Consider the following 121896-nt stretch of genomic DNA (forward strand, 5'->3'; position numbering starts at 1 on the left):
TAGGAACCTCGATCTTCGATGTCGACATTTGATTTTGGTAAACTTGCTGCGTCACAGTTTTCATTTCGGTTATTCTTGGATTTTTTGCAGGACATTCCCGTGGCAGATAGACCAAAGTATTGTAAAAGATATTCTCATCCAGCTTCATCACACGGTAAGCGATTTTCGATATCAAAGATCTCTTCGTGTTTTACTTCGTTTATACTCAAATTTTGTTTCGCGTTTCTTTATATAAATACGTTGAATGAATTCTTAACGAAAAACCAAGTGTTTATTTAGAAAAATTAAATTTTTCAATGCAGTTTTTCGTCTGTTGCGAATGCCGGTGAAGTTACGCCTCCTCCTAAACCTCGCGATTGATTGATTGCTTTCGCGATATTTTCTACGAATTTTTGCTGCCCCTTTTTATTTAAATATTCATGCTACACCCTTAGTGACAAGATTTAGTAGAGTTTTTGTAAACTTCATGTTGCCCTCATCGTGGTATAGAAATTTAATAACTTTTTCAATACATTTTTCCATCTATTGCAAATGCCGGTGAAGTTACGCCTCCCCTAACCCCTCACAGTTGATTGATTGCTTTTGCGATATTTTAATGGATTGGAAGGAAGCTGCCCCTTTTTGTCAAAATAATCATTCTGCTCCTTTTTTGTACGTGTTTTTCTACCACTTTTAGACCAATTTTACAACTGCTAAGCAATTTTTCCAGCCATTTCCATTTCGACATGGAAACATGCTTTATTGAATTGTTTCTACGCGTACACTGGCGCTGAAATTTAGTAACCATTATTCCTCTTTTTTTCAGGGCATTTGTGAGACGTTTTGACACCACGATTTGAATGAAAGACATTTCTTCTTTGGCCTTTGTTTCGTTATAATTTGATTGATTTAGAGGATCTTTGTATGTTTATTGTAAAGTTGAAGGACAATTCAAGATTTTGCATCCCGCTCTCAAATAGTTTCAGCGATTGATAGGACCCCTATTTCATAGATTTTCATACCCTACTTCCAATTGGTTTTTTTACGAGGATGTTTATGAAACACACGGTTCCCTCATTGTACTTTTACAGAGTTTGCCCCCTATGCGTTATAAACATCTATTAGATTTTGCTTTAAATGAGCTATTTAACTTTGGAGGATCCTCAACTCTAGCCATTTATTGTTACCAATCTTGCAATTGTTTTTTACGAGGATGTTGGTGAAATACACGCCTCCCCCATTGTGATATATTTGAGGGTTTGCCTCAAATATTTTGAAAACATCAGATTTTAGATTTTGCTTTAGTTATGGATTTTATTATGAGGATTCTCCACTCTAGGGTTGGCTCACCAATAGTAACTATTAATTGTTGTTGTTTTCAAAATTAGCAAACATTTTGATAATTATTATGATAATGAAGTAAATATTTGTTTTTCTGCTAGAAATCTGCCATTGAACACAAGTTAGGATAGTTGATAATCAGTCAAGTTTTATAGCATGATCAAAAGTCCTCAAAAATGAAACATTAGTGGTAGTGCTCAAAAATGAAACATTTGTGGAACTATATATATTCTCTTTCGGCAATATTTTAGACACAGGTATTAAGTAAAATTCATATAAAGATTAATTTATTTTCAAATTTGGTCGGGGTGAAGAGGAAATAGATAAATGACTTTGCTGGATGCTTCTTCGTGAAAATATCGAAATTTGACCTTCTCCATATAAAATGGAGGTCGGGGGCAACCAAAAAACAAGTCTATTGCTTTACCAAATTTGAAGGCCTCATCCATTGGTATTAAAATGTCAAAACGAGGCGGAAACGCCCGAGCTGATATTAACACACCACCTAGCAACAATGAAATCACGAGATTTGAATCAGAAAGGAAGATTCTGTTAAAAGTAGCTAGATATATGTGAACTGTACCAAAAATAGCGTTAACATGATTATAATCTCGAAAAATCATCTGACCTATAGACAATTAATTGACAAGGTCTTAGTAGTACATTTAAAACGAACACCACCAACCTCTCCAACAGTTGAATGGTTTCCAAATTGCTTTTATTTGGCAAATAAATCAATTAATTGAGTCCTGGATGATAGACCTACTTATAATACGTACAGTAACAAGGTTCCCACATTAAACGCAATAATTAGGCTAGGCTAACCAGGCTCGCAATTTAAGATGCCTGGGTATTGTCAGAAATTGTAGTATGAAAGAACCATTTCCACAACATCAAACCTACTGTGCACGTGAAGAACGTTGAAGCTACCAATAAATATCGTTTAATTGCTTAAAAATAAACTACAGAATGTTTGAAGCACACGGAAACAGCAAAATCACACCTTTGATAATCTACTGAGTTATTGATTTAAACTTTAACTGCTCTCTCACGCTTTTCCTTCACCAATTTAGCAACCACCTTCACTCTAATAACAAATTATGTAAAAAATCCTTCCCTAATACTGCAATTTTTCAATAATGTCCTTTCGCCTCACAATACATATATACTGCTGTCTTCTGAGACCCATTTCAAGTTTCTCTCAAAATGGCAAACGAGCAGGCCCCAATGGTGACTGCTCAATACTCATTCGATTTAGTCCATGTTCCATAAAAAATATGTCATAAGTTCCCACACTTTATCTAAATAGACTACAATCCACTGAAAAGTTTCTACTGAATGTTATTGTAAATAGACTACAATCCTCCATGAAGTGTTTACTTAATGCTATTGATATTTATTATTATGGAATGGAAGTAAACTAGCCTTTCTTGGCGACCCCGCCAAAGCGGGGTCTTGCAAGGTCCACCTGGCCTGAGTTTCCATTCTTGACGACCCCGCCAAAGCGGGGTCTGGGTGGCCCGCCGGCCCGCGACAGCCCGAGCCAGTGGACCGCCGGCCCGCGGCACGCCCAGCCAGTGGACCACCGGCCCGCGGCACGCCCAGCCAGTGGACCGCCGACCCGCGACACGCCCAGCCAGTGGACCGCCGGCCCCCGACATGCCTAGCCAGTGGACCGCCGGCCCGCGACACACCGAGCAAGTGACCCGCAAGCCCCCGCCCAACCCTAGGTGCAAATTAGCAAAGAACGAACTAACGCCATCCCCAACACACAAAACCCCCTCACACAAAACCCCAACACACACGACCCCAACACACACGACCCCAACACACACGACGTGCCCCCCGCAGAGGCGTGGCTCCCGCACAAAAGAGGCTCCACCAAAAAGAGGCTGTGCCTGCTCCCCCGCAGAGGCTGCAAGAACCACGCCCTCTCCCATCACAAAATTCTTCCTCAAAAAAAAGTGCAAAAAACACTCGCACTCCTGCAGAATTCAGCGAAAAAATCACTCGCGCTCCTACGCGATTTTTACTCGCACGACTGTCACAGGCGCTAGAGGGCGGGGACCTTTCTTTTCCCCTCTCCTCCCCGCCCTCTAGCGCCTGTGACAGGAGTGCGAGTAAAAATCGCGTAGGAGCGCGAGTGATTTTTTCGCTGAATTCTGCAGGAGTGCGAGTGTTTTTTGCACTTTTTTTTGAGGAAGAATTTTGTGATGGGAGAGGGCGTGGTTCTTGCAGCCTCTGCGGGGGAGCAGGCACAGCCTCTTTTTGGTGGAGCCTCTTTTGTGCGGGAGCCACGCCTCTGCGGGGGGCACGTCGTGTGTGTTGGGGTCGTGTGTGTTGGGGTCGTGTGTGTTGGGGTTTTGTGTGAGGGGGTTTTGTGTGTTGGGGATGGCGTTAGTTCGTTCTTTGCTAATTTGCACCTAGGGTTGGGCGGGGGCTTGCGGGTCACTTGCTCGGTGTGTCGCGGGCCGGCGGTCCACTGGCTAGGCATGTCGGGGGCCGGCGGTCCACTGGCTGGGCGTGTCGCGGGTCGGCGGTCCACTGGCTGGGCGTGCCGCGGGCCGGTGGTCCACTGGCTGGTCTCAATGTACTAAAATGCTACTATGCAAATAAGGGGCAAGCAACGGTGATCACGGTCGCAGCTACTTCGCCCCTGTTCGTGTGAGATCGGTTTAAAGGCGCCCTGCCAACGTCCCGCTCTTTTCTCCACTCGACCCCGTCCGTCGGTGGGAGTCTGGGATTTTGCTTCTTTTCTCCCTCTGTCTTGGTTTTCCTGGTCGAAAATTCTCAAAACAAACTTTTTTTCGGCGGAAGTTGCCTTGCTTGCGGACCTGATTGCCTCTCCAGAGAAAAGGTTACATCGGGTCGTTAAGCGTGTTAGGCTTTGTCAGCGAGGTCGTTAACCGCCACCTCTTTGTGCGGAGGGCAATTATCTCCGCAGAGTTGCTCTGCCAAGGCTCTGCTAATCACCGTCGATTTTTTTGGCACGAAAACGGTGCTGCGTCACGGCTCGCTTCTCCCTTCTGGATGGAAGTTTCGATTCGAAATTTTGGGAATCAAAACCGTTCGAATGCGACACCTTTCTCCCAAAAACTCGAGACCGTACGAGCAAAAGTTATGATTGTCATGATTTTGCCCTGTACTGTAATGTACAGTACACCACTGTACGAATCCTTTGTGTTGGGGCTCTGGCTCGACCGTGATTGGTCGAAAGTTTGATCGTTATAAGTACTAAGAATGCGATCTCATTGTTTAAACTAGACGCTCATGCTTATTATGTTCGAATTTAGCTGTATCACTACTTTTTACATCACGTGTCCCTTCGTTTTGCCATCTTTGTTTACTTGGTGAAATCGAAAAAATAAATGTCAAAGCCTCGAAAAACTTCTTCCTGATTTTTTATAAGGGGCTTTGGATTTAAATGAAAATCACACAGATAACGAAAAATTAAGCTAACCAAATCCTGTCCGAGTGGGGGTACGGGCCCCGCCATCCCGCCATCCCCCATCATTGCAACAAAGAATTGACCGTTCAATAAAATCAACAAGAATTTCCTATCCACATGCACTTCACTGAGCATTCCAAACATACGATTGAAGTTAACACGGACGTAAAAATGCCGAAATTTTCGAAAATGAAACTTTACAAGAAAGTTTGTTTTGGTTGCGGACGATTCAGGATGTTTCCCTTCCTAATCAAACTATAGCATTGATGCGAGATCATTAAGTGGCAACCTGATTGTCAGTGCGGATCGTTAGCGATCATTAACCTTTCCCTCTGCAAAGCTCCACGGTGGAAAGCCAACTTTTTCGATTTGCTAAACTTGCTGCGTCATAGCTTGCCCCGCCGTTGTTTTACGCAGTATAAGTCGGTTGACAGCATTTTTCTGATGGAAAAAACTTTCTTAGTCGTTTCGAAAACAAATTGGAAGCTTATCTTTACAATTTCATTTTGTTTGATTGCGAAGGATGCAGGACCTTTCCCTTCTTGATCAAACTATACAAATGAGGCGCGATCATTAAGTGGCAACTTGATTGTCACTGCGGATCATTAGCGGTACTTAGCTATTCATTAACTTTTCCTTCTGCAAAGCTCCACGGTGGAAAGACAACTTTTCTGATTTGCTAAACTTGCTGTGTCATAGGTTGCCCCGCCGTTGTTTTACGCGTTATAACCCCGTTGACATCTTTCAAACTTTACAATTGAGGCGCGATCATTAAGCGTCAACCTGATTGTCACTGCGGGTCGTTAGCGATACTTAGGTACCCATTAACCGTTCTTTCTTGAAAGAACCACGGTGGAAAGACAACTTTTCTGATTTGCTAAACTTGCTGCGTCATAGCTTGCCCCGGCGTTGTTTTAGGCATAAAAAATGACTAGACTTCATTTTCATGAAGCAAAAATTGCCTTCAGTCATTTCGAAAAAAAACTGAAAGTTTATCTTTAAAAATATTTTTCCGTGATATTGGATGATGATTATGTTTACTTTGATACGTAAGGGCTATTCCTTCTATTCACGGTCGCTTTTGAGGAGAAGGGCGATATCCACTCATAGAAAGGCCCTTAATTCAAGCCAAAGGGGCCATAAGCTTGGTGGCCCTCCTATGACTGCCCCGTATGCAGTGCAATTATCATAGATCAGTTTGGAATGGCTTCGAAATTGCTTTTTTGCCAAATTGATTAATTAGTCTTGCCTAACTCACGTACCAATAATCCGTACAGTAACGTGGCTCCAACATTAAAGAGGATCATTTAGCCATGCGGACAACACTCTCGAGTTAAATCGTCCACTATCGACTGCAATGTGAAGGCAAGCTATAGAACAGCTGGGCAAATCACTTCGGGCCCACTAGCTTATAATCTACACTTATTGGCAGTTTTAAGAGCATTTTACGTTAGAAATGATATACCATGAAAAACGTACCACTTGAATTCGAAATTCCATTCCAATTGAACTTTTTCAACGAAAATAAACCCCAATTATGCGAATTTATTTACCTTTGAACAAATAGGAAGGGGTTATAGAAATTTTATCCTTTAATCATAAAATCGTCATTTACCAAAAGTTGCGTGGTGAGAGGTTTCAAAACCAACCCTTTTTTGAAAATGCCCTCCGATATTGTTCACCTGATGCCAAACGAGGACCCCGAAACATGAAATTAGCGCCGCCCTTACGAAAAATTACTACTGTTAATCCAATTAAGGCGCGGTTAAAACTTATGAGGCGAAAATATAAAATTTTGTCTTCTCGAATAGGGAATTGCCATTGAGCAACCATTTTAAGTGACATTTTCTAAACTAGCCACCAATTTCCAAAACTACTTCAAAGTGCCCTTCCAAAGAAGCATAATGGGGACCTGACTAACCGAAATCCTATATTATTAAATTCGAAGTTACTAAAGCATATATCTTAAAGTTTTATTAAACAATAAGGGATTCGCAAAATTACCAACAATAAAGAACCCTGATAATCACTGATCCAATTAAAATTAAAAAAGCTTTTATAAAGATAAAGAATTATTTTTTAATTCAGCATAAAACAAAGAAACATTGCGGATATTCCCTACATTTAAAAAAGGACAAACCGTGGTATTCTCAGTAATAAACCACCCTCTCCAAAAAGTCTCTCAAAATTTATGGGCACTTGGCCAACGACAAAGCAATCCTTCACATCGACTCGCACTTCGTTAAATTAGCTCCAGATATCAGGGCACTTGGCACATACACAGCCATTATATCTATTATTGCTAATTATACATGAGGGAACAATGCTACTCAGTCCCTTGCAGTGAATGACCTTAGGTCCAGATATCTGGGCACTTGGCACAGACAAAGCCGTTACATTTATTATTGCTCATTATACATGAGGAAACAATGCTACCCAGGCCCTTGCAGTGAATGACATTAGGTCCAGATATCTGGGCTCTTGGCACATACACAGCCATTATATCTATTATTGCTAATTATACATGAGGGAACAATGCTACTCAGGCCCTTGCAGTGCATGACATCAGGTCCAGATATCTGGGCTCTGGGCTCTTGGCTCACAAGAGACATGTCAGTCATATTTGCTGATAAACAACGTCTCAATTACAGTTATTTGACAAATTAATTTATTCATTGAGGCTTGGAGGATTCACCTACATTTATAGTCAGTACAGTAACAAGGCTCCCACATTAAACCAAATAATTTGGCTACGCTGACGAAGCATAGGAATTAAGATGGATCTCATATATCCATTATCGAGTAGATTTCTTAGGCTAAGGCTTAGATGCATCAAATAACACCTGCGCGGCGCATACGGTCCACACGAAACTCCATTTTTTTATATTTAAAGCAATGACTGCATTAGACCTTACTCATACTTTTGAATCAGAAGGGTCAAAGGCCTTTTTTGATACGATTTTTTAAACTAACCAGAAACAACAAACAATACTGCCCAGACCCTTCCAGCGAAAGAGTTCTAATTCTTAATTACAATTTATCACATAAAATATGTCACAACTTCCATCACTTTATGGAAATATATTATAACCCTCCTAAAAGAGTTTATTTAATGTCATTGTTATTTATTATTATAAAATGGAAATAAACTAGCCTTTCTTAGCGACCCCGCCAAAGCGGGGTCTTGCTTGGGTGGACCGCCGGCCCGCGACACACCGAGCCAGTGGACCGCCGCCCCGCGGCACGCCGAGCCAGTGGACCGCCCCCCGCGACACACCGACCCAGTGACCCGCAAGCACTCCCCAACCCGAGCTGCAAATTAGCAAAGAACGAACTAACGCCATCCCCAACACACAAAACCCCCCTCGCACAAAACCCCAACACACACGACCTGCCCCCCGCTGAGGCGTGCCCCCAACAAAGGCGTGGCTGCCGCCCAAAAGAGGCTCCCACCAAAAAGAGGCTGTGGCGTGCTCCCCCGCAGAGGCTGAGAGAACCACGCCCTCTGCCATCACAAAATTCTCCCTCAAAAAAATGTGCAAAAAACACTCGCGCTCCTACGCGATTTTTACTCGCACGACTGTCACTGGCGCTAGAGGGCGGGGAGCCTCCTCCTCCCCGTTTTCTGCTCCCCGCCCTCTAGCGCCAGTGACAGTCGTGCGAGTAAAAATCGCGTAGGAGCGCGAGTGTTTTTTGCACATTTTTTTGAGGGAGAATTTTGTGATGGCAGAGGGCGTGGTTCTCTCAGCCTCTGCGGGGGAGCACGCCACAGCCTCTTTTTGGTGGGAGCCTCTTTTGGGCGGCAGCCACGCCTTTGTTGGGGGCACGCCTCAGCGGGGGGCAGGTCGTGTGTGTTGGGGTTTTGTGCGAGGGGGGTTTTGTGTGTTGGGGATGGCGTTAGTTCGTTCTTTGCTAATTTGCAGCTCGGGTTGGGGAGTGCTTGCGGGTCACTGGGTCGGTGTGTCGCGGGGGGCGGTCCACTGGCTCGGCGTGCCGCGGGGCGGCGGTCCACTGGCTCGGTGTGTCGCGGGCCGGCGGTCCACCCAAGCAATCTCTACAATAATACTAATGTGCGGATATGCAAATGAGCCCCGAACAAAAGATCCACACCGCACGGCGGTTCAACCCCTTTTTCTCCCCGAAGGGCAGAGCGGATCTTCCCCGGCAAGGTCTCAAATCGAAGCTAGATAATTGATTTGCTATCATAAAGGTATAATGTTTTTTTTCCTGCCTTTTTTCTCGAGATATTTGGCGTTTTCTGAAGCATCGTCTCGATCACCGTTAGTGCTCTCCGTGGTCTTTGTCCCGTGTTTCTAAAGGTTCTTTCTCTCTCTTTTCTCTTACTCTCTGCAAAAGATTGCCACACCGCCCGGCGGTTCAACCCCTTTATCTCCCCGAAGGGCAGAGCGGATTTTCCCCGGCAAGGTCTCAAATCGAAGCTAGATAATTGATTTGCTATCGTAAAGGTATAACGTTTTTTTTGCTGCCTTTTTTCTCGAGATATTTGGCGTTTTCTGAGGCATCGTCTCGATCACCGTTAGTGCTCTCCGTGGTCTTTGTCCCGTGTTTCTAAAGGTTCTTTCTCTCTCTTTTCTCTTACTCTCTGCAAAAGATTGCCACACCGCCCGGCGGCTCAACCCCTTTATCTCCCCGAAGGGCAGAGCGGATTTTCCCCGGCAAGGTCTCAAATCGAAGCTAGATAATTGATTTGCTATCGTAAAGATATAACGTTTTTTTTCCTGCCTTGTTTCTCGAGATATTTGGCGTTTTCTGAGGCATCGTCTCGATCACCGTTAGTGCTCTTCGTGGTCTTTGTCCCGCGTTTCTGAAGGTCCTTTCTCTCTCTTTTCTCTTGCTCTCTACAAAAGATTTCAAAACTTTTTCCTCCAGCAACCCTTCAATTTGAACGGAGCCTTTTCAAATTCGTTTCGCTTTCCACAAAGGATCCATTGGATTTTTCGTTGTTAGAGGAGAGGATAGCTAATAATAAATCTACGTGCACTGCTGCTTGGCATTTCTTTTCGAACTCGAAGCGATCCTCGACGGTCGTGGTCTGTGCTACAGCTTGGAGCTTCAGTCATTAGTAGCTGCTCTCGATCTCAGGTGAGTCTTCTTGGCTTTTTTTATCAACTGGTTTTTTATTGATCGATGATTGAACCCCGTTTCTTATTTCGTTTGCAAGAGCCATGTAATTCGTGCTTTTGACAATCTTCCTTTTCGTTTTAATAGCTACGTACGTACGGTACACACGCTGCTGCCCGTTTTTTTGGTTCTGCGATGGCTGCTGGCTGTTCCCCTTCTTCGCTGGCATCAGAATCGATGGCAACCGAATACAGGTAAGCGTTGTTGTTCTTACGTGTTTTCGATATTCCTTATTTCAAATGGTTTCGTGCTCATTTCGTGGAAATTTCACTAAAACCGGCCGCTAGACCCCCGCCGCGAACGAAAAATTTTTACTTCTTCTCGTGGTTTTGTGCTAAAAGGAAACTGGATTGGCTTTATTGCAATCAACTGCTGTTTTATTCTTGATGCAAGGAAATTTGATTTTCATAGGAAACCCGTTGTAATGCGAATTATGTGATGCCAGCCCCCAACTTTTTATGCCTAACGAGAATCCTTTGCAGCAACTTTTCCTAACCGCCTTCCTTCCTTTTTTGTAGATGAACGATCGGATTCGCTGACTTTTTGGTACAACAAGTGAGTAATTTTTCGATTAAAAGATTTTCCCACCGAGACAAATAGGATTTGCCTGCCTCTCAAGTTAGAATTATTTATATCTTTGACAGCATTTTCGCAATTGTAAGTGAATCATTCTAGAAACCATTTCAAATGACTTTATGCTTATTTGGGCGAAATCACACTAAAAACCGGTTGCTAAAAGGAGTCCCGCCACGAACGTGTTTCTCTTAATGTTTTACCTCTTCGTAGTTTTGTCCTTAAAGGAAAATGGATTTGCTATATTGCTCGCTTAACAAGAACAATTTCAAATGATTTTATGCTTAATTTGATGAAATTATACTAAAAACCAGTCGCTAAAGGGGTGGCTAAGCTCTCGGGGCGAACGTTTTTTCTGAAATTCTACAAAGCATTATGACCATCGATTTCCTTAGAACGTGCTTTCATTAACCATGGAATAACATCTTCATTATTTTTTTGTTCTTCATCTAGACCAAAGACCGTTTCAAGCAATAATTATGACGCAGACGTGATTCTTGGACCTTCGAAAGGAAATTTATGGCATTTATGCTGGCGTTAAATCGAACAAAGAAACAAGAAAAAACCATGACTGTGGAGAAAATTACTAAATCTGTGAAGATTAGCAGTTGTCCATGAATTGTATTTTGTTAATTTGTTGTTTGAGTAAGAATCCTTTCTGATGCACGAAACTTTTGCTGTTTTCTATCTTTCAATTTCTTAAGTGCTTTGTTGCTGTAGTGTTTTAAAAGCTAATTGTGACGAAGATATGATACCAGGCCCTCAAATGAAATAACTGTATAATTATTTTAATTTTTGGAGTTTAGATGAGAAATCGTTAAAATTTTTTATGAATCAACATACTTTTTTAGGAATTTTTATTCTTAAGAAATTTTCAGATGATGTTTGTCTAAACGAGCACCATGGACCAATAACGGCTAACAGGAATATTGTGTTGGAAAATTTTAATATTTGATTCAGAATAAACAGGGAGCTTTGAGGGTGGCCCGCAATTATGTCTTAAAACAGCATCACAAGTGAACAAAGATTGAACGAAGTGCTTTAAAATGAACATTACAGCTCTAAGAATGACCTTAGAAAATATTTAAAAAAAGCCCCTTTAAGTCGACAAGGGCTAAGAGTGTACGACTAGAAAATTTTAAAATTTGTTGGAGAACTTTAAAATTTGATTCTGACTAAATAGGAGAACTTTTAGGAATAACCCATGAAATTGTGTCAACGAGGATTAATAATTGGTGGGGGCAGGCAGAAGCATGTTGTTGTCAAGCTTTAAAGTAGAATTCAGAATAATAAGCAGAGCTTTTAGATAAGCCTGCAAAGTATTTCAACGATTCGTCAAGAGATAAAAAAAGATGGACACTTAAAAACATTGCAATTAGAATAAACAGGAGAAATGAAGAGGGTAACACGTGAAAATATTTAAACGAGGACCACGAATAGACCGGGGCTTGCAAAATGTTTTTAAACAACTTTCAACCCTGCCTCTACATGACAAATGTAATGTATCAAATTGAAAGTATGCACATTTCGATTAACAGAAGACTAGCTCCCCTACGAAGCCCGCTACGCGGGCTTGCCAGTGGCCCTACGGTTGAATATTAAGATTAGCCTTGGAAAGACAAGAGTGGCCCTACAGTTGAATATTGAGATTAGCCTTGGAAAGACAAGAGTGCCATAAACCTCGATTCCAAAATGAGAAGAGGTCACGTGATAAAAAAATTGCTTGCACTCCTGTGCGAATTAAATTCACACTTTTGTGACTATCGCTAGGAAGGGGGGAGCCTCAACCCCATCTTTCTTTTAAGGCTCCCCCCTTCCTAGCGATAGTCACAAAAGTGTGAATTTAATTCGCACAGGAGTGCAAGCAATTTTTTTATCACGTGACCTCTTCTCATTTTGGAATCGAGGTTTATGGCACTCTTGTCTTTCCAAGGCTAATCTCAATATTCAACTGTAGGGCCACTCTTGTCTTTCCAAGGCTAATCTTAATATTCAACCGTAGGGCCACTGGCAAGCCCGCGTAGCGGGCTTCGTAGGGGAGCTTAATCTACTCATTGAAGTATGCATTAGAAATTAGATTAGAATTGAGTGTGATTAGAGAAGTCATAGGATTAGAACAGATCGAAGCTGGAACCTTACTTGAATTTACGTTGAATAATTGAAGCTATACAGTCCTCTATTGGAATTAGAATTTGAGCCTAAACAATATATCGTTGTCTTTCTGATCCTGTATCTGTAGTACTGAACTTGAGCCACCAGCATATAGCAAATGATCACACCTTTAAAATACCTATATTAGTAGTAGACTCTGTCAGTCAATAATGACTATGGTTTATATCACGAAATTTTTAAAGTCAGTAAAAATGAATGTTCAAAGCTTGCACTTGTTCAAGTGGCTGATAAGTCCGATACGGGCATGGCAGTCTTTCCCACATTTTCATATGAAGTCACTTCTGATGTTATCCTGACACACTTTTCTTTCAGCATGCTTGGTACCAGCACGGTTTTGTTGCCTCCATGCCGGCCGATCGGTAGCAAGCAACTCCCAATCGTCAATGCTTGAGGCTTTGAGATCACGTTTGCACACATCCTTGAAGCGTAGGAGTGGCCGTCCGGTGGTACGAGCTTACCATATAAAAGTTGTTTTGGGATTCTATCAATTTCCATTCTTTTTACGTGCCCAAGCCATCTGAGACGACGATGGCTGAGAATTGACTGAATACTGGTGGAATTTGCTCTTTTCAAGACCTCAGTACTGTGGATCCTGTCTTCCCAGTGGATTCCAAGGATTCTTCTCAAATGACGTAGATGGAAGCTATTCAGTTTAGGTTCTTCCTTACTGTAGATAGTCCACGATTCACTACCATACAGAAGTGTACTAAGTGCACATGTTTTATAGATTTGCATTTTGGTATTGATGATGAGATTTCGTTTTTTCCAGACTCTCTCTTCTAATTTGGAAAAGGCTGCCGCAGCTTTCCCTGTTCTTGCATTTATTTCGCCTGTAAGGAAGAGGCCACTTGATATAGTTGATCTCAAGTAGTTGATTTTGTTTGCATTTTCAAGCTCGTTTCCATCTATTTTTATGCTTGTATTTGGATCTGTTACTCATTGAGCAAGTATCTTTGTCTTCTTGATGCTTATTGTCGGACCAAAGGCCTTACATGCATGGAATAGCTTGTCCAATAGCTTCTGGAGACCAGCTTCAGAATGTGCCACTATTGCAGCATCATCAGCAAAGAGAAGATCTCTAATTAGGGCTGAGAGTACCTTGGTCTTGGCACATAGGCAGGCTGTGCTGTAGAGTTTGCCATCACGGGTTCGGATGTAGATACCTTCTGAAGGGTCACCAAAGCGTACATTAACATAAGAGCGAAGAATATTCCAAGCAGGGCTGGAGCTGATACATCTTCTTGTTTAACTCCACTCTCAATGCTGAATGGTTCAGATGTATTCCCATCAATAGTAACAGTACCTTTCATTGTTTCATTGAAGGATTTTATTATGCTGAGCAAGGTGGGGGGACATCCTATTTTTTCAAGTAGTTTAAACAGTCCACTTCGGCTTACTAGGTCGAATTCCTTTGTAAGGTCAAAAGCAATGAAATGTGGCATTCTTTGTTCTCTGCATTTTTCTTAAAGCTGGCGTAAAGAGAATATCATTTCTACTGTCGATCTTCCTCCCTGAATCCACACTGTGAGTCAGAGTAGACACGTTCAGCAAGTTTTTGGAGTCTTCCTAGCGCAACCCTAGCATAAAGCTTCCCAACAATCAGAAGTAGCGATATACCACAATAGTTGTCGCATAAACCACGATCACCTTTTTTGAATAATGTTGATATGCTAACGTCTCTCATTTCTTGAGGCACAGCCTTTTCTTTCCAGCATTGCAAGAGGAGATTGTGTAGTGGCTTTAAAAGGATACCCTTTGCATGTTTTATTTATTCTGGAGGTATACCATCTATAGCCGATCAATAGCCTTGCATACTTCATCAAGGGTGGGTTCAGTGTCTAGTTCGAACATAACAGGAAAATTTGGAATTGCTTTCAGGGCTTCAGGTGTTACTTTGTTTTTGGTATCCTTTTTATACCCTATCAAATATGTTTTTGGTATCCTTTCAAATAATTAAAGAGACTAGCTACAGTTAAAATACCTATAGTACACAATTGATTACCTGGTAATAAGAAATAAATAAATAAATAAATAATCAACTACAACCGAAAATACACTTAAAGCACAAATTACAATACTGATTATTGCTTTTTAGTAACCTTAATTGAATTTGCCTGTTTCTCTACTTTTAGTACACTTTTTCACGCTTTTCTACCTCCAAATGAAAACTTATATCCGGAGTTTTTAGGCAACTGAAAGGCAGTATCTGTATTTGGCAGTATCTGTGTGCCTTTGCCTTTCTTTCCCACAAAGAGATCTCGAAGAATGATAAGGGCTTACACCAGGAGCGGATCCAGCAAAAACCTGACTGAGTTCCAGGCCAAGGCTAGGGACTTTCAGATAATGCATTGATAATTGTGCATAAGACAACATTATTATTCATATTTATGCATTTTGGTACCATTGAGGGTACTATCCACTCACTAACTCTAGATTATAGATTTCTTTCCGACAAAAAACAGTGCCTCTGTGAAAATTGTTGCAACCCTCCTCCTTTCACAATACCCTTTTGTTTGTCTTGGATAGAGACTACGATAAACCTTTGAATTTTTAGGTTACTTGTTTCAGGCAACACTTAGATATATGTTGGAAAACTGACTGAGTTCTGTGCATCAAGGAACTCACTCTGGATCCGCCTCTGCTTACACCACAACATACATTGGTTTGACGCTTAAGTTATATCGTTCTAAAATATATAGCTAGTCAAATAGATCCCTGGCTTTGATCACAGGAGAAATTTTGGTTCCTAGCGATTCTCAAAATATATTCTCATTCATGCGTTTACACGGGACCGGTTCCATTTGGCGATTCAAAGTACCGACGCATATAACTGAACGCGCCAACTCAACATTTCGCTAGCGTAGATTCCGATTTCTGATTGGCTGAGAGATTCAAAATCTCTTGTTGGCCAATCAGAGTTAAGAAATCCTGGCACTGGTCAGCAAACTTTCATATCTTTACATAAAGCTATAGAAAATCGTACAGAGAATTGGACCTTCTTATTCGTCTGTTGTTGCTAACCTTAAGCATTGAGCGAACATTGTTGTCTTTAATTACAAATGCTACAAAATTTCACGTTGTTTCGAATAGCGACTGACTTTGTATTAGTGAATCAGAAGAAGTTTAAATGCGGATAACTGTTCGAATTCTTAACTATCCTCGATTTGATAGTACGGAGAGGCAAAGCTAATGGAAATGCAGGGTAAAGAAACAAATTTTGATGCCAGTATACTGATTTTTGTAACTCTCCTTACTATCCTTACTCATTTGAAACCTTCTTTCAGGACCGTTCCAAATGGAGCTTTTTCTAGGCGATCCCTACTTGGTACAGCTAGCAGTTCCATTTGGAATGTTCCAACGGGCCCCATGTAAATAGATGACCTAAATAGAGTCATTTAAGTACGGTTCCGAATGAAACCGATTACATGTAATCACTGCCTCTGTATCAAGGGTATTCTGAAAGCGTCGAAGCTGCTGTCAGTCACAATAGAGTTCTAAAGTGATGACGTCACAAAAAATCTATTTTAAGAACTCTTGAATTTAGATTCCATAGCCTGAAAGAGCATCATGAAATTCCTCTAAATATGCAAAATCAGTCAAATGTGTTACCAATTGGCTGAGATATGGTCACGTGTGTATTGGCTTTTTCCCAATCAAACCTCTATGTTTTTTTCTCTGTCCATAACTTTATGAACAGAGCAAAAATAACAGTGATCCGTTAGCAAACTTCAAATATTTCATTGTGATTAAGATTCAAAAATTCTAAGAATAGGTTTTGATGACGTCACACTTTAGAACTCTATACTGCTGTCGGGATGATGTCCAGCTGCTCTACATAGATACTTTGTATCACAAGCTTAGATAGACACTTCGAAGGTATTAAACTTGAAAGTCTTTACTCTTTGTTATAAAAAAGATAAAGGAATAGATCAAGAGAAGAATCCTGAAGAGCTCCTCAATACTCTCTCTACTATAATCCGCTCCAATAAATCCACAACACTGTTTTCAGTTTTCAAGATAACTGTCAAATACGTTTCTAAAGAACTGGAAAAGACATTCATTCACTCATTGATTTGGAAATCGACGTAGTTAAGAGATATGCTGTAATTTTGTAGAGATATGCAACCAATGTTTAAGAGGGCAGGTTTAATTGATCTTAAGGCTAACATAATCTGCTTGCCTGAAGTAGAGGCTAGAAAGTACGAGGGGCTTCTCCATAATAACTTATTATCTCCAGGTGAAGGCGCTAAATCTCCCGGAATGACAATTATTTACCATTTTCGGTCTGCATCCTGTAAATGTTTGAGTTGGGTCCTTTTTCGGCTACAGTGGGGATTATTATACACCAGAGTCCCCCGCCCAAATAACTGTCAAATTGTATACATTTCCTTGATAACGGTGTACTGAATATGAATAATACAATGGCACTCCCCCCTTAATACCCCTTCCTCCTCAATATGACTTTCGTTCCGACGACACTTGTTTCCGTTTCAAGGAAAAAGCACTGGAAAACAGGAGCCTGTGTTGAACTGTTGTGTTGAAGCGTTCGGGGCGGATCTAGAAATTATTCTGAGGGGTTCTAAAACGTAAGGCTTGGTAACCCAGGGTGTTGCTATGCACAAACTCCGTACCCCTGCTAATAAGCCATAATGAAATGAAAGCCTTCCATAAACTAAAAAGCCTGGATGCCTTGATTTATATAGTAATTTTTGGTATCAGCTTTTATGCCAATTGAACGCAATTTGCAGCTCGCCCCTCTTATATTCACTTAGGGTACAAAAGTATAGAAACTGTAGTCAAAGATGATATGATGGCCCGCAGTGGCAAAAGGCCCGAGCCCACAAATTTTCAAAGCAAAATTTAATTTTTGACTCTTTGCAGCCATTTATTAGAACTTGATCAGCTTGACGAAAAAAATAACGTGGCTGGTGGAATGAAGCCCTTGAAGTGCAGTGCAAAAGTTGAACACAGGGATTCAAACACAGCATTCAAACCAAACAAAGAAGGCCCTGAACGTTTCGCTATGGGCCTGGCGTTTTGAGTATTTTTATGTATTTGAAATTCTTAGAGAAAAAAGGATTCGCAGGAATATAAGTAGGTATAAAAAGGAAACCCCTTTTGGTCAATAATAGTAAGGGCAAGTTTTTGAGATGTTTTTTATGTAGTTCTTGAATGATTAAAAAAAGAATAACAAGGGCTCGGGCAAGCTTTATCCTCTGAATACAAATCATACCTCATGGTCTATGAATAAGACATGAAACACGGAGTTGAAACTTGAAACCGTTCTGTTATATAAACCACAGCGTTTACAAGTTCTGCCGTTACAGCATCGAGCATCAGGTAAAGATCGTCAAAAGATCCACGAAAACATATTGCAAATTTGCGCCTAAGCATTCGTCGCGTGCTGTATCATAATTCAACTCCCCCTGGTCAACCTCAACTCCCCCTGTTCAAGCTCAACTCCCCCTGGTCATAAAACCACTTATACATTTGACTGTAGATTGAAGCGAAGAAACTCCCCCTGGTTTGTCGGTATTCTTTGATGTTTTGGATTTTTGAAATCCATGGGTTCTCGCGCCAAAGTTTAGAACCCCTCGACCTGGCACCGTGATTGGCTAGATTCACTTCCACGGGTGCAGAAACTCGTATAATTTACAGGCCACGGGTTCCTTAAGTGGCTGGATATAAGAGGAGACAATGCTTTCCGAGTCTGTAGAATGCTATACAGGACAACCAGGGGGAGTTTCATAACACTTCAATGCATGGACTGAAATAACAATGTTGAACAGTTGTGAGACGGGGCATTGAAGCGGAAATAACAATTTCAGGAGATGTGCATACTTCCCGGTATTATTTAAATGGTTTAAATAATAATAAACAAAATTGCGGTAGAATAAGCTTTAATCCCCAAAAAGTTTTTTCTCAAATCTGAGGGGTGCTCGAGCCCCCTTCGCACCCCACTGGATCCGCCCCTGGTTCTAATTGTCTACTGTACAACTGTTTGCAAAACTCTAGTTGACGTTGGATTTATTTCTTCTGGTATGGGCTTGGTTTTGGCTTGGTAATCGTAATCTAAAACGTTTTTTGCTAATCCTTAAGAGCAATGAAATCGCTGGATTTTGCGGGATTTATATTAGCTGTCAGCAAACAGTTCGACTTGACAGTTTATAAACATTTATACAAAATTTGGTTCCCTGCGCAGTAACCTCTTTGAAGCAGCAAATCAGATGACTGAATAAAACCAGCAACTGTGTGAGATGGTTCTTAGATTGCAACAACGTGCTTCAAAGATACCACATAAAGCCCCCGTACAAAACCAATTGGAAATGGAAGCCAGGGACTTATACTGGATAGCAGCTTTGATTATCGGTTCGTCAGCAATAGCTGCAAATTTGACTGTGATTGTGACGTTTTGTCGCTTCAAAAGACGAATTTTGCGTCGCAAAGTCAACAAATTTCTGCTATCACTTGCCTTCGCAGACCTGCTTGTCGGCGTGTTCAGTGTGTCCTTAGCGTCGTGCTTGCTGTCCAACCAACGCGGAATGGTATACAAAGTGGCTGGTAACATTCCCCTCTTTGGTAGTTTTTTCGCATCCATTTTGTCTCTGTCGCTGCTGTCTTTTGACAGACTAATAGCAGTTGAAATGCCGCTAAGGTATTGCTCGATTGTGACTTGCAGGCGCATAGCAGTTGCTCTTGCTTCAAATTGGGGATTTACCTTTCTAATGTGTGTACAGCAATATTCTTTTTATTTTGGCTTTTCTTACCGAGTTGAGCTCAGAGCACGTGGAACAATAATGATTATATGCTTTTTCGTTGGTGCAACGATACTAACCCTCACAAATGTGTTACTGTACAAAGCTACAAAGGAGCAGTATTTAAAGACTACAGAAAGTGAAGGTTTCTTTCATATAGAGAAAAGCTGCGGAGAAGATACCGGGAGAGGCGATACGCCGAAAAGGAGACGCCCAAAGATGTCGGATCTAGCAGCAACTAGAGAATGTTTATGCATCGTTCTAGTTTTCATTTGCTGCTACCTGCCGTTGTCGTTTTACCGTCTTATTTATACATACGGCTTTACTTTCAATGATTTGCACGGAAGGAGAATATGTCTTTTAATTGCGCTACTTAGTAGTGTTATAAACCCATGGATCTATTTTTTCAAGCGAAAGCATTTTAGGGCCTTACTTTCAAAAAGACCTGCAAAACCGGATGAAGAAACTTTCAATCTGTAAAGTTACACGAATGAATAATAAATGCAAAGGGAACATTTCTTGCAATATGTCAGATAACAAGGGATTTTAATTTATCCAAGCAAGCAATAAAGCGATTATATAATTGTTGTTAACTAGTATGAATCCATGCTGCCCATAATCTGCTATCGATATACAAATCTGTATATAAGAAGAAGAGCTGCTAAATCATGACCATGTGCGAAAAACCTCCAAAGAAAACACCAGAATATTCAATCAAAATTACTGTTTACTCGTCTGTCATAAAGTGCTTAATGCTATATAGGCAGAACTGTAAACGCAACAGTTGCCTGATTACTTGATTAAGTTTGAAACTCGGTCAGAGAAGCAACTTAAAACCGTCCTGTTCTATACACCAAAATCGTAACGTACGAATTCGTCGGCAAGAGTAAGCAAAAGTAGCTTGCCCTGGGTACCAGAGCCTCATTAATCCGGAGATAAAGTATTGCAGACAGCTGCGATTTCTCATTCAAAAAGATTTTCTGAGACTGGAGACTCTGGTACTCTGGGAAGATGTACCTGAATTAGATTTGCACTTTTGTTTGTGATCACAACTTCCTCTTTATTGCATTTTTGCATATTTTGCACATTTTACTTGTATCCTTTATTGACCATGTGTACTATGTTGAAGGTATTAACAGACTAACGCAGTTTGATTAACGCAGAGGTAATAATATGAATAACTGACTTACCTAATACAGAAATACTCTTTGATATATTTTTTTGTAATGTTCTAGAAGTTTCTAGAAAAGTATCATTCCAGAAGGTTCGCGGAAGTATTTATTTTACAAAAAATAGAATTCAACTAATACTACGAATGTACTAGAATGATATGAAAATATGAAAAATAAACTAGAATGTTATACAGTAGCTAAACAATCTGGTAAGAGTGTATGTTTCCAACATATTATTTAGAATAAGGCATATTTCGTAGCGATAAAATTGTCATCATCAATAGAGTAATACACATAATAGTAAAAAATGCCAAGCAAATTAGTCCGAATATGACTAGCAGAGTGAAGAGAAGACAGCTATAAATTCTGACATATTCCGTAAAACAAGTTTATTTCGGCTTATATATGAGCTGTAATTACATTATTGGTGTTTCATCGACAAAATTAAGTTTATCTGAGGTGTAGAAATAAATTTTGTAGAAAATATAAGTTGCAAATGTATGAGGATATTAAATCAGAAAAGAGACTTATCCATTGGTTTGACAAAGTCTATCGCCTCTTCCGTGATCTGATGTGTACTCGCATAACGATTAAGCAACCATCTGTATGTTTTATTAACATCAACCTAAGTTCTAGAAGTAGATCTCTTCTCAGCAAATTTCTCTCCCTATTTTTACCTAATGCAGGATCAAAGTCATATTAAAATAATTTTATTAAAACAACTTCAAATTCAGTACGGGAAAAACAAAAGAATTACATAAAAACTGCAAGTCAAGGTGGATAATACCCTGGGTTCCAGAGCGTCAAGTGTAGCAAGTGGGACGTCGAGGAAATACACTGACGCTCTGGAACCCAGGGTAGGTAGATAAGAAATTTTAATTAAAGTATCAATCACGTGGGATTAACCTGAAAAATTGGTTCTAGTATTCCCTGACCGGAAGTATGCTGATGACTCGAAAAGTACTAGGGATTGAGGAAGTTTGAAAAGATGACGAAATGTGAAATTTCAGGCGGAAATAGTTTATAATGAGGACATTCAAATGTTATAAAAAGTATTTTTAGTTTCTCTTGTACCTTGATTGTTAGATATACTAGGAAAAAATGTTAGATATTTTATAGATTTTATGAAAAGAACACATTCCGGCCCTTCCGTTTTGGAAGCTTTCTAGCATCTTCATTTTTCCAAATATAAGAATATACTTCAGATATAATCGTAAAATCTGGCTATTCTCGGGAGTTTAGAAACGTTACATAACAAATTGGAATGGCATGAAAAAATTGATGTTTCATTCAACGATCTTTTGGTGATACAAAAATTAAAAATGGCTTTGACAAAGCAAACATTTGAGCTGGAGCTTTTCGTCTGAAACTCTTCAGAGTATAAAACGTCAGAACATAAATCAAAACACTATGCTAGGAAATATATATACCCAGTTGTGGATCGAAATAGGCCAATCAGAAATGCGAGCACATGACTGTTGAGGCTGTCCAATCAGTGCCGCTTGCCTATTGAAAATGTTACCAATGGAGTCCTAGGGTGAAAACGAACTCCTTCTGTCTACACCGCTTTTGTAATCTTTTGTGAATCTCCCTTTGTCTGCATCGTTTCTCTTTCAACTGATAGCATTGATAATCATTACGTTGTATGGAGTCAATGGACAGGTGATAAGCACGTAGTTATGATAACTTGGTCTATACCAATCATTAGGTATGATATCATGCTTTTTGGATCGATATCCTTGAAGATAAAATCAAAAGCTGTCATCATTTCAAAGAAGAATGATACAAAAGAAGAATCCATTATACGAGTTGTCTATCAACAGCTGCAAAACCTGATTTTTAGAACCTTTTAGATTTTAGATATTGCCAGGGAATAAGCCATGAACGATTTTGTTTGTTATGGTTAAAGGCGGGCATCTAAAGACACACTAAAGCTTTTTACTTGAGAGAATAGTGATAAAAAATGTGATCCTGCGGGTCTAGAACAACCTAAAATACTTTTGGAATCGCAAAGGTTTGTTATGAAAACATTTAATCTACTGCTGGTACTCCAGAATATTGCACCCAAACATTTCATCCAATCTTCAATTTCTCATCATATTCATCAATCTCTGTTTACATTCAACGCCTACACTCTACACTTTACACTCCCAATCTGTATACCGCAAAAATAATTTCTCTAAAGACACTCCCAATTACAAAACATAACAATAAAAGGTATTAATGAGCTAAATATTAGTATTATGTGATTTGCACAATTGCTCTGTAGCCAATCATATATAAAATCTCAAGATGAAGTGTCAAGCTTAACAAATTAGTCATTAGTGTAACATAAAAACAACAAGAATATCACTTATTGCGATGCTTGCGTGGGACTGTGATGCTGCGCAGCGCAAAGTTCCCCCACACGGTTGCTTAACGGAGGATATACGATAATTGCCAAAAACAGGGTTTGCAGCCCCATGCTCCAACGCTCTGTGTTTCAAATTAGTTTGCTTGTTATTGTTACAACCTACCGCTGGGTCATTTTTAGCATACTTACTAAGAGAGAGGGGCGATTGCCCCTCAAGCCCAAATAATTTTCTATTGTTTTAAACAAAAGGCAATTGTCATTTTTATTCACCTCGAAAATGCTCTGACTTGTCTCAAGGTGGTTTCAGGTGACTTGCATGAGATTTCAGATGATTTCACGTGATTTCAGGTCGTTTCAGGTGATTTCAGGTGATTTTAACTTTAATAACATACGGTCTAAAAGTCTAAATAGATATATTTAGCTTGAAGATAATAAAAACAAAGCTATAATTAAAGAAGATACTAGGAAAATGAACAAAAAGGGGCTCCCAGTTAAAAAGAACTGCTACTACGTAAGATCTGTTAGAGTAAGCTTTCCAAAGTTGTGTTAGAGTTCACTTTCCAAATATTTTCTAAACCTATTATTGCAAGAAAGTCAGGGGGCTATAGCTGTGCGGTGCCTGGGAATAACAGAAAGTTGGCCACTCTCCGCACTCTAAGTGGAGGTCTTTTCGTGTCAGTAAATCGAGCCACAGAACCTTTTTGTCCTCAGCCACTGGTCCTCTCAAGACAATCTGGCTGCTGCTAGAAAAATTTTTTCGAGTTTCTCGATCTTGTATCCGCGACCAAAGTTAATCAAGCTCGGGACCTACCTGGCTAGGGCTTACTGAGAATATATTTGGGTATACCTTCTAACTTATATAGCTTTCTACTTTTCAAAAACTCAAATAAACAAAAAATTTAATTCTTGTTGAAGCAAGGGCCTTGCATTATTCTTTAATTATTCTTAAATTTCGGCGATTTTGAGCCTTAATATTCTTATAGACTATATTCCTATATAAAAAGTGTGTACACTGCATATTTCCCGAAGTTTCCATTTACAAAATCACACTTTTAGTATGTCAATTTGCTTTGTTACACACTCGACGTACAACTCGCTGAATCGCACTGACTAATGGAAAATTTCGACCTTACTCTTCTCCTACGTATAAATACCTTTTTAATAGTTCAAAATAATTGAATGAACGATCCTGGATTTCCATTACACTCATTCTTCTTATAAGAAACAAAGGTCGATGTTGAGTACTCCAGTTTCTTAATGTTTTGGAAATTTCAATACTCATTGTTTCTGAAGAGTTTTTTAATTATTTATGATGTCATGAATTTTATATTTGGGGTTCCTTATAATTAATTTTTCATGCTAGGAAGAAATTTTAGTTAATGTTAGGAACTATAACAGAAGATGAGAGACTTTGAATCAATTTTTTTTACTTTTCCAAAGACAGTAACACCTTTGTAGAACAAAACGGAAAAAACAGCAACAAAAAATGACTATCAAATCTTACTAAAGTAAAAGTACTTCAATTCCATCAATGTCTTTTAAAGAAACCTCTTGCAATTTTCTGTTGCACCATGATATTGCTCCAACAAAAAACTTTCTTCATAAAAAACTTTCAATTTTCTGCCAACAAGCTCATGAGTGTAGTCAAGGTCAGCTTCATAATCGACCTTTTCTTTCTCGTTGTCAATGTGCTGTTCAAAGTTCTCTGTGATTTCTTTGTTGTCAACTTCTTTATGACTTGCTACTGCTGGTTACTCACAGGCTGGTACCTCTGCTGGCCCGGTCATTGGTAAAGGAGGTGGAACAACAACATGAATTTTAAGGATTTCTTTAATCGTCGGCAGATCCTTCAACTGTTATCAAACATCCGGTTTTCTCGATGCATCTGGACCTAACTTTGTCAAAATCTTCAGCAGAAAACTTTTCTGTAGCATTTCCAACCCAAAGAGTCAACAATATTAGTCTCTTTTTGCATCGAGAGAATCTTCAGAGTTCATAACCACAAATCTATACTAGAAATAGCTCTTGCTAGTACTGCCCGCAAACAATTAGTTCCTTGATAATGATTGTTTTGAAAATGTAGGTCAGGATATTCGAAGAAGACACCATCTTGGGTTTTCACAATTCTATAAAAACAGCTGCTCTAGTTGAAGCTAAACTATTCTTTTTATCAAGAATTTTTGGTTTTCAGTTTGCCTTTGATTTAAGTCCAACGCCCTTTTGAAAATCATGAAGTTTTTCGAGGGTTTGACATTTATTTTTCGATAATCACGACAATCATAACTTTTGCTCGTACGGTCTCGAGTTTTTGGGAGAAAAGTGTGGCATTCGACTGGTTTTGATTCCCAAAACTTCGAATCAAAATTCCATCCATTGCGGAGAACCGAGCTGTGATGCAGCACCGTTTTCGTGCCAAAAAAACCGAAGGCCTTTAACAGAGTCTTGGCAGAGCAACGCTCCGAAGATAATTCCCTTCCGCACAAAGAGGTGGCGGTTAACGACCTCCTCGACAAAGCCGATTGATTGACAATGAAATTGATTGACAGTTGTCATGGCAGCAGAAAAGTGACAAAATCTGCTGAAAAAGTGCTGACAACATGAGCTGAAGCTTCCATATGCTACTTATACGCGGGGCAGACTATAAGCCCTTCACTCGCGCGCTATCGCGCGCGAGTTGCGGGCAATTATCTTTTTTCTCTAACCAGTCGTCTTGCTCTGCCTGTATAAGGGATTTTAGTAATCTACCATACCCACAATAAACTGGCTACCATATGTCTGTTGCACCTGCGGGGCCATACCACACTATTCCACCGAGACTTTTGACTGCTGGCTGAAACGGAGCAGTAGCTTGGGCCTCCAATTTATCACAGAAAAGAACAAATTCCTTGAGTTTGCTATATGCTGGGGCAAATGTACGTTCGACCCAATTGATACTGAAAGCCGTATCAGCCCAGGCACTGCTTTGCTAGAAGACGTCAACCCCTTAGTGATAGGCTGCTATTTTATCTTTACTAATTCGTCTCCCAGAACCACGAAAAATTATTGCTGTTTTTATTAAAGTTTTTTGGTCCAAAAGCCACTTGTAGAGTGCACTGGCTCTTATCCAGGCCACTTTGGCCGTCTCAACCATACCCTATGGTGCGATATTTCTTCCTTTGCAACAGGAACTTGGTATGTTGTTTTGCGATCGACCGCGAATAGAAGTGGGATTTGATCTACGTTAAATCTCCTCTCAGGTGGAAACCTTACCCATTTTGCATCAAAGTCAGCTCTTTCACTGCCCGTGGCAAATAATGCTGCTTTTCTGCATGTTTTTTCCCTGTACGCTTCTAAGTTTGATCTTGTACCTTCGAATGAACTAACTAATTGTGCTGAAGGGAAATTTATTTGACGGTTGTGGATTTAAAGACTGGTTTATCTTTGTTGAGGAAAACCTCCAATCTCGCTGGTATCAGAATAGAGAACCCAAGAGCAGAAATATGGATCCAAGAAAATACAACTATTTGCTTTACATCTCCGTCTTTTTCCAAATCTCAAACGATTACAACACTACGACGACTCCTACGTCGAACACTCTACTTTTTCTAATAAATTTGTGGGATATATACGTTTACTTATGTTGCTAATTAGTTCTGAGTCATGAACTTTTAATTATAACTACCAATCAACTTGCATATATGTTAGTCAGATGTTTATTTAGGATAAGCATAATAACTTAATCAGCGGGCGTGGTATAACTATTTCCAATAACCTCGGACGGATTCAGCTAAAAGCGAGGTTTTGACGCAAATGCTACTCTAAAACAACAAGAAGAAAATACTTGCATGACTAACAAAGAACCCGACGGAATCAATGAACTAATTGTAAAAATACACGTGCTATATGCAAAATGGCGGATTCCCAACAATCTTATTTGTATGTGTGTGGAGACATGTTAAGGAACTTTTCATGCCTTTTGAACGAGCTTCGACAAACTTCTGGTAATGCCGGACATAAATCTTGTTATGTTTGTTGGAGGGTCGATTTCTGTTAGAAGCTTCTTGTGTTCCAGTGCTGCAGAATCGACTATGCAGACTTTTTGTTGCTTCTATTTTGTTACTTATGATTTGCTGATGTTAATCTTCTTGGCAATGTTTGTGAAACATTCCTTTTCCTCATTCAAACTGTTCAAACATCTTGAATTGAATTGTGTACGATTTTCTCTCAAAGGCACCTCTCCTCTCTTTCCCTTTTGTGTGAGAAGTTGTTTCCAGTTAGCCATTCTCATCATCGCTGGTCCTGTTATTTTCACGTGGCTAGCGGCCTTACGTGATTTGCTTTCGAAGCTACTTCGTTGTTCTAATCCAAAGGTCTTGCCTTCTTCTTCTGTAAAAACTCTGCTAAGTTTCTCAACATCATGGTGGTGCCATGTGAAAATTTTTTCGCAGGAACTACATTTGATTTTAGAACCGTTCTCTTCGTCTGTTTTACCCGACGACACTGGTAACCATTGCCTTCGGTGAAAAACGTGTTTTGAGAAACCAAGCAAAATTTCTTGGTGCTCAGAACTCAGTCAGTTTTCCAACATAAAGATAAAAATAGTGTTGCCTAAAATAAGAAATATTTAAACTAAAAAAGTGTAACCTAGAAATTATAATTTTTATCACAGTCTCTTCAAAATCTTAAAATTCCCAGTTTGATGTAATTCGTTCGCCCTTCCCCTTCCTTCTTCTCTGTAGTGATTTTGAAACGATTTTTCCAGACGCTGTGGAGGACAACAACAGTCAATCCTAGAACTCGGAAATAGAAGTTTTGTGCCTCGGACGGAAGTGTTTGGAACACGGATGGAACTCAGTCGAAACAGCATCTGGAACTCGAAAATGATACCATATTTCTAAGAGAGCTGTACAATAGCCAGTAGTTGATTGGCTACCTATTTTTCTTCTTCTCATCAATGATTCAACATTTGGCGCTGTTTATATACCGAAAGGCCGCCGGTTCACACATGTTTAGAACAAAACTTGAAAAACTTGAATCTTATTTTATTTTTATTTTTGTTGATTGGCTTCCTATTGTTTGTGTTCTGATCTGTTGTGGAACTGCAAAACTTTGAATTCGAAATGATAACTGCAGATGTCTTATTTTCACGACCCTCGCAGCATTCTAGCAGAATTTGAGAAAAACCCAGAAGGTATCGTTAATTTTCCAGGAGCTAACTACCTTTATTTTAAATTGAAGTCGTTGATGGCAAGAGAGACCTATGGTCAGACGGAACACAAAATTTGGAAAAATAGGCTGGTGTCTACGTAGGCAACACAACAAATTGCGAGCAAAACAAAAGGAAAAAACTTTGCTGTGGCATCCAAGACAAACAAGAGGGTCTTTAGAAAGGGAGGGGGTTGCAGAAATTTTCACAGAAGCACTGGTTTCTGTCGGAAAGAAATATATTATCTAGATTCAGTGAGTGAATAGTACCTACCCCTCCCTCCCCCTCCCTCCCCCTGGTATCAAAACGCATAAATATGAATAATAATGTTGTCTTAGGCACAATTATCAATGCATTACCTGAAAGATCCTAGCCTAGGCCTGGAACTCAGTCAGATTTTTTGCTGGATCCGCCCCTGTAGAGGGGTTTTCACAACAAATTAGACTTGTCAATGTTTCTACTGTCTGGAAATTATGCTATGTTATGAAGTGTTCGTGACCTTTTTTATCACGTCAAGAGATTTGCTTCCGTTCTGATGCTGTATTTAGATGTGGGAAGTATATTTTTAAAAATGGCTTAGAAAAAAGCAAACATTTAGTAAACTAAAGCTTTTGGTCTGACACTCTTAAGAGTTTAAAACGTCAGAACATAGACCGAAAACTCTACGCTAGGAAATATATATACCCAGCTGCGGATCGAAATAGGATGACACATACACCATTTTCAAAACAGAGGCTGAGTGTGATACTTTCCTAAAACGCCTTAATGGCCTTCACACAGCCTTACAGTTTACATTTGAAAACTGTAAAATCTGGCACTGGATTTCTCACTAGTGTATACCGTAAACCCACATTTTCGGGGTTATACACTCGATGGAGTTAGTTTTGCCCAAAACAGAGAAAAATCAGCCACATCAAAACCCTTACACATAGGGCACTGATGATTTGTTCCAAGTCTAAACTCGACTCGGAACTTGAAAAACTAACTAAGATCTTTCTGGAGAACGGCTATCCAGAGGATGTTATTTCAGTTTACATTAAGGAGAAGATAGGAAATTTCTCGGCTGACGTAAAATTTGGTCCTAAAAAGTGCCCGGTCTATCTAAAACTACCCTGGATCGGTGAGAGTTCCCGACGTTTTGAAAGCCAAATAAAACCATTACATACCATCACAAATTGTTTCTTTGCCGTCAACCCACGTGTTGTTTATAGTACGAAAAAGGCCTTCCGTCCATTCACAAGGTCTGCGTTCCTGCCTCACAAAAAAGTTCCGTTGTATATGAATTTACGTGCCAGTGTGATTGGCTACGTAGGACGCACTACCCAAAGATTGGGGGATAGAATAAAACAACATGTACCGGCTAGTATTAGAAACAAAACTCGTCTCCAAAGAGAACAGACACCTCGGTCTTGCAGATCTAAAAGTACAACTAAAAGCTGCGATTCTGCTATTGGGCAGCATTTACTGGAAAACCCAGATTGTGCAAAAAACTATCATGCGATATGTTTCGGATTATTGGTAAAGCCCGATCGTCGTTCCACCTAGCAGTTTTGGAATCTATCTACATAAGCACGAAAAAACCGCTACTGTGTAGACAAAAGGAGTTCGTTTTCACCTTAGGACTCCATTGGTAACATTCTCAATAGGCGAGCGGCACTGATTGGTCAACCTTTACAGTCATGTGCTCGTGTTTCTGATTGGCCTATTTCGATCCACAACTGGGTATATATATTTCCTAGCGTAGAGTTTTCGGTCTATGTTCTGACGTTTTAAACTCTGAAGACAAAAAGCTTTAGTTTACTAAATGTTTGATTTTTTCAAAGCCATTTTCAAGTTTTGTACCACCAAAAGATTGTAAGTATATTTTTGTACCTTGTGTCTTGAGTTCTAGGCCAACAGGGCAATCGTGTTCTTGGATTTTACAAAATTTCGTTGTTCTGTGTTTATTTCACGATTCAATAATTTCTTGATTTTTTGCTTCGATTACTGAAGTGCTTAATTCTTTCTGACTGTCCAGTACTCGTTTCTTATAGCCAGTTTCTTATAAAAAATGAGTGTATGAGCACGTGTCCCAATTGGCAAAAACCTTGCTTCGACTTAGGTCTCGTGTTAACTTTATCATGGAGATGAATAAATTTGGCCCTTTCTACCGACATTTTCAAAATCATTCCTAGTGAAAATTTTTCGCCTATTTGCCAGCCGTCAAGCAGGGGTGTAAAGTTGGGGGTTCAGGGGTAACTTCAATAGGTAGATGACGGGGGTTTGCCATTTTGAAGTATGAAAATATGCCTAAAAATTTAGGAAAACCCCTACCTTAACATTTAGAAAACATATGAATTCCACACCCTTAAATTGTATTCAAATTTTAGATGGATATTTAATGCGGGCCCATAACTTAGGCAAAAATCCAAAAACTCGATCAAGAAAATGAAAACATATTACCTTTCTTTTAAAAATGATAAACCAATTATTAAAGCCATGTTAAAAATCAATCCCAAAATGTATAAACATGTTTGATTTTACTGAAACCGATACTCAAGATATTTATTTTTTACATGTACCCCAAAAATGGTACATCCCGTTCCAGTCAAGGGCGCCGGAGCCACGGGGGCAGCGGGGGCAGCTAAGTGCTCTATTCAAGAAATTGATTTCCAAGCAATGTCCATTCATATAAATATTTTTAATGCTAATAACATCTAAGTTTCAATCATCTCTTGTTACCTACATTCAAGACAAAAGTCAGTATTTTTCCATTTTGATGAGATTTGAAAATAGATTTGCAAGGCAATTTGACCACCAAAAATATTTTCATTGATAAGTTCTCTCAAACTTTCATGATCATACTGGACGGATTTTAGATTCTATCAACGTTGGCTCGTATATGTTTGATATATCAGTCAAGGCATCAATGATTTCTTAAAAGCATAGGAACCGGGAGGTACAGTGAGCACATATCCCCTTCTTTCCAAAATTTAGGTTACCTGCCCCTTTGCAGCTCACCGAGTTGCTCTTTTTGCCAACTGCAAAACCAAAAAGTGCCCTTGAATTGCTTTGGTGCCATACGAAATGAGCAAAGGGATGACCTTTTGGGGGCGATGATCTAAAAAAAAGTTTTCGCTCTTCTTTTAGAAACACCAAAACAAGCTCACAACAATACAAGGGTTATCGAAAGGGGTAGGTAAACCTAGAACTCCCCAAAAGGAGCTTTTTCTATTGTGGTGCACAGACGTGGAACGAAATCCCATTACAAATAAAGATGAGCTCCACGATTACCACGTCCAAAGAGTAATTAAATTCCTGCAAAATTAGCATCCTTTCCCGAAGCACGATCCCTAGAAAGAATGGGTTTACATGTAAATTAATATTTACTTTTTTGGACTTAGTAGCATGATAAATAAAAGAAAAAGAAAAAGGTGGTGGCGATGGAAAATTGGCCATGGGCTTTGAGGTTTAGGGCCCTCTCGAGGTTTCCAGTTTGTGAAAGCAATAAGTAAGACATGAGAAATTTTTGCAACTTTTTGAACGATTGCAAAAAGGTGGCTGCAAAATATTTTCTGAAATTAATCTTTAGGTAACCTAAAGGGCATGGTCGCCAAATTTGTCTGCTCGCTTCGCTTGTAAGGGACCTCCGAACTCTCGGCGGCACTACACACAACTAAGCCAGAAACTGATAAACTCTTTTTTTATAAGAACAATTTTATAAGAACACGAGCCTCAAAATGGGTCAAAAGTTAAGAACAAATTAAGAACAAGCTGAGGCTGAGCTTCTACAAAATACAATTTTAAACAACGTTTTTTCTCAAAATCGAGGATATTTAGCGATGTGTGGGTGCTTTTTCGTCGAATATCCAAACTTTTCGGCAACTGAAGGTTGTCTCACTCACTTTGTTGGCAAATGAGGCCTGAACACCTCCCTAGAGTGAAAAAGCTAGCACTCGCCCTGCTTACACCCTATTTGATTAACAACAAATTAAGAACAATCCAGCCTCAGATTTTCGAAAAAATTTAGAACAGTCAGCCTGAACTCAAATTTTCTGGTTCTTATAAAAAAAAGAGTGTACATATGTATAGTATCTATTTCATCTAGATCAGGCTTCATGTAACAGCCTTTTTAACAATAATAATAGAGTGATATTATTCCTTCTGCTCTCAAAATCTTTGTCAAACAGATCGAGCCAAATATGGAACTCAGTTCCAAACGAAATAAGTACTCCCCAACTTTACAAAAGTTAAAGAGAAAAACCTCAAAACAACATCAGTTATATTTGATTTGAATTATATTTAGCGTTGGTAACTAGTTAAATTAGTTGGCTTTATTTAGTTTTAATATAGCTGCAGATTGTACAAACTTTAAACAAAGAAGGAAAAAAAGAGTCAGTTCAGGGGAGAAAGGCGATATCAAGCCATGTAGCTAGATGGTCATCAGAACAAATTTTTGTTTTAAAAAGTAGGTTTGGGTCCAGCCTCTCTTGATAGTTGATGTTGTGGTGAAAAAAATTTTGAGAAAGAAGTTTGACTGTAGTCTTGATTCATATTTTTCATTGGTGTTGTTTTCATTTCCGACAGTCTTTAGGGCGTAGCAATGCAAAACTTCCCTAGGGGCTACGCCCCCAGAATACCGACCCTCTCTCTCTTGACAAGGCTTTCACCTACAACCAGGCCTCGTCGTTGGCTAAACGACGATTCCCGATCTGTTTCAGCAGCAAACTTTGATACTCCCAAGGTGCCCTTTCTGCCGGTCCTGCCCCCGCCGCATCTCAATCTCCAATTTCATTAATCTTCAATTTCATTTCTTTCATCAATTAACCAATTGTTTTATATTATATTACTAATTATAATAACTAATTTTATATAACTAATTGTCATTATTAATTTTTCATTCTTAATTGCTTTTTATTGTAAATTTTTGTAAAGTAGGCATAAATTTGCTTGTGCATAAATTGTACTGTATACCCGCCTCCTGTAAATAAATTGATTAAATTATTATATTTTATTATCACAAAGCTTCCGGTGCCTCTGGTTCCCGTGTATGAGGAAGTTACCCCCGGCCCCCTTTCTACATTTTGCTATTGCTTTTAATAAAATTTTGGTGCCACTTCTTCTCTTCATAGCATTACAACCCTGCAATGGGGTACTTACTTATTGTTACTGTTTCCAATTCTCTTACTTGTTCTAACTGACGGTAAAAATTGGTTAAATCATACAAAAAATACCAAAATTGTGAAATCCACGGACCATTTATCTGGAAGCAAGTTTCCCCAAGTATCATTTTCCAAGAAAATTGTTCTTGGATCAAATAAAGGTCTCAAGTGTTGAACTTTGCATTGTCCTTAATTTTCCGGGGGTTATGCAGAGAGCAGATGTTTCAAGCTTTGCAAAACTTTTTATTCTTATCACAAAAAACTAGTATTAAGACTGAATTTAAGTGATATTTCTTTAAAATTGATGGAAAAACAATGTTACAGAATTATTTTTTGCACTTTTCTCCAAAGTCACAAACTGTTTAGGATAAATAATAACCTCCTCTACAAGACTCAATGTGTCTTGTCCCAGTTGTTGTGATTTTGTATTATTTTTATAAATTCATGAACCATTTGCAACAGAAACGTCGTCAAATTTGATTTTCTTGAAACCCCCGGATAAATAGGGCGTGACGAAAACCCAGCACTTCCTGTTGGCAAATAATACGGGCTTTCCACAGATTTGGTTCTTTTGTTTTCGAATATACTTCCTCTCTCGAAATTGGATAGGGTTAAAGGTTGTTGACAAGTCTGCAAAAGTCACACTACCTTCGCAAGACAAGAGGTCTCCCTCGTACTCCAAGGTAACTTATCGATAAATTATTAAAGAGACTGAGAAAGACTGGTTATAATTTTAGATTCTTTGGTGTTTTCGCAATAACATTTATTTTCCCGGCTCTGTAACGGTATTTATTATGTAATGGTATTCGTGTTTCAAGAAGCCCCATTTTGTGTTAAATTTGGATCATTTTAGGGCAGGCCTATGTCAAAATAGTTAGTTTGACAACAGAAATGCTAAGCATTGTGAAACTGGTGGACAGAACCTCGGTGTTGATTGAAAACTTCCAGAATTAGACGTTTTTGTTTTTTTAACTGTAACGAAAGATGAGACACTGAATATCCTTAATAAAAATAGAAATACTTTGGGGTTCAGGATTCGTTTATACCTGATTTATTTGGAAAGCCAGCACTAACAAACATACAACAGAAACAGGTATAAGGAATTCAAAGCTGCTTTGGAAAAATCTGAAGTAGAATTTATTGGCAGCTTATCGTACTTAACACTTTAATTAACTTGCTTGGCATTTGAAGCCTAGAGCCGACAAGTTGTTGAGAACATCTTCTGCCGACCCATTGTAAATACTTTGCGCTGTGTTTTTCTATTTTTTATTTGTTTTCTCGAATACTACTACTTCCGTCCCCCTTTCCCCCCAAAACAATGTTGAAAGTAAAGAAAAATATCAAACAATATCACACAAGAAAAAGCATACTCCATAACCCTTTTAATTTTGCTATAGTTAATCAACATTGTTCCTAGGGGGAGAGGGATGGCTGTATTTGCCTTTGGAAACCTACGTTAGTGTTCCAAGACTTTTGGCAGTAATTGTAGATGGAATCAAGATGTGCAATTTTGAAATAAAGAATACCTTATTCTTAGCATGTTTTCTCGGAAAGTTGCTTCCGGGGCACTGGGAAAATTTACCTCTTAGAATATCGGACATTGATCTACAAATTTGATGTGGGTGGGACCTAAGCAAAATGCAAAATGTTATGGCAGTAGCAATCTTCAAAATATTATTTCGTTTGCCTGAGGGTTCGAAACAAACACCACCCAAAAACTGTTCTTCCTTCAAATCTTTGCAGTCCTGAACCAAAGGTGCATTAATAACCTGAAAGACAATAAAGCATACAAATATAGCAGTGGATCAAGCTGTTAACAGTTTTTTACTGAGATGAATTTTCATGATAATTGATCTGAAAAAAAAACAAAAGAATGGCTACTTTGCATATTTTTATTCAAGAAGATTTGTTGTTAGTTTGAGATTACTCTAGTTAAAGGACAGTCTCTGAAACTCAATATTACTTAGAAAATATCAATTTTGTATATTTTTTTAAATTCGTCCATTTTTCATAATTCTATTAAAAAAATTAAATCTATCAGTTCCAAATAAGCAGACCTTGAAATATCTTTTCTTGGGGTTTAAACAAAACAGGTTGGTCCAATGATGACATTATTTAAACTGTGATTTTTGTTGTTACTGTATATACCATAACCAATTTTGAGAAAACTATATTAGAAATTTTCTTGAATTAACTAAAAAATGTCATAAACTTTCAGTACACTCTCCTTCCTCTTGGTGGGTCAGTATATTAGCAAATCTGGCATAAATTTTCCATTATTGCTTTTGTAAATGCATTTGACATGGCCTCGTGTTGTTCACCTCAAATTTATGCTAATCTGAAGGGTGAGGTCACAAAAATTTTCTGTTCTTGTTTTGCCCACAGTGCTCCTTGTCTTTCAGGGAGTATAAAAAGTAAAAAACGAGTATATTTAGGTATATTTCTATTATTTGTCTCTTATTTGTATCCATTCAGTAGCTAACTTTCTGTGTCATTGCAATGTCTGCATTTTGGATGTGTAATTCAGTTTTGCCCCAGGGCCTCCAGATCCTCTCGCCAGCCTTTGGGGGGAGGGGCATTCACCTTTGTTTGCGAGGGAGTATCACAGAATACCCATGGGGAAAAGGATTAGTTTGGTAGAATGGAAAGCTCTGTGCTTCCTTTGCCCAAGGTTACAAGTTTGAGTCCCAAGCAACATCCATTGTAGGGGTTTTCTTTTCAATTGTTTTTCATTCAGTACCCTGTTTAAGAACACAGTTTGCCTATTATTGGGTGCTGTTGCTCCCATGATACCCATGGTACATTTGAAAAGCCCTGCTACTTTTAAGACTGTGCTTTGTTTATTTGAATCAAACAGAAAATGACAGTAGGTCTATAGTTTGGAAAAATTGATAGCTAACTTTTTTTCCCGACTAAAAGGTCCCACAGAGGCTACCAGGGCAAAGTAAGTGGCCCTAAATTTTACTTCTTTCTGGGGTGGTATGCCTCTGGACCTTGTTTGTAGCACTCTTTCAGCCCGATTTGATGCTACTTCATAGCCGTGTCTGTGCTCCTTTCAACTTTTTGGTTTTTTTTCTTCTACCCTGGATGACACCAATAAATGCAAAACATTGATCTGGTGTTTCATCTCTAGTTTGGTCTGCAAATTGAACAGCTTGGGCTGTTAGCAATTCCTAAAGGCTGAGTGACTGTGAGGACCAAGCAATTCTTTATGACAAAATGTCCTACAAATTTGTGGATATATGAGTTAGAGAAACAGAAAAAAGTTGACCATAAATAATATCCATGTCCGTCAGGTGTGAAGAGGCAAAATTCTTCACCTTTGAGAGGCTAAAAATGGTGGAAATGATGACTATTGCCTTAGAAATGATGACTATTGCCTTAGCTATCAGATAAGAAAGAAACCACTTACTAGCTCTGTGCTAATTTATTTATTGCTTTGAAAAGCTATAGATAAAAATACAGAATAAAAGCTATAGAAAACTATACAGAACATTGTTTCACAAAAGGCAAAAGAGAGGATTCATTGATAATTGGGGGAATGGGGTAAAACAGGGGCTTTCACATATTTGCATCTACGAAAACTGGGAAGAGTTCAGCAGCAGGGATGTCAGAAGATTTTCGAAGTTGGAGGAGCACAGGTAGGAAGGGGCACATGTCAACAATTCCAAAGAGTGGACCACTTTGACATTTTTTAATAAATTGCAGGATGCATGCCCCTGGTGACCCTTGGTGGCCCGTGTTAGCCCTTGGTGGCCTCTGGTTCTGCTGTCGCTGTTCATGCCCCTTTCAATACCATATGTTTCTTTTATTGTTCATCCTCGCTATAAAAAGCTACTTATGCAAAGAAATGCAATATCGACATAGTCAGGGACTGGCAATCTTTTGTCAGTTTGAGATGAGGCCATTGAACTGTGAAATGATTTACGTAATAATTAAGATTAGGTTCTATAAACAGCTATTCCCTTTTGAATTATATTGTTCGTCGGCTCAGGTGTCTTGATTAGATTTTGAAGCGGTGGCAAAGGCTCCCCAGATTGCTTTGAACAAGACAATTACTCAATGAAAAGCCCATGACGTTAATTACAAAGCAGCGAGACGGTCTGCGAAACGGTCCGCGACTTCCGCGCAACGGTCCGCGAAATGCTTCGCCGGATGGTCTGCAAAACGGCCCGTGAACTGTGGATACCACATAGCGACTGGGGGTCTCCGACTGTGGTTACAGGCACGGCGCCACTGGGAGGGGGGCTCGGGGGATGAAGCCCCCTACTTTTTCAAAAATAAAAATTTTGACCGTCTTTTTTAACTATTTTTGAAAAGAGTATAAAAAATAACAATTAAAAATCAATAATCAATGTTTTTCTGAGAATCGTCGAATTTTATAGTATGTACAATTCTTAGCGGTATAGTAATTTGTTAAATTTTATTCTGGGAGATTGTTTTTTTGCCATTTTAAAGGCTGGATTCTAAAATTTTTTCTTGCGCATCGGACCCATCCGGTGGGTCCTCCTATGTCACTAAACCTTATTCTCAGCCCCCCCCCCCAGCTTCAATTTTGTGGCGCTGTCCCTGGGTTACCGTATTTTCTCAAATAGAAACCTGGGCTCGAATAGAAGCCGATCTTGCTTAAAAGCCGCAGTTCTCATTAAAAAAGAAAGAGAACGGTTCACTTCGTATCTGCCATTGTGACAAGGCCAATACTGACACAAAAACGAGGCCCTGTTTCCACGATACCGTTTCTATTCCGTATTGTATTGGTTTCATTTCGGGGTTCTGTTACACGCAACGGATTTTAAACATCAATGTGATTTTAAAAATTTACTCACCTGTGAAGAAAGCAGAGTAGATAGAGTTCAGTTGTTCATCAGTACTTCTAAAAGTTTCATGCAAAACTTTTATTTGGTGGCCTTAGAAACAATTGATTGAATTAAGTTGTAGAAAAATTAATGTTTACCACCATGACCATTTTTGCTGAAAAGAGAGATTAGAAATCAGATGGACCACAAAAATTGTCCCGTGACAGTTCAAGTGTTTTATTTCTAAACATTGCGATTGAAAAACTTGTGAAATAACTCAAATCATTCTGTAAACACTGAAAAACGCTGTTCTTTTCCATTCGTCGTTTGTTAATTTGTAATTAAAGAAAAAGTTAATTTGTGTTAATTTAGGATGAGCTGTGCGTTATCATATAAAAAGAATGTATAAATGTCTAAAGTACATTCTTTTTTATGAGAATATTGTTTAAAGAATATGCAGGCACAGAATCATTGTCTGTCTAATAACTGACTGACTGACTGAATGACCTCGCTTTTTCAGAAAGCGTGGTTTATATTTGAGGACAGAATATATCTAGGCCCATAAGAATATGTTATCGAGGCTTGACAACATTCATACTATTATTCAAAAAGAGTGCATGCATGAATGCAAACATTGAGGTTAGATAAGTAGGTCAAATGTCTAGAAAACGGCCGATTTTAGGCCAACCCTCCTTTTTATGTGTCCCTGGGTGCAATGGCGGCGCCAGCCACTAAGCTCTAGAGGGGACAAACCAAAAAAAGTTAAGCCACGCCCTTTTAACCACCAGAAACGCCATTTTACCAACAGGGAACGCAAATTTTATCTGAAGGGAGCGCCTATGACTAACTTTTGTTTGAAAATTGGCAATTTGAAAATCATAGGATTACATCACAAAAAGTACGGTGTCAAAATATTACCCCTCCTCCAACATTTTCTCATCGAATTTAGACGAAAAACAAACTCGATTCTGCTGAGAACTGGGAGGGACGTGTCCCCCCCAGTCCCCCCCGTGGCGCCGCTACTGCCTGTGTGTATCCGCCCCCTGGAGGAATATTTGCTGCTTGAGAAAGTTTCTGTTTTAAATTGAAACAATTTGAACCCTTTTTCAATTTTAGATCTGATTATCGACTGGCCTAATTTGGTGCTGGAATAACAACACAAAGAATGAAGAATTAACTGAATAAATACAGCCCTATTAGCTGTGACGAGAACGAGGACAATCAAATTATATTCAAGTCTCTAAACAGAAAGAGCTCGTTATCGACATTATTTCGACAGCGAGAAACCGGTTTCGTATTTACGATAAAGTACGGGATACTGGTCGAAAGTAAGGAAATTCTACTTGAACATAGGTTACCCATTGCAGCGGAAGTCCATGTATAACGCATGGATAATTGGAACAATGTGAGTACACGTTATGTATTTAGTGGTATCAAATTTGCAGCTACTGTGTACAAACATGGAAGAGATCTGCATCGAAGGACGGCAGTGAAAGCAACAATCCAAGCATTAGCGACGTTAATACCTCGATGAATCCTGTAAGTGTTATGTTTAATAACTGGTATGTTCCTACGTTTAAGAATACATGTTTTAGCTTTGTTGCTGATTAAGGCTTGAAGGAAACATTGTTGTTGGAGGGAGCGACCGTTGTTGGCAACTGATCCTGGATATCATAGATGGATCAGCAACAGACGACGGTTAATATGCGATCTACATCTTTTCTGCCGCAAATAAAACAGGTATTTACTGTTTATCAAAATGACAGACTGATGCAGTCCCTGTCACTGGACAGTCAATCACACCAAAGACAGTCTCCACGCAATAATATTCTTCACTCTGCCTTGTACGAAAAAAGCCAAACAATTTTTCGGCAACAAATTCAGCCAGGACCTACTTCAACCGGACCAATGTCCGGTAATACGTTGCTGCCTAGTCGCCATTCACCACTGAATCTCCAGGCAAGAGGCAGACACGCAAGACTTGCTCAGTCAAGAAATAAAATGAACGCAACAGGCAACGAAGTTTTGTATGATAAACATGACCGTTTTGTCCTGAAAGATAGTCCAGTAATTGATGGTCTCCTGCGAAAAGGCTGTTTCGAGGAAGCAGAGCTAGTTCCACCTTCAAACATTAACAAACATCCTTCCACGAAGGATGCAATTTGTAGACCTGTTGATGTCAACACGACTTCCTCAGCCAATGGCCTTGTTTTGAATGCAGAGATTGAAGCAAAAGGGTTGCAGAGTCAATCGTGCTCGCTTCCGTCTGTGCTACACAAACAGGTTATGAAAGTGATATTCAGAGAAAGTTTTGAACAGAAATATTTGCAAGCAAATCTTGATGCTAATTTCTCAGGGGCACTTGCTGATTTCGAAATCGGGCGCCGTTGTGGAGATGAGTTTAGTGCCACGCGCTATCGCCCCGAAGAGCTTTTATTCACTTGGAAGGAAATCGAGCTCGTTTTGCAGCAGAATGTAGAGGAGAGCTGTAATACTTCCTTGCTCACCGACTTGATTGATATCGGGTATCTCCAAGAGTTATGGACAAGGATCAATACCTTTTCTTCCAACTCTGCTCCGTGTAATACTTTTGATACTCGAGATGCCACAACAACCGCTAAAGGTAACTGTTCTGTATCCAACGTTCTTTCATCAACTTGTGTACTGAAACAAAACCAGAGTCATCCTACCGATTATTTACATGCAAAGAACGTAACATCGATACCATGTGATCTGAAACACATGACATCGAAGTTAGGTTCTTCAAATGCATTTTCGAGTGAAAATATTGATGCCTGGGATAATGCAAAGCTCGATTTCGATGAGTTGACTTCCAGTATGAGGAAAGCTTACAATAAAGAAAGGGCAGAGTGTGGGAAAAATGGCGTTTATTTGGGACGGTATCCGTGCCTTCGTGATGTCTCTGTAGTTCATGATCAGTTGCCATCGATGTGCGATGGTGCCTCACCTTTGCGTGACACTGGTAACAGCCCGGATATCATCATAAGACCTCGTCCGTATACCCCTGTTGATGCTGATGATGACAGTTATACAAAAAGCAAGCAGGAAATATCGTTATCTGACCAAGAAACTTATAATAGAAAGATTGAAAGTCCGTTGAATGTAAATGAAATAGAGTGCAAAACAAATATCGATTTGTCACCCTCTACAGAAACATTGGCCAGCGTGTCTTCGAATCAAAATATTGAACAATGGAGTATTTCGTCAAACAGCAATGACAAAGTTTGTGCATATGCCACAGAAACAGTTAACAACGGACTTGATGCAAATGGACAAACTTCTGGCTTTATTTCTGACGGTAGGTAGTTTTTTTAATGTTTCTATACTGATTGAAACTTGATAACTGACAAAACAAACATTCAACATGCTCTAGCTTTGGCAGATTTGTTGGGGCCCACTTAATTTGTTTGTGGTCTGTTGTACCTTCCCAAAAAGATGTTCACACAGTCAGTACATTTCAACAATTTTTTTATCCAAGCCGTTAAAAAGATTCTTGATGTTGTAAGCAATTTTCGATATTCAAGGTGTGGAAACTTCACACGCTTTTAGTTCCACGCAGGTTGAAATATCCAGCTTGCAGCCACAAATCTTCTCCATCTCATGCCAAGAAAGTCTTGCTTGTTGTAGATATTAATCAAAATAGTTAGCTTGTATGCTTTTTCATTCATATGGGTCGCCCTTCAATTCTTTGGGTACAAGAGCAAACCCGAGCCAGGGTGTGGGGTAGGGGTGGCAAACTTCCTGTGTTCAATGCTAGCGAAGTTAGCTTTTGTAGGGGTGAGGGGGGAGGGGGGGGGGTGGCGGTGGCTAGAGTTTGTGGAAAAAAATACTGATACTGACAATATCACTGTCGGTTCTGACAAAATCATCGCAGTGCTAGTAAACAAAGGCCCTTTTTCGCTGAATGTTCCTGACCACTGATCATTCCATTGGGTGTCTATACTACAGAATATTGTCCACAAAATTTCTTGTTCACATGACTTGTGATTTTGAAATGCCCTGACCACTGTGTTGCAGGCAGTTGTTTTTCAGCAATTTTCTGAGAAGCGTCCAAGTAGCGTCAAGTTTTTGCTTGACAGCAAAAAAATTTTTGAGCACCAGGCATAATCTTAAGTTCTACATGGGTAATAATAGACCCCAATAAGCATCTTTCCTTCTTCCAGTATTAGGTTGAACAGCAATCCAATGACCACGAAGAAAAACTCCATTAGAAATGTAGAGAAAAGATTCTCGGGAATAGCAAACAGCTGGCACTCTCTTGCTCCAGGGGTGGCATTGGCACCCATGCCACCCCTTGGCTACGGGCCTGTACAAGAGCCTATGAAACTGGGGAGGTGGGTAGCAGCTCGAAAATTAAACTGATAGAAATCATGCGTAAGAACAACCACAATCATGCCGGTTTTCGAAATGTTAGTCCACTAATCTCCTGAGCCAAAGTTTATCTCGCTTTTGCCCCGAAAATTGGTAACAAATTTCTTGAACACCCCCCTGAAGCTCCGTTTGCATTTGCACCCTTCTTGCATCAATTGAAACTGATCACTAGGTTGGCTTTGTTGTAAATTTGCAATTACTAAATGCAGGTTCATTTTTGATCAACATTTTAATAGTTTGTATTTCTATCTGATCTTTAACGATTCTGTTTGTTCCTGTTTTCTATTTTCAATCTCCAGCATTTATATTGTCTGACTCAACTATTTAATCAAGGAAGAAATATGGAATTCCACGTTTAATCTCTCGTTTAAAGGATAAAAAGTTGTTGTTTCACGTTACACTTAAAGTTTCACAAGGAAAAATATTGCAAATCACTTTTTAAACAATCTTTTGGTGGTACATAACTTGAAAATGGCTTTAATTGGCCTATTTCGATCCACAACTGCGTATATATATTTCCTAACGTAGAGTTTTCGGTCTATGTTCTGACGTTTTAAACTCTGAAGAGTGTCAGACGAAAAGCTTTAGTTTACTAAATGTTTGCTTTTTTCAAAATCACTTTTTATGAAATATCTCTTATTGCTCTCGACATTTATTCAGATTTATATCATGGCCAAATATAGACAGCATTAAAAATTTTACAAAAACATTCCTTTCTAAATTTCTTTGAAACAATTTCAGTACACTGAGACTTGCTGATTCTAGATAATTCTTTAATCTTAAATGATTAACCTTGCCAGACCAAACGTTTCTTTCAATTTTTCAACATGCTCTAATTTTACTTTTACTTTCAACTCTCACAAGAACCTTCTTTTCTTCCTCCCTAGATCCTGTAAACTTTGGAATGTCCTACCCCCTTTCTGTTTCCCAGACTCTTACAACCTGTCTTTATTCAAAACAAAAGTAAACAAACTTGATATTTCCTCTCTCGCTTCCTAATTCATTTTCCCTTTACCTTATTAGGGCTTAGCTATAGGCTCATGAGCCTTTCTCTAACATCACCAACTAGAAAAGAAATAGAGCATTCTAAGTTTGGTGGTCACGGAACCAACGTTCCTCAATGGTGTTACCCAGTCAATAGAGGGGCACCACAGGCCAATTTGTAGGGTTAGGGGTGACAGCTGGCGTTTTACTTGCCATTATATCCAAAATGTAAGTTTTGTTTTTGTTTGCTGAAACTAGTTCGATATTATTTGAAAGAGAGTTCTTTGCATACAATTCATCCTCAACCAGGAGTGCGGTATAGCTAATTCGACTCTATTTTACTAAAACAACTAGCTTTAAATTGTAACGAATAAAAGAATTCAGTTGGATGTTAAATTGAAATACAAGGTCCATGATAAGCAGTTTGGCAGTTTTGTTTGATTGGAAGGCTTTCTGCATTCAATGCAGCGTTTATTTTTCAAATAAGGGGTATCCCGATGTTTATTGGCGTCACGGTTTCAGTATCCTGCCTTTTGTTCAAGCCCAAGAACAATGTTCTGTTGAAACCACGAAATTGAAAGGTTTCAAACCAGTCCTTTTAAAACCTGTCTTGTAATGCGATTCATAGAGAATAAGCAGATTTTCAGTTGGGCTGTTGATTATGTGGGTTGACTTTTGGTTTTTTTGAAAAAAAGAAATGGTATCTTAGATTTGCAATTCAATGTATCTTTGGCAAACCACATTTGTGTACCTAATGACTGTTTCAATTCGTCTGCATCCTTGGTTTTGTTAATGTAATTTGGTTTATTCAAATGGTTTACAGAGACATTACGCATTACGCGCTCCAGTAACAGTCATGAAAATGCTCATAGTCCATTTTGAGACGGAAATTGAGCTTTTTGAATGGTTTGGCAAGTTAAATTTCTGTTGTTTTCGAGGTTCATCTTCTTATTTGTGTCGAATTTTGGGAAGGGGTAGCTTCTCCTCCAATCCCTATGATGTCTGCTTCATTTCTGGAAAAATAATTTCTCGATATGGGTCTTTTGGAAAGGGTGTACCACATGTTAGCACTTATTCGAGAATCTATGGTATATACAAGGGCTTCATTCCACAAAATCTTGCACAACCCGGGCTGATAATGATTGTTAGTCTAGGTTGAAATTAGTTAAAAAGTCAGGCAATTTGTCTACAAACCTCGCAATCTGAAGTTCACATGAATGCAACTGCTCTGTAGTTCAGCACGAACTGAGTTCATTGGTATGCCTGTCAATGTAATGGAATAGATATATATTAGTTTTTACATAATTAACAAATGGTGGTATCAAACAGATATTTAGGCCCCGCTCATATAAGCACGATTGTATGTCGTTCAAACAGAATTCTGGAGTTTAGAACCTAAAAACCAAAAGTAGAGCTGCTAATATACACGCATATCAAAACATGACGTATCTTATACAACTGGAGCTTGGCATAGGTATCTCGTTTAAGCAACGTGCGTGCACTGTTTTCAGAATTGTAGATGGTGTCTGATGAGGCTCTCCTAGGGGTTTTAAACAAAAAGAGAACCTGCCGTTTGTTAAAGGAAAGTAAGGAACATCTTACATTTTTAACGGGGATCAGAGGACCATTTTGACAAGTTCTCTAGCGACTTTAGGGAGCATTTAGAAAACATCATGGGGAACGGGAGAGAATTTTTTAAGAATTTTTAGGGAACATGGGAACGGGAACACAGACCCCTTGGTGGGGAGGGGGTCTCTGGACACTTAGTAATATAAAACTGCAATTATCTATTCTGGTATTAGTTGGTAGATAGTTCTGCAACCCTGGGTGAATTTGGCTGCTCTTATCGCGTAGCTATAAAAATGGAATCTGAATGATGCTAACCAATGCAATTGTTACAGAAAATGAAGTGAATAAAATCATTATTGGGTTTTCTGTTAGAGAAAATGATGTTTCAATAGGGGGGAGGGCTGGAGAGGCTAGCCCTCCCCTGGCGCCACCACTGATTACACCTTTTAGATACAAAATTCGGGTCTATTTTCAAATTTGGGACTTACATAGCAAAACTTTCTGAAAGGCTGACACTTCCAATTAGCGGATACCTTGCTCTTGCCCCGACGATGTCCGCTAATTGGAGAAAATACTGTAGCAAGAGGACCTGCCACATCCCCATCTTTAGAAACTTTCTGGAATGTTAACAAATTTGGCTTGGTCCTAAATTAGAAGGCAATGCGTCCCTGCCTTTCTCCAATTGTGTGCCCTAGATAACATACATCGTAAAGGGAGAATGAAAGCCACACGCGTCAGATTGTCTCTTGTTGTTTGTTTATGTTGCTGCGTTGTGCAAACAGAGCGATAGCAGCTGTGGAGGCACAGGTGGTTATTTCTTCAGGAACTTCCCATAATTACTTAACCCGACATCCATTTACTACAGCTGTTCTTCATTTCTTGATGAAGCTTTCGTCATTAAAACTGGCTGTATCAGGTTGCAGGTCTTCGTCATTTCCAACGTTTGTCTTCTGTCTGGTAAAAATAGTTTGTATAATTTACCATACAATGCGGGCATTTTGATACTACTCTATAACCACGCACAATCTCTTATTTCATACTAACCACAATCTCTAATTTCATACTAACCTCAGACGATTGCTTTTATTTCATTTGTTCTCTTTTTGTGCAGAAATTTTCACGCGAGAATCTTCAAGGAAAGGCCTGAAAAACAAGCCAAGAACTCAACGTAAGTAAATTTAAGTCAAAAAATTGAAGTTCATACACTTTATTGTTTAGTGGGTACACCCTGCTTTCCTAATCTGGGGGCATATGTTCATAAAACACCCAAACCCCGGTTGCTCTCGTTATGTTTTCCAACTTTTATTCAGTCTTTACAAATATTTCACAAAGAAGCATCTGAACAACCAAAGTCTTCTCAATTTAGAAGGCGTGGTCCGTGCAGGTTTGAAAGTTTCAACATTTTTTAGCACAATTGATGTTTGTTACTAATCAGAAAAATTGTTAAACAAATAATTAAGAGCATGTGTGCTTTTGTAAGTTTTTAGGTTAGCAAAATACACTAGATTGGCGAAAGGAACATGATGTTGGAAAAATATAATTTTCCCCTTTAAGATTTCACAATCTTTATCCTTGAAACAGTAACTTTTTTTGCTTTAACTTGAACCAAATTCCTAAGAGTAGAGAAGGCTGACCATGAAAATTATCATCTAAGGTTGGTAAACAGTTAGTCTGAAAATTCTAAGTTTCACTGAAATTCTACTCAATGTCCACCATGTTAATATTTTGTTATTCTCGACACGCTGGAACCTTGTCTACGTTGAATTGCATCAAATAGACGCTAAAGCTGCAATAACATTGACTTTGGTGCAAGATGGAGCTTGTTTAACTCAAACACGTCATAGGGGCATACCGTAAATCCTCGAATTGCCCCCCCTCGAAACCCCCCCCTCGAATAAGCCCCCACCCTAGAACTACAAATTGTCAATAAGCCCCTCCTCCTGGAATAAGCCCCCACTGCTACCATAAATTCTCAAATTTGACTCCTCAATTTGATGATTTTTGCCATCTGAGGTTGCCTATGGCGTTTTATTGAATTACCACAACAAATTCATACTTTTGGTAGTAATTAATTAAATGCTCATAAAGAAATTTCTACTTAAATAAACGAGGTCTTTTAATAATGTCTTCTTAATGTCAACAATGATTCTATAAGCCCCCCCCCCCTCGAATAAGCCCCCATCCTAAAATATCAAAAATAAATAAGCCCTCAGGGAGCTAGTTCGATGATTTACGGTATACCTTCCTCACTATGAAGTGATAAACATGTTTCCTAATTTACTTCATTTAAAGACTTTTTCATATTAACATTTGTTTTTATCTCTGATTTCACTGCGCAGGCCGCAAATAATTTCGATTTTGCGCACACGTTAGAAACAAGTTTCGTTAAACTGAGTTGAAAAACAAGGTTAAAGAGAAGGACAACATTCTCCAAATATATAGGATTAACAGACTGGTGCTGTTGATAATGCCCTTAAAGATACAGCATGGCACAGCAAACATTTGATCTACTGCTGCCATATTTGCTAAATTTAGCTGAAGGCAGAGTGTCGGATTCAGAAATGGAGTTTGGGCGATTTGAATGCTGTGGCATCGTAGCCAAGGGATTAAAGGCAATCTGTCACGACGTTGATTGATTATAAGAACAAAGGGATTTTTTATTGTTTCCAGTTCCCCTTTAATTTATCGCATTGTAAAAAATATGGCGGAACGCTGGAATCGTGTTTAGGCTATTGTTCCAGCTATTGTTCTCGTTAACCAATTCACAACGAGACAGATTGCCTTTTGTTTAAGGTGTGGAAAAACGGGGTTTAGGATAATGTACCTAGATTTTTTTCGGTTTACCCATTTCTTTGGCTTTGAAACAAATCTCTCCCCTGCCCCCTTCGTAACCAAGCCAAAATGCTCACGCTGCTTGTAACAGTATCCTCTTTGTACTTCTAAACTTTGCTTATTTGCAACACCCAAATAATGAATATTTTGCCTTCACCAGGGCTGCAATGTTGTAAAAAGAGCAAGATAGTTCTCAAACAATTCTCTCAAAAAGTCACAAGAAAGGATTCATTCACCCACAAATCCCAATCCGTTATTTAATTTGTAAACATATCTATCAAACATACTGCAAAGAAAACAATTGCAACATACCGCCAATAAAATGCTTTGTAAAATGCTACTCTTCCTAGGGATCGTGCTTAAGGGTGAAGGCTAAGGTAGCAAATTGTCCTTAATAAAAATTCAGAAACTGGTGGTTATTCCTTATATACCAAGATATTCCTCCCCACAATTTCGCACTGGAATAATGAAAACTGTTTTTTGTATATTCCAGATTTTGATTAGGGATATCGATATCATCCGGTTATCGATATCTCGTTTTTGGTGACATAGTTAGAGATTTAAGACCTCGTGATCAATGTTACTTAAAGAGCCTGTTGGGAAACAAGTCATAGTCATACAGCACACTCTTTTTTAAGAGCAGGATTCATTAGCACACTGTGGCTTGATATTCCGATAAATAAGAACAGTGTAAGGACCTGCCCAGCCTCTGATTAAAAACTGGTTGAAAGACAATGTGCTTGAAAACTTTTCTTTCGTATCAACAATACAAAGCAAATTTTATCAGCTGATAAACCGTGCTATTATTCATGTCATTTAAAACTGTTATCAAGATGTCTTTATATTATGTAGTTAAAGAATAATCAATGTTTCAATAAGAATATTGAAAACACCCGAGCTTCAATTTACCCAAAAATAGTACCATTGAACCTCAGCAAAGAATATCTGGTCCTTATAAAATAGATTGGGTGTAATGTACTCTAATGCCCCAACAGAAAAGGAAGGTTCCCTGGCTCTACGCCCTTCTTGAGCTTCGAGTTCTAGTCTGCTGCCATATCCTATACACCTCCTAAGTTTAATACGAAATGTTTCACGGTAACCAAGGATTTGTTCTTCCTCGTATGGCCAAAATAAACAAATGCACGAAATTAGAAACTATGGCCAAGATAAACACTGTGTGTCTAAACATGCCTATTTAAATCTCTTCAATGCATTTGAATTTCAGCAAATCACTGTTTGCATTTGTGGGAGTTCCTACTAGATTTGCTTAACAACGACGAGTATAGCCCAAAATACATAGCGTGGACTCGCAAAGACGTCGGAGAATTCAAGCTTATTAGAACGGAGTTTATTGCTAATCTGTGGGGGCAGTCAAAGAAAAGGAAGAAGATGACGTATGAAAAGATGGCTAGAGCACTGAGGTACTACTACAAATTCAATGTTTTGGAGAAAGTGCCACATAAGAGACTGCATTTTAGATTTGGCAAAAGCATCTTACCAAGGATTCTTAAGCAGCAAGTCTAATTCTGCTCCTGTACATTTTTTTCTTCAAATTGAATCAAGACTTTAGTTGAAGTCTATAAAATCTTTACCAAAGATATTGATGAAAATTTAGATCACAACTTAAATTATCGATTGAATAGATGATTGTAATTAACAATAAATGAAAATTCAGTGGAAAAGGCTATATTGATATCATGTCATACCACCCCATTTATGCTCCCGAATATGTCTCCCCCCATTCTTTTCATTTAGACCCACCAGGCTAGAACTGAAAACTACAGCTACCTTCCTTCGAATGTCTCTTGCTTCTATATGTATATAATGAAAACAGAATAATTAGCTTACATTACAGAATTAAAATGGAAAATAACAGTTTAGAATAATTACACAAACGAGATACTGTTTATGTTGTTTTTACAAGAAATTTGGTGTCAAATCAAAGAAAACAACTTTAAAAAAAGCAAATCTAACTAGTCTTTTGGATCATATAATATACAACGAAAAAATTGTCTCCCAAGACTTTGGTTTCTAGTTTGGCCGAGGGATATTAGATTTAACAAAATCGACGCCTTCTCTTAATATCTTCCAGCATTATACCGTTAGCAACCTGAGTTCCAATATATTTCACTGTTTGGCTAATGATACCGTTTAAACCTTCCAAAGCACGAAATAAATCTAAAGCATCCAATTTTGAATGTAATTTTAGTACGACTCAATCATCCTCTCCTTTTCTAAAAATTTTTCAGCTGTAGAAAAATTTTTTTTCCAAAGAGGCACTGAATTGCTTCTTGTGCCACTGGTTAGAATATGGTATGTGAAATCTTCCCCTAGCTGTCTTGATGGACAGCAACTTTTGATAAATATGGAGGAAAAAAACAGGAGGGTCTGAAAAATGGAAATAAAATTCCTTGGATCAGTAGAATTCCTCTGCCTAGCCTTACTTCTTTCCAATTTCTACGCAAGCCAATATATTACAAAAGTTGAAAAAGGGATGCATTAAAAATTTATTAATTTTTGTGACCAGAAAAGGAGTGTGCAGTTTAGCACCATCCAAATTGTCCCTTTTCATGAAGATGCAAAACCCATCTGGGCAATTTTTGAAACTCAAAAGCCATTTGCAGGATTTGATTGAAATAGGCATGGGCTACACCAATATTTTGATACATTTGTCTTCAGCTTAGAAAGTTTTGTGCGATTTCTGATAAGCATCTAAATGCATGTTTATATGGATAGTTGATATAAAATTATGGATGTAGACAATTAATTGTATCAAAATCACAGCTTTATATTTTTGTAATTGCATGTTTAGGCTTTGATACTTATTGTGCTTCAAATCTCTGATTCTACTAAGCATACATTTCGGTATTTCTCATATTCAAGTTGTCTTTACCCTAAGCCGATTTGTGTTGCACCCTAAGCCGATCACTCATTTCTGTACATTATAACATCTTAAGCAAGTGCTGCTGAAATTCATTTGCCACCCACCCATTTGCAGTTTAGATAAAGTTGATTGGTATCCCCAAAAACTCACATTAAAAATTAACTGCTTTGCTTTGGTAAAATTTAGCCTGTTAGACCAAGCCAACCTTTAAGATTATGGAAGCAAACAGTAATCAAATCATTTACCTACTGGACTTTACACTAGTCATTCAGTTATATTTGCATCATTATGTATACTGTTGTCTTAGAAACCCTTTTTCATTTAGCATTTGATTTGATATGTTCGGATCCCGAACACGATTTGTCTATCGGTACAGGATGGGTTTCCAAAATAACCAATTCAACAACATAACATACCAGTTCATAGCAAAGATAATAATTAAAACAGGTTATCCTATCGTAATACAAATTTGACCTCTCTTCCCTTGTTGTGAGCTGTGCTTCCTTACACTAGCACATTTTCTAATTTTGATATTTCTAGCTGATGGTATAAAACTCTCAATGTTTAGTCTTAATGTTTAGTCTGTATTGTTTTTGTAAGAAATGCGAAATCAAAGAATGACTTGTGACTGAATTTCACATCAATCCTGCAGAATCATTATTTTTCAGCTAGAATGCGTATTCGTTAGGCGCAAGGAATGACACAACGAGTGGGGACATTTCTTTCTAGAGAACGCGTTACAGAAACACGCTATTCAAGCTGATTAAATATCTAGTTTTTGGGTCAAAAATTGAGATATCTAACAAGAAAATACAGTTTCCCTCTCCAAAATCCAATGTTAACTATATTTCCATGGAAATACTTGCTGCTTTTTTACAATATATCTCCAAATTATGTCACAATGAAACCAACATTGGTTTTTGGGGGAAATTGTGCTTTTTCTTATTCTTGGTAAGTTCAAATCAAGGATATTTAGAAATTGGTATTTTGTCCAAGACTTGAAAAGGGAGGCCGTCCAAAAAAGTTGGGAAATGCGATGCAAGCAACCTCTAGAAACCCGCCCATGACCCAACCCAAACTATACTCGCAAAACTATTGCAAACTGAACTTGAATTTGTGTTAAAGGTTCTCCTTTGCGTATATGAAATCATCAAAACTATTCACCAACCCAAAAATACTGCTAGGAAATTGCTCATTCACGGTAAATCTATAGCATAATAAAAGATTTGTCAACACAGAATTTGTCAAATTCTGTGTTAATCAGCTTCTTAAGCAACATTTTACTTACACTTTCTTATTTTAGATATGTAATACATGGTTTTATTAAAATAAACTATACATTCTTTTGTACATACTTATAGGCTTTATATAGGGTTCTGGTAGTTTTGACAAGACGCACATTACAGCAGTAACGATGAAGTGTTTAATTCTGTATGAAAATTTGTATTTTTATTATGTCCAACCAAACATGTGATCGCTTGTTAAGGTGACTTAGCCCTCTCGAGCCTCTGAACCCTCACGAACCCTCCTCCACGGCACCCCTGGACTATAACTACTTTCATATTTTTTATAACGAAAAGTTTGGGGTTACAATGAAGGGTTCTTAGATTATGAATCAATAGAAGGCATTGAGAAATCTTTTAATTGTTAGTCTCAGCCCCTCGTTCAACATGCTTTACAAAGTGATCGCACAAACCCTTCTATTCTCTGTAGAAGAAATTTTAACTGCGATGGAAAAAACAGGCTGTCTGTTTGTCATGATTAATCCTTGCAACATGCCTTACGTGGTCCTATAAAATAATATTCTTTAACTAAAATGCTCATCAAAGGAAAGCAGCAAGAAGCTTTTGTAACGTTTTTCCTATAGTTTTGTGAACAGTTTGCAACATTGGTATCCAGCGTAACCAGGCAAGAAGGGATTCAATTTTAGAAGACGTTTTTTGAGCTCGCAACGTTGCGTTTTGAAAGAAACATAATTTGGACAGTATTAAAGGGTGGGCAAGTTTCCACAAACTACTACCTTGAACAATACTATAAATTATGTTCAATAAAAACATAATTTTTTGGAATTCAAAAACAGGGTGCGTACATGCCAACCTTGCCCCATCCCCAATAACCATTACTGCATCACTAAAATTATGTAATTTAACAATTCAGAGTCGTGGTTGCTTGAAAGGAGACTGCCTCGCTACCAGTTCCCAGCGTGCCCTGAGTTTAGCCGTCGTCAATCCCAAAATTTTTCCAACATTTTGCGCTGAATATCTTTTAGGGATTATTTCATCCAGCCCGCACCTGTCCTGGGTTTTATTTAATATAATCATTTTTAGGCCTTTGCTTTTTATTAACGAAACATCATTCTCTCACCGATAAACGTGTTCATACGTTTTCTTTATCATTATTTCTTAAATAAAATACCAACAGTAAACAATACTTGACAATTTTTCAGATCATATGCTGATTAACTTGGATTTTTGCTTGATTGTGTCATCTTTACTTCTGGGTTATCAATCTCAAATTTTCAAATCTGGGTTATCAAAGAGAAAATTTATCATTCTACCAAATATTGTTCTTACCTTATGTTTATGAAATGTTTAATTTTGAAGTGTCTGGGCACGAAAACACAAACGTTGTTATGAAAACTTTCCTTAAAGTTTTAAAATCAAACTTCTGCGAAAAAGAATAGTGGTTTTAGCATTTTCTTTCAATGGTTTTTGGTCAACTCATTGCGTTTTCGTGTAATGACTTGTGTTACATATAATTGAACGGGCCCAAAGAAATGATCCTTAAGAGGTTAACCTATGTTTTTAATACTTTATTCAACCGTTGTTATTATTTTTATATTGCAATCCCATGCATACAATAGTAAAGTAATTGGGTATTTGTATGTTTTTTTGTAGAGAATTGCAGTACATCACATTTTCTGGTTACACTATTGCATCAACAATAAGCCGTAAGTTCAAACAGTTAAATAACATATCGAAATTAAATTTTTTCTTTACTCTTTACAGCTCAGTTGAAATCCTCCAGTAAATCGTTTTGAGCCTTCTATCAAACGTAAATGCAAAGAGGGGTGGGATGATTTTTCTTGACAAGCGGCACAAGTCAAGCAATTTGACCATTATATAACTTTAGTAGTTAATCAAAAAATTCTGCAAACGAAGACGAAATCTATCCATTTTATGTACTCTATTCCTGCCTAAGAAGTTTTCTTGTATACTCGAATGGCTCCATATTTCTCTCGAAGCAGCTTGGCTACGTTGTATTATTCCCAACAGTCACACCTCAAGATCACCACTTTTGTCGGTAAAATCTGGGGATCTACCCCCAAACGATTTCCGGCACCGCCCCTCCCCCTGACGGTGGTATTCTAGCTCTGAGGGTTCGTTATGTTCATTCACTGGTAAGCCTGTAGCTAGGGGGGATGCAAACTCAGGTTATGTATCAAGTTTTTTGGGTCGATGCCTCAATCATGTAGGTGCTTTTGTTGCTAGCTGGCACTGCGGGGCACGGGGACTGGAGGGGCTATAGCCTCACTTTTAATTTGGTTTTAGGCCCCCCCCCAATTTTCTCAACGCTCCGATGTGCTTGGAAGGAAAAACTGAATGATTAGGACAATTTGTATCATTGGAAAAGAAGAAGGTACCACGTAGGCTGCTCTATAGCAATATTATGACAGAAAGCACATATTTAGATATTGAGCCTGACAAAGAAAGATTTTATACACCAAACCCCGTGTTTTTGTTGTATGCAAGTATTGTTTCAAAACATCACATAAAAGATAAAATTAAATCGTCTAAAACACAGAAATATCAAGAATGTAAAAGAAAAAGGAAGAGGGAAAGAAACTAAGAAAACACCCGGATGGCCTTGATTCTGTCATACAATGCGCATTCAAATTTCGACGTCCATACATATAGCAATTAATTTTCGTACCTTCCAGAAGTTGTTACCAGTGGCGACGTGGCCTTTTTCGCTTGAAGAGCCAGCAGCAAAATGGTGCCCTTCATAACTAACATTATTGTCTTTTCCTGAAAAGATTGGCATTCTGGTAATGGTCTTATATTTTCTAACCTTGTATGTCAAAGATAGACTGACCCCCACGTGAGAACAGGGTCCCAAATATAACAATTTTTCATGGGGGTGTCAGGTTAAGTTGGACCGATTCACGTACGAAATGACTGTCTTCGAAGCCAATCCAAGCAAATGAACCTAATGAAAATGTGTCAAGAACATGTTTGGGGAAATTCCAAGAGTGGTCAAATGAGGGATTTGTTCTTGTTGTAACTGCTGTGTTCATTTGGTACCTTGGAGGGGAATCCAAAGCGCTAGATAAAATATTTACCTTTGTTTTGCTAAACTTTTACTTTGGGGCAACTAAACAAGCTCAAACATACTTATAACACAACTTACAGTCAGGGTGAAACTAGGGGTGTGTTGGGGTAACAGATAATGGGAAGAGTCGGTCCTAGTGAAGGTTTTCAGTTACTCATAGGGCTAGAAAATGCGATTTTTAACATATCTGTGAATTCAATATGACACAGTTGAAAGGTGCTAGAAATGGTGCAAAATGAAGACTTGATGCAAAATTAAGTAAATATTTATCAAACTTTAAAGAAATATTATAAAAGACAAAAAAACCCGACAACTGTTAAGAAAACTAGGCCTGACCCTTGAAAAGAAACCTGAAGTACCTACTAGAAACATCAGTGACGCCGGAAAAAAACCAAGGGGCAAGGGGGGCAGACTTGAGAAAAAAAGCATTCGTAAGATAATTCTCAGCTTCTACTAATTCCTTCGTATCTGCCATTTTATTTCGATCTTCTGTGCGTATCTTGAAAATTGGCTATCTTTTGGCATAAGGAATTTATTTACAAGTTCTGAGAATTGTTTTAATGAACTAGGCACTACAACCAGAATTTAATATAAATCTATCTGATTGTTAGAAATGGCTGGTTTCAAGGGCACTTAAATGAAAAGGGCACTCTGGCCCCCCTTGCCCTTTTTATCAAAAGGCAACAGGGGCAGTTGACCCCCTGCGCCCCCTTCCCCGGCGTCCCTGAGAAACAGGAAGTCAATGTTTTGAGTTAAAAGTAATCTGTTTAATTTACCCTTTTTGAAGAAACATAATAAGAGCTGGTTTCATTATGTTTTAGCTTTGAATGCACTTTTTAGGGCTATTTCTTCTTATCTTGTGCACCTAAAACTGTACGTCCGTGGAAGTGACTTGAGGTAGCAGACGGACTAATCTAGGATAAAACAGTTAAACAACTGAATTGTCTATTAATTAGGTCTCTGAAGGTCAGCAGAGCCAAAGAGACTCTTTGAAATTCAAAATTTTCCCTAGAAGATGTTGGGACATGAGTTAGGACAACTCAAACACAGACTGTCTTCGGATTATTTCTGTGTGCCCCATGAATGCTGTGCCCTCCATACAAAATGATTTAACATTTTAGGTAACACAGTACTTAAAGGGCCCAAAGACGTGTCCTGGAATGAGACTGTTCTAGGGGGCCATGCACCTCAAGAAAATTTTAAGGCGTCTTCTTTGTCTCTGCTGACCTCCTAGAGACCTAATAACCAGAAAAGTCGGCCGTATCAAACTTTTTTCGAGTTTTCGGCACCCTATACAAGCCTTTGCGTCCCTATGAAAAAGTCAGGTTGGGCGGCTCTGGTTGTTACAATCCCACTAGTTGGACTTTGTACTCATTATTTATAATTGACAGTAGGAGCGAGGCGGAGGCTGAACGTTCAGAGGGGCTTAGTATGGGTCTTGCCTGAAGATTGTTGCTTAATTGAGATAAAACTATCCGAATGGGCCTGAAGTTCGAAAAATTTAACCTTATTGGGGGCCTGTATCCCCGAGCCCCTATGTCTCATACGCCTATGATTGCCAGTGCTGAATGGAGTGCTTGCTCAGCCATAGCCACACCTTATGGTCCTTGAGTCTGATGTTGGGAATAATCTAGAGGGATTGTTAACACTTAAAATGGCACAAAATTAAAAAAGCTTATATTTGAAACTCAGTATATCTTTTTCTTTAAACTATACGAAACTCACAAAGATTGTACAAGGTCCTACAGCCAGCTACATTTTTTGTAGGCCAAGATGGGTCGCACTGGGAAAGACTTTCTCCCAAACGTCTCAAGAAATTTTTCTGTGGCCTTGGACATTTTTCTTAAAATACGCACTGGCTGAAAGCTTCTTATTATTTCAAAAAATTGGGTACCTACAGCCTTAAACCAAACTAAAATTTCTGAATGGCAGAAATCCATAGTACTTTATATATTTCACTTTCAGCATCAAGCCTTCATTTTGGAAGACATCACGTCCTTTACTGTTAACAAAGACGACCATGTGCCTAGAAATGTTTGTGATTAGGACTGGAAGAAACTGGAATAATTACTCCTCTGAAACACATAAAAAGCAACATCTCTCTTAATATTTATGAGCTGAAAGTTTTTTTACTGCCCGATAGTCTGATTGCTGCGCCTCGTGGTGCAATAATATAATGTTATGTAGTCAATCATATCGAGTCGGTGACAAGAAAGTTCAATCCACAGAAAAGAACCAAAGTGCTGCCACTTAACAGAGCCAAGCAACGCATTTGCTACAACTAACACTTTGCAGATATTGTTTGGAAAACTTGGCACACGTTTTGATATTTAACATAAAAAAACATAAACGCCATGACAATGTTCTTTGCCTGGCCTAGCGTGAAGTTAAAGCTGTACAACAGTTAACAATTCATTCCAACAACCACACATGAAACCATTTACGAAATCTTACATGCTTGTTTGTAGTAAATCCCTCCAATACACTGGATTCTATGTATCAAGTCGTATTTTAACCATAATTGTCGGAAATCTTTGCTCCAAACATGTACGTCCCCAATTCAAAACACCATGAAGATCAGGAAGCGTCAATCAGTCTAAGTTTCATAACAAACGTTTGTGAAACTACAAAATTAAAGTCTGCAATACTTTTAGATTTTTTCAATTAATATCACAATTTTGAGTGAAAAGCTTCTTTTTAAAGAAAGGTTAACAAGCATTAATTGATTTAGTGATTACACCATTGGCAGTAGCAATGGCAGCAGTCAACCAGTAAGGTTCCTCTTATTTTCGGAAATGTCAATCAAATACTTTTCCGTTTGGCTTAAAGATACTCCAGTTATTGTATAGAATGTCAAGCGACTGTTTGCAAAGGGACTAATATCCAGAGAGAAATTATGCTTCTAGATCAATTTTAAGCATACATTCTGACAGTAACACAACTAAAATGCAGGCAATACATGAGGGGACTGTAGGTGGATGTACTGAATGGGGGCAAACCCCATTCCAAGAAGGCTTTGTTTAAACCTAATCCTTGTTCAAAAACTCCAAATTCCAGTTGCTTAAATCTGATTCCACTGACGAATTTCAAGTTTAAAATCCAAATTTTGATTATAGGGTAATTGATGTTTTAAGATTTTAGTGGCAAGTTGACATTTACTTAAAATTGTCAACTCAATGATAAATCAAATTAAATTACTTCGTGTGGAAAAACTCAAGAATGGTGAGTTTCATATCTTATCAACAGCCAAAGGGGAGTTGGGAAACAGGCAATTGTTAGGTTTAGTTTGAGCAGTTTTGTGTTATAACTTTAGATTCATCTATCCTCTAAATTCTCGATTAAAAGAATTCACTAATTTTTTGTAACGATAGCGGACCCTAAACAGTAATGCAAGCAAAGCATTACTAAGTTTGAAACATTAAAACGGCAAGGCCAGACTTGTATTTAACTGTCTAGGGTCCAGTATTTAACTGTATTGAAGCGCTGGTTAACATTTCTGGATAAACCTGTGTGTAACTTCTTACCCAAATGTTCTTTATAAAGAGTCAACATAAAAAAGTGTGATTCAGTACAATATAGTATCACTCATATCATATCACTCTTGTAAGAATACTCATGGAGTTATATCAAATGGCGTCGGATGGGACGCCTTCCCTCGAGTACGATGATACACGTGAACAATCTTTTTCTTAACCTTGAAAATGCTCCAACGAAGTCCGCTCCAACGAAGTCCGCTCCAACGTAGCCCCAAATCCCGCACAATTAATGATCGCCATGCTTGCCAGTTATTAGCAGCATGCGTTACTGAAAAATGAAGCGAAAATCCTTCATCTCTTTGCCGTTAGTTCTGAAAGGCATGTAAAGTTTTTTAAATTAATCTTGTATTCGAGAAGATTCAATGGACAATCTTACATATCCAGTGGCGGCGCCAGCTATTATGGAGTGGGAGGGTAATGGGCGCGGCTAGTGGAACCACGCCCATTTTGCTTTGTTTCAGTGTTTTGTACCAAGTTAACTTTCCTTAGGAAATTTGATCCACCCCCCTACCCAGTGTTTTTAAATTCATTTTTAGAAGAAATATGTAGACCATATTTTCAAAAAAGTGGGGGGAAGGGGTTAATTACCCCCCATACCGCCCCTTGGCGCCGCCACTGTACAAATCTAAGAATGGTTATTGAAACTAGAGGGTCATTTTCAAGGCCTTGAACAAAGTCACAACGGACCGTCTTTGGTTGTAGCATTATTTTGAAGCAGACACATTCCAATACCCTTTGCCAGGTTCTCTTTTTAGTTTAATTAAATGCAGCCACTAAAGATACATACAAGTTATTACGAAATTTTCTTTACAGACAGTGACTCATTCGGCGATAGATAGCTTCTTCAGTTGGTGGTTAGAAATTCATAACAATAATAACACCCGTATGAATAATGAGTTCACAGGCAAACCTCACTCTCCTGATCAGGACGCACCCATAAAAACGAAAAGCAATTAAGACCCCGTTTACACTGTCCCGTGCAAGTTTGGAACCGTGACAAAACTGTCGCGGTTCGCCCTTGCGTTTACACTAGCACTGTGGAACCGTGACGATTTTGCTCTGCTATCCGGAACAGTTTTGACCCTGCTTTGAAAGCGAACGAATTTTGTACCGTCACGGTTCCGTTTTTGAACGGGACAGTGTAAACACCTATCCGAGACGATTTTGTCACGGATTCACAAAGAGGTCTTTTGTATGGCTGTTTCAGGTAATCGAGGCTTTGATTGTGGCGTAACTACGTTCTCAAATTCTGAAGAAAAGGGAATTCTGAAGAAAAGACGACCACAGAAAAGGCTTGTAGTGTTTCCCAGTCCAAGCCTTGATTGAACTTGGCAGTTTTGTAGTCTAAAATAACACTGAAAATTAAAGGCACCTTGTCTTTCGTCCAAGTAAAGTTTTAATCGGCCTTCCGCTCCATTTTAACTCACAATAAAAATTCGATTGTTGACTTCAGCGGCAAAATAAAAGCCTTGGTTGACTAAATACAGCTTCTTCTAAACAATGTTCTACCATTAAATTAAGGTCGTACCGGTACAGTGTAAACGGAACGGCTAAACGGAACAATTTGGAACCGCGACAGTGTAAACACTTGCGAACCGTAACGGTACAAAATTGTCCCGGGACAGTGTAAACGGGGTCTAAGATAAAGAAATAAATAAGGTTTATTTCTAGGCAACACTACCAGACAAATGCCATTTGCCACCAAACCAGACATATTTAATGCTAGGCGATGAATCGGTTCTTAGAAAAAGGAAACAATACGTAGGCACTTGCATTTCTTGAAATGCACTCAACAGGTTAACGCCCTTAAGTTCCCTATTATATTTTAAATTATACGGTCAGTCCTCTGCATTGAAGCCTAATTGACACAGTCAAACCACTTATAAAGAATAAGTCATATAATCAAACTACCAAATTAGTTAAATTTTCCCTGATTCCTCACAACTTCAACAAATAATACTTCATCTTCATAGTGACCAGAGGTGGCGCCAGAAATTTTCCGACAGAGGGGTTGGAGCTTCAGACAGGGGGGCCAAAACGACTGAAATAAGCAATTTTCGTACGTTACTTTGTCAAATTTGTTCCGACAATAATCTAAAATTTCCTCCGATGGGGGGGGGCTAGATGCTTCCGATGAAGGGGCTGTAGCCCCCTAGCCCTCCCCTGACACCACCACTGATAGTGACCCCTGTTAATACCAAAAGTTAACAATAATCAGAATCGGTGAAAATTGAAATAATCTGTTTTCTCTTATGTTTATGTTACCAGTGGCGTAGGTAAGAAAATTCATAGGAGGGGCAAGATATTATAATTCTGGAACAGTAAATCTATCAAGCGGTTTTTCATATATCTTAACATAACACAACATAGCTAGATTAGAACTGAAATGAAACAGAAGAAATCTCATTATATTTATTAAAAGTCAAGTGCCATAAGTCAAACTATTGAAGATTTTCCCTGTTTCCTCCTTTAAAAATAATTTTCGCCCCCTCTGACCACCCTCTATCTACGCCACTGGATTACAAATTTTTTTATTAAACACAATTTATGAGAACACCGAGGCTCGATCTGACCCAAAATGAGCAATCTAGCCGTTCTGTTGACTTGCAAAGCGATTACTTAGTAGTCTAAAACACAATAAATAATATCTAAATGTAGAAAAATCTATGTTGAAATAAGAACAATATTTAACAACCTCCGAGCTTTCGTAATAGTTCGATAATTTTCCAGAAAGTAAGATTCTTATCTGGATCTTATAGAGAAGGGTGTATTTGGCGTTGGATGTAGTTACTTTCCCGTATTCATTCAATCTAAATGTCATCTTTTTTTAATATATATTGTAAAAAGTGCTCAGATCTGAGACTTTTCAAACGATTTTGATGTGACTTATGTGAATATATTTGTTCAATTATCAGTTATTATTCGTTTCATAGGTGATCTTTGATACCCAAATATAGCTCTATAAGGGTTTACACAATATACGATGACTAACAATGTGACTTTTTTATGAAAATCCAAAAATCGCAGCTAGTTAGTTGGTATAATAGGAAAAAGACACAATCCAGATACCATTACAGTATATTCGCCGAATTTTGGTGTGAAAATTCTTCAATTTTTGCCATTTTACTTTTTGTCATTTAGAAACTTGCTATGTATCAGGAAAAAATAAAAAGCTTCAGAAACTGATAGAAAGAATTTAAAAACAATAGACTTGGATTTGCTATTTGGCTTAATATTTCAAGTTATTTATAAAGTATTTAACTTGTTTACTCAACTGTGCAAACCCAAAAATGTTCTTCAAAAGTCTCACAAATTTTTTCCTGTCAACTTCAGAGGTTTCTTATATTTCGTGGAAAATAATACTAAGATATCAAATAAAGAAATTGCCCAGCATGAAAAATCATACTCAGGACCCAAAATAATAAATATGAATTAAGAATATCTTAAGAAACAATTATTACTGAAGTTTGACTCAGCATCAGAAAACTTGGCTGCTTGTTGTCGACCCTTGTTCTTGAAAAATGTGTTTTCAAAAAAAAAGGTTTAAGGAGCTTGGCAATCATTATTTAAAAGAATTTTTATAGATGTAGCCGTGGAAAATGTCCAAACTTAAGCTCACTAGTTTCTCCACAGAAGACAGGTTCGCTAACAAACTCTAGTGGAAAAACCGAACTTAGGGTGTTATTTATTTTTATCAAAAAGTACTTCGTTACATAATCCTAGACTAGACCAAGCATGGACTTCAGCAAAACCTGACTATTGCCCTTGGAAGTTGACTTATGTAACAGTTTGTTTAAATTTCTCTTGGCAACAGAAAACAGCGCTTAAACTTTGAATTGAACACAAAGCGAAGTTTTTAATACATTCCACTAACAAGTTACAATAGCTACACATACTACAGACAACATACACTACTAACAGAAACTACTATATTGCAATACAGGGCACGATACTCCGGAGACCAAAAGACTGTGACTACCGTGGGGCCATTACATAGAAATAAACTACAATTGACTGTCTCAAACAGTTAAACTAAAATAAAAAGTGAAAACAAAACAGAATAAAACCAAAAGAGATTTTACTTTAAATAGGACCTGGTGGCTGGGTTAGGTTGTTCACGACGGAGTTGGTTTAATCAAATTGGCCATTTTTATGGATGAATTGGAGAATGAGGAGAGTTATATTTCTATTAAATTTATCTGGAAAGTTTTTATCAAAAGTTTTCAACAAACTTTTACAACAAAAATGCATTAGATTGCTGTTTGGAAGATTTGAATATCCAAATGGTTGTAAGCGAAGTTGTTATATAAGCTTCAAAGATGCAAATAGCGCATGTATTCACCAGAATTATAATAACAAATTTTTGCTTTATGTCTAAATCATAGTCTAAGTGCCGTTTTCTGTTGTCAAGAGAAATTTCAACAAACCCTTTCATAGTAGGGCAATTTAAGTCGACGTCCAAGGAGAGTAGTCAAGTTTTGTCAAAATCCATGCATGGTCTTGTCTAAGATGCCTAGGACAAAGTAAGGAACTCTTATTTTCCCTTAAAATTATGGTATGCTTCGGTAAAACCATCCTTAAGACGATATTTAAACTTTTAAAAGAAGGAATTGAAACACTCACCAACACACCGGTAATGTTATTTCTTTGGGATATGGGAGTTTGGTGTCACACGCAGCGGCACACAGGGTCCACTTGTAAGTCTTATCAATTGACTTTTCTTCAGTTTTCTGACTCACCTCATATCAAGTAAGGAAGAGTCGTTAACGACGTAGAAAAAACGAAAGATCTTCGGTGATATGATAAGTCCGATTTCGTTTCAATTCTAAACAGCACTTTTGCATTGTTATTTTGATCAACAGCTCTATATTCCTCATTATCAATTGTATGAAGTCGCTTTTAAATAAGTCAGAGTAATTTGTTGTATATCTAAGTTGAAGACTTGTCAATTCATTATTCAGTTCTTTCAAACGCTAAAAATTTGCTAGGGTGTATTTTTAGATGCTTCGATTGGTACAATTAAGGAAATTGTCTTGTTTCAGCCGGAAAATGTCCGGTTCGAAAGCACGTGTGCAATGCCAAAAACTGTTCGAGAATTTCATGGATTTCCCAGGAAAATGTTTCTTCTAGTAAAAAATGTGTACAAATGATGTCTCCACGCAATGCTTATTGTAATGAAGTTTCGAATTGGCGCGAGTTGAACGGCTAGTGATAGGGGGTAGCCATGACAGAACACATCCATGCCTGAACCATCCCGGTACGGGGTAGGCTGCGCGATGGCGTATGAAGAGCCACCTGGTTACAGTCTTTCGGATAATGATAATAGAGACCAAAGCATCTTTGGTAGCCCCCATCATTTTTGTTCCAGAGGAAAACATCTGATGTTGTTGATATATGATCTTAATCGCAGAAATCACGACTTTAGAGTATTACAAGATAGTAGGCCCAGTCAAATAGAACATTGTCCGTCTAGCCACAATTCAGATTATATAATTTAATAGCAGGATCCTTTTCAGAATTTAATAAGTTTGCTAATGCCAATACTGTGTGTATATTAAACAAAAAAAGTAGAAAATGACAGTGTTTATCAGAAAAGCAAAGCGATCAAGCCGATGGTCAATAAACAAAGGGGCTTTGGTTTAGGCCTGGAATGTTACTTGGAATTGTAATTTAGAATAGCGTTAAGTGCTAATATATCACAAAGATCACCCCGATGTATTGCTTTAAGTTTCAATTACGTTTGGTTTTGTAAAAGTATTAATACTGACCTTTGTATCTTTCTTTAAAAAAAGCAAGTCAACAGCCAGGTAAATTCTTTAGTTTCCTGGGCTTCTCCGAGGAACATCCAGTTGACATGGTGAGATAAGATGACTGTTCACGTGTTTAAGTAATCCATCAATGAATAATATGTGCGATTCAACATGCGACTAGCGTAGATGAAATTCGCATCTGGTTATAGGGCACACTGCCTCTTCTCACTACCTGGCTGGGTCATCTTTTTTTTCAACGCAGAATACCATGTGTCACGTGACTCTTGTCGTCCGAACGACCAATGGCTATGCCTTTGATTTCTTTGTCGTCGCCCAGCGCCCACGCTCAACGTGGAGCATTTGCAAAATAACGAATGACGCATTATAATAATTTACTTCTCAGAAATAGGTTTCTAAGTTAACGAAGTACGACATGTGCTTCGAACAGAACGATTGCATTATTGTATCGTTAAAGTAATAAGCTATCCTTGATGGCAACACAGAAAAGATCTGGAAAGTAGGGAAAAGCAAGAACGCCGGGACACATTTTGGAGTAGGGGGCTCTACACGAGTTGGCAAACTTCTATGGTACTTCCCACCATTATGAAGGTTCCCAAAGTTCCTTCATTCCTGATTTCCCGCTACGTTTTTAGCCCGATTCCTGATTCCCAATTCTAGACCATCAATTCTGTGAGAAATCCATGAAATTCTCGAGCACTTTTCATTTTTTGGCTATCGCATGCCTTCGACCCGGACATTTTCAGGCGGAAACGATACAATTTTCCATTATAGTTCATTTCTACAGTGATAAAGTTAATATTAGCTTTTTTCATCATTCCAAGTATCAACGCTTCGTGTCTTCAAGCGACCTGGTGACTTTTATGCTGGAGTGAAAACATTTTTTAAAATTGATATTTGGCGGGCTATATTCTCTTTATCATATACTGCAGTAAATTCCTGATAACCGGAATCTTCAAGTGACCAATGAAAATGATTCGAGTCATCGAATGTTCAAGTTTTCAGTTGCTCGAGTTATCAAGGCTCTCGATAACTCGAACTTTACGAAAAAGCAGGTATTAGTTCGAGTTATCGGTAGTTTTTCATATGAAACCACAAAAACAGCAGCAAAATAATGTACGAATGGAACACAAGATTGAAATAACTCTTCGTAGCTCGTTCTCCACTGAAGAAGGTGTGAACGTCAGAATTGAGGTGCAAATCCTTTACAAAAGGAACTGCCAATAGTTTTTACAACTAAGAGCCGATACAAAAGGACAACACATATAGGAAGTTGTTTGACCTGCAAAGCAAGATGAATATCCGGGTGTTCGTTGTGAACCGTGAAAACCCGGTTGCAAAATAGGCGGTCCGTGTTCTACATGGTAAAACTATTTTTGGTCATAAAAGATGAGATACCGGACGTTTTGCATGAACTATGTGCAGGGCGGTCGATAGCCAGCTCGAGCTCAGGAGTATTTCACAAATCTGCCCCCACCCCTTAAAGAATAACAATCCAAAACAAATGTGGCAAACTATTAACAAAGTGCTGGACAGAAATTCATCAAAAGTATCAGTTACTAGCTTAAACTACGAAGGCAAATTTTTAACTAATAATAGCGAAATTGTCAATGCTTTTAACAAGCACTTTGTCTCGGTTGGTCCGAAACTAGCGGACGAAGTCAAAACTAAATCAGCTGATGACCCTTTTGCCAAAATAAGTGACAATAACTCTATGATTACTAATTTCAAAACAGTTGATACTCAGCAGATCTTAGAAACACTGACGGGGCTGAAAAACGGCAAAGCCAGCGGGCCAGATAAATCCCTGTCAAATTAGCTAAAGATGCATCCGAATTTATTGCCCTCCCTCTTACGCTAATATACAACTCATCGTACACCGCGGGTAATTTTCCAGATATTTGGAAGATTGCAAGGGTGACCCCAATTTTTAAATCAGGTGCAAGAGGTGAGATGAATAATTATAGGCCTATATCAGCTCTGTTGATATTTGCAAGGATTCTTGAAAAAATAGTTCACGATCAGCCGATTGGCAAATTGAAAGAGAAACAACTGCTTAAAAAGAATCAGCATGCATTTCGTAAGCTACACTCAACTATCACGTCTTTAATAAAAAGTACTGATAAATGGCTTAACAACATTGATTCTCAAAAGATCAATATGACCATGCTCTTGGATCTGAACAAGGCTTTCGATCCAGTGGATCACAAAATATTGCTCGAAAAACTTTCTAGATTTGGTGTACAGGGCAATGTGATTAACTGGTTTCGATCCTACATAACCCAACGTAAACAATTTTGCAGAATGAATGGTGAATGTTCCAAGCCCTTAGGGGTAACATGTGACATTCCCCAAGGTTCATGCTTAGGCCCCCTTCTCTTCATCATATACCTTAACGACTTTAAATAATGTTTAAAGTTTTCATCGGCAAGCATGTATGCTGATGATACACACACGACAATAGTCGCTGAAGACATTAACAGGCTTACACAAATGATGAATGAGGAACTAGAAAATATTTCTGAGTGGATGAGGATCAATAAATTAAGTGCAAATCCTAAAAAACTGAGTTTATGCTTTTCAGCCATCCACGTAGAATAAATAAAATTGAAACTCTAGCTCCTCTGAAACTTAATGGCACAGAAATGAAACGAGTGAAAAGAGCTGCATCTCTAAGTATTATTGTGGATGAGAATCTCAACTGGAAGGAACACTTTAAATCTTTGAAAGGAAAAGTAGCAAGTGGTCTGTCTGCGTTGAAAAAACTGAAGCACATTCTTCCACAATCTAAACTATGTGAGGTTTATCATGCGCTGGTAGAAAGTCACCTCCGATACGGGAATTTTGTCTGGGGTAGCCTGCCAAACACAAAGCTACGAACGCTTCAGCGTCTTCTGGATAGGGCATTCTCAATTATTGAAAATGCCAAACAAAAGGACCCCTGGAACAGTGATTGGCTAAGCGTTGATCAGATCATCTCTTTTGATAGATCTATCATGACACACAAAATAGTTAAAAAACAGTGCCCTGAGAGCCTCTGGAACAAATATAATCAGAGGATTGAAATTTCTAGTTATAACGCAAGAAACAATAGAAATCTCGACATCCCAAAATTTAAGCTTGAGGAAATAAAAAAAGGGATTCCACCTCTCTGGGCTTAAATCTTGGAAAGAAATACCCATAACTAAGGGAGATCCCCTCGCTCTATCAATTCAAACGAAAATTAAAAGCTCATTTGAAGAGCTCAGGAAGCCCGAATTAAAACACGACTCCCAGGAAGATCAGAAGTCAAATTCAATTCACTCATATTGTTAAATGATTTTTTAAAATCTTGTCTTCTATTATTAATTTTTTTTAGCTTATCATAACTTGTGTTTAGGTTTCTGATGGGATATCGTGTTGAAATAAGAATTTAATGAAAAGATAAAAACAAAATTTTGAACACACCCTTCAGTCAATCAATTAGACAGGGGATTTTGCATAATCTTCTAGCAAACTGCCTAACCGAAATTTTTAAAGCTTGAATTATAGAAATAAGGGACATTGGTCATTTTATGCCTTGGGAACATTGTGGCAAATGACCGGAAGTACGTTTCCGTGAGCGTGAAAAATGCATGGTCAGCAAAATTTTGATCTTCGAATGTTTCAAATCTGGTAACACCATCGGAAAGAGCTTGTAAAACTGAGCAAAAAATAGAATAGCACCAATGTAATCTAATCTATAAGCAAAATGGTATGGCTAGTATTATAAAATTATTATAAAAACGTAAAATGAAATGCATATAAAGCTTTGAAAATCAGTGTTCAGTGTTTGAAGTTAGCCTTTTCTATGCGAGACCAAGAACAATATAAAGCTGGCTAAGGTTTGCTTTATCTATCAATGCCACAGATCGCTGTTAAGCAACAAGATGCCTTGAAACAAACATACAAAAACTCTTTATAGCTAACAAGATATCCCGTTGTTGCAATTTCATGCTTTTTTTAGGCAAACAAAACTTACTGTTGGTGGCTGAAATATTCAATTGGTTTACCAGTTTAGAGAAAAAACTGAGCTGTTGTTACCAAACTAACACCGAAGGTGGAACCTGGAGGAACATTCTCAAAGGAAATTATTAAACTGAAAGAGTCTAGTGTATAGGTAGAATATGTATTATAAATTAAAGATCTGCTCATTGTTGAAGCTATATAAGAAAATCTGCTTACTCAGATTGTCATTGTGTGTGACACATCAGCTTTTACATATTGCACTACACACTTTTTCATGAGAAAACCTAATTTTTTGCTGAGCCTCTCTATTCTTACATTTTTAAGATTTTGAGCCTAAGATTATTCTTGAATTATTCTCAAGTGACATAAGGTATAACCGGATTGCATTTTTGTTTTAATGACTTCAAGGCCAGATACGTCTATTTCAAACCATAGAGCGTGAAAATCGCATTCGATTTGGTTTTGTGATGAAGCGACCTGAATCCAGCAATACAATCTACAAAAAGAGAATACCAAAAAAAAAACACAATAAACATAGTTTTCCTTCTTCAACAACCCACTTCTCGTTAACTTCTATTACGTCTTTCTTACAAACTTTATCGATCACTTCTTCTTTCTCAAAACTCTTCTATATTCACACCTCTCCTGTTTCTTTTATTCCGTTTCTCCATTTCTCTGGTTACAAGTGACTTGGAAACTAAGTTCCTGTTCTCTCACATCTCCACCCTTTCCAAAAAAACTCAAATAAACAAGAAATTCAATTCTTGATGAAACTTGAGCCTTGTATTATTCTTAAATTATTTTTAATTTTCAGCAATTTTGAGTATTAATGTTCTTACAGTTTTTATAGCATTAAGATTATAAAAAAATTTCCCTTCGGCAGCAACCATGGTGCTGCCCTCAGGTAGTAACTTTATTCTACCTTTGTCCTAATCTACCGATCTATAGAGTTGCCAGATATTAGGAACTTTCACAGTTAGTATGAAGAAACAGAAACAAGATAAAAAGTGCATTTTAAATATTTTTCCAGCTAAGGAAAAAGTGGTGTTTTTTCTCTCCCCCCCCCCCTCTTACACTAACATGAAATGCTTCTATTTGATTAAAATAAATCAAATAAATTTGGTCGGAAAACTTTTCTTCCTGGTCACCTCTAGAATTCATTCCCCACAACGCCAACGTAGGTCGTCAAAGTATAAACAGGTATTCAAAAATTTGATAAACAGGCTATCGTCATATAATTCCAGGCAAACTGCCAAAAAATTTGACGCAAGAAATTTGTAGCGTTTTGTTTCATAATAATACATTTGAACAATCGGTGATGCAAAAATTGCGGGATTACGCGAGAGATTTGCGGGACTTATTCTTCAAGCTAATGTGTTTGTTTACATCACTTTACTGCAGGTGAATGAAGTCGAGCAGGGTGCATGCTGCATGAAAAATGTCAACAGTCCGTTGAGAAGTCATTTTAAATAATAATTTTTTGCAACACGAAATCTTTAGTATGTTCTTATAGCACCGCCTAGGATATCAATGTTGCCCAGATGCCAGTGCAAGGAGGACGTCCGACGGTAAGAACTAGATTCAGTGGAATCAGGAATGTATTCAGTGGCCTAAGCGGAGTATCAAATCAATCGAACAATTCTGGTTCAGCAAATGTATCTTCTACATCTGAAGAGAGCGATGAATTTTCAGAGAGACTGTCTCCTGAAGAGCTTGTCCTTACAAAGGTAACCCAGACTGCTCATTTGTGGTCAACTTCATCTTTCATATTTGAAGTCGAGACGTGTTTTGTCTACACAGGAGGAAGAAATACCTCGAAGCCTGTTTCTTGTGTAATGCAGACCTTTTGAAATCAACTGCCAATACCATCAGATAGATCCGAATAAACCAACTTGAAAATTATTCTAGTATTCAAATTTTGCAGAAGCCATATTTTTTAGGAATCAAGTGGAAACAAAATTAATAGCTTAGCCTAGACTACAAAGTTCAATTTAGCCGATTTTCCTAATGTTTCTCGTGCTCATTTCTTTGCACAGGTCTGCTTCATAACTATAAAGTTGAAATCCTGCACCTAGTTATTTCGAAAATTTATGTCAAAATTTTTTATTTGACCGATTATAAGCTTAAGGATATAATGCTTAATGACAAATTTTGTGAAATCGGACATCACGCCCTCGCCCATTTTTGTTCGGCTGTTGTTGTTCCATAAGATATTGCAGTTACAATGCAACGAATCCTCGTGTATAACTTTGAAATTTCTAAAGAATTAGAAAAAAAAATTCAAGCATTAGAAAAATCATCTGATGCTTACTTCAAGCCATATATACATTTTAACTTATGCCACAAAATGCTTGTCGCTATAGTGTTCGATAGATGAACATTTCAGGAAATCGCAGAATATTTTACATCAATTCTGCAAGTGTTGTCAGTTGTTTTAGTTGTTGGAAGCTTGGATAATTATTGTCTGAAAATTCGTCAATCAGTTTCAATACTCTGCTAGGCTCATTTTAACAATTTGTTTATAAACCGAAAGGAAACCGTGGCAGTTTGTATCTCAGGTTCTCTACTCCAGTTTATAAGATTTTTGGCTTATGAGGCAAGCCATCCAGATAGGGCACTTGATGAATCTTCATAGCAAGTGAGTAGAGAAACAGGGGGAGGGGCACTTGGATTTGGTGATAAACAGGGACATGCTGCATAAAATATAGGTTACAATCCCCATCAACAACAAAAAATTTAGGAAAATATACCAATGCAAAGCCTTTGGTGCTATTTATAACAAGCCCAGTCTGCATACCCCACTGTGCAATTTAGAATCTATGTAACCATTTATGAGACATAAAGATCAAATATTAATTATGAAATGTAATAATGCATAAAATAATGTTTTGAATGGCCCCTGATCACAGTACAGCCCCTGTAGTAACAGGACAGCTGACCTGCTTCAATTCTCCTTAAACTGAAAAAAGTCATGATTTCTAAGACTTGAAGCCAGATATCTATGGCAATGAAGCTGAAACATGCCAAATGCATTTTGCAATGAGCATAAGATACAAACTTTCAAATTCTCAGATGCATTTCCACAGTTTTTCATTTTAATAATATCTTTTCAGTTTTTTAACAAATTAATAATGTCACTGAAAATAATGCTGCTGTTCTGTAATTCAGTAAATTTACTCACTATTGCTATTTTCAAGCTATGTAGTGTCCTCTAAGGCAAATGGTTTTTGCAATTAGTAATCCAAAGAAATATTTTTCTTGTTTGTAACTTTTAATAATTCTTGTTAGATTCAAATTCTTGGAATTTTATTGAAGATTTCAAAATGTTTAGAGCTACCATACTAATGTAAGAAATAATATACATCCATAAACAAAGTAATTGCAGTGGTAAGAACAAAATAATTATGGGATGAGGAGCAAGTTATGATAAAACTTAATGTCAAAGGTCTTTTGATTAGTGAGATTTCAAACATTTTTATTGAAAGTTATAGCAATATGGCAAGTGTTTTTTTAGCCTTAAAATTTGCCAATTAAACTTGGGTAAAATTTTGGGTTCAGTTAGGCCAAAATGAATTGGCAATTTCCAATAGGTATGTTGCTGTAGAGAAGTACATCAAAATGCTAAAAGGCCATTTTTCCTTCAATTTTCTTCATGCCCACAAGTTTGATGTCTGTCTTTGGCCTTTACAGAAACCTTAACATAAGCAAATACTTCTTGTTGCCAACAAAATTGAAATTGATTATGATACACCAAGCTTTCAAAATTCCAAACAAGAACCGACCTGATAATTTTATGAAGATTGAAGGAGTCTCCCATTTATGCCTCAATTCCAAATTGCAAATCAATTTCTCCTTTCTTCTTGATATGTAATAGATTTATTCTACATGATACTCGTGATTTTTCTCTATACCCTTTGGATTTATTTTGTAGGTAGGAAGATATGGATTTCCCTATCAAGCAACCTGTCTGGCTGTTGATCCTTTGCAAAAGATTTTGGCCATTGGAACAGCTCATGGTGCCATTCGACTGTATCCTTTGTTTATGTAACAATTTTACCCATAACCTCTTAGTCTCTCACATTTGTTGTATTTTGTCCACAGCATAAGGTCTAGACATAAGGTTACAGCGTATATTAAAAAGGCTATTTTATGTTGCACCACATTTTTATGTTTCCCCTGGAAATTTGTAACAACAACGTGACTCAGAAACCACTGAAGTTTTTAACTGTTTTAGGGTAGCTATTTATATAGCTATTTATGTAGAAATCGCCATTTCTTCAGTCTTTTTCTTGTCCTATGCTGGGAATAAGGCTGTCTTGATAACGATATTCAGGTATTGTCCAATCCCTAGTTGTGGTTGCCATTACATGAGCTTTCTTGGGTTGAACATTGTATATTAAATTAGTCAGCAGCCAGCAAGCATTTTTAGAAGTAAATGAGAAATAAAAATGACTCTGGAAAACCAGTACAATATTCATTGTGATAAAAAATCTTAATTGAATTTGAAAACATTTGCCAACATAGTCTTAATTTCATTGAATGATTCATAAAATCTATGATAAGGTAGAAGGCTTTCAGATGCATTAGTATGTGACAGTATCAATGAAGAGACTGTCCCTTTAAAACGTGAAGCACATTTTGAGTTTTTTTCAAATATTCTGAATTAAATAGATATGCAAATTGACAACAGGCTAATCACAATTCATTAATTTTGCAATTATGACATGTTTTTCATATCTATTTGCGATGACAGAACAGTGGGATATTCAATCAAAACCTATAGATATTGTTCTGGTTTGTTTCTAAGAAAAATTGAAAGAAAACACATGCGCAAATTATAAATTGTTTGACCTAGAACATTGCAGACAACAATGCAGAATAAAGTTAGTAACCATTGCCTCCTTTACACGCCTACTTTTTGATCATCTCAATTCTCTCTCTTGGAGAACAGGGCTGCACCCATAGCAAGGTCACCGAGAATGAGCACCAGGGGCCTTGATTTTTGCATATTTATCCAATTTCGGACAAAGTCTCCTCCTATTCGTTTGTAGTTTGTAAACATCCCTCTACATTTGAACATGCATTGCAAGCTTGGAATGCCAATCATCAGTGTTACTTTGTAAAATTTACCAAATGTGGTTTTTATTTCAAAATGATTTCTTAAACATGTCAAGATGAGTTCATTTTTATTTCAAAGTGTTTCTGACGAATTTCTGAGATTTTTCTCAGCTGACTTTTCAAATTCTACATGCTGCCAAATTCTACATTGTTTGAGCTTTAGCAAAGGCTTCTCGTTTTTGTGTCTATTTGATTTTGAAAATTGGGTATGTTTGTCCTGGAAAATATATTTGCTACCAGGAAGGGTATATTCTGCCGTCTTGCACCTTTATACTACCATTTTAATGAAGGAAGTTCCCTTCAAGTTGTACTCATGCCCTTCCACGCCTGAAAAATCAGGGCAGGTGTTAACATTATCCTAAAAAGGGGGTCCATAAATGTGTTACATTCACAAAGACTGTAGGGGACACGTCTACCCTTGCCCCTTTCTGTGCCTCGGCCCGAAACATAAGGTTGTTCCCTTCTTTGCCTATTTACTTTTCATCATCAAAGAACCGCTCGAGCACCACGGTTTTTGTATTTTTAAATACCTTAAAAAAAATAAATGAACAGGTCTTTTAACGTGCACACTTTTATGAGGAGGCGCAGTATTACAGAGCATCCACAAATTTATGGAAAGCTTAGAACTTTTCTGTATCTGGTCGTAGTTCCTTTGAAAACACATTGTATTGTGCGTCCGCTACTTTAGTTGTCAACCTTTCGGCAACCGCATAAACATTATTATGTAGTGAAGTCGTATTCATGTTTTTGCTTGAAGATTGAATGCTCATTCTTCTCGTGGCATTTCTCATGAAAACAATTCCTACCATCTTTGTTGCTAAATGATAAAAGCACCCATTTTTTCAATTAAAAGTACACTTGTATTTGAAACTACCAAGGGATATTGATTCTGCCCTCGGCGATAGCAAGCCAAGTGGATCTACTGTTATAATGTCAAATGTTCATAGCAGTTGTGTTTTTGTAAGTCTAGTAGCGCGACAGATCACCACAAAACCATGTGACCACAAGCAAAGTCAATTTTTAGATCTGTGTAGATCTTTTAGTGTGTTTAGCGTCAAAAGTTTCTTTTCTCGAAGAATATCCATAAAATCCATAGACACTGGATCCCATTTCCAATGTTGTTGTAAACCCCGCTCATATCATATCAAACAATTAAATCAAGAAGCTAGGAATCATGTTTTACGCTACCTGTACGATGTTCAGCTAATATCTACGTAATTTTCAGGGGGGGGGAGGGGCAGTCCTCAACACTGATTTATGGGGGCAGTGGATGCTGGAAAATGTGCCAATAAAAGATAGATTGTTTGGGTTTCCAGGCCTTTGGCAAGGATTGTACGAGCAATGTTCAGAAAATAATGACCTAAGTTTGGAAATTGATTGCTTTAAATTGTACGTTTTTGTTACGAACATCTAATAGCTAGAAAAATAACTTTTGATTTTAATTGAAAATAATTATGCATCATCCTTAACTTGGAATCAGATGTGGGAAGCCAGGAGTTGAATGCCATGTTAGACACACAAGCAACGCTGCAGTTGTTCAGTTGCAGTTTTTAATAAACGAGGTTGGTTATAGCTATTTGCTCATCAAATTGTATTGTGGACATTCACTCATTGGCAAATAGACACAAACTATTTTGAAGACTTTAAAGGTTCTGGTATAGTAGTTGATCGTGGAAAAAGAATGCATTTTGTAAATGCTGTGAAATTTATCATTATGCGCGCTGAGTTGTCCTTGCACTCGGAGACGATAAATGAATTTTTGGGTGGGAGCTTATTCGAGGGGGGGGGGGCTTATTTCTAAGTTTCGTATTTTCCTCAAAGGTCGACATAAAAACGACATAATGTTCTCAATGAGATAAATTGAAAAATTATAAAAAGTTTTTTTTGCAAAGGAAGATAAACAGTCAACAATGATTTCTGATATCATTAAAAGAGTTACAAAGTGCTGTGTGGAGATCTAACAAATATTATGATTTTTTTATCATCACAAAAGTCGCTTTTTTGCTTTTTGGTTTCCAGTCAAAAGAAGTAATACTGTATAGCTATTGTCCTGTGGGGGCTTTCTTGAAATAAGATATTATTCTGCAATTATGCTCCCCTTGAATAAACCCCCATGGGCTATTTTTCGAGGATTTACGGTAGTCTATTTGACGGAACTACTTGTGGAAAATTAAAACCACCATTTTGCATTAGACTGACGTGCTAGCGCGGCTGTTATCAACAGCAATGTTGGCATCTGAGGCCTTTTTTAGATAAACCATCGATATGCCTAATTTTTCGCTCATTTTTAGTAAAGTAATGACCACTCAAAGGAATAATCTGATTTTTGATATTTTCAAATGATTCTTTTTTCAGTTTTAGTTTGAATTTAATGTGATCCGTTCTTTTATATAGGGTGGTCTTATCAGTGCATGTGATGATGCAAGCATCCATCTTTGGAATTTGAGGCAGGCCCAGCCAGCCTTGATACAGTCCCTCAGGTTTAACCGAGAAAAGTAAGCAGTTTTAATTTGATCATACTGTACATCACAAAATCACCAAGTACTTCAAAGCACTGCTTGTTTTTTTAAAAAACCGCCAAACTTCAAGAGTAATTGTGGTTCTTATATATCATTTATCGTCAAGGGTTGGCTACTTGTCTGTATCGTTACATACATTTACATAGAATCGTCCTATTCTTGAAATCAAAATGCATTATTGTTATATATACAACATCTGGCTTCATTTTAATTGGCGAACAGAGATTCTTTGGCTTTAAACAGATTTTACTCGACTCTACCACTTTCTGTTTTGTTAAGTACTAAAGCAAGAAATATATTCCATTCTATTTCGTGGTTGTATGTATGAAGCTTTCCTGATGTGCCTTGTCTGTTTATCCATTCTAGAATTACCTGCCTTCGAATACCATATACGAGTAAATGGTTGTACGTCGGAACCGAACGCGGGAATGTTTACATGGTTTCGGTCGAATCCTTTACCATATCCGGATACGTGATAAACTGGAACAAAGTGATTCCTGTGTAAGTGAAATCAATGTTGTTTAGAGTATTCGTTATGACAAAAATCCAATATGGCATTGTAATAAATTATGCTCTATTGCAGCCCATGGTTTCGAAAAAGGTTCCTGAGATTTTCTTTCACCCTAGATATTTATTTTTGTCGTGCTCTAGACATTAAGGGCCACAGGAAAAATGGCAAAACCTTTTTAAAATCCTTTTCATATCACAGCGAATCCTTTATTTTATTTTGTAATCCCACTGTCTTTTGAATGATTCATTCTATTTGATCAAGGTTTCGGTTATATTTGGTCATCCCCAGGTGTTAGAGATAAACAACTTTATAACAGTTCTTTGAAAATAGGATTGAAGATACCAAGCTAAAGAAACAGTGTGAATCACTTAATCAATATAAAATTTCTCGATGTAGAAAAAGTTCAGAACCTTGCTTAACCATAAAAAGAACCTTTGGCTTCTAAATTTCTCTGATAGAAGCCTTTTTACTCATTTTGTTAATTTAAACCACCAATTTGTAGTAGAACTGGGGCGCTACCAAAATATATTAGCATAAGGTCCACATATCTTTAAAATGTAGCAAATGAAGAACACCGCAACTCGCCGAGAAAAAAAAACCATAAACACACATAATTGCCTTATTTAATACATTTCTACCATTGACCGGAGTCAGTCGAGTAGTTTGCTATGTGCCGCCTTTTTAATCCCTAGGGCAGAATGCATTTACTAACGAATTCTATCAGTCAGAAAGAGACCAATATTTATAATTGTTCAGGGGTGATAGGTAATGATTGGATTTTGGTGTCACACCCTTTAAGTGCCTAGAAAATGATAGAAACGTCCAATTTTACAATTCCATTTCTAACTGCAATATAAAGAAGATTAGAAGATAATAGAAGAAGATAAAATAAGAAGATAAAATAAGAAGATGATAGAAGAAGATAAACTTGGCGTCAGTTAATTAATACTGTCTACATAAAATCGTTTTTCCGAATAAAAGGAAATACAACGAATTAAACGAAAAGATTAGGGGGATGTCGTAACCCCAACTCCAACCCTGGTATGTCCGTCCCTGTGCACAGCTTGTGACCCTAGAAAAGAACTCGAGATTAAAGTATACAATTACTTTTTGACAATGAACTTTTTTTCGTTAGTCATTGTTTTTTGTCATTTTGTAGTGGTTAATGAGTAACTCTTTCAATTTGTCTCATTTTGTGTTGTATATTGTGGCTGAGTGATCTGTTCATAGTCTTTTTTCTAATTGGTTGAGGTGGAAAAGTCAATTAAAGACCGAACGAAGAAAATTAAACTGTATAATTGTAACTTATACTGTAAGAAACCGGATCATGTTTACACACAACGTACCACACAACATTTGAAGAATACATTTCGGTTAATAATCAAATTTCTTTACCACCAAAACAGCTCAGTATTGTTGTTTTGTTAGGTCGTGCAAGAGTCACCCAGGTCCGGTTATTGAAATCGATAGCAATCCAGTGGATAACAGCAAGGTAGATTTTTGTTGCCTCCCTAGTACTCTTATTTTGACCAATGCTTCAGTGACTGTTCTTGTATATGCCATGTTTAAAAAACGGACATACTCTTGTCATGTCAGTGACTTGAACCACTGACCCTAGGATCTGTAGTCGGCGACTCTAGCCGCTGAGCCTCCTCTCATCTGACTGTTTATCCTCGGAAAACTATATGGCTTTTGCTAGGAAAGACCTTTCGAGTTTCTTGGAACTTTGATGATCAAAGAAAAAGGGGGATGCTAAAGCTCAAAATCGTCCCAGTAAATAGAGTTTCATCATTCATATCGTGCACTTTGGTATTTTATTTGAGGATATTTTCTAATAGTTTCAAAGTGAAAGGGAGAGCTCGTCCTTTTGTCTTTGAACGATCATAATATTCTACGTAGTGTTGATTGCATTACCATATTCCTTAAGTAAGATCAAATAAAAATGAATTTTGCATTTTTTATGATTATGTAAATAATGTCCAAAGCAGCCATCTAACAGCATCTTTTCTTGTAGTTGTTGCTGACATTTGAAGGTGGCGAATGTGCTTTATGGGACCTGCGAAGCAAAAGTGTCCAAGAACGATTCACGCTGCCACAGGTTTTTCAAATCCTTCTTTTGAAAATTTGCTTTTAAAAAATTGTATAAATCTGATATGCTATCAAATATAAAACCACTTTGCCTATAAACCCAGTGAATAAAGAACCTAGTGAATAAAGAAAATACAGGCTGAGACTTTAGAATCTGCCCCGCTACCTAAAAAAACCCAATTTAGACTTCAAATTGGAAACGAACGTTATTTGCAGATCCGAAAATTGTGAAGCAAATATCCTGATGATTTTATGATTTTAATTTATAAAAATTCAAAAGAATATCAAACAGATTGGTTATTTTCAATAGAACACGGTAAATGGTAAATTGTTTAAACCTTGGAATAAAGCGAGAGCAGCTTTAATAACTTTCAAAGCTTCATTTTCTGTTAAACCCTCCCTGTATAAGAATTTTTTAGTTGTATTAAATGCAAACGATGTTTTCTATGCATTTTTCACCAGCAGCAGATGCAATTTTTTGTAAAGCCGGAAACCGGGGGGAAGGGGGGAAGGGGGGAAGGGGGGGGGGTAAGGGGATTCAAATGGCCAGCGATATACGTCGGGGCATAGTGCCTTTAAGACAAAACTCTGGTCCTAAATCCGAATCTGAATACAAAAATTTAATACAAAGAAAACAAAAAGATTTTTTCAAATAAAGGTAGGATGTTAAATTGGTGTATTTATTGGGATATTGGATAACCTTCTTGTATAATCCGCAGCCGACCCAACAAATAACAGGCACTTACTGGCATCTGGAAGGCAAACAATTCATAGCTGGTCACTGGGATGGTACTACGACGGTATGGAACTTTAGAAACTCAAAGAAGCCCGAAGAAACATCTTTCCCACATGGTACGTTCCTTTTAATTCGTTTTTAAACGTAACAACAAGTGGCCTGTCAGTATCAAAGTGATTATGAATGTAGGATTTTACCAAATTTTTTACAATACTTATTTTCTACAGAGAACTAATTTTTCCCGTTTTGAAGGTAAGATGATTTTCTAAGGTTTACCTATTTTTAGTATGGACTGTATTTCCACGTTTTTCTTAATACCTTAGGCATTCTTAGGTATGGCACTTCCTGTTGCTGTGTTAAACCAGGCCAGAAGAGTACTGTTGTTGATTTCCTTGTGACTTGGGCTAACGTTTCAATATTTATTGACTAGCCCCTCTTTCCCTATAACAGCTCTTCAATGAAAATAAGGTTACTTGAATATTGCAACGATCGGCGTAAAGACAAGGCTTATAATTACATCTTAATTCAGTCAAATTAAAGTAACATTTTTGGTTATCGCCCATGATACCAACCTTTATTGTCGCGTTATTATCTTGTCAAGGTGGCAAGCTTGGACAGTCATCACCATGCTGTCCCGTAACAAAGATCATGTGGTTAGGAGTCAAGGAAGGGTACGTATAAATTATGCTGTTTTGTTTTGTTTACAAGTCAGAAGAATATCCAATGTGAAATTTCCTTGTAGTGTTTCCTGAATTGTTAATGTATGTTCCAAGTATGAAATTGTTGAAAGAATAACTATATGCGTTTTTACAGGGATCCTTGTGTTGTTGTCTTTTCTGGTGGGCTGGCACTGGGAAATAGCAGAAAAGGATTAACGCTCATGCGAGGCAGATCGAAAATGCTGTTGCTGTCTGATTTCGTCGTTGATTTTGTCTGCATGGTAGACACTCCATGGGAGCAAGGTCTGTAATTATTTCTTTCCCTGTATCTTATCGAGGTCTGTTCTATTTCTTCATTGTAAACAACATGCAAACAAGGACTTTTTAAAGATATGCTCAGTTTGAGTCTGTTTTTCAATAGGTAAGATCGTTTTTACTCGAGAATAGTCAGTGAAAGACAACAAATCTTTAATCTTGCATAATCCATACAAATCTTCTTTTAGATTATCAGAATCCAAGCGTCATTATAGCACTACTAAAGAATGAGATTGTCATATTTGACCTTTCAACGCTGCCTGCACCTAGGTAAGGATTTCCTATCGATTTCGTTCTCAATCATACACAGTTTTGTGATATTTTATATTTTTGCAGTCTTTCTATCCTTGCTTCAGATCTCTACCAAATTTCTGAATTCTTGATAACCAAATTTCTGAATTCTTGATAACCAAATTTTTGAGTATATTGCATTTTCAGCTTGTTTCATATTTACTGAATAATGCACATAATATAATAGAATAACGCACTTGATGATTGCTTTTTAAATTCTATTTTTTAGGTGCGTAATTCACTCTCCTCACGAAAGTATCCGGACAGTTTCGAATTCAGTTGCGAATCTGTTGTTAGAGAGATTGGTTTACAAATTTCAAAGTCAGTTTATGGCTCTGAACTGAATGATATGTCTGCTTTGCAAGAAAGTTTTTGGTCTGATAAAATGTTACCATATGTCATGCATGTTTTATAATCGATCGATGGCATCTCCATGCAAATTCTTTTCCCAATGAGAATAAACATGTTGTATTTCTCTTTATTCGAAAATATTTGTTTGTAAAAAATTACCAAGTTTTATTGGCCCATTTTAACTGAGTCCAAGTCACCTGACTTTGCTGTTCTCCGCTTATTTGACATCAGTTCATTTGCGTAATGCATCTAGCGCAATCATTTCTCATTCCAACTAAAATGATAACGGATAAAAAGCGCAGAAGCTTTGCAGCATTTTAATGTCTTGATTATTTTGGAAGAGTTTCACAAAAATTAACATCACTAAATTAAAAAGTCGTTATCGCCAGCCTAAATTTGTTTTTGTCTGAAAGCGGAATCGATCTTCGAAACTGTCCGGATACTTTCGTGAGGGGAGTGTATAATTAGTTCGTCCTTGACTTTTGTCAAGGATCAATATCCGTATTGGAAGAAAATAAATCACGAAAATAGAAAATAAGTATATTTAATTAGGCTAACATTTTGGAAAAGCTGTGACCATTTGTGTCCTCCTTTTAAATCTATCCGTATCTTGTTACTTGATGTGACGGAAGCCGTAAAAAATCGTGAATTCTCCCAAAAGATGTCTGGATACCGAAAGTTGTGCTCACTTAAGTATTCTTACCTTGTTTCCTTACAAGTGCCAGCCGCCGCTTCAATACCGATCCAAATGTTATATGTTTATTTCAGCCTTCCGTGGTTTGAAATCCCGTACACGTTCGGTATTCATGATTCACCGGTGACCTGCATCCAGTATTACCCAGAATGCCCTGCTGATCTAATTCCAGCTCTTCATCGATTTTCGTCTTCCAAGAAGTCCGCACCTGCTGGGTTCAGCAAACAGGTAATCGTTTCAGCTTCGTATATAATCGTTTATACATGTTACTTGTCTCTTGTACCACCTTTCTCTGCGGTAAAGATTATTTTCCTATTTTATCGCAAGAATGGTTATGTGAAACCGCAGAAACACGAATTTCAATAAAAACCGTTGTATAGATGATCACTTGATCGCAATCAGATGTTAACATTTTACATTAACAGAAAGGGGGCGAATTTCAGAGAGTTTGAAAAGATTTGGTCCCTCGCTGTTGTCTACTTTCTCTCTACGTTTTTTATTCCCTATTTGTATTTGTATTCCACAAATTTCAATTTCTGTATTTGTTTTAGAAATGGCCTATAACCGGAGGAGAGCTTGAAGAGGTATCATATGAGCCGGCGCTTTTGGTGACGGGGTAAGAGGTTTTGGAAATATTTTGTTCTAAAATAAACTATTGTTTTTTCTGTCACTAAAATAAGCTATGCTTTTTCTAGACCTTTGGGTTCGTTTTGCGTATATCATCAACCTTGTTTTCTCAGAAAAAGGGTTGTGGTACACAAATTCATTTGAGACATTTCAAAGCCGTAAGCAATAGAACAATATCGTAAAAGAATGAAAAATGCATATTCGTGTAACCACCAACTGTTCGTTTGTGCCAAATGCATTTCAACTCATGCAATAACATTTTTCAATTCACCTCAATATCTATCTATATTTCATGCTTATGTTCTCCCTCATAGTCATGCAGACGGCAGCTGTAAATTTTGGGATGTTTCGTCAAGTAAGTATTTAATCACAGATTTTAACCATTGATATTTTTTCACTCTCACCATCTGTCAAGAAGATAGTTATTTAGTCCCTTTGTTCAATGTTTTGTGTAAATTAGGGTATTATAAAGCAGGTGGGGTTGTTTCAAAGCAATGCTAGTATTTTCAGCAAGAATATTTTAAGGAGAGTTGATCCTGGTCAAAACAAGGCATACTGGGGGTTAACAGGATTTTGATTGCAGATTTTATTCACACGTGCACAATACGTAAGTTTCATTGAATGACATGTGATAATGGAAATTTCTCACGCGGCGTTTACTTATTCTCTATATCATTGACAAAGTTTTAGATTGGCATGAAGTGTTGTGAGAATGTCTATGAATAATGAAACAGAAAGGTTCAGCAAATTGGTAGTAAAGAATTGTTGAAATTCGATTGAGCTGTCTCTGATTGAGTTTAGGACAATATTCACCATAAGTGTTTGCCCCACACTGACTTGTTTCTCTAATATGCGTTGAATTTTATTCATTTTAGATACATTATATTCTGTATACCAGTTGAATGTCAGTGCTTTGTTCGACAACGCCGTAGCTGACAGATCCAGTATTGCAAGCAGGGGCTCAAATGAGCAGCATTACGAAGAACCCTTTGCAATACAACACATTACTCTGTGTACAAGAAGCCGCGTATTAGCAGTTACCACCCTTTCTAATGCAGTTATAGTGTACAGATTCAGGTCAAAGGAAACCGCGGGGGAAATCGCTGTAAGCAATTTTTCACATTATATACTTTGAAAGGATCCATTTCACCTATTGATAAGCAGTTCAGAGGGCTCATGGATGAAATACACCCCGTGCTTCGTTGCTGGCTCTATAAAAGTCAATGCATTTGTTCTTCTTCCTTTGATATCATGCTATAATATAGATTTCAAAATTACTTTCCACTAGCAAGTCCTTTTTTTCTCTGGTAAGTCCTAAAAGATGTTTAAGGATAGAATACTGTCACTATTTTTCAGTGCTTCCTCGGAAATAAACAACCCCCGTTAATCTTTTGGATATTTTGAAAGAGCCCCTCTGTTTCTCATTCTAACCTTCCTCTTTCATTGACCAAAACGCTGTACTGAAACTTCTAAATTCGAAATGTCTATACAGCTATTCTTCGACGATTTTTTCGCTTTAGAAAACGTCGAACTTTCATTAACTTGGCAATCCTTTGAAAATATTTGCTCATCCTTTTTTCCCATGCAGAAAGTAGATGTAAATTTTGGCATCGAGATGGCCCATGAATGCGACGAGGTGCAAACTGAAAGTGCTCCGCCAACGCCAGGTGCAGAGGTCTTAGACTCGTGCACAGATTCAATACACTTTCGGATTACGACACTGCCTCCATCTGTAAAGTCGATGGTCCGCAAATGGTCGCCTGGTTTCCAACCTGAAATCGTTTGCCAGCAACTTGCTAATGATCCGGTGCCTTCTGTCACTTGTATTGCTATCAGTTCTGCATATGGCTTGTAAGTTCATTTTTCAACAATGAAACTTTTGAGATATTGATATTATGCTTTACGTAGACATTTTACCGTAGTGCAGGTTGCAAAAATCTGTAACAGTTGAAGCAAGTTTTTCGTTTGAAAACGAAGCAGGCAATGGTGGCAATTTTATAAGTCAGAAGGAGAGAAAATACTGGTTTTGATCGCATCTGCTTTGCCTTGGATGGCACCTGCTTATTCCCGCTTTTGTATTTAATAAAGTGATGGGCTGGCACAGTCAAGAAATAGTGACTAGTTTATGTGGTCTCGTTTCTTGCCTATGTCATCGAAAATTCAAATGAGGCGTGTTGCATTGTATATCGAATGGTTTGTTCAAATTGGCTATAGGGAATTTAAAACTGTTTTATCATTGTTTTTCCTGGAAAGCGTTTGTTTAATGTCTTCTTAGTACTGACAATTTGTTACCTTTTCTTAAACAAAATTGAAATCAAAGTCGTTGTGACAATGGTGTAACGAAGGTACCTGGCACTCTTGAAAAAAAATCGAGGGGGCCCTATTTACTGAATGCAAGAGGGTCTAGCCCTGTAGTGTAGATCATGGCAAACACAGAAGCTAGAAGCAAAACGATGATTTTTCACGTAGGAGGAGCTGAGTTATATGCTTCAGTTGAAGAACTTTTTAAAGTTTTTGAAAATAAGGTTTCAAACTTGTGCGGAGTTTCAAGAGCATGGTTATAGACATGCTGTGATACCTCTATTGATAAGGGGAACTTAGTTATCAAACCAAGGTACCTTTAATTGTATTACGCCACTGCTAAAGAAATCAGAGTTGTTCTATGCTCAAACTGATGCCATAGACCGTCCTTAGGATGTATATGTTGTTTTATTTCTCTTTTCTACTGACTTTGTATAATCATTCCTAGGATATCATTTGGAAATGCACTAGGTGTAGCTCTGGTGGATTATGTGCAGAAAAAGCTAGTTACAGTGATGATGACTTACGAGCTTGGAGGTAAATATTTGTTGGTTCGCAACAAATTCGGGTAGTCATTTCATTTTTTGACTTAAACATCACCAAGGCTCCCTATTTTCAGTCTGTTAGAATCCATTTAAAAACTCCTTTTTTGTAGATGTAGTATTATGAAAGAATCCATTTGTGAAGTGTATTGTATTAAATTGTATTGTATTAAATGTATTGTATTATATTAAGTGTATTGTGTATTGTATTGTATTAAGTATTGTATTAAATTGTATATTGTATCAAGCTGCTTTATAGTAATAAAAGTGATATGAATCATTCATTCATTTAATGGTAAATCATTTTTTGTAGTGAGAGTAATTATTTATTTTTAATCAGTTGTAAAACATGTTTTTTTTCAAAACGTCAATGTAAACTTTCGTTCTTGGGCTTTATCAAGGAAAAGTATCCCTGCGAGTTATAAAGACTGATCAAATTATCGTTTTATTATCAGAACTTGGTGATGTTACACAATCACCATTGGAATCAGCAAAGTTGGGGAAATTAATGTCTCCTGATGCAGAAGGAAGTGAAAAATTTGACCCTCCGGACTCAGCTAAAGAGAAAAAGAAGGACAGGTCGTCTCGGTTCTTTGGTAATCCAAACGATGCGAAAGAGAACAAAGATGTAAAGGAACATCAAAAAGTGGGAAGAAAGGTCTCAAGCAAGTCAAATGGAAAAGAGAGGGAGAAGGAGAGAGAGAGGGAAAAGGAAAGAGAGAAGGAGAGGGAGAGGGAGAGGGAGAGGGAGAAGGAGAGGGAGAAGGAGAGGGATAAAGAAAGGGAGAAGTCAAAGGAAAGGGACAAAGACGATGGGCTATTTCATAAAGAAATACCAATGGCAGGCACCGTCACTAGTCTCATGTTCACATACACATATACAAGAAAAGGAGGTACATGTTTTCGCTTTTCTATTTGATTTATTCATTGCTTTTGTAAATTTTTGTCAGCTATTCACATGTATACGTACAGATCCAAGCCTTAATACCCTAAATAGTATATTTGAAATGATTGTTGTTTCTTCCGTGCACTACATAGTAGGGGAAATATAAATGTTTAATTTTAGGATATCGTTTTATATTAGTGACTTAATTTTCCTTGTTCCTGTCATTTTGTAAAAGAGTGTGCCATCAAGTGTACTTTTAGAGAGCGTTTTGCCTTGAGCGTTTTGCCAGTATTCTTTTGTTTACTTGAAAACCTTACCGTGATTCTTCCATCGCAATCCTAAATTTCATTGGGTCATAATAGTTTTTCATACTTGTTTTCTTTCAGCTAACATTATTGTCCCGTGTTTATGGATTGGCTCCAGTACTGGAAGTGTTTCTGTTGTTGCCTTGAGCTTGCCGTCGAACGGAGAGCAACGATTAACGCAGCCTGTTTTTGCTACAAACACTGGTAATGATTGATCATTTATTCCCCCGAATGATAATACTGTTGTAACAGGCCTCTCTGTAACGATTTTAGTAGGTGCGTGGCTGATCGTGCGCCTCAAAGCTAAACTGAGGAGAAGTTAATGCTGTTATTAAAAGATGATTCCCAGGGCAGCAAGACAAAGTTTCTGATCAAAAAGTAATCTTTGAAAATGGCCGAGGAGCACGATATCGCTAATTTTTAGAAGGTGCGTGACAAAGTACGCACCTTATCTCACCTAGGCGCGTGCCAAGAATTGGGCGCGCAATCACCCGCCTCAAACTGAGGGGCCTGTTGTAATAAAGCTTTTAATTAGCCTTTGTGAAACCATCTTATATCGCTCGAAAATAAAAATCACGCTTTCATTTTGATATTCTGGGCGATAGAAGCTACTGTTATAATGCAACTGTATTTAAGGATATGTTAGGCCAACATCTAGCGCAGCTTGGATAAAATTTCTTTGGATTGAAGACGGAGGGCCTAATGAGAATTTGATATCCAATCAAGCAGCTCTCCTTATCATGTTCTTACTATAGAGCATTTTTAATCTAGATATTAGTAGATATTCGTTTCACTTTTAACTAATGGGTCAATTGAAAAGATTTCCAGTTTGTTGAAGCACAGAACCACCTTCAGTCCACTGTGTGAATTATATCAAACAGATTCAAATATTTTTTGGCATTTGCAAGTAACCATGACACAGTCCCTTTGCACAGTGTTTCTCTTTGAACGTTTGTAAATAGATTAGCTGAGATTAAATTTCAAAGGATTTTCTTTTTGCTTCAATTGCAGGTTTGCAAGTAAATATGAAATCTTCCATTCTGTCAATTACCTTCTTGGACAAAAATGGCTGCTTATATCCGACACCCTTCGAGTTTTGGAAAGACAGTGATGATTCAAGTATTGAATATTTTATCATTATAATATTTCTAGCCTCTATTCCTCCTGTATCTTACTTGCATAACCCGTTACTCGCCTCCCAGTCCAACCAGGCCCAAGTTACTTTCTTCAGAAATCTTTTAGTGTTTTTGGCTTTTGGTCTATATTGTTATTGTCTTATTCTAGATTTATTTTTTTGTAGAGTTTGTAGTTTTTTTCAAACAAACTTAAAGCCTTTAGAACATTGATGGAAAAAAGCAAATTTTCTAATGTTATTGTTTTTTTGCACCAAGCTTCTTTCATTTAAACATTAAAAACAATTTTACACATTTTGTGATTCCTATATGGTCATCTATGTCACAGGATGATTTCCCCAGTCACAGATCTTCAAATCCCAAAGTGCGATGATGGCTCTATGCGAGGGTGGCTCAGTGGTTCGGGTCACGGACTATTGATCCATGGGTCAGGGGTTTGTGTCCCTGAATTGACTGAACTTTCACCTTGAGTGAGGGGAGGTGCCAGCTCTCTGTAATTCCCGTGCCCACCTTGCAAGGAGAGGCACAAGAGCTTGATCAAGTGCCTCCGCACGTACCTAGAAAGTTTTAGGAGCTTGATTGATTGAGCACCTAACATGTCTATGCTGTCTGAAAACTAAATTGCAAAAAACCAAATTTTGTTATCTATGCTGTCTGAAAACTAAATTGCGAAAAACCAAATTTTGTTATTGATGATATTTGTTGATGCTCACTCAATAGCCTAGAAAGTTTAAGGTGCTCAGTTTGCCAAGAGCCTGCTTTTTGCTCTTCACAAGGCCTGCAGTCGTAGGAATCACAAAGTGTGGTCACAATAGGAAGGACCAGGACATATCTCGATAGGCCTAACCCTTCTGTTTCCTAAAAATTGTCTTCAGATGTCAGAAAGAAACACAGTAGATACAAAGATACAGATAAAGAGAAAGTCTGTTTGTCCAAGTAAGCAAGTCCCATTTCCCAGTTCGCCCCAGAGACCACACAGGGATCGTTAAGGGCCTTAGACCTTTTGTGAAATTATACTATTTGTATTTGCTGCTACCTAGCATCCGAAGGTAGTTTTAGGACACTGAGAAGCTTATGCTTATCGAGCAGTGTCCTGGTCCTTCCTCTCGATGTGACCACACCTCGTGTTTCCTACGCCTGGAATTACAGAGAGCTGGCGACTCTCCCCACTCTGGGTGAAAGTTTGGTCATGTCAGGGACTCGAACCACGGACCCTTGGGTCTGTAGTCAGCGCCTCTAATAACTGAGCCATCCTTGCACATGTTCAGCCAATTGCTAGTACTATGTTCAGCCAATAGCACCATTATTGTTGCTGACTTTTATCATATTTTCCAATAATTTTTTTGAAGAAACAAACTTATCGACGCTGCCGACATTCACAATTGAATCTTCCGAGAAGCATCATCTCATTTTAATCAGCGAAAAAAGAATAAAGGTTGGTATTTTCTAACATATTTATGGGTCCTTTTTAATAGACCCATTAATTTTATACGTTTTGAGTCTATAGTTGTCATTGTTTGGTCTTTATGATGGTTCTAATTGTTAAAACTCTTCATGCAGAAGATTTCTTATTTTGTCTATATGAATGCCTACTCAAGATGAATATACTTTTTTGCATGTTAATGTTAACAAAACAAGTGGGTAATGTAGAGGAAAGCTAATTTGATTCCTGCTTCTTTGTTGAAAGGTGAAAGGACTTCCATCGTTCAAAACGATAGCCAAGGTGAAAGAAGCGGATTCATCTTTTTTCTTCCTGAGAGCTGCTGTCATAGAAATTGAAGGTCAGTTGAGCAAAAATAGGTTGTTCTTGTTAGTTATTGGATTTAATCAGGACACTTCCGATAGAGCATAGTTATATGCAAAATACTTTTTTATCTGCGCTGAAATAAAATCTAGTAACGAGCTATTTAATGACGTCATTTTCTTATTAACACGTTCATGTAATGTCTCTAGATAAACACACTACTTTTATTTAACTTCAGTCTTTACAAAATTTTTGAAACAGGTGGCCAGTGAATGTCTTTGGCCTGCCTTTCTTACGTTTGACACTACTTTGGGTGATTTTAGCAACCCCTAGCTGTGTTCTCTAAGTTGCACAGTAACAATAGCCAATTTTTCTTTCTTATTTAGGAGCCACTTGCATTGGTTGTCTTACGTCGATTGGCAGTTTGCGCATTTACAGTATTCTAAGCCTTCGACTGCTCATGGATACTGACTGCGGTTTTAATTGCTCGGATTACAGGTATGTTTAATGCTGCTATCATGTGCAACATGGGTTATATCCTGTAATGATTCCCTGAAGGTAGGTGTGATTCTCTACCTTCTATATACTCTCACAGAAATAGGAAATCATAAGAGGAAAACAGAAGATTAATATATCTTTAATAATGTTTTACCAAGTAACTTGTGAAGTACTTTGGTGGACAAAAGTAACTATTACACAGGTATTCTCCAGATCAAATTAAGCTCTTACATACATATCTGATGAGTATAGAATGCATGTCTTTTCATGTAACAAGACAAAACGCGTTCTCAAGATATTTATATTTGAAGCGATAAGAAATCTTCTGAATAAAGTCCATTGTCCCTTGTGAATTAGTTTGGATTTATTCTGAATACCTGATAAAGCATTAGAGGGTACTGACAGTGTTCATTAATTTGCTTTGACTGTTTGACCAAGATGGCTTTTTTCAAAAGGAGGAAGAGGATTTCTGTGTTATTTTTGTTGTATCTGCTTCAGCTAATACTCGAAACTGGAGAACGTTTTACCAAAACAATCTAATAGAATGCTAGGAATAAATGTGTGTGAATGACTCAACCGGGACACAATATGAGGTGTCTTGTAACTCACTCCGTTTTCTCTTAGCATACTTTCTCAAAACCTGTTATGTATTGAAATAATATTTTTGGATCGGCATTATAACATGGTAATTAAAACAATGACAAAGGGATGATTTAGTCTTGAGAAAACGTTTTATTATTACAGCACCAATTACTGTGGGCTAATGATGCTCTTTTAAGAAAACTGTAGATCATTTTGGTTTTCTGCAATGAATTTCTATGTATCAGTTTCCTGGTTCTTTCTGATATTTAGGCCAAATGGAAACCTTGAAAATGGCATCAAGTAAAGCTTTATAAATTGAAAATGTGAAATGTCGATCCAGTCGAACTGAAAAGAACTTTTTATAGTTTTGAAACAATCAATATCGATTGTGTGAAGAAGACAATCAACTTTCAATTTTTTTATATACAATCAGATTTTTCAAGTTTGATTAGTTCGAATGACTTACTTTTTTTATTATTGTATTCTCTAACTTTCCAGTAAAAACCTGAGAGTTGATAATTTTTGACGTTTCAGTTTATTATTCTTTGGTAATATTTCTCAGTGATTTCAGATAATTTTTTATCTTGATAGAATTTTTAGAACATTCAGATTTGGAAAAGGAGGTGAAGCAATGTACCTTACTTCGCCAACTGAAATTCAGAGAGTTGTCTTGACAAAACAAAAACAAAAGGAGTATATTGAAGGACTTGGGACTCTTTTCACTGCAGTATCAACTCCTGAACCTCCCCAAAAAGGGTTTTTCCAAACAATATTTTCTAGCACACCTTCTCCCATTGATAGAGAGGAACTATGTAAGTATCTGTTAATTTTTTAGGCATCACTGAAATATTTTGACACCATAAGAGAAAGTGAACTGCTTTATTGTGTGTTTTTTCTCTCGTCTTTTCAATACTGAAATTCTCTTTTAAGGCCCCCAGGGGGCTTATTGTTTTTCAGCACTTTAAAGGGTGGCTTATAAGAAGAGGGCTAAATTGAGAGAAGGGGCTTAATCAATATTTTGTAATTAAAAACCATTTATAGTGGTAAACTAATTTTATGTTTTTTGCAAAATATAAAGCCGAAAACCCATTCAGGAAATGATCCGCGGATCGGATCAGATTTTGTGTTGCGCACGCGCTTTGGATGCAAAAATGGTCACATCACTGATCCGCGACGGATCGAAACGGATCGAAAAAAAAGTTGAAATCATTTCAACTTTTTTTTAACCGTTCCGATACAGTAGTTTTCTTTTGATCAAAATCGAATTAGAACTTTTAGAACAATAGAGCACTTGCGTCATGAGGCAAGAATCCCATGGAGATAATGTCAACGTGCATTCCATCTGAAACGATCCGCGGATCGAAAGAACAACACGATCTGATCCGATCCGCGGATCATTTTCCGGAGTGGGTTTTCGGCTTAAAACCTCAAACCAGGCTTCTACAACAATTATATTGTCATCATCATCAATTATTAATTCTCTAAAATATCTTCTGGGGCCATGTCACCTTCTGAAACCAAGCATTTGAAAAGGTTGAATGAATCAAATTGAAATATCTGTTTCTGTCAAGTTGACTTATTTTGGCATCATTAAAAACTGGAGGGGGGGGGGGCTAAATTGATTTCTTAAATTTTTACTTCTGAAAAGGGAGGCTAATAAGAGGGATGGGCTTAATTGGTTCTCAACCAGGACAGTTTTATTTTTTATGTTGATGGGGCAGTTTTATTTCTTAACATTATCTCCAATTCTATCCACCAATTTTTGTTACTTGTTTTGAGGTTAAGTCAGGTCTCCCTAGCTCAAATGAAACTGTTTTGACGTTGTGTGAATGTTAACAGTGTATGAAAGATAATCAATTTAAATCCTTCCCATCCTGTAAAATTGGGATTATAAAATAGATTTTTTATTCTAGTTTTATCTATCTTTTTAGTTGGAGTTAACAAGGCAGGCTCTGCATCAAAAGGTCTTGCTGATAAAGTGCCAGGATCAGGAATTGAAGGATTAAAAAATAATTCTGAAAGTGTTATAGGAGCATTGGCTGGTGCCAGAATGGTAAGTTTGGCAATAATATTACTTTGACCCATTCAATTCAATTAATTAAATTCAATTGCGGTCATCAATTCAATTAGAATTGGAAAAATCTAGACCAGACCCTTTAATATTCTATGTACTTTTTTAATTTTTAATATAGATTTTCTAGAAAGAAATTAAAAAGCTAGAACATTGAAACATCTCTGAAGACATTTATTTATTTTTGAGTTTTCTTCTTGGATTCTTTATTATGATTTATATTATAATCAACTCGATTCCAGGCTCTGGATGAAAGGGGACAAAAACTTGGAGTGCTTGAGGACCGCTCAGCCATGATGAATGAGCGATCCAAGCAGTTTTCAAGTGCTGCTCAGGAACTTGCTGATAAATATCAGAGAAAAAAATGGTGGCAAATGTAATTATAAATGTTGGAGCAGTTTGGAATTGTATTTTGCATCAAGCAGGGATATTTCTAGTCAGACTTTCTTAATGCTTCAAGCCATTTAAAATATACATAAATATTACTTTTTAAATTTCATTTAAAACATTACTGACATATTTTTTTATTGTCATTATAAACATTTGAAATATTATTGAATTGTCAATTTAAATGTGAAAGTAGTAAAGTTAAAAGTTAACATTGCAATGGAATGATTTTTTGTTAAGACAATATTCACTCACAATAACACACAAAAATTTCTTGAAGAGCAACAAGTATGTTAGATATTCCTGAGTAGATAGCAAGATTCTACTCCAATAAATATAGTATGTGTTTGATGAATTTGAGATAATTGATTGGGGTGGTTTTAGCAAATTGTTGTTAATTCTGTTGTAAAAAATACCATTATACTTTGTTCAGACTGTCATGATTTTCAACCAGAAACAGGCAGCAAATTTAAACCATACTTATCAAAATTCAAAATTCTCCTATCTTACATTCAACAGAAACAGTGATGATAAATCATTATGAAAATTATAATTTAACCAGTCTTTAAAACAAATGACTGAATGTGTTTGGTTCTGTTTAGAAGAGTGGAGTGATATAATTCAGGGGTAAGGCTATACTTTTTTGAATTTCGATGTAACATTCTTCATGTTATCATTAACTATCAATAATTTAAATGTATCTAACTGAGTACAGAGAGAGTGAGAGCAGGGTTAAAAAAATGTGTCGATTCTGTAAGAGTAATGGTAATTTGTTTTTGGTTGTTAAAGCTGAAAATAGCAATACATTGAGATCTTCAGATATTTTAAAACAGAATTGTCTTTGTTGGGCACCACTAAAATTTCCTTTGGAAGTACAATTTTCGATAAAAATAAACCATGCATTTCATTTTTTCCTGATACTTTTGTTACCCTTTCCATTTTAATCCTCCCTCCTCTTTAGACTATATCATCTTTTGATCATTTTTTGGACTCTGGTTCAGTAGCTGACATAATGAGTGGAATTCCTTTAAAACCTTTTTTTTCATGGCTATTCCTTAGAGTAATAGAAAGAAAACCAAATTTTAAAATCATAAGATGCATGCTCTTGTACTGTTAGATGGTCAGATATAAGACTCTACTATATTGGGCTTTTGCATGCTTTGGATAAGTAGTTTAAGGTAATAAACCTAAGCACCACAAAACTTTATTACTCTGGTATATTTTGAACCTTGGTTTAGAGTTTGCACAAAGTAAGAAGCCAAAGGGGTGAATATATATCTTCTATTTGTTATTTGCACACAGACACTCATCACCAAATCTCAGTTTTTGCTTTATAAAATGATAAATTATTGGGGGTGTCAAGATATCTTTGCTCCTTTAGTCAAATTAAAGGCTGTCAAATTTATACTAAGTAACTTCGGATTTATTTCATTTATAAATGTAATAGTCAAAGTGGTGTATTACACAATTATACAGTAACTGGTAGCAATTGCTTTTATCTCCAGCTCAATATGCTGTATTTAACATCAATTACTTTGTGGTAGTTTAGTTTTGATTAATGAAGTTCTGTATTCAAACACTTTGAGCTATTAGATGAAATACCAATGTTTCAAATTGCTGCTATGGTGTAATTTCTCCTCTAAAAATCTGCATTTCAACATTTCTTTATACCAAACACCTATTAATGGAAAAACGCAGTAGATTTGGTGACAGTATATTAGCAATATGCCCATCACTTTGCTTCAATTTGAACTCTAAGGCAATCAACAGATATAAAAGCGGTTTGAGCCATCTTTCAATCAATATTAACACTCAATGAGCATGTCAGTGGTATGACACACACTGATTGGTTAATTTTTGATTGAAAGATGGCTTGAGCCCCCTTAGTATCTGTTGATTGCCAGGAAAACTACCTGTGGATGCCAGAAAGAAATACAAAAAACAGATACAAATACTGTTTTTTTAGAAGAATTACTTTTTGTAGATGTATGATATATTAGGCAGCCAGAAGATATTTTGACATTCCAGTCTAATTTATTCCAGAGGCGGACACTTGGTCAAATATTGGGGGCAAGCCTGTTATTTTGATAAGATAATGTCAACTTTTCCCATTGTTTTGGAACAAATAATCCTTGTTCTCCAAAATATTAGGCAGGTGACTGCCCCCTTGTCTCCCTCCCCCAGGTGTCCACCACTGAATTGTTCACAGAAGCGTGTACAGCTTTGCCTTAATAGCCAGCATAAAGCAGTTTTTGAAAGATTGGTAAAAAACAATTACCATTGAGTTGCAAAACTGTGCATTTAGGGCAATGGATGTTAAAAACAAATTTATATTTTTGTTTGTTTGAAATTGGCACAGTTCTAATTGTGTGTTATGAAGCATTTTTGTGTATGTCAGCAAAAGAAGTAAAAGCAAACTGAAAATTCAGCATTTTGCTATTCTTGTAAAGGGATGCAAGAAAGTTCCAGGATAAATGCTGGTGCATCTCATTACATGTGTAATTGAATTCCTGTCATATTCATCACCGGATTTATAATGTTTGAAAAAATTATTTACTGCTTCCACCCTTTCAGGCCACACTCCAACAGCCTGGCAACCAACTGAAACACCATAGTTTGTGAAAGCAAACTTTACCCTTGGAGAGGAGGGATGCCTACAAAAGAAGCCCTTGCCTTCTTCTTGTGGGATCCACATTTTATCAAGTTGTTGTATGGATCTTTGTCTCAGAACTTGCGCCCAAGGCTCATCTGGAAAATGGTGGGTCATCCACAGCGTCTCTCCAAGCCCCAAATCTTGAGTGCAAGAGAATTCTATGTAGTCTTTTTGTATCAGAGACCTCATATCAGCAATCTCACTGCTCAATGCCGCTTGGTCAAGGGTTTTATAAACAATGTAGCCATCATAGAAGTCTAAACCCCCAAAGCCATAGCCAGGGTACGGACCAGACAAATCTTCAAGCATTTTCCATACCACCCCTCTTCCTTTTACGAAGAAATGCGGATGAATGTCTTTCGCAAGTTTAACAGCCTTCTCGTGATATTCTGGTTTCAATTTACCCAACTCTCCAAGGGCATATATCCACTTTGTAAGGTAATGAAAATATTGACCGTCTCTGTCTGGTTCTTCGCCTATTCGTATACCTTTTTTTCTGCCTAGCACTTTGTAAACATCAGTGACCAACTGCTCGGCTTCGATGAGATACGCCGAGTCTCCTGATGCATAGTACAGCGTTAGCAAATTGCACAGTCCGTGTGCATCAGTCCAGAGGTAACGCAATCCGTTCGGCCATATCTTCTCCTGTCTCATAAAATCTAGCAAATCCTTAATCTCGCTGATTTCATTATGTTCCGCCATATTTTCTAGGAATTTAACTGTATCTTTTCTTCATCGAGGCTGTCTCGAAAAGAGGTTGTTCTAACATGACGACCCTCAACAACAAGGGGAACGTGTCTTTTGTTCAGTTCCCGTGCAGAAGTGGTACTTCTTTCCGACAGGATGACGGAGCTTCGTAGGCGAAAACTTGGGAAGGAAAAGCATACTCAAAGCAAAAACCATCCCCACACTCTACATTTAAAGCAGGTTGCTGAAGACCGAGACAGAATTTTGTGGACTGGCCTTAGCTGGGTCAATTTGGTGGTCGGAATTTTGATTGCATTTTATATAGGATATAAATATGCAAAATACGTCGGAGATCTGCACGAGAATGATATGTGGTTTTCAAACATCAAGGTAAGCATAAGATGTTCATTCTCATTTTTAGAAAAGTTTTCTAAAATTGTCAGTATTGATCAATGTGGTCGACGAGAGGCCTTCTTTAGAAATTTGATATCTCGTGTGGTAGTGGTTGAACATGTTTAACGTGGGTAGCCTATGATAAATCGGGTTAGCCCTGTTTTTTACAAAATTTTCCACTGTCAATGAAAATTTAAAGAAACACAAAAATCTAAAAATGAATCAAGATTATGAAAAATGTAAAAATTCCAGTCATATCTGGTTATAAATATATTTACCAAATTAAACTTCATTTGCAGCAAGTTGAAAGGGAAATTTCCTTCAGAACAGAAGCTGGGCTTTATTTTTCATACTATAAACAAATGGTGCTTGCTCCAACAATAAGTGAAGGTATGGTTCTTATTTTAACCTTATGTCTAATCTACTGAGAAATGAAGATAGCCAGGCACTAATGCAGTTTCCTTCTTGGACACTGATCCTTACCCAAACCCTATCCTTATAAATGGAACCACACGCTGAGAGGTGTGAAACTGTAATAGATCTGATAACGGCACTAATCAATCACTGATATTACTTAAATTTTTTTGGTAGCTGGCAGCCATTTTCTCTCCTTTCACACAACCCTGAACCTTACCTTGTGTGATGGACAAGTGTATCTGAAACCTCTGGTAGGCTGGTACCAGAAGCCTAAATTGGTTTTTCCTGAGATAAGAACTTGTAGGAGGAAAGGGGGGGTTCGTTATTTTTTACAATGGAGGGGGGGGGGGGGTAATATCTAGAGTTAAAAAATGTATATTAATGGTACCTAAGGAGCAAAAGTATAAAGGAAATCCCTCTAATGTATAAAAGTTATATGTTATTTACGTTATCACGTCATTACATAAATACATTATTCATTTAATACAACAACATAGAATACAACTTTTACTTGCAAATTACTCCTAATGCAACTTGAGTGATTTTGAATAAATTTGATAACAATAGCATGTTTGTTTGGCTCATGACCCAAGAAGAAAACAAATGTACTCAGACCCTTGCAAGGTTCCTAAGGCAGTCCTTTTTTGCAGGGTCTCCAACAAAGGAAGTGGCTTAGCCAGACCTCATTAATCTGTGCGAGCGCGCTAGCGGCGCTTGCAGGCACAAAAGTTCATACTCCAAATTTCTGCAGGCACTTTTCGTAATTGAATTTTATTCGCCTTTTTAATTTACAATCATGCTTTTTCTTAATATCTCTCTTGGTATCAATTGAAAGGTCAAATAGAATTTTTAAAGGAATAAAGTTGTAAGTCTTTTTTACCCAAAATCATTACTCTAATTGCGCGAGTTTGCATATCACATTGTTTATCTGTCCCTTTCTTTCTATTTCCTCTTGCTGATTCACAATTATTCGATCTTTCTATTTCCAAACATCTGTATGCCTTTGAGGAGCATATCAGTTCACGAAAAACTTGTACACCTTTGGCAAAAACCCTTTTGTTTTCGAGAAAAGTCTTTGAAAAATTCTGCAAAAAATCCTAGAAACCTCTTGAAAAAAGTGACACACCCCTTGAGCTCTTTTAAGCTAAAAATGTCGAGTATAGCATCTAACAACTAAGGCGTTTGTGGGAGTAAGGAAAAGAAAGTAAAATGCAGAGTTGGCATGTAGAGCAAAATTACAAGGTTCACCTGCAAAGAATACTAGCTTGCGTAGAGCATGTGACACCCCACATACTTCAAGAGATGGTTGTTAGTAAATATTCATCCAAGGGTTATAACAAATGAAATGAAAAAGACATGCAAATAAGATTCGTGTGTTATTTACACATCTTTTTTATTTCATTTATTAGAACCCATGGATGAATATTCACTGAAAGCGTTTACAGTTCGCAATATGTTTGCTCAGCAATCACAATGAGGGGATTAGAAATTCTAATCGAGCATGAGTTGAAAATTGAGGTGTCAAACTGGAACTGCTGGAACGTTAGAAAGAAATAATTGGTGGAAATTATAAAGAGCCAGTAGAAGCATTATTTCAGCCCATGTGGATCTAAAGTTTCTTGGATGTAGAGGGCGAAAGGGAAATATGTAAAGATGAGCTGGATATCCTTTTTGTTGATGGCGAAGAAAAACCATAAACTGGAAATTGATATGTATTGGAAGTAAAGTCAAACTAAAAAAGTATCAAGGAAAATGCTTCTTGCTTTCTTGAAATTTCATTGGTGAAAAACAAGCATTTGAAAATTTCTGTAAGAAAAAACTTGGTGGCATTAATTTAAGTTGGTGTAACAGTACTGAGTGGAACTCAGTAGAAAGGAATATTCGCAATTTATCAATATCTGACCATATGTTGCACCCTAGTTTACTTGCAGACACATTTTTTACTCAGCTTTCCGCTCGCAGGCACAAAATATTCTTAATGAGCCCTGGGCTTAGCCATGCCTTCCTCTTTTTTTTAGGACAAAGGACCTTTTTTCAAAATCTTTTGTTATGGGTGTTAAATTTTCCCTTGCTCTTCTCCACTTTCCAAACTGTGTCAGAGCCCCATGTTCAACATAAAGAAACAAAAAATTCAGAATGATTAAATAACTAAAAGCTGTTTAAATTCTTTGCTTTATAATAATTTATTTCTAGTTGCAATTGTTTATGAATTTCCTATGATCTAATTTCAGTACACAACAATTGCACGAGATGACTTGAAGAAAAGTTCAAGGGTCCTCGTCTTTTGGTATTGCCCCAGGGTCCCTGAAACCTAAGGGCCTTATCTCAGGAAAATCTGTTAATAAATTTGTTGTCAAAAGAGGAAGAAGACATGACTGACTGCCTTGCTTGTTCCACTTGGTCCTGGGTTTTTAATGGGTTGGTCTGCCTGTTATTGGGCTGTTACTGGGTTGTTCCACTTGTTACTGGGTTGCTCTACTCATTCCTTGCTTTAGAATCAGCGACCATTTTATGCTGTTGGCAGCTTTCTAAAAAATCAAATGTGTGATCAATGCACCATTTAGGATATTGAGATGTTTTTCCTGTTTTCATCAAAATGGCGTTTTAGTTTTTTGTATCTGCAGTAAAACTTGTTTCTGGTTAATTCTATCTATCCAATTAAATGTATATATTATGTCATATGTTTATAATCTATCTTCATTAAAAAAATGATTGGTGTATAAAAAGTGTTTTGATTGCAGGCATTAGGCAACTGATGTATGATAATAAAACAGAGCATCTGAGAACAATAAACATTCTCAATAGATTCAATGTTTACCAGGAAGTTATTTTGGCTGTGATTTACAAAGCCCTGAATCTAAAGGTAATTTATGCTCGCATTCTTGGTTTTAGCTTACAATTTACACAAATCATGCCTTTATGCTATTCGTCTAAACATTTGGTGCTTCTGGATTAATAGACAAGACTGAGATATTATTTTGAATTTTGTGTTAGTTACAGGTTGATTTTTCTGTCATCAAAACATTAAAATATCAAGATTTAATTCTTTGAATGCTTCTGGTATGCTAAATTTTTTATGATATGCTTCATCAAAATGTCTTATGATTTTTGTAATATCATTTTTATTTTAAAAATTTAAAGGGATTCAAATTCTTTTGTCTTTTTTAATTGCAGAATTATTTGGAATATGTTTATTTTTACATCAATACTGTGTTTGGACTTCATGGGATGTACATGGTAGCAATCTATTTTAGCTCTTGGTTGATGAGTGGGACCTGGCTGGCTGGAGTTCTAGGAACAGCATTTTATGCTTATAATAGGTAGAATCTTTACTGACATAACTTCCCTTTGGGATATATTTTTTCACAATTGTGCATATCTATACAAGAACTTATAGATAGACAAGGTATACTTCTGGAAAATAGTGCCTTTTCTATTTCCAGGAAACAGTTTCATTTCCTATGTGTCTTTTCTGCTGGATAGTTTGAGAATCTTCGTATTGTTAGTAGTTTTTTTAAAGAGCTTTTCTTAATGCCTTTAGCTATTTCCCTCTTATTATTGTATGGCAGAATATAATTTTAAGTAGTTTATTTATTTTCAAGTAAATTATAACTCTATGCAATAATGAATAAGTTAATTTTGCTGTTTTATATATATTTTTCAATTTTGATTCAAATATCTTAAGCATAAAATATGATTTTTCATGTTCAGGGTAGACACAACTAGAGTTTCATATACCATTCCACTACGAGAGAGCTTCTCCCTTCCCTTCATATACATGCAGCTTGCAGCTATTACTCTTTATTTCAAGCCTGGTATTAGCCAAAGAATGCAGGTATATTTACTTTGTTTTTTGAAGGATGCTTTGATTTTTATAGTTCTTGCAGATATGTTCTTTATTATTTGATATAAAGATACTTTGATTATCTTTATCTCTTTGATTTTCCAATTTTAAAATGAAAGTATTTATTTTTGTTAAGATTATTCAATGTGCTAAACTCCTGTAAAAAATTGTCTGTAACATTTAACAGAGTATATGAAGTTATGTTTGCACAAACTTTTCTTAGATTGATGCATTGATAGGTTGTTTTGTTTATACAAGGTTGAATTGAATGTATATATTTGTGATTGTGTCTCTTCACATTCCTAAATTTTCTAGCAGATTAAGGAAACATTTTCAAGGTTGACTTCTTAAACAAGTTTTCATAACCAGATTTGGTCACTTGTTTTTGTGAAACGTGGAAACATGTAATGATTACTTAAAAGAATTGAGATCTAAGGTTTGAGTTTTATATTTTCAGGCATTTGGACTTGCAGGGATATTTATTGGAACCTTGTTCACCATTATAACATGGCAGTTTGCTCAGTTTGTTTTTCTTTTGGAAGGATTTGCTTTGTTTGGTGCTTGGTGCCTTGATATAATACCAAGAAAAAAGGTATATTGTTGTATTTTACTGTTCAGACATCGTTTTAGATGATATCTTTATAATTTATTTGCCTGGTTGTTTTTGAGATAACATCACTAAAGTGAAATACTTGATGATGCTAAAAACCAAGGGTAACAAAATTCAGTGCACAGTTTTAAGAAGCCCTCTGTTTCCCAAGTCCCTGATCTGCAACTGTGTCTAGACTGGATATGCAATTAACTGATTAAATGGCCACATGAGTGCCTGGAAAACATAGCATTCACATGGCCAATGTCTGTGAAAAAGACCAATGTAAACAAATGGAGTTCAATTATTATGCCCAAAATTGCCTTGCTTTTTTTCTTCTGAGTAAGGATTCCAAAAATTAAAGAAATTTTCTGGAAGAAGAATAAACACTTTTCTTGACTCTTCAGGTGTTATTTGTGCTCCCAGTCGTTGGTTTTGTCTTCATATCATTAAGTCATTAGCTAAATATTTTGCCCTACACTTATTTTGTTTCTAAGAACACTATCCAGCCTCCATACTCTTAAGAAGAGCTCGTTTTGAGCCCGGATATATCCTTGAAGTATTTTTTTTCAAATCCTCATTTGCGATACTTGAGGTATACAATATCTGCTTTCATGTCAATTCTGACAATAACATATTGTTTTGACCAGTCTGATAGTTGTTTGTCTCGATCTATAAAATCAAGTGATTTGTGGCTGTTTTCTAGACTTTAATGTGGTAGAAATGTGCAAAGGTCACAAAGAAGCAAGTACCAACGTTTTATGAATGTGTGTCATTTATTATTCTACGCCAATGTTATTTCAAAACACCTTTTTGTTTTAGGCTCAGAGTGTTTTATTTGTTATTTCTGGATGTCTTTTATTGGTCTGTGTCATCCAGTTTATCAATGACATGCTGATTACATCACTGACATTGCACTTTTGTTTGGCTGCGCTACTTATCATTGAATTAACGGTACGTTTTTCAAACCACCTGCTTTTTCAATTTTGTTTCTGTAAGTGGATCAAAAGTGGCTATGTAACAATATTTTTAACTGGTCAACAAATATTCGTGAGTATAGTCTATGGACTATGTGTTCTCTTGGCCTTCAAATCAAGACTTGAAAACCCACATTCGTAAGACAAGACAATGTGTCTATTATCACGTTTGTTTTGTGTTTTTCAATATCCGCAGCACACGATTTGCAAATTAACCTACATTGGTTTTATTGGTTATGAAAGACCTCAAATATATTTGCTATTTTTGTCGCAAGTGCAGTAATTTCATGCAACATCAGGCACCAAGGAGAAGGGGGAGCTAGGGGGCTATAATCCCCAGTTTTTGCCAAAACGACAATAATTTTACCAATGTATCACCAGTCAAGCCACTTTTCATTCGGTTTTTAGACCCCCACTTTTCTCAACGCTCCGCGGTGCCTGAACAATCTGGATATCTTTCAAACGTTTAAAACTCTGCTTTTAAGTTTTTTCTCCATGAAGTTAGTGTTTTAATGGAAACATGACTTTGGATTTTGTATTTTTTTGAACTATTTTCTCGCAGGATAATGGTGGGCAAGGCCAAGGGATCTTTCGAAGAATTTCCAAGCTCCTTTTTACAGTTGTAGCTGTTCTTGCATTGACTTTTATCATAAACTTTGTCCTTAAGGTGAGCATGTAACAGAGTTGTTAATACATTATCCGGCAGTAAGAATAAACATTTCGTCATATGACATAGCTCATATTCTCAAAAGAAAACGACAGTCAATACGTTAAAAGAGGCACCAGAGCTAAGGATGCAGAATTTTGTAAAGAAAGCTTTAAGAAAACTCCCAGTAATCTTTGTCTGTGAAGGATCAACAGCAACTAAACACATATTAATCACTTACTGACATATATTTCCAGCTGTGCACAAAAAACAAATCAAACAGTTTACGTTATTCTCGCAAGTATCTAATTTTAAGGGAGTATCTAATCTTTTATTGTCAATGAGAAGAAATATCCTTATCTTCCAAAATTGAGAAAATCGATACATAGGTCTTCGTTTCCCTAGCCACAGGTGAATTTATCGTACTTCATTCTTAATAATTCAAATCAACAGAATTCTTAGTTATTCCAAACCTTTTTCAAAAAGATCTGTGCTTAATCTGGGTGCTTTTTTTTGGTGAACGTATTGCAAAATACATTTTATGCACCAGGCACCAACCTACCGCTAAACTTCTGCCCAGAACATAAGCCACAGTTCTATATGCAGCTCTTGGTGAGAGTGTATATCAATATTTGCTTGTGCGATAGAAACATTACCTACAAGGCTATTGCCCGTTGATTTAGTTGGTCTTTTTTCCTTCAGTTTTTAGGAGTTTTTCTTGATATGAAAATTTTCCCAAAACAGTACAAACGCAGGAATATTAATTGCAAAACAATAGAAACCAACCTGTAAATGCTGCCAATGTGCGGGGCTTAAGCTAGTATGAATAATTTTGTTTGGTTTGCACAAGCTATTAGCATGCAAGATCCACATTTGCTCGAAGAGCCATCTGAGTCAACTCTTCATTTTTTATTCAGTTTTACCAATAGGAAATAGTTTACCAGTGAACATAGCTGGACAAACAAATCCTGATAGATCCTCGAGCTTATGCCCTTCACTACTCCCAGTGAATCAATTTTGATGTCGGCAAATCATCGTAGACATTTGTATTGACCTTTGCGCTTTAAATGATGATGCTGATTTTAAAGTATTGCTAATTTCATATCCTTGCCTTACTGCATTTTTGTATTAGAATCACTTTGATAGTTTTCAAGTCTTTGCTCTCTTCAATACAGAGATTATTCTTCAATATCTTTTAATTTTTGTTTTTGTATAGAAACCAATTATTTGTTGTATTTTTTGTAATACCTTGGTTGATATTTTTCTCGTTCAGAATTTCATCCTTAAAATCGACTCTGATGAGCACATCTTCAAATTTGTTCTGGCAAAAATGGGATATGGAGAAGCCCTGAAAAGGTGAGGCGACTTTTGAATGTCATGTAATGCAGCATCGCCATAGACAATTTTACAGCTACTGTTTTGCGAAGTTACATTTATTCTGTTGTTAACCAATACTTTATTTGCTCTTTTTTAGCCGGCTCTTAGGAGGTGAGAAAAAGTGTACACAAGAATTCTTTTTCCTCTCTCTATGACTTTTTTTTTCTCTCACTAAGTCCAACAAAAACCCTGATCTATTTTTATGAAAGAATATTCACCAAATGTTTCTTTCTAATTGGAAGCATTAAAATATGCAATCTGGTTTTTCTTTCAGGGATTTCGATTCGTTACTTTACCTTTGTGAAGGCGCATTCAATTACTTGCCAATGGATACTTTTATTCGTTTGACCGATGGGATTGTCTTTCCTTGTTATGCTGCAGCAATGCTTGTCACGCTGATCTTGCTTGCAACATCTGTTTTGGCGAAGTGGAGGTAAGAACATCAAACTTCTGTATTTTGCTCCTAATCATTTTTTTTATTTATACTTTGCATCCGAAGGTAGCTTTTAGGATACTGAGAAGCTTATGCTTATTGAACAGTGTCCTGGTCCTTTCTCTTCATGTGACCACACCTTGCTATTCCTATGCCTGGAATTACAGAGAGCTGGCTGCTCTTTTCACTCTGGGTGAAAGTTTGGTCATGCCAGGGACTCGAACCACGGACCCTTGGGTCTGTAGTCATCGCCTGTTACATGACTTTCAACAGAGTTTATTGCAATCATTTTGCATGTTATTTTAGCGACTCTAAACAGCAGTGTCTCTTTGAATGGAATGCCTATGCTTTGAGTCGGTTGTGCATTTTTATAAAATAAGGATTAGATAGATCTCACACTTGCCATGAACTGGAACCCCTGAAGAATCACTTGAGGTATTTATTTGGAACCGCTTTGAAAAATTTGCTGTTTCTAATACTTTTTGCAGAAATTGCAAATATTTACGTGGATATGAATTTCTTCTAACTTGGTATGTTGCGTCTAAAAATGGGGGGACTAAATATCTTAAAATGGTAAATTTGATACTTTCATTTTGTTGCAGTGGAGAAAAACCAGTTGCCTATCCTTGGATGGTTCATTATTACCCAGAAGTAGCCTTCAGTTGCATTTTGAGTGTCTTCTTTGGATTAATGGCTCTTTCGACTTTAAGAATGAAATTTCTTTGGACCCCTCATATTTGCATGGTTGGAGCGGGGATTTTTTGTCATCAGGACTTTTGGCGATGGGTTTTCAGCTCGAGCAAAATAAAAGACGGAATAGTAAGTAGCAGTAATCTTTTATTTACTATTGTTGTTAGAATTTAAACTCAAATTCGGGTGTTGAAAATGCGCAAATGTTTCAGTTCATGGCTTCTTGGTAATAAAGTGACATTAGTTAGGCATCTTTTTTTTATTGACATAACTCCTTATACTTAAATTATTGTTAGCTTTTATAATCTTAGATCAAATATTTATGCTGTTTCTAGCGATCTGTTCGATCATTCGATGTTGAATGCACAAATGAAAACCAATATAGGTTTTATAGAAAAAATTCGGCAATATAATCCAGAGTTTCTTCTTTCTTTGTAAACAATTAAACTTTTTCTTTGCAGCTTTTGCCTACTTTACCAGATGATACTGTTGAAGTAAATTTTGATAGTCAAGCTGTCTATAAAGCATTATACAGTAAAATATACAGTAATATTAAAAGACATTATTACCTGCAAAGCTAAGTATTTTTTATATTTACCTTCCAGTCTCACATATTCGGTTATTTGGTACCAATTGCTATTATTGGACTTGTTTTGTGGCGGGTAAGTCATCCATATTTCTTGAAAGTCTTTTATTGAACATATGTATTGAATTATATCAAAACCATTCCTAATATTGCCTTATAACTTATACTTATATTGATATATGAAATCAAAACATTTCATATCATAAAACCACACAGCGCCAAAACTTTATGTCTTCCATATCAGCATTAAAATTCAGTGTATGATTACCACTCTAAAATAGCATATTCAATATCATCCTAAATTTTCCCTTTCAAAACTTTGTATACATTTTAAAAAACTAGATGCTTTGTTTATCACTAGTAAAGTTAAATTTTTTATTACTCCACTAAACAAAGGTAGTTTGTAATATTCAGAGATTCATTCAGTTTACATTCCTTATTGAGTTCTACGTCAGCGATACAATTAACATTTATCTGCCTTTTGAAATTTTTTGCTTTTGAGTCTTGCACATTCGTTTTTCTCTAAAATTTATTTTTGTTGTAGCGTCTTCCATCTGCCCTTGAGGAGTTGAAAAGTCTAAGAGAATTCTATGACCCTGACACTGTAGAACTGATGACATGGATCAGGTATACTTTTGTATTTTATTTTATATTGCAATTTCGATAATCAGATATTTCAATATGTATTCTGTATATCAAGTTTGTTTATTCTTCGGGGATGGGGTAAAGTTTTCCAGCCAAAAGTTCACCAGCTCACTTGATTTCCTTGACTTGATGTTCTTAGGCACAACGCCGTTGTTTTTAATGTCTCCAAGTATAGTCTCATGCCAGAGCTTTGTGTCTTTCAACGAGATGAGGTCTTTCTTGCCTCAGCCTTAGAGGTTCAAAAATGCTTCACATATTGGTTAAAAGTAGTTTGTAGACGGTAAAATAGATAATCATAGCGAGACAGTGTTCTTCATTCTCTCTGTCAATAGAGTAGACTATTTTATACCCCTTAAGATCATTGTAAAATGCTCCTAGATTTAGAAACTGCCATTATTTGTTTGGAAAATTTCCCCTCCTTCTGTGTATGGAGACAACTTATTTCGTGTAATCGTTCCTACTGCATAAAAATTTTTTTTTTCTCAAGCTAAGTATGTTGTTATCAAATAGGATATGTAAAGAGCTTGAAAGAAGGGGTAAAATGGCTTATGTTGATTGCATTTTAGTGGAAAAACCCCCGATCAGGCCGCTTTCACGGGCAGTATGCAACTTTTAGCTGGCGTCAAGTTATGCACCGATCGACCAATAACAAATCATCCACATTATGAAAATAAATTCTTACGACAAAGAACGAAAGATGTAAGTAACACACACTTATGATTTTGCATTTTACCTTATTGGGTTTCGTGTTGTGGATGTGCACGCGTCGGCCCCCGCTAGTTGTTCTATCTTTTTTCATTAAGACAATCTTAGTTCGATCCAAATGATTACTGCAATATAATGATGCAGCTGTTAATCTGTATATTTGGTAAACCAAAGTGCTTGCCAAGCATTGTAGTCTTGCTCTCACTGTCATGTCATCCATTCGCAAAGTTGGTCCTAAAAGTGACACACTGTACACGCTTTCAAAGACGATCGATAACGTGCGAAATGGACGACGTTAAATTATCCAATCTGATTCGTGGAAAAAATGCGATAATGACTTAAGAAGATGTAGATGCATCCAGATACACGAGTACCGCAGGGTTTATGTGCTATTAATAAGCCCTGTGGCACCTTCATCGATGTAAACGTGTGGAGCACGAATAACCATTTATAAATGACTGAATGATTACGTCGCTTTTGAGTCATTATTATTGTATTCCTCGCTCGCTTACAAACTTTATTCCTCTTCGATCAGTATTGAATAACTTCTGTTCTTTAGGTTTATCAAATATACGCACGCAAATCACCGAAAGAAGTATATGAGATCCTGAGGCAGCATGGTTCAAGTTATATCATTCTAGAAAATAGCATTTGCTATTCGAGATCTGAACAAGGTTGTCGCTTGACTGATATTCTTGACATTGACAACGGCGACAAGGTGCTTGAAAATCCCGCGGATACAGAGCCTGGACAACGGCCCAGATTTTGCCATGCTATCAAATACGACAAAAGCTTTTCAAAATATTTCACCAAAGTCTTCGAAAATCCAACCTTTTACTTGTATAAATTGAATTAAGTTTTTATTTAATACTTTCACACAATGCTGCTGAAAATTGTCATGCATCTGTGCACATATTTTAGTCGTGAGAAATGTATGAAGTGCAAATAAATACATCAGAGTGGTTTTTCCTATCATTTTCACTTTTGCTGATCACTCTAGGGGGGGGGGGGGGGTGATTCTTTTTGACAATAAGATAACTATTTGCTGTTTTAATTAACATTGAAAAATAAAAAGAAGAAACCCTTATGATTGATTAAGTAAGGCAATGTGTCATCATATCTTGTATTTTTTGTCCCATTCCCAGCCAGAAAATGGAATTTTAGATGATAAAACAGAAGGGACTCAGAATTTATTCCTTTTGCAGGCCTGGTGCTTACCAATAAGGAGTAGCCTTTGGGCTCCATTTGCAATCTGTGCTGCTCTCCAAATCTGAAGGGGAATGATAAGCAATCCTTTTAAATTTCCATTCACTCTCTTACTTACTCCCCTACGAAAATTCCAATGCTCGAATACTTCGCACCTTATCGAATACCATAAACAGGTATGTATGTTATATGTAAACAACTGTAAGAACAACTCTTTTTTTAAAAATACTTTCCACGAGGAATGTCTTTGCATATTTCCTTTGCCCTTCATTAGCATGAAGCGTAGAGAATCGTAACGGAATACTCTGTTTCATGGAACGGAGACGAGGATATGCATGGGTAGCCGAAAGTTGAGTTTCTTAGACCACACCAATTTCTATTGAAGATAGCGAGTCATTTTTCAGTAGTGGTTAATAAAGAAATATTTACCTGCTCATTCTCCATGATTAAATCAATTTTGAAAGATTTGTTCAACCCTATTGGGTCACCATTTTCCAAGATGGGCAGACCCTCAAACTTTAATCAAAGGTCGAGTAATAATCTCTAAGACAACTGAGTTCAAAGCAAGCTCAAAACAATCTCATGAAATATCACTTAAAAATTCTGAAAGATTATTAAGCGGTTATCTGTCTCTGTTCTATCCTCTTTACGTCTATTTGAGTCCTTAAGAACAAGATTATTTTTCACTGCCAAAGTGCGCCATTTCAATTGATATAGGCTTACCTTTTCCGTAAATTTGGCAGCCTCAAAATCTCTTGTTAATGACCAAATAAAAATTCCTAAAGTTCATAAGAAACATAACTCTTTATCCAGCCTCTTTGGGTCTAATCCAATTCCTAGAAATAAGATCATTTTCTTTGAATAAATGCTCCATTTCAATAGCCATAGTCTTACCTCTTTCCAAAACCAGCCAGAATAAAAAACTCTTCAAATACCCAATTTTATTTATGATCAAGAAGTAAGGATAACTCTTTCCTCGAAAAATAGACTAAATTTCCTCTATTTCGTTACGATAAACAATTATAGTGACCATATTAGGAATTAAAGACGGTTTTTGAACCAAAAACAATTTTTTGAATGTAACAAAGCTTAATCAAAAGATAAGGCTTAAAAAAATCTACGAAAGTTTGAAAAAGCTTTTCTTCTTAAAGCAGATTCATATTGATCAGAATTTAAAGGAATTTAAGTCAAGTCTGGAATGAAAGTCTAATTAACGTTATAGGCCAAAAAATCGTCTACACCTCCAAATCTTGTTTCTTCTAAAGACTGCTTACATCTGTTACAACGAATTTTGGGAAAGGTCAGCTTTTGAAAAAAATGTAAGGCAAAAGGCTTAGCAAATCATCAAAACTTTCAAACACAATTTCCTCCAAAAGCAGCTTTATTTTCGTCGATTTGATATAAATAAACAAAAATTATGCTGAAAAGATTTTTTTTAGAAAAAAATAAAAACTTTTGGAAAAACCAATTTTTGATAAAAAAGCAAGGCTATATACTAAGAAAAGTCATCAAAATTTTCTAAAGCCTTTTTCTTTAAAAAGAAGCTTGATGTTTATCTTATTGATCCTGAAAAACGAGAATTGTAATTAGAACTAGAATAAAATTCGTTTTTTGTAAAAATAATGACTTGTTGGGTTCATCAAATTTTCTCAAAAAGTAAGGCTATAGACCTAGCAAATATATCGAAATTTTTGAAACTTTTTTTCTCTAAAACCAGTTGATTTTCATCTTATTTATCATGATAAACAAGAATTGTCCTCAACACTGGCATAAAAACCCTATTTTTGAAAAAAGTACCGAGTTTTTTGAAGGAACAATTTTTGAAAATAAGGTAAGGTTATAAGCTTAAAAAAATCAAAAACATTTTCGAAGATTTTTCCCTCTAAAAACAACTTGATTATCTTCTTATTGATCATGATAAACAAGAAATGTGCTCTTCACTGGCATAAAACCCCTTTTTTTGAAAAAAGTACCGAGTTCTTTGAAGGAACAATCTTTGAAAATAAGGTAAGTTTATAGGCTTAGAAAAATCGACAAATTTTTCTAAGATTTTTCCTTCTAAAAGCAACTTGATTTTCTTCTTATCGATCATGATAAACAAGAACTGTGCTCATCACTGGCATAAAAACCCTATTTTTGAAAAAATATCGATATTTCAGAACAAACAATTTTTGAAATTAAGGTAAGGTTATAGGCTTAGAAATATCGACAAAATTTTCGAAGATTTTTCCTTCCAAAAGCAACTTGTTTTTCTTCTTATTGATCATGATAAACAAGAATTGTGCTCATCACTGGCCTAAAAACCCTATTTTTGAAAAAATATCGATATTTTAGAACAAACAATTTTTGAAATTAAGTTAAGGTTATAGGCTTAGAAAAATCGATAAGATTTTCGAAGATTTTTCCTTCTAAAAGCAACTTGATTTTTTTCTTATTGATCATGATAAACAAGATATGTGATCTTCACTGGCATAAAACCCCTTTTTTTGAAAAAAGTACCGAGTTTTTTGAAGGAACAGTTTTTGAAAAAAAGGTAAGGTTATAGGCTTAGAAAGATCGATAAAATTTCTAAAATTTTTCCTTCTAAAAAAATGTTGATTTTCTTCTTATTGATCATGATAAACAAGAATTGTGCTCTTCACTGGCATAAAAACCTTATTTTTAAAAAAAGATCGATATTTCAGAACAAACAATTTTTGAAATTAAGGTAAGGTTATAGGCTTAGAGAAATCGACAAAATTTTTGAAGTTTTTCCTTCTAAAAGCAACTAGATTTTCTTTTTAATGATCTGGATAAACAAGAATTGTGCTTATCGATGGCATAAAAACACTTTTTTTGAAAAAATTACCGAGTTTTTTGGAGGATTAATTTTTAAAAATAAGGTAAGGTTATAGACTTAGAAAAATCGAAAAAACTTTCGAAGATTTTTTCGTCTAAAAGCAACTTGTTTTTCTTCTAATTGATCATGATAAACAAAAATTGTTTGCACCACTGGCATAAATATCCTTTTTTTGAAAAAGTACCGAGTTTTTTGGAGGAACAATTTTTGAAAATAAGGTAAGGTTATAAGCTTAAAAAAATCAAGAAAATTTTCGAAGATTTTTCCCTCTAAAAACAACTTGATTATCTTCTTATTGATCATGATAAACAAGAAATGTGCTCTTCACTGGCATAAAACCCCTTTTTTTGAAAAAAGTACCGAGTTCTTTGAAGGAACAATCTTTGAAAATAAGTTAAGGTTATAGGCTTAGAAAAATCGAAAAAATTTTCGAAGATTTTTCCGTCTAAAAGCAACTCGACTTTTTTCTAATTGATCATAAAAAACAAGATATGTGCTCATCACTGGCATAAAACCCCTTTTTTGAAAAAAGTAACGAGTTTTTTGGAGGATCAATTTTTGAAAATAAGGTAAGGTTATAGGCTTAGAAAAATCGAAAAAATGTTCGAAGATTTTTTCGTCTAAAAGCAACTTGTTTTTCTTCTTATTGATCAAGATAAACAAGAATTGTTATCATCATTGGCATAAAAACCCTTTTTTGAAAAAAGTACCGAGTTTTTTGAAGGAACATTCTTTGAAAATAAGGTAAGGTTATAGGCTTAAAAAAATCAAAAAAATTTTCGAAGATTTTTCCCTCTAAAAACAACTTGATTTTCTTCTTATTGATCATGATAAACAAGATATGTGCTTTTCACTGGCATAAAACCCCTTTTTTGAAAAAAGTAATGAGTTCTTTTAAGGAACAATCTTTGAAAATAAGGTAAGGTTATAGGCTTAGAAAGATCGATAAAATTTTCGAAGATTTTTTTTGTCTAAAAGCAACTTGTTTTTTTTCTTATTGATCATGATAAACAAGAATTGTTATCATCATTGGCATAAAAACCCTTTTTTGAAAAAAGTACCGAGTTTTTTGAAGGAACATTCTTTGAAAATAAGGTAAGGCTATAGGCTTAGAAAAATCGAAAAAATGTTCGAAGATTTTTTCGTCTAAAAGCAACTTGTTTTTCTTCTTATTGATCATGATAAACAAGAATTTTTTTATTACTGGCATAAATACCCTTTTTTGAAAAAGTAACGAGTTTTTTGGAGGATCAATTTTTGAAAATAAGGTAAGGTTATAGACTTAGAAAAATCGAAAAAACTTTCGAAGATTTTTTCGTCTAAAAGCAACTTGTTTTTCTTCTTATTGATCATGATGAACAAGAATTGTTTTCATCATTGGCATAAAAACCCTTTTTTGAAAAAAGTACCGAGTTTTTTGAAGGAACATTCTTTGAAAATAAGGTAAGGCTATAGGCTTAGAAAAATTGAAAAAATTTTCGATAAATTTTTCCCTCTAAAATCAACTTGATTTTCTTCTAATTGATCATAATAAACAAGATATGTGCTCTTTACTGGCATAAAACCCCTTTTTTTGAAAAAAGTAACGAGTTTTTTGAAGGAACAATTTTTGAAAATAAGGTAAGGTTATAGGCTTAGAAAAATCGAAAAAATGTTCGAAGATTTTTTCGTCTAAAAGCAACTTGTTTTTCTTCTTATTGATCATGATAAACAAGAATTGTTTCCATCACTGACATAAAAACCCATTTTTGAAAAAAGTAACGAGTTTTTTGGAGGATCAATTTTTGAAAATAAGGTAAGGTTATAGGCTTAAAAAAATCAAAAAAATTTTCGAAGATTTTTTCGTCTAAAAGCAACTTGTTTTTCTTCTTATTGATCATGATAAACAAGAACTTTTTTTATTACTGGCATAAATACCCTTTTTTGAAAAAGTAACGAGTTTTTTGGAGGATCAATTTTTGAAAATAAGGTAAGGTTATAGGCTTAGAAAAATCGAAAAAATTTTCGAAGATTTTTTCGTCTAAAAGCAACTTGTTTTTCTTCTTATTGATCATGATAAACAAGAATTGTTTTCATTACTGGCATAAATACCCGTTTTTGAAAAAGTAACGAGTTTTTTGGAGGATCAATTTTTGAAAATAAGGTAAGGTTATAGGCTTAAAAAAATCAAAAAAATTTTCGAAGATTTTTCCCTCTAAAAACAACTTGATTTTCTTCTTATTGATCATGATAAACAAGATATGTGCTCTTCACTGGCATAAAACCCCTTTTTTGAAAAAAGTAATGAGTTCTTTGAAGGAACAATCTTTGAAAATAAGGTAAGGTTATAGGCTTAGAAAGATCGATAAAATTTTCGAAGATTTTTTTTGTCTAAAAGCAACTTGTTTTTCTTCTTATTGATCATGATAAACAAGAATTGTTTTCATCACTGGCATAAAAAGCCCTTTTTGAAAAAAGTACCGAGTTTTTTGAAGGAACATTCTTTGAAAATAAGGTAAGGCTATAGGCTTAGAAAAATCGAAAAAATGTTCGAAGATTTTTTCGTCTAAAAGCAACTTGTTTTTCTTCTTATTGATCATGATAAACAAGAATTTTTTTATTACTGGCATAAATACCCTTTTTTGAAAAAGTAACGAGTTTTTTGGAGGATCAATTTTTGAAAATAAGGTAAGGTTATAGACTTAGAAAAATCGAAAAAACTTTCGAAGATTTTTTCGTCTAAAAGCAACTTGTTTTTCTTCTTATTGATCATGATGAACAAGAATTGTTTTCATCATTGGCATAAAAACCCTTTTTTGAAAAAAGTACCGAGTTTTTTGAAGGAACATTCTTTGAAAATAAGGTAAGGCTATAGGCTTAGAAAAATTGAAAAAATTTTCGATAAATTTTTCCCTCTAAAATCAACTTGATTTTCTTCTAATTGATCATAATAAACAAGATATGTGCTCTTTACTGGCATAAAACCCCTTTTTTTGAAAAAAGTAACGAGTTTTTTGAAGGAACAATTTTTGAAAATAAGGTAAGGTTATAGGCTTAGAAAGATCGAAAAAATGTTCGAAGATTTTTTCGTCTAAAAGCAACTTGTTTTTCTTCTTATTGATCATGATAAACAAGAATTGTTTCCATCACTGGCATAAAAACCCATTTTTGAAAAAAGTAACGAGTTTTTTGGAGGATCAATTTTTGAAAATAAGGTAAGGTTATAGGCTTAAAAAAATCAAAAAAATTTTCGAAGATTTTTTCGTCTAAAAGCAACTTGTTTTTCTTCTTATTGATCATGATAAACAAGAATTTTTTTTATTACTGGCATAAATACCCTTTTTTGAAAAAGTAACGAGTTTTTTGGAGGATCAATTTTTGAAAATAAGGTAAGGTTATAGGCTTAGAAAAATCGAAAAAATTTTCGAAGATTTTTTCGTCTAAAAGCAACTTGTTTTTCTTCTTATTGATCATGATAAACAAGAATTGTTTTCATTACTGGCATATATACCCGTTTTTGAAAAAGTAACGAGTTTTTTGGAGGATCAATTTTTGAAAATAAGGTAAGGTTATAGGCTTAAAAAAATCAAAAAAATTTTCGAAGATTTTTCCCTCTAAAAACAACTTGATTTTCTTCTTATTGATCATGATAAACAAGATATGTGCTCTTCACTGGCATAAAACCCCTTTTTTGAAAAAAGTAATGAGTTCTTTGAAGGAACAATCTTTGAAAATAAGGTAAGGTTATAGGCTTAGAAAGATCGATAAAATTTTCGAAGATTTTTTTTGTCTAAAAGCAACTTGTTTTTCTCTATATTGATCATGATAAACAAGAATTGTTTTCATCACTGGCATAAAAAGCCCTTTTTGAAAAAAGTACCGAGTTTTTTGAAGGAACATTCTTTGAAAATAAGGTAAGGCTATAGGCTTAGAAAAATCGAAAAAATTTTCGAAGATTTTTCAGTCTAAAAGCAACTTGATTTTCTTCTAATTGATCATAATAAACAAGATATGTGCTCTTCACTGGCATAAAACCCCTTTTTTTGAAAAAAGTAACCAGTTTTTTGAAGGAACAATTTTTGAAAATAAGGTAAGGTTATAGGCTTAGAAAAATCGAAAAAATTTTCGAAGATTTTTTCGTCTCAAAGCAACTTGTTTTTCTTCTTATTGATCATGATAAACAAGAATTGTTTTCATCACTGGCATAAAAACCCTTTTTTGAAAAAAGTACCGAGTTTTTTGAAGGAACATTCTTTGAAAATAAGGTAAGGCTGTAGGCTTAGAAAAATCGAAAAAATGTTCGAAGATTTTTTCGTCTAAAAGCAACTTGTTTTTCTTCTTATTGATCATGATAAACAAGAATTTTTTTATTACTGGCATAAATACCCTTTTTTGAAAAAGTAACGAGTTTTTTGGAGGATCAATTTTTGAAAATAAGGTAAGGTTATAGACTTAGAAAAATCGAAAAAACTTTCGAAGATTTTTTCGTCTAAAAGCAACTTGTTTTTCTTCTTATTGATCATGATGAACAAGAATTGTTTTCATCATTGGCATAAAAACCCTTTTTTGAAAAAAGTACCGAGTTTTTTGAAGGAACATTCTTTGAAAATAAGGTAAGGCTATAGGCTTAGAAAAATTGAAAAAATTTTCGATAAATTTTTCCCTCTAAAATCAACTTGATTTTCTTCTAATTGATCATAATAAACAAGATATGTGCTCTTTACTGGCATAAAACCCCTTTTTTTGAAAAAAGTAACGAGTTTTTTGAAGGAACAATTTTTGAAAATAAGGTAAGGTTATAGGCTTAGAAAAATCGAAAAAATGTTCGAAGATTTTTTCGTCTAAAAGCAACTTGTTTTTCTTCTTATTGATCATGATAAACAAGAATTGTTTCCATCACTGGCATAAAAACCCATTTTTGAAAAAAGTAACGAGTTTTTTGGAGGATCAATTTTTGAAAATAAGGTAAGGTTATAGGCTTAAAAAAATCAAAAAAATTTTCGAAGATTTTTTCGTCTAAAAGCAACTTGTTTTTCTTCTTATTGATCATGATAAACAAGAATTTTTTTTATTACTGGCATAAATACCCTTTTTTGAAAAAGTAACGAGTTTTTTGGAGGATCAATTTTTGAAAATAAGGTAAGGTTATAGGCTTAGAAAAATCGAAAAAATTTTCGAAGATTTTTTCGTCTAAAAGCAACTTGTTTTTCTTCTTATTGATCATGATAAACAAGAATTGTTTTCATTACTGGCATAAATACCCGTTTTTGAAAAAGTAACGAGTTTTTTGGAGGATCAATTTTTGAAAATAAGGTAAGGTTATAGGCTTAAAAAAATCAAAAAAATTTTCGAAGATTTTTCCCTCTAAAAACAACTTGATTTTCTTCTTATTGATCATGATAAACAAGATATGTGCTCTTCACTGGCATAAAACCCCTTTTTTGAAAAAAGTACCGAGTTTTTTGAAGGAACATTCTTTGAAAATAAGGTAAGGCTATAGGCTTAGAAAAATCGAAAAAATGTTCGAAGATTTTTTCGTCTAAAAGCAACTTGTTTTTCTTCTTATTGATCATGATAAACAAGAATTTTTTTATTACTGGCATAAATACCCTTTTTTGAAAAAGTAACGAGTTTTTTGGAGGATCAATTTTTGAAAATAAGGTAAGGTTATAGACTTAGAAAAATCGAAAAAACTTTCGAAGATTTTTTCGTCTAAAAGCAACTTGTTTTTCTTCTTATTGATCATGATGAACAAGAATTGTTTTCATCATTGGCATAAAAACCCTTTTTTGAAAAAAGTACCGAGTTTTTTGAAGGAACATTCTTTGAAAATAAGGTAAGGCTATAGGCTTAGAAAAATTGAAAAAATTTTCGATAAATTTTTCCCTCTAAAATCAACTTGATTTTCTTCTAATTGATCATAATAAACAAGATATGTGCTCTTTACTGGCATAAAACCCCTTTTTTTGAAAAAAGTAACGAGTTTTTTGAAGGAACAATTTTTGAAAATAAGGTAAGGTTATAGGCTTAGAAAAATCGAAAAAATGTTCGAAGATTTTTTCGTCTAAAAGCAACTTGTTTTTCTTCTTATTGATCATGATAAACAAGAATTGTTTCCATCACTGGCATAAAAACCCATTTTTGAAAAAAGTAACGAGTTTTTTGGAGGATCAATTTTTGAAAATAAGGTAAGGTTATAGGCTTAAAAAAATCAAAAAAATTTTCGAAGATTTTTTCGTCTAAAAGCAACTTGTTTTTCTTCTTATTGATCATGATAAACAAGAATTTTTTTTATTACTGGCATAAATACCCTTTTTTGAAAAAGTAACGAGTTTTTTGGAGGATCAATTTTTGAAAATAAGGTAAGGTTATAGGCTTAGAAAAATCGAAAAAATTTTCGAAGATTTTTTCGTCTAAAAGCAACTTGTTTTTCTTCTTATTGATCATGATAAACAAGAATTGTTTTCATTACTGGCATATATACCCGTTTTTGAAAAAGTAACGAGTTTTTTGGAGGATCAATTTTTGAAAATAAGGTAAGGTTATAGGCTTAAAAAAATCAAAAAAATTTTCGAAGATTTTTCCCTCTAAAAACAACTTGATTTTCTTCTTATTGATCATGATAAACAAGATATGTGCTCTTCACTGGCATAAAACCCCTTTTTTGAAAAAAGTAATGAGTTCTTTGAAGGAACAATCTTTGAAAATAAGGTAAGGTTATAGGCTTAGAAAGATCGATAAAATTTTCGAAGATTTTTTTTGTCTAAAAGCAACTTGTTTTTCTCTATATTGATCATGATAAACAAGAATTGTTTTCATCACTGGCATAAAAAGCCCTTTTTGAAAAAAGTACCGAGTTTTTTGAAGGAACATTCTTTGAAAATAAGGTAAGGCTATAGGCTTAGAAAAATCGAAAAAATTTTCGAAGATTTTTCAGTCTAAAAGCAACTTGATTTTCTTCTAATTGATCATAATAAACAAGATATGTGCTCTTCACTGGCATAAAACCCCTTTTTTTGAAAAAAGTAACCAGTTTTTTGAAGGAACAATTTTTGAAAATAAGGTAAGGTTATAGGCTTAGAAAAATCGAAAAAATTTTCGAAGATTTTTTCGTCTCAAAGCAACTTGTTTTTCTTCTTATTGATCATGATAAACAAGAATTGTTTTCATCACTGGCATAAAAACCCTTTTTTGAAAAAAGTACCGAGTTTTTTGAAGGAACATTCTTTGAAAATAAGGTAAGGCTGTAGGCTTAGAAAAATTGAAAAAATTTTCGAAGATTTTTTCGTCTAAAAGCAACTTGTTTTTCTTCTTATTGATCATGATAAACAAGAATTGTTTTCATTACTGGCATAAATACCCTTTTTTGAAAAAGTAACGAGTTTTTTGAAGGAACAATTTTTGAAAATAAGGTAAGGTTATAGGCTTAGAAAAATCGAAAAAATTTTCGAAGATTTTTTCGTCTAAAAGCAACTTGTTTTTCTTCTTATTGATCATGATAAACAAGAATTGTTATCATCATTGGCATGAAAACCCTTTTTTGAAAAAAGTACCGAGTTTTTTGAAGGAACATTCTTTGAAAATAAGGTAAGGCTATAGGCTTAGAAAAATCGAAAAATTTTCGAAGATTTTTCCGTCTAAAAGCAACTCGACTTTTTTCTAATTGATCATAAAAAACAAGATATGTGCTCATCACTGGCATAAATACCCTATTTTTAAAAAAGTACCGAGTTTTGTGGAGGAAAAATTTTTGAAAATAAGGTAAGGTTATAGGCTTAGAAAAATCGAAAAAATTTTCCCAGATTTTTCCTTCTAAAAGCAACTTGGTTTTCTTCTTATTGATCATGATAAACAAGAATTGTGCTCATCACTGGCATAAAAACTTAATTTTTGAAAAAATTACCGAGTTTTTTGAAGGACGAATTTTTGAAAATAAGATAATGCTATAGGTTTAAGAAAATCGACAAAAATTTCTAAGATTTTTTCGTCTAAAAGCAACTTGTTTTTCTTCTTATTGATCATGATAAACAAGAATTGTTTTCATCACTGGCATAAATACCCTTTTTTTGAAAAAGTACCGAGTTTTTGGAGGAACAATTTTTGAAAATAAGGTAAGGTTATAGGCTTAAAAAAATCTAGAGAATTTTCGAAGATTTTTCCCTCTAAAAACAACTTGTTTTTCTTCTTATTGATCATGATAAACAAGAATTGTTATCATCATTGGCATAAAAACCCTTTTTTGAAAAAAGTACCGAGTTTTTTGAAGGAACATTCTTTGAAAATAAGGTAAGGCTATAGGCTTAGAAAAATCGAAAAAATTTTCGAAGATTTTTCAGTCTAAAAGCAACTTGATTTTCTTCTAATTGATCATAATAAACAAGATATGTGCTCTTCACTGGCATAAAACCCCTTTTTTTGAAAAAAGTAACGAGTTTTTTGAAGGAACAGTTTTTGAAAATAAGGTAAGGTTATAGGCTTAAAAAAATCGAAAAAATGTTCGAAGATTTTTTCGTCTTAAAGCAACTTGTTTTTCTTCTTATTGATCATGATAAACAAGAATTGTTTTCATCACTGGCATAAATACCCTTTTTTGAGAAAGTAACGAGTTTTTTGGAGGATCAATTTTTGAAAATAAGGTAAGGTTATAGGCTTAGAAAAATCGAAAAAATTTTCCCAGATTTTTCCTTCTAAAAGCAACTTGGTTTTCTTCTTATTGATCATGATAAAAAAGAATTGTGCTCATCACTGGCATAAAAACTTAATTTTTGAAAAAATTACCGAGTTTTTTGAAGGAACATTCCTTGAAAATAAGGTAAGGTTATAGGCTTAAAAAAATCAAAAACATTTTCGAAGATTTTTCCCTCTAAAAACAACTTGATTTTCTTCTTATTGATCATGATAAACAAGAATTGTTTTCTTTACTGGCATAAATACCCTTTTTTGAAAAAAGTAACGAGTTTTTGGAAGGAACAATTTTTGAAAATAAGGTAAGGTTATAGGCTTAGAAAAATCGAAAAAATGTTCGAAGATTTTTTCGTCTAAAAGCAACTTGTTTTTCTTCTTATTGATCATGATAAACAAGAATTTTTTTTATTACTGGCATAAATACCCTTTTTTGAAAAAGTAACGAGTTTTTTGGAGGATCAATTTTTGAAAATAAGGTAAGGTTATAGGCTTAAAAAAATCAAAAAAATTTTCGAAGATTTTTCCCTCTAAAAACAACTTGATTTTCTTCTTATTGATCATGATAAACAAGATATGTGCTCTTCACTGGCATAAAACCCCTTTTTTGAAAAAAGTAATGAGTTCTTTGCAGGAACAATCTTTGAAAATAAGGTAAGGTTATAGGCTTAGAAAGATCGATAAAATTTTCGAAGATTTTTTTGTCTAAAAGCAACTTGTTTTTCTCTATATTGATCATGATAAACAAGAATTGTTTTCATCACTGGCATAAAAAGCCCTTTTTGAAAAAAGTACCGAGTTTTTTGAAGGAACATTCTCTGAAAATAAGGTAAGGCTATAGGCTTAGAAAAATCGAAAAAATTTTCGAAGATTTTTCAGTCTAAAAGCAACTTGATTTTCTTCTTATTGATCATGATAAACAAGAATTGTTTTCATCACTGGCATAAAAACCCTTTTTTGAAAAAAGTACCGAGTTTTTTGAAGGAACATTCTTTGAAAATAAGGTAAGGCTGTAGGCTTAGAAAAATTGAAAAAATTTTCGAAGATTTTTTCGTCTAAAAGCAACTTGTTTTTCTTCCTATTGATCATGATAAACAAGAATTGTTTTCATTACTGGCATAAATACCCTTTTTTGAAAAAGTAACGAGTTTTTTGAAGGAACAATTTTTGAAAATAAGGTAAGGTTATAGGCTTAGAAAAATAGAAAAAATTTTCGAAGATTTTTTCGTCTAAAAGCAACTTGTTTTTCTTCTTATTGGTCATGATAAACAAGAATTGTTATCATCATTGGCATAAAACCCTTTTTTGAAAAAAGTACCGAGTTTTTTGAAGGAACATTCTTTGAAAATAAGGTAAGGTTATAGGCTTAAAAAAATCAAAAAAAATTTCGAAGATTTTTCCCTCTAAAAACAACTTGATTTTTTTCTTATTGATCATGATAAACAAGATATGTGCTCTTCACTGGCATAAAACCCCTTTTTTGAAAAAAGTAATGAGTTCTTTTAAGGAACAATCTTTGAAAATAAGGTAAGGTTATAGGCTTAGAAAGATCGATAAAATTTTCGAAGATTTTTTTTGTCTAAAAGCAACTTGTTTTTTTTCTTATTGATCATGATAAACAAGAATTGTTATCATCATTGGCATAAAACCCCTTTTTTGAAGAAAGTAATGAGTTCTTTGAAGGAACAATCTTTGAAAATAAGGTAAGGTTATAGGCTTAGAAAGATCGATAAAATTTTCGAAGATTTTTCAGTCTAAAAGCAACTTGTTTTTCTTCTTATTGATCATGATAAACAAGAATTGTTTTCATCACTGGCATAAATACCCATTTTTGAAAAAAGTAACGAGT

The 121896-nt window shown here is 36.3% G+C and overlaps 5 protein-coding genes and 3 long non-coding RNA genes across 17 annotated transcripts in view; 6 read left to right on the forward strand and 2 right to left on the reverse strand.

The window, feature by feature from the left end:
• LOC148958464 (uncharacterized) overlaps positions 1-1381 on the forward strand; it is a 3604-nt gene extending 2223 nt beyond the window's left edge. Inside the window, exons 3-4 of the long non-coding RNA XR_016144628.1 lie at positions 91-154; positions 806-1381. This is a non-coding gene — a long non-coding RNA (uncharacterized LOC148958464). The remainder of the gene's footprint in view (positions 1-90; positions 155-805) is intronic.
• A 7446-nt stretch (positions 1382-8827) lies between these two features.
• On the forward strand, positions 8828-14325 carry LOC135693482 (uncharacterized). The gene is made up of 4 exons (XR_016144637.1): positions 8828-9871; positions 9998-10104; positions 10429-10465; positions 10937-14325. It is a non-coding gene; the product is annotated as an uncharacterized LOC135693482 (long non-coding RNA).
• A 2094-nt stretch (positions 14326-16419) lies between these two features.
• On the forward strand, positions 16420-24129 carry LOC135685586 (beta-2 adrenergic receptor-like). The gene has a single exon (XM_065201570.2). The coding sequence runs from the start codon at positions 18913-18915 to the stop codon at positions 19888-19890; it is 978 nt and encodes a 325-aa protein (XP_065057642.2). The 5' UTR covers positions 16420-18912; the 3' UTR covers positions 19891-24129.
• Positions 24130-33942: 9813 nt separating this feature from the next.
• On the reverse strand, positions 33943-66144 carry LOC135685588 (uncharacterized). 8 transcript variants are annotated; one of them, XR_016144643.1, is made up of 6 exons: positions 64355-66144; positions 57505-58854; positions 45491-54746; positions 44628-44696; positions 38088-38168; positions 33943-35030 (listed from the first exon to the last, which is right to left on the reverse strand). It is a non-coding gene; the product is annotated as an uncharacterized LOC135685588 (long non-coding RNA). The 8 variants fall into 8 exon arrangements; XR_016144639.1 differs by having other exon boundaries at positions 38088-44696; positions 46071-54746; XR_016144644.1 differs by having other exon boundaries at positions 33943-38168; positions 46071-54746; positions 64355-66143.
• On the forward strand, positions 39735-69043 carry LOC135685585 (uncharacterized). 3 transcript variants are annotated; one of them, XM_065201568.2, is made up of 5 exons: positions 39735-41376; positions 46114-46170; positions 49060-49255; positions 53616-53668; positions 68340-69043. In XM_065201568.2, the coding sequence occupies exons 1-5, from the start codon at positions 39735-39737 to the stop codon at positions 68468-68470; spliced, it is 2079 nt and encodes a 692-aa protein (XP_065057640.2). In that variant the 3' UTR covers positions 68471-69043. The 3 variants fall into 3 exon arrangements, with proteins under 3 accessions (XP_065057640.2, XP_065057641.2, XP_088968897.1); XM_065201569.2 differs by lacking the exon at positions 68340-69043 and adding an exon at positions 57016-63947; XM_089112771.1 differs by lacking the exons at positions 53616-53668; positions 68340-69043 and having other exon boundaries at positions 49060-50678.
• Positions 69044-69707: 664 nt separating this feature from the next.
• LOC135685583 (syntaxin-binding protein 5) lies at positions 69708-94318 on the forward strand. Its single transcript, XM_065201565.2, has 26 exons — positions 69708-70068; positions 72273-72370; positions 74940-75021; positions 75854-75954; positions 76345-76479; positions 77918-77981; positions 78504-78587; positions 79297-79429; positions 79915-79984; positions 80127-80275; positions 80476-80557; positions 81698-81851; positions 82175-82239; positions 82565-82605; positions 83126-83355; positions 83839-84101; positions 85000-85088; positions 85549-85986; positions 86366-86488; positions 87296-87403; positions 88767-88852; positions 89105-89198; positions 89548-89659; positions 90833-91053; positions 92173-92294; positions 92555-94318. The coding sequence occupies exons 1-26, from the start codon at positions 69883-69885 to the stop codon at positions 92690-92692; spliced, it is 3468 nt and encodes a 1155-aa protein (XP_065057637.2). The 5' UTR covers positions 69708-69882; the 3' UTR covers positions 92693-94318.
• Positions 94319-95124: 806 nt separating this feature from the next.
• LOC135685598 (uncharacterized) lies at positions 95125-96054 on the reverse strand. Its single transcript, XM_065201580.2, has one exon. It carries the CDS (start codon positions 96052-96054, stop codon positions 95125-95127), a length of 930 nt encoding a protein of 309 aa, XP_065057652.2.
• Positions 96055-96111: 57 nt separating this feature from the next.
• Positions 96112-108313, forward strand: LOC135685584 (protein C-mannosyl-transferase DPY19L3). The gene is made up of 15 exons (XM_065201566.2): positions 96112-96429; positions 96732-96822; positions 99591-99712; positions 100024-100169; positions 100561-100684; positions 101151-101285; positions 102105-102236; positions 102822-102926; positions 104179-104261; positions 104557-104715; positions 105318-105534; positions 106011-106067; positions 106536-106618; positions 107203-107335; positions 107901-108313. Exons 1-15 carry the CDS (start codon positions 96196-96198, stop codon positions 108195-108197), a joined length of 2118 nt encoding a protein of 705 aa, XP_065057638.2. The 5' UTR covers positions 96112-96195; the 3' UTR covers positions 108198-108313.
• Positions 108314-121896: the final 13583 nt, after the last annotated feature.

This window comes from Rhopilema esculentum, chromosome 15, assembly GCF_057945365.1.
Source record: "Rhopilema esculentum isolate cy_ngs chromosome 15, ASM5794536v1, whole genome shotgun sequence".
NCBI classification, from domain to species: domain Eukaryota; kingdom Metazoa; phylum Cnidaria; class Scyphozoa; order Rhizostomeae; family Rhizostomatidae; genus Rhopilema; species Rhopilema esculentum.

Coding starts and splice junctions, on each gene's coding strand:
- LOC135685586 (XM_065201570.2), top strand. CDS start 18,913: ATGGTTCTTAGATTGCAACAACGTGCTTCAAAGATACCACATAAAGCC.
- LOC135685585 (XM_065201568.2), top strand. CDS start 39,735: ATGGATCAGCAACAGACGACGGTTAATATGCGATCTACATCTTTTCTG. Junction 41,377..46,113: donor TTCTGGCTTTATTTCTGACG/GTAGGTAGTTTT, acceptor CTTTTTGTGCAG/AAATTTTCACGCGAGAATCT. Junction 46,171..49,059: donor AAACAAGCCAAGAACTCAAC/GTAAGTAAATTT, acceptor TTTGAATTTCAG/CAAATCACTGTTTGCATTTG.
- LOC135685583 (XM_065201565.2), top strand. CDS start 69,883: ATGCCAGTGCAAGGAGGACGTCCGACGGTAAGAACTAGATTCAGTGGA. Junction 79,985..80,126: donor TGGTTAGGAGTCAAGGAAGG/GTACGTATAAAT, acceptor GCGTTTTTACAG/GGATCCTTGTGTTGTTGTCT. Junction 80,276..80,475: donor AGACACTCCATGGGAGCAAG/GTCTGTAATTAT, acceptor ATCTTCTTTTAG/ATTATCAGAATCCAAGCGTC.
- LOC135685598 (XM_065201580.2), bottom strand. CDS start 96,054: ATGGCGGAACATAATGAAATCAGCGAGATTAAGGATTTGCTAGATTTT.
- LOC135685584 (XM_065201566.2), top strand. CDS start 96,196: ATGACGGAGCTTCGTAGGCGAAAACTTGGGAAGGAAAAGCATACTCAA. Junction 96,823..99,590: donor TGCTCCAACAATAAGTGAAG/GTATGGTTCTTA, acceptor TTTTGATTGCAG/GCATTAGGCAACTGATGTAT. Junction 99,713..100,023: donor ACAAAGCCCTGAATCTAAAG/GTAATTTATGCT, acceptor TTTTAATTGCAG/AATTATTTGGAATATGTTTA.